General features: G+C 44.5%; 7 protein-coding genes across 12 annotated transcripts; 4 read left to right on the top strand and 3 right to left on the bottom strand.

Moving 5' to 3' along the window:
- Positions 1-399: 399 nt before the first annotated feature.
- On the top strand, positions 400-6,002 carry LOC125716652 (lysophosphatidic acid receptor 5-like). The gene is made up of 2 exons (XM_048989214.1): positions 400-470; positions 4,767-6,002. The coding sequence occupies exon 2, from the start codon at positions 4,779-4,781 to the stop codon at positions 5,634-5,636; it is 858 nt and encodes a 285-aa protein (XP_048845171.1). The 5' UTR covers positions 400-470; positions 4,767-4,778; the 3' UTR covers positions 5,637-6,002.
- Positions 6,003-23,583: 17,581 nt separating this feature from the next.
- On the bottom strand, positions 23,584-27,426 carry LOC125717157 (lysophosphatidic acid receptor 4-like). 2 transcript variants are annotated; one of them, XM_048990138.1, is made up of 3 exons: positions 27,361-27,426; positions 26,995-27,049; positions 23,584-25,288 (listed from the first exon to the last, which is right to left on the bottom strand). In XM_048990138.1, exon 3 carries the CDS (start codon positions 25,274-25,276, stop codon positions 24,407-24,409), a length of 870 nt encoding a protein of 289 aa, XP_048846095.1. In that variant the 5' UTR covers positions 25,277-25,288; positions 26,995-27,049; positions 27,361-27,426; the 3' UTR covers positions 23,584-24,406. The 2 variants fall into 2 exon arrangements, with proteins under 2 accessions (XP_048846095.1, XP_048846094.1); XM_048990137.1 differs by lacking the exons at positions 26,995-27,049; positions 27,361-27,426 and adding an exon at positions 26,155-26,252.
- A 9,542-nt stretch (positions 27,427-36,968) lies between these two features.
- LOC125717145 (lysophosphatidic acid receptor 5-like) lies at positions 36,969-44,995 on the top strand. Its single transcript, XM_048990117.1, has 4 exons — positions 36,969-37,217; positions 37,320-37,584; positions 39,050-39,184; positions 44,304-44,995. Exons 1-4 carry the CDS (start codon positions 36,969-36,971, stop codon positions 44,993-44,995), a joined length of 1,341 nt encoding a protein of 446 aa, XP_048846074.1.
- Positions 44,996-49,766: 4,771 nt separating this feature from the next.
- lpar5a (lysophosphatidic acid receptor 5a) lies at positions 49,767-51,064 on the top strand. The gene has a single exon (XM_048989577.1). It carries the CDS (start codon positions 49,783-49,785, stop codon positions 50,698-50,700), a length of 918 nt encoding a protein of 305 aa, XP_048845534.1. The 5' UTR covers positions 49,767-49,782; the 3' UTR covers positions 50,701-51,064.
- A 14,367-nt stretch (positions 51,065-65,431) lies between these two features.
- Positions 65,432-72,723, bottom strand: LOC125717026 (integral membrane protein 2C-like). Of its 2 annotated transcripts, none has more exons than XM_048989953.1 (6): positions 72,491-72,723; positions 69,338-69,475; positions 69,047-69,241; positions 68,166-68,276; positions 67,215-67,365; positions 65,432-66,714 (listed from the first exon to the last, which is right to left on the bottom strand). In XM_048989953.1, exons 1-6 carry the CDS (start codon positions 72,581-72,583, stop codon positions 66,623-66,625), a joined length of 780 nt encoding a protein of 259 aa, XP_048845910.1. In that variant the 5' UTR covers positions 72,584-72,723; the 3' UTR covers positions 65,432-66,622. The 2 variants fall into 2 exon arrangements, with proteins under 2 accessions (XP_048845910.1, XP_048845912.1); XM_048989955.1 differs by lacking the exon at positions 72,491-72,723 and adding an exon at positions 70,898-72,461.
- Positions 72,724-78,727: 6,004 nt separating this feature from the next.
- LOC125717069 (transcription cofactor HES-6-like) lies at positions 78,728-80,788 on the top strand. The gene is made up of 4 exons (XM_048990021.1): positions 78,728-79,078; positions 79,167-79,253; positions 79,364-79,445; positions 79,566-80,788. Exons 1-4 carry the CDS (start codon positions 78,998-79,000, stop codon positions 80,024-80,026), a joined length of 711 nt encoding a protein of 236 aa, XP_048845978.1. The 5' UTR covers positions 78,728-78,997; the 3' UTR covers positions 80,027-80,788.
- Positions 80,789-83,731: 2,943 nt separating this feature from the next.
- Positions 83,732-106,552, bottom strand: LOC125717156 (period circadian protein homolog 2-like). Of its 4 annotated transcripts, XM_048990136.1 has the most exons (24): positions 106,394-106,552; positions 97,990-98,529; positions 96,634-96,732; positions 96,246-96,403; positions 95,977-96,098; positions 95,650-95,851; positions 95,476-95,527; positions 94,833-94,975; positions 94,578-94,656; positions 94,281-94,387; positions 93,642-93,795; positions 93,390-93,498; positions 92,979-93,098; positions 92,363-92,468; positions 92,038-92,206; positions 91,678-91,805; positions 91,397-91,597; positions 90,912-91,163; positions 89,455-90,007; positions 88,959-89,400; positions 88,386-88,548; positions 88,074-88,281; positions 86,617-86,767; positions 83,732-85,277 (listed from the first exon to the last, which is right to left on the bottom strand). In XM_048990136.1, the coding sequence occupies exons 2-24, from the start codon at positions 98,442-98,444 to the stop codon at positions 85,134-85,136; spliced, it is 4,317 nt and encodes a 1,438-aa protein (XP_048846093.1). In that variant the 5' UTR covers positions 98,445-98,529; positions 106,394-106,552; the 3' UTR covers positions 83,732-85,133. The 4 variants fall into 4 exon arrangements, with proteins under 4 accessions (XP_048846093.1, XP_048846089.1, XP_048846091.1 ...); XM_048990132.1 differs by having other exon boundaries at positions 88,959-90,007; XM_048990134.1 differs by having other exon boundaries at positions 88,959-90,007; positions 91,397-91,582.
- Between the last annotated feature and the right edge of the window lie 15,344 nt (positions 106,553-121,896).

Below are 121,896 nucleotides of genomic sequence, written 5' to 3'. Positions count from 1 at the left end.
CATGAATTTTTCTTTATGTTGATTTGGTAAAGAATCTGCCATTAAACGATGACCTCCACGTGCGCTTAAGGAGGTGTGTTACTGTCCTCCCGTCATTTTGCAGGAGTCCTGGGCCTCGGTTCCATCTCTGCCATCGTGATTGCTGTGTTCCTTGGAACCTCGGCCCTGCTTACTTTGATTGTCATCACCCTAAGAAAATTCGCGACATATTAGAACTATGTAAAAAATATGTAAAATACAACTGTTACAAATGCACAAAAAAATCATGATTTCTGAAAGTATGTTACACTGTACTAATTCTCGATAAAATGGCAAATGTATTTTTGATATGTACAATGTGGTATTGGTTAGATATATCATCGCAGTGAGACTCAGTTAACCACTGTGAAACCAGCATATGTCAGACACATACCAGATGTCTTCCTCCATTGAGTTTCTAGAGACAGCGTCAGACAACTGCAGCGAACAGTGTAAGTAAACATATCTCACCATATCTCTTGCCTTAACGCGAAGCACTTACTCCGGCTGTATTTGTGGCAATGGTGGGTCAGATGCGCCCTTTTGAACATGCCTTTACTCACTTAAGCCTTTACTGGCCGGCTATCAAATTTCTAAATTACAGGATGGCAGGCTTAAATTTGCTGAGCGTCATTTGTTGCTCTTCCCGATCTTTTTTTACATACAAGTATTTTTTTTTTTAAATGATACATTCCTATGCTTGTTTTTGTATTACACGTGTGATCACAAGGAATAAAACATATGCCTACAAAGAAACACAACTTATTTTGGCCATTAACACACTCACTATAAGAAGGATACATTTTGCTCTTATCGATCGTGCAAAGCATTGTTGTTGTACTTCAGCTCCAGTAAAATAACACTAGCACATTTCAAGCAAAATGGCCAAATGTTATGAAAAGACAACATATTAAATCTGAAATTTTACTAATCTTCAATAATTTCAGATAGTTATTTATTGTAAAGGGGGAACGTGATATGACATGACAGTTTCTCCAACTCACGACGCTTTCACACCGGTTCGCGGGCATTGGTCCATGTAAATTTATTTTCAAACACATTTGATGAGTTCCATTCCATACGGAGGTCCATTCAGAAGACAACCACCGGCACGGATGGACGATACCACTTATTTTCTTATCGATCTAAACCAAGGCTGATATTCCTGGTTCCTTGACATATTGTTCATGGAAATAATCAATATTTAGGTATCACGCCGCGCTCCCTAACCACGAGCGACCACTATATAGTCAGGAAAAAATCATGTCACTATTTCGGTGCATAGTAATAACAAAATATGTGAATCCCGTGATAAGTTGTCCAACGTAATGAAAACAAAATTAGTTTATCACAAATAAAGTAGGTCAGTTTACGGACAAGGAAGCGTGGGCAACACTGAGAAATCAGATAAGCTGTTCTGCGCATGTAAACTCACGTATCACGAAAATGATTAGTGCGATAGGAGTATTATGATTAATTTAAAGAATTTTCTACGGTATGTTGTCATGGGCAGGTTGGCTAATAGACTAATAATTTAAGATAATTATCTGGTACATTTCCCGATGTATTTTGCATCCCCCTCTCCCCCACAACTAAGTACCGTATTGGCCTGAATATATATAAGACAACCACCCGCCCACACTTTTGGCATACAAAATCTTACCTTTATAATGAACAAAATTATTTGACAAGAACATATAAATTAACCAGCAACCATCGCTTTAAAAGCAACGCAGGCAATCGGATTACAATAATTGTATTAAATAGCAAACATTCCAGAAAGTAAATGTATTATGGGGTGGTAGATAATGAATATTACAGACTCCAGAACCCTTGAGGGCGCAGAATGTTAGAATGTTTTCGATGCGGAAGACCCAAGAGGGTAACAAAACGTATTGCGGAAAAAGCTTGAGCCATATTAATAACTGACATGACAGCTCTTACTCTCTTTAACAGACACGATCAGTTTAATACTAGCAGCGGCACAGCCAGGAAATCCAACAATTTACACGACACTCAGGGATACACGCAAAACACGCATTATCAGGGATGCCAACACTCAAGCTTTCATACTCACGCGCTCACGCAAGAAATCTTACGGCAAACTTGCATTACGGGAAGTCAAAACACTTGTTACAAAACATAGTATTTGGCGCCATCTGTTTTTTTTTTTTTAATCTAGACGCTTAATGCAAGACGACACCACATCTTCATACGTATATTTTGAGGGAAAAAACGTTTATATTCGGGTCAAAACAGTATTTATTTTAATTATGTCAACATTCCTATGCTTGTTTTCTAACATGCCATCACAACAAATAAAACAGCCGTACGAGAAACACAATTCATCAGGCCTCTTAAAATAACGGCAGTAAAATTAAAGCATTTTTTTTCTATGGATGTATTTGCAAGGACTTTTTGATGTCATTTTCAGGAAACCAGCCTATGCCAGGTTCTAAAATTCCAGAGAGACCACAGAATGTTGTTACCAATTTATTAAACCCGAAATGAGTGGAAAGAAAACACATTTAAAGAATCACGCAAACACACAGCAACTTAACGAGCAAATACAAAACAAATACAAACCGCACTACAGCCCGTTAAAAAAAAAAATCAGAAATGCAGAAAAGAAAAGCAATTTACATGAGCCCATGGTAAAAACAAAGGAATGTATCCCGAAATCTGGGGTGGCTTTCCAGAATAGATTAACCGTATCACAATTAAATCCTTCTTATGGTCATTGCAATTCAACATCTTACAGAGTGTGGTCAATTCAAAATGTAGATCCTAAATCATACTTGCTACGCATTCAGTCACATCTTTTGACCTGGGAAGGTGAATGACCAGCAGCTGAAGATGGCATTTGAGATGGAACCATCCAGGAAGCCAAGTTGTTTTTGCAGGTGATCATGAACCTGCTAGACCATCTCAATAATGATGAATTCATAGAGAAATTCAGGCAAGTCTGGGCTGAGATAATGAGCTTCCTTGATCTGGTGCAGGATAAATTGAGAAGAAGCCAACTGAATTTTGGCCTCAGTGCACTATGCAGCTTCTAGCAGCTCTCTGCTTCTACGCCCCCTGGTGGATTCCTGCAGACCTACAGATGCACGTGGCCTGAGCAAAGCTGCTCTGTCATGCATCTGTGCATTGATCGCATTTCCATTGCACTGTGCACACAACTACATACAATGTCCAACAGGAGGGGATTCCTCGCATGGCACCAAGTTGGTTTTTATGCCATTGCAGGCATATTGGGCATAGTAGGTGCAGTGGATGGAACCTTCAACCTATTCATATTGGCAGCCCTTTGAATCCCACCTGCACCTTATTGGCACTAGACTTAACCAGGTGATATGCAGCCATCAAGGACATTTTATAGACATTGTTGCCAAGTGGCCTGGGAGGACATATGGTGCTTACATCTGGACCAGCTTTGAAGTGTGTCAGATGGCAAAAGATGGTGCGTTTGCTGGTGGCTGGTTACTGGGAGATAACAGGTATCCTCTTTGTGAATACCTGCTGATTCCAGTGTTGAATTACCAAACTGCAGCTGAGGAAAAGTACGATGCAGAATGGCAAAGGCAGGAAAAAGGTGACGATCCACTTCTGGCTCATGAATAGGGGTTTATTAAGGGAACAGAATACTAATGAAAACCAAAACAGACAAGAGGACAGAACTTCCAAACACACAGTAGCATGAACAATGACTGACTAGAGATCAAATCAGGCTCAGGCACTTAAACACAGGCAAGCAGGTCAAACAAGAGGCAGGCGTAACTCAGCCAATCAGAGCAGACAACAGGTAGAACAATTTACAAGTACTGGGACAGGAAACCTGGCCACAGGTGGAACTAATAAAGACAATCACTGAGCCAAGAAGCTTAAGACAAACTAGGACGTAATCTGACACTAGGAAACTAAAGTGGATTAGAATAATTACAAAATCACAAATGCACTAAGCACAAACCAAAACACAAGGAGAGCAAACTACAGGAAGGAACTGAGAATTTGGAACAAAGGACTAATACTATAAACCAATTATAATACTATAAACTCCAGTTAGCCTCAGAATCCAGGTCTCAGACATGTAAGGCAACAGTGCCACTGAATCACCATGCCACCCAGGAGCTGAATTTGAACTAAAATAAATAAATAAATACCACACCAGGAAGCCTGATTTTCTATGTAAAATAATGTAAAATATAGTGCTACGTTTTCCTGTTAGTCTTCATTCATACAGAAGCACAGTGATAAGGCAGGCAATGGCCTGGGGCCCCGAGCTGGAAGGGGGTCCCCGAGGGCAGCCGATAGTGCATCAGTGACAAATCTCTTTTATTTGTGTATTCTGTTTTTCACAAAAAGTGAAAATAATCATCTTCTGCTTATTAAATTATCTTCGTTGATATTCTTCATTTGCACTTCACAATAAAATAAAGGTAATAAATGCTACCATGCTGGGGAGGGGGAGTTGGAGGGTCCTAAGGAGTTTTCTGCATAGGGTCCGCAGAGTTCGTAGAATCACCTCTGCATACATACAGCCACTAAGGAAACAGGAAGCTGATTTTCTCTGTTGAGTGAAATAGAACATAGTATAAAAATAGTGTTAACTATCTGAGAAATGTCATTTAAGCACGGTTAACATAGCAGCTGCAGAATGGTGTGTCTCTAATTGTGAAAGATGAGAGCATGGGGAACAGTGGAAACTGAGAAGAAGGAAAATATCACTTGTTCTTTCTTTTTTACAGAGACCAGCAAGGATGAATGGGACCTACAACGCGACTTGCCGGAATAGTACACCACTGGCTGTCGCTTATTCCTTTGTGGTTTTGCTGGGACTGCCACTGAACGCACTGTCACTGTGGATCATTGTCTGCAGACACAGGCTCCGGGCGGCCAACACCGTCATCATGGCCAACCTGGCCGCCTCGGACCTTCTCCTGATCCTCTCTCTGCCCCTACGCATCGTCTTGCACATCAAGCCCAACAAGCTTTTGCTGGTACCCTGTAAAGTGATGGTCTTTCTCATGAGAACCAACATCCTGTCCAGCTCCTTCTTCATCACCCTCATCAGCGTGGACCGCATACTGGCTCTGGTCTACCCACTGCGCTCTCGGGTGGTACGCTCTCCCAGGACATCAGGGATCGCTTGCAGTGCCGTGTGGTTGCTGGCGATGGCGTGCTACCTGCCTGATCTGAAAGACAGCAGACGATCCTCTACATGCTTTATCATACTTTCCGAGTGTAACTCCAGTGATTTTAACACTGACACCAAGGATGAGTTGCCCTTCTTTGCGTTAACCCTATCGGTTTGCCTGTATCTGATGTTCATAGTCAACCTGTTTGCCACAGCCAGAGTTGTGTGGAACCTAAATAATCGTCAGATGGACCTGGCTGGGTACAGTGTGAAAAGGGTGATGTTGATTTTCCTTGTCAATGTGCTGATATTTGCCCTCTTTTTCTTGCCACTGGCCATCGTGCTGCCGCAGCCCGAACCCAAGCCAGAGCATATAGAGGTAACACTGTGTCTCTCAACCTTCAACTGCTGCCTGGACCCCCTCGTTTACTATTTCGCTTTAGATGGTTTCTTGGAAAAAAAAAAAAACACGGATGTATAATTTGATATTTTGCAGTCCCTGATTGGTTAGCACTGCAGTCCCACATGTGTCTGTGTTTGCAGTGTGATGGAATGGCATTCCATCCAAGCTATAGCCCTGTCTTGTGCCCTCTGACTCCTGGGTAGGCCTCAGGTCTCCCAGATACACATGTTACTGCTCATATCCCTTCCCTACGAGAGTTTTTTTCAGTAACAAGTTCTAATCCCGCGATATTTACCTTATCCTAATAATGCATGCAATGTAGTGTTCGGTCTGCAGGGGGTACTTTTTTTATCTAATAATGAAGAAAAAAACAACTTAAAGCATTGTACTGTAGGGCTCAGCTAAAGCCCCGTCTATATTTGTCTCCTCTCCTTGATTGTCTGCAGGTCCTTTGACACTGACTTTTAAAATGTCTTATTGAAGTGGCAGAAATAAAGTTGTTTTATTTCATTGATGAGGAATAACTTTGAAAGAGCATCTTTTCAGTTACGCATATGCATACTTTTAATGGTTGTCGGCTTCTGTTTTTAGAGCCATTTGCCGAATAGGCAAATATCATAAGCTGCTCTAATTCCCAAAGGAGTTCTATCGGGTTTAGGTTAAGGCTCTGTGCAGGCCAGTCAAGTTCCTCCACACCAGACTCACTCATCCATGTCCTTATGGACCTTGCTTTGTGCACTGGTGTGCAGTCATGTTGGAACAGGAAGGAGCCATCCCCAAACTGATCCCACAAAGTTGGGAACATTAAATTGTCCAAAATGGATTTCAATGCTGCAGCATTAAGGGGCCCAACCCCTGAAAAACAACCCCACACCATAACCCCCCCTCCACCAAACTTTATACTTGGCACAATGCAGTCAGCCAAGTACCGTTCTCCTAGCAACCGTCAGATTCAGACTTGTCCATTGCCAGACAGAGAAACGTGATTTGTCACTCCAGAAAACTCATCACCACTAGCGTACAGTGGCGGTGTGCTTTACACCACTGCATCTAATGCTTTGCAGTGCATTTGGTGATTTAAGGCTTGGATGCAGCTGCTCGGCCATGGAAACCCATTCCATTAAGTTCTCTATGCAATGTCCATCCATCCATCCATCCATTTTCCTCCACTTATCCGGGGTCGGGTCGCGGGGGCAGCAGTCTCAGCAGGGAAGCCCAGACTTCCCTCTCCCCGGCCACTTCTTCTAGCTCCTCTGGGGGGACCCCGAGGCGTTCCCAGGCCAGCCGAGAGACATAGTCTCTCCAGCGTGTCCTGGGTCTTCCCCGGGGCCTCCTCCCAGTGGGACATGCCCGGAACACCTCCCCAGGGAGGCGCCCCAGAGGCATCCGGATCAGATGCCCGAGCCACCTCATCTGGCTCCTCTCGATGCGGAGGAGCAGCGGCTCTACTCTGAGTCCCTCCCGAATGACTGAACTCCTCACCCTATCTCTAAGGGAGAGCCCAGCCACCCTGCGGAGGAAACTCATTTCGGCCGCTTGCACCCGCGATCTCGTTCTTTCGGTCACTACCCATAGTTCATGACCATAGGTGAGGGTAGGAACGTAGATCGACTGGTAAATCGAGAGCTTCGCCTTTTGGCTCAGCTCTCTCTTCACCATGACAGACCGATGCAGCGCCCGCATGACTGCTGACGCCGCACCGATCCGCCTGTTGACCTCCCGCTCCATCGTTCCCCCACTCGTGAACAAGATCCCGAGATACTTAAACTCCTCCACTTGGGGGAGGACCCCATCTCCAACCCGGAGAGAGCATTCTACCCTTTTCCGGCTGAGAACCATGGTCTCGGATTTAGAGGTGCTGATTCTCATCCCAACCGCTTCACACTTGGCTGCGAACTGCCCCAGTGAGAGCTGAAGGTCATGGTCCGATGAGGCCAACAGAACCACATCATCCGCAAAAAGCAGAGACCTAATCCTGAGGTCACCGAACCGGACACCCTCAACGCCCTGGCTGCGCCTAGAAATTCTGTCCATTAAAGCTATGAACAGAATCGGTGACAAAGGGCAGCCCTGACGGAGTCCAACCCTCACCGGAAACAAGTCCGACTTATTGCCGCCCATGCGGACCAGGCTCTGGCACCGGTCATACAGGGACCGAACCGCCCTTAAAAGGGAGCCCGGAACCCCATACTCCCGGAGCACTCCCCACAGGACTCCCCGAGGGGCACGGTCGAATGCCCTCTCCAAGTCCACAAAACACATGTAGACTGGTTGGGCAAACTCCCATGAACCCTCCAAAACCCTGCTGAGAGTATAGAGCTGGTCCACTGTTCCACGGCCAGGGCGAAAACCACACTGCTCCTCCTGAATCCGAGGTTCAACAATCTGGCGGACCCTCCTCTCCAGGACCCCCGAATAGACCTTACCAGGGAGGCTGAGGAGTGTGATCCCCCTATAGTTGGAGCACACCCTCCGGTCCCCCTTCTTAAAGAGGGGGACCACCACCCCGGTCTGTCAGTCCTGAGGCACTGCCCCCGATGTCCACGCGATGCCACAGATGCGTGTCAGCCAGGACAGCCCCACAGCATCCAGAGCCTTAAGGAACTCCAGGCGAATCTCATCCACCCCCGGGGCTCGGCCACCGAGGAGCTGTTTGACCACCTCAGTGACCTCCGCCCCAGAAATAGGCGAGTCCACCCCCAAGTCCCCACACTCTGCTTCCATATCGGAAGGCGTGTCGATGGGATTGAGGAGGTCTTCGAAGTATTCCCTACACCGACCCAAGACGTCCCGAGTTGAGGTCAGCAGCGCACCATCCCCACCATAAATAGTGTTGATGCTGCACCGCTTTCCCGCCCGGAGCCGCCGGATGGTGGACCAGAATCTCCTTGAAGCCTTCCGGAAGTCGTTCTCCATGGCCTCGCCAAACTCCTCCCACGCCCGAGTTTTTGCCTCAGCAACCGCCAAAGCCGTACCCCGCTTGGCCTGCCGGTAGCTGTCAGCTGCCTCTGGAGTCTCACAGGCCAAAAAGGCCCGATAGGACTTCTTCTTCAGCTTGACGGCATCCCTTACCACCGCTGTCCACCAGCGGGTTCGGGGATTGCCGCCGCGACAGGCACCGACCACCTTACGGCCGCAGCTCCGGTCAGCCGCCTCCACAATGGAGGCACGGAACATGGCCCATTCGGACTCAATGTCCCCCGCCTCCCCCGGGATATGGGAGAAGTTCTGCCGGAATTAGGAATTGAAACTCTCCCTGACAGGGGGTTCTGCCAGACGTTCCCAGCAAACCCTCACTATACGCTTGGGCCTGCCAGGCTTGGCCGGCTTCCTCCCCCACCAGCGGAGCCAACCCACCACCAGGTAGTGATCAGTTGACAGTTCCGCCCCTCTCTTCACCCGAGTGTCCAAGACATGCGGCCGCAAGTCCGATGACACGACTACAAAGTCGATCATCGAACTGCGGCCTATGTTCTATGCAATGTTCTTGAGTTAATCTGAAGGCCACACAAAGTTTGGAGGTCTGTAGCTATTGACTCTGCAGACATTTGGCAACTTCTGAACACTGTGCGCCTCAGCATGCGTTGTCCCCGCTCTGTGATTTTATGTGGCCTATCACTTTGTGGCTGAGGTGCTGTTGCTCCCAATTGCTTCCACTTTGTTATAATACCACTAACAGTTGAACGTGGAATATTTAATAGCGAGGAAATTTCACGAATGGACTTATTGCACTGGTGGCATCCTATCACGGTACCACGGTGAATTCACTGAGCTCCTTAGAGCTACTTATTTTTTCACAAATGTTTGTAGAAGCAGTCTGCATTCCTTGGTGCTTTATTTTATACACCTATGGCTATGGAAGTGATTGGAACACCTGAATTCAATGATTTGGAGGGATATCCCAATACTTTTGGCAATATATTGTATCTAAAGCAGCCTAAAAATTTAAAAGGGCCAACAAGAGCTGATCAGAAAAGAAGGAGGCTTCATACCAAATATAGGGATTTAGAAATAAAGACCTAGTACCATCTGCAACTGAGGTAAACATCCATCCATCCATTCACACACAAACAAAGAGATAAGTATTTCATTTTGTATTATGCCTTTTAACATTAATTAGTTAGCCCTTTCCTCCGCTTTGCCAACATGCTAGTTTACATTGTGCACTCCTTTAGTCTTCTCACACAGATTCAGTTCCCCATGAACGGTTCTTCCTCAATTGCTTCTTTTGTCTCTGGAATATAAATAACTCTGGATGTGAGAACCTGAAAGCACCTGCTTTACATATTGTAACACAGTACTAATAGTTGCCTGAGACATTATTCCTTTTGCCCCAAATGAAACAAACGTTTTAAGTAAGGGTCAACCAGTTATCAGCATGGATGATTATTCGGGGCCGATATTAAGCATTTTGCAGATTATCGGTGTCTGCGTTTTATTCTAACGATTACCGATACTAAGTAACTACAAGGCACACCACTCTGATTGGCTAATGTCACACGAGTAAGAACCAATCAACGTTGAAATCTTGCTGTCACTCACGCCACACTCACACTCGAGCGCATCGTGAAGCTCAAAGAAAGAGAACAGAGAGGAGTTTTAACGGAGCGTGGACTATAGCTGTGGGTGCAAGGTAAAGCAGTGTTTCTCCAAATTAAAACATTACAGTCCTATACACTGAAGTTGTACATTTTCGAATAATGAACCTTGTTGTGGTGATTACGTGAGCCTTTGGAAATGTAATGCATTCACGAAAGAAAAAAAAAAACATCCAAACGAATTTTTAATGAAAAGTGTATCTCGTTAATTCAGCACAATAGAGCTGTAATGTAATAATGTTAACAATTAATAATTAGGAGGAATGGTCTACCCAATCAGAATCCGAGCAGTGATCAGTTATTGGACTTCTTTGCTAACCACAGTCTGTCCATAATATTTTGGACACTTGGGTGGAGAAAGGAGCTGAGCTGTCGACTGATCACCACCTGGTGATGAGCTGGATCCAATGGTGGAGGAAGATGGATAAACATGGCAGACCTAAACGTGTAGTGGGTGTGTGCTGGGAGTGTCTGGAGGAGGCCCCTGTCTGAAATATACAACTTACAACTTGCAGAACTTCTCTTCATTCCTGAGGGAGTCAGGGGACGTTGAGCCTGGATGGGCCATGTCCAGGGACTCAAGGGAGCATTGCAGAGTTATGTCCGTAAGGTTGTTGGTGCTCGTTGCAGCAGCATTCCCCAAACCGTGGTGGACATCATTGGTAAAGGGAGCTGTCAGGCTGAAGAAGGAGGCCATCTGGGTTTGGTTAGCTTGTGCGACTCCTGAAGCAGCTGACAGGTACTGGCAGGCTAAGCAGAAAGTGGCTTTGGCGGCTGCTGGAGCAAAAACTGGTGTGGGAGGAGTTTGGTTTGGCTATGGAGAAGGACTTTTGGTCGGCGTCAAAAAGGTTCTGGCAAACCGTCAGGCAACTCGGGGGGAGTATGGCTTTACCCGTTCTGTTTACAGCAAGAATAATGAACTATTGACCTCAGCTGGGGATACAGTTGTGTGGTGGAAAAATACTTCAAAGATCTTCTGAATCCCACTGATATGCTTTCCTTGAAGGAAGTAGAGACTCTACTTCTAGGGCTGAGGTCACTAAAATAGAAAAGTGGTAGGGCTTCAGTGGTAGGGCTCTGGGGGTGGATGAGGGGGTGGATGAGTTCTTCATGGCTCTTGATGTTGTTGGGCTGTCTTGGCTGACATGCCTCTTCAAAATTTTGTGGACATCGGGGACAGTGCCTTTCGATTGGCAGACTGGGGTGATGGTCCCAATCATTAAGAAAGGGGACCTGAAGACGTGTTCCAACTTCAGGGTGATCACACTCCTCAGCCTCCCTGCAAAGGTCTATGCCAGGGCACTGGAGAGGAGGGGGATGAGTTTACAGTCCCAAGCGGAGGAGTTTAAGTACCTCTGGGTCACGAGTAAGAGAAGAAGGAAGAGGGAGATCGGCAAACAGATCAGTGCAGCATCAGCTTCATTCGTGGTGAAGAGGGAGCTGAGCTGGAAGCTCTTGATTTACCAGTCAATCTATGTTCCTACCCTCGCCTATGGTCATGCACTCTGGGTAGTGACCGAAAGAATGAGATCACGGATGCAAGAGACCAAAATGAGTTTCCTCCGCGGGGTGGCTAGGCTCAGCCTTAGAGATAGGGTGAGGAGCTCAGATATCGGAAGAATCTTGAAGTAAAGCTGGTGCTCCTCTGCAATGAAAGGAGCCAGTTGAGGTGGTTCGGGCATCTATGTATGTATCTATGTGCCTCCTTGGTGGCTCCCTGGGGAGGTGTCTTGGGCATGTCCAACTGGAAGGAGGCCCCGGTGCAGACCTAGGATATATTGCAGAGATTATATCTCTCCGCTGGCCTGGGAACACCTTGATATTCCCCTGGAGGAGCTGGATGAGGAAGCTGGTGAGAGGGAGGTCTGAGCATCCCTGCTTAGACTGCTGCCCCTGTGACCCAACCCCAGATAAGCAGTGGAATACGAATGGATGGAATTATGAATTAATCATTGTGCATGTGAATAATTATTTTAAATCTTAAAAATAATTTAAATCAGCACTGTAACTATGGTTTTAATATTATGACTGATTGGTGTACATTGCCTTCATATGCTAACCCCTCCGGTCCAATACTCTGTCCCGAATATCGAATATCGTATTTATTCAGACTTGACGATGGCAACCCTACTACTACTAATGATAATTGTTCTGAAACCAGTGTATTTCGTGACTGGTGTATGAGTGTGCCCTGAGATGGGCTGGCCCCCCATCCTGGGTTGTTCCCTGCCTCGTGCCCATTGCTTCCGGGATAGGCTCCGGACCCCCCGCGACCCAATAGGATAAGCGGTTTGGAAAATGGATGGATGGATGGATAAATGTGGTGTTCGTGCAAGTTTATTCCTTTGCTTTTTTTGGCGCCACCTCCTGGCGTTTAGTAATTCGAGACATCACGTCTGTCGGTGTTTAATGATGTCATCGGTAGGAGCCCGCTGTCGTTGTAGTCAACAGGGCCTGGTCCTCTTGTTTTACCACTTCTCAGACTTTATGTTAGTCTTCCAAGTCATTGCTGGTATGTAATTTAAATTGAAAAATTATTGTTTTTTTTTTTTTTAATTAAACGCATATTCGCCATATGCGCGATATTAAAGTTTATTTAGTATAAATGTTTTTGTAAAGAAAGCCAAACAGCATCGTGACTAATTTTTTAATTAATGAATTAGAACCCTCTTATCAGCGTGGTGATTGGTGAGGAGTTTAATATGACTGTCGACTCCAGCAAGACTCTGGAGGTAAGAGGGCTAGATGATAATAATAATAATAATAATAATAATAATAATAATAATAATAATAATGGGGCGGCATGGTGGTGCAGTGGTTAGCACTGTTGCCTCACACCTCGAGTCTCCACCTGGGTTACATGTGTGTGGAGTTTGCATGTTCTCCCTATGTCGTCCGGGTTCTCCGGTTTCCCCCCACCGGAGAGTTAAACGGTATGTATGTTATTGCGAGTTAAACGGAAATGATCTCAGTGAAGTTAAGTTTGGTAATTGACAGCTGACCCGTCTAGTCACGGTTAGACGTCATAATTAACTATATGCAGTGGTGTAAAATTCTGCTTTCTTACTTTTGACGTGATTTAAGTTACATAAATTAATTTAATCTACATATCCGTGTTTCCTGGCGAGAGAGAAAATGATACAGAACTTAACTGAAGCAGATGTTCACTGAAATCACACGTCGAAGAACCTACCTTTATCTTTCGAGTGGCTTGTCACCCCAAAACAGCAGCGGCAGTTGTTGCCATCCCACCAGGAGGGGGCAGGGCTGCTCTTTATCATATCAGTTTATGCCAGTGGTTCTTAAACTCGGTCCTCGGGAGCCACTGCCCTGCTTGTTTTCCTGCTATCCCTGCCCCACATACAAGTCCCAACTGTCTTTCAGCTTCCGATTGAGTGTGTAGGGCAGGGATAGCTGGAAAACAAGCAGGGCGGTGGGGCCCGAGGATCGAGTTTGAGAACCATTTGTCTATGCACTGTGAGGCTTCCTATGTAATCTGCATGCTCCCTCTCTCTACCCCTTAGCTTTGTTCAGCCAGCTTTTTGTTTCTTTGTGTAACTTTATGTTTCTGTGCCTGTGTGTTTTGTGTTTGCTGCTTCAACTCTCTTCAGTATCTAAACTGGTCAAAAAAACATGGCGCTGCCGGTTTATCTTTTTATGTTTATCTACTGTGCCATTGTTTTCTATGTTCATTTGTCTTTTTGTAGCACCTGGAGGAGTGACGAAAAGAATTTCATTGTTTCCTGCATATCTGACAATTAATTGCTTGAATCTTAGATCTTGTAAAAGGTGAGGTGATTTTATTCTGCTGTTCATATTGACCTTTCTGTGTTGGTGGAAAGGAGCAGGCCATCTCCAGATCATGCATCATGCTGGTGTCCCAGTTTGCTGTCCTGGCCACTGAATATTCGCTGTCATGCGTAAGATTTTGCTGTTTGGCTGTAACTGATTACAGAAGTATCAGGAGCTTTGATGTGAAATGATCTGCATCTAAATTGTTTTCCAGCAGGCTCACAATAAGAAGAATAATATTTTTTTTAATAATTCCATTATTTTTATATTTATTTTGAGGAATAAAATAGTTGCGATGGGCTGGCCCCCCATCCTGGGTTGTTCCCTGCCTCGTACCCATTGCTTCCGGGATAGGCTCCGGACCCCCCGTGACCCAGTAGGATAAGCGGTTTGGAAAATGGATGGATGGATGGAATAAAATAGTTGGTCCATAACAATTGATGCCCCCTGCTGGGGAATTTCAGAAATTCTGTATTTTATAGGCTGCTGACAGAAATGGTCCATATTGGAAAAAAATATGCACTTAAAATGACCTTTGTTATTTTTTTTCAGCTCAGTTGAAATTCCTTTTTAGGTTGCACCTTCCACAACAGAGGAGGCCCCAAGGTGCTTCGCATGGGTGTGTTGTGATACATTACAGTATCATTAAGACAGAGTAACACAAAAACAAGGAAATGGAAAGAAAGAAAGAACAGAACAGAACAGAGGAGAGGAGAGGAACCAAAAACTCCCAAGCATGGAGAAAAGGAACCTCTGGGTATCCAAGGTCAGATGTCTGCCCACCCCCCCCCCCCCCCCCCTGGGCATGTTAACATTATAGGAAAGAGAAAGAGTGGGCAAGATGTAAATCATGATCATATTCAAAGCCAAAGTCCATCAATGAGTCGGTTCTCCACGCCGGCCTGTGTAGGGTGGCAGACTGAAAGCTGCACCCACGATCACATCCACGATGTCACCCTTCCATAGGACTGAACCAGGACTGCAGCTCAGATGGTGGAGATGGTGGTCAGAAAATGGCGCGTACAACAGCACCAGCAACCATAGTTACAATGTGTTACGTGATAAGTTGTGGGTCTTCAGTCAGCATTTAAAGACTGAGACAGATTCGGCATTCCACAATATAGGGGCCCTGCAGCAGAATGCTTTGCCGCCAACTGTCACTTTATTCATATGCGGAATGACAAGGAAACCATCGTTCTATGATCTGAGTGGAGAATGTGGCTCGTAAACGTGAAGTAATTCTGTTTCGATTGGGAGGTGCTTGACCTTTTAGTGCCTTATATGTAAGAAGGAGAACTTTGTCTTGGACCTAAGAGAAACCCAATGCAGTGAACTAAGAGCAGGGGTTATGTGTTTGAATTTCCTGATCCTGGTGACAATTTATTTTCAATGCACTGCAAGGTGTGTAATGTGCAGTGTGTGCTGTCAGATAACGGAGCATTACAGTAGTCAAACCAACTTTGAGGGAAACACTTAATTCTAAAACCACTAAGAGCATGGATGCGTTATTGTGAACCTTTGGGTTCCATCACAAGGGTCTGCCCCTGAGTGAGTGGAGTCTTTGGCTCTGTAGCCCTTCTTGATAATGTCTGTATCTGGAATTCCCTTACAGGCTTCTCTTCTTCCTTGCTTTATGGGACTTCAGTCCTACTTCTAGGAGTATGATACGAACTGTCATAGCAGTGCACTTCACACCTGCACTTAATGTTTCCTATTCCTATTGAAGGTCACTTGATGTCATCCTCCAATTCATGAGAAACTGTCAGATAAGTTAAGGGTGATCTCTGGCATTAGAAAGTTGCTTCCACCCTCTACCTGGCTGGTTTCTGGTCGTTCCCAGTGTCTCCTGCTTCATCTTATTCTTGTGTACTGCTGTCTTAGAAATTTTGAAGCTGGAAGTAACCTGCTACTTAGCGAAGCATTCTGCCAGCAGAACCATGATTAAAGCAGGATTTAAAAATGCAGATTTGTTTAAAAAATATGGAGTGGTTTCTTAATTTTTTTCCACGGCTGTACCTCCTACTACCAGAACAGTGACTACCTTGCTAGCGAGGTGTTAAAGCAGCCTGTGATTATTAAGGTGTGCGTCATGAATCAGATGGACACCAATCATCTCCAGCTTCAGGAGAGCTGCTGGGAAACATCTACCCCTGACCCTCTGAACCAGCCTCAATGGAGCCACTTGCTTGATGGGTAAATGGCAAACTGGCAGCTGGGGGAATCTGGTTATTGCTCTTAGTGGTATCCCTGCCTAAAAGTGGATGTGCATACAGGTGCCCCTCCCAGTACCTGGCCACCTTGTTTCCAGTGAATGGCTCCTCTGGGCTTGTGGCTGTAGAGCTATGTCTATGCTTAACCTTTATCTGTAGAGATATTCTCATATTACTGCTTGGTGTCTCGTCTTTCAGATGCTGTAGAGATGTATGAATGCAGTATATACAGACCCCTTTGCTTGCTTACAAACTCAGACTCAATAGAATAATGACTCATTTAACTGGCTATCCACTATCCATATTCACTAACATGCTGGCAAGTGGTGTCCCTGAGAGAAACAGGCCCTTTATCTATGGTCTCTTTATATGGATTTCTGGAGCCAGGGGGTCAGTCGGACTTGGTGAGAGTGAGCTGCATAAGAGGCAAAGAACATGATGTGAGGAAGCAAGAACAGAAAGAAATATAAAAAGTAAGAAATATAAAAGCTGTAAATGAGTGAACTGAACAGAAATAATGAAATAACTACAAATTAACTAGGGAAATGCCTCAACCATAAGATACTTAAAAACTCAGAGTTAGAGGTGTCGATCCTCATCCCAGCTGCTTCACACTCAGCCACAAACCTCCCAGTGCATGCTGGAGGTCGCAGCCTGACGACGCCAACAGGACCACACCATCTGCAAAAGGCGATCCTTCAGACCCTCTCCGCTCCTTGGCTGTGCCTAGAAATTCTGTCCATAAAAGTTGTGAACAGAATCAGTGACAAAGGGCAGCCCTGGCGGAGTCCAACGCCCACTGGGAACGAGTCTGACTTACTGCTGGCAATATGAAGCAAACTCTCCTCTGTTTATACAGGGATCTGAAGGGCCGCAACAACAGAGCCCATACCATATACCACTGAAGTACTCTCACAGGACCCCCCAGTGGAAACACAAAGGCAGAATAAGGCATTAAGCAGTAATAGTCCAGCTATATTAAGGAATGGGGGGGGGCGGGGGGGTTAATTTACCAAATAACAGATTGCTCATCAAACAAATTTATAAAAAAATATTATAGTTATTTAAAATGCTATTGTCTCTATGTGTCAAAGGGAGCCAGTTTATGCAAAAGCAAGGTAATCGTCATGTCAGAAATGAATGTCAGGCGATTTGTCCCAAAAAAAGTCAAAAGAAATGTTCCTTAAAAATAGTCAACTTTTATTTATGAGATATACGAACACATGATTAATGTGAACCTTGAAATACTGAATACTGAGCGACGAGGGGGCCTTTTTTTGGAAGAAAATCCATATTCTAAAATAAGATAAAAAATGCAGAGTGTTAGTATTCGTATGTAAAGAGTACAGAGAAATGTGTTATTTTACTGTACAACCCACGGTACCATTATGTACACAAGCTACCTACCTCACCTGTGGAAGCTGTTCACTGAGGTGTGATGACCTACCTGTCTTCTCCACCAACACCGTGGCTGCTGTCCTGAGTGTGGTGCTCCCATCCATGTCCCTCCTCTGAACGGAGCCTCTGTCCACCATAATTTTAAAGTAAAAACCAGACATAGACTGCAACTGGGCATGGTGAATTGATTTCAGTTTAATCATGACATCTACACACTACTAACAAGTACCAGTGTGTCTTGCGGTATAAACATGTTTTAAAAATATGCATTAATATTTAAAGAAAGGAAGAAGTACCTCACCAGCATTTGTGACAGTTACATGGCTGAAGATCCGTAAAGGCAGTTAATATTGTCCTTCGTCACCATATTTTACCTCTGATTGCTATGTAACCATTATCCCTCTTGCAGATGAAACTAACAAGGGTAAGATATTCCTAATAAATGTGTTTTCCCCAGCAAGCAAGTCTCCTTTGTCTCTCTCTGCTCCCGCGATGCCTCGGTTTGTCCGGTGCCACAATATCATTACCTTTCTGCTATGGTTGACACTGTAGACCTGGTGTGGTGGATTCTGCCGTGGGGAGGACTTTCCTGGCATTTGGGTTCCATTCCGTTCCTCAAGTCTGGACATCTGCAGCACCACGTTTTTGAATATATGTTACAGCTCCAGGCATCCCAGAATGTATGATTGAGGTTCTCAAAATGACGGAGGTGGACATTTCAGGTCCAGAAAGTCCAAATCCAGGCCAAGATTTTGTTCCAACCAACCACTTGAGTATAAAGAGTCAGTCACAGCCCTAATGACTCATCAAACCCATGTACCAAATAGAAGTTATGAGTGAGTTATTCACTTATGATGTTCAGTCCAGCAGGCTTCGTAAATCATTTATGCTTTTTTGTAGCTTTCTTTGCCCATAATATTATGTTTTATAGATTTGAAACTCACATTTGCTGTTGTAAACTGTGTTATATGACTGATAATAACTTGACCTTGGCAATCTTTCCGCCACCGTAGTCTGCAAAGCGGCTCAGGGAAACGTTCAGCACGTTGGAAGCGCGATGAATCGATCTGAGACTGGCGCCTTATTTTCACACCTACAAAAAAATATAACATACTGACTCAATGTATCCAAGTAACTTTGAATTAAACCGAAGAGTACGAAGAATCCCTTTGAAGAACTGTGAACTTATGGAAAAATATGTGCACTGCCAATAAATAAGCAGAAATGTCCTCAAGCACTTGTTCCACATTTGGTGGAGCACCATTTTGAGCGTAAACCGTGTTTTCAGTAATGGTTTTATATTTCTTTGTAGATTAACTGAGGAAAAATGTGCATTTCAAAAGAGGACACGTCTCATTAGTAGACAAACAGCATTAAAGACCTCTTACTTGGTACACTGTAGGCATTTTTGTCATTTATTTGTTCAGGCTTAACAAACTGCCCAAAAGCTTTGGTGACTTACAGGAAAACGCTTAACGTGAGATAAAGTCCATATCCTAGCATTTTGACTTTGATTTTTTTTACCAGGTGAAAGTCTGTATGACCAGATATGTCGGAGTGCAATTTGGTGATTATTGGTTTCTGTTTTGGTACGTTAAAACACATTAAGCTTTTTCAGTGTTCCTTGGAAAAAGTTACGAACTCAGAAAATAATAACAAAAAAGTAAAAAAGATATTGTGATCTGCTTGGAAGAACAGATACAACAAGATCAGGAGTGGCTTTCCCAAAAGCTTCATGGCGCTAAACAGTTCATTATCCAACCCTTAAGATTGAGCTTTAATTGGTGAGTGTTTCTGAAACCCTTTGTAACTTTGTAAGTAGTTCATTATCTTGCTTGTAGATCTACGAGGGCTCCGACTCACTCATTATTTTCTATGTTGTTTATCATTTGAAATTTTGCCTGCTGTCCTGTCACAGACGCACAGAGACCGGCCACATCGACTGTCTTTTTTGGACAATGTAATAATGCTCATGATATAGGAAGAGCCTAGTATTGAAATATAAAATGATAATGTAGGTTATAAAAGTTGTAAGAGCATGCAAATTGAGTACAAAACAGGGTTGTGCACCATTAAGATTTGACTTGAGGATGACCTTCCTCCCATCCTTCATGTAACCGCTTAATCTCAACTGAGGTTGCAGGGGGGACTAGAACCTATCCTGGAAACAACAGGTGCAGGCAGGAATCAACCCTGGGCAGCTGCCAACACACCGCAGGGCGTTTAATGCACACTCACACATCTACAGGGCCAATTTAGACTCACCAATCAACCTACCCTGCATGCTTTTGGACTGTGGGAGGAAACCGGAGCCCCCAGCGAAAACCCACATGAACAGCATGCAAGCGTCACACAGAAAGGACCCAGGACCTTCTTGCTTTGAGGCAGCAGCACTAACCACTGCACCATCGCACTGCCCCAAAAAGTTAACTCCCTAGCCCTGTAAAGCCTGAATTAAGTTATAGCCAGAAAATTCTAATTTTCAAATACTGAACTGTTTATTGGATGCTTTTAACAATACAAAAATGTTTTTTTTTTTCAAACATGACCTGGATATATCGTGTTTTTTTTTTTGTATCATATTTGATACATCATGAATTTCTGGTCATGTACTGATCATATTTTGTCAACCAACAAGATATATTTTATGTGCCTTTAGAAAACACTTGGGACACTTAACCATGTTTTACATGTTTACTTTTCATGTAAGGTCAAAAAGTAATTTCTGTCTTTGTTTAGACGAAGGTTGACTTTGCATTTTGCACAGTAGACATGTGAGAAGTGACTTCCAGGGCAGTGCCTGCATCTCTGCCTTGTTTCCCATGATGGCAAATGCTCAACAACATCCTTTCTCACATCAAGAGGCACAGCAGACTCTCTTGAATCATTCAATCAGTAATAAACTGATTAAAATACATGCAAGGAGTCCATTCTGACCTTTCTATAGACGTCCTCAACATATCCATAAAACTCGACATTTGGAGGTTCAAATGGTACTTTTATCCACCTGAACTCTTTCTTTTTAACTTTGACTGCTCTGTCATGCTTTGTTTTGACTGAACTGGTGTCTGATTCTGCTACACTTTCATCTCTCATATCTTCATCACTACCAGTGGCGGACTGGGACAATAATTCAGACCGGGAATTTGACTCCACTCCCAGGCCACCTCTGCTGCTGCAGGCACATTTACCAATAACTTTCACTACATCAATCACACGTTCCAAGACCTGCCTTCTCTTTCTAACCTGGTCTCAATGGACGGTCATTTGCTTATCAGTCAGAAGGGTATGGATATCTGCTTTGTTGACTCTAAGAAAAAAGGTTTCAGCACTTTCTCTATGGATACTGCTTCTCTCATGTTCCTGTACTCTCTGATGGGCATTTTTCCAGGCCTGCATACCTCCTTTGACAAATGCACTGTCACTGCCTAAAGGTTTTGCAAATGCAAGACATACTGAGCAAAATAGGGAGTGGTTACTTTCATTGTATGTCAGCCATTTTCTGTTTGTGCCATCTTTTGAATGGAATACATCAGGAATGGCTCTTTCAGATGTTTGAATTGGGTGATACTTAAAAAAAAATCTAAATCCTTAGACTGTGGATGGGCAAAATAATCAAAAGAGATATGAAGGCTTTCACTGTCTCCTTCACCTTTCCCTGAATCATTCTCTCTCTCACTCTGCACATCTAGTTGCTCTGCAATATGAAATAAGCGTGTTCAATAATCTGTATTTATAATTGTGCAGCCATCAGTTGTATGTCCCCAAAATCACAGTCCTACTACTGATCTTATAAATCATAAAAAGCACATGTTGTTTAAAAAGTATAGCCTGCTGCCTGCATGTTTAGTTTTGCTTATCTTAAACTTTACCTGAAGGTTCCTGCTCTGACTCAAACGCTGAACTGTCCACCACCTCTAGCTCAACAGCAGGAGCATTTGCAGCACTAGTGCTACTGACGCTTCCTTCGTCACCTTTTCAAAATAAATAAATAAACAAACAAACATTGTAGGCTACATATTGTAGACTAGAAATGAAAAATCAAAATAACTAATACTGTTTTCCATACCATCTACTTGATTTATTTATTATTTAAAACAATTTGACCCACTAACACTATTCTGTCTACTTTTTATTCATTTTTATTTATTATATAAAAAATATGCTACATGTAGACGAAACGAAACTTGACACAGCACAGCAGCACTTACATATTGTTGCTCGTTTGTTGGTTTAATTTTATCTATTGTGATTATCTAAGTGATTTGGATGAAAGTGTTCGTCTGCCAAATTATTATAAATATAATGTAAATGTAATCTTGACCGACCTGTTCCCTTACTGGCGAACATGGCTGGGATTTTGCAGCAGCTTGCTGCGTCTGCGGCCAGGGTTTTTTTCCTTTTTATACGCTCCCTCTCTGCTCCTCCTCTGCGTTTACGCTCCTTTTTTTGAACGATTTAGTCAGATTTACCCTGTCTCCGGATATAGCCAGATTTTAGGCAGTGCGTCGCTGACGTTGGGTCATGTGGGAGTGTAATTTTCCCTCCGCCATTGCCTGATTCGTAGATTGAAAGATCCGTCAATTAATTCGTAGTTGCACACCAGCCTATCACATGCCAGGCTGATCGTCTGCACAGCGGCAGCCGGCAGGCCAGAACGACCGTCAGGCCACCGGGAAATGTCCCGGTGCTCCCGATGGCCAGTCCGCCCCTGATTTCACTACTATCTGATCCCTCTTCATTAGCCACTCCCTTGGGACTCCTTTCTTCACTACTGTCATCATCTTCCTCCCCTAACTGCTCCAGGTCACTTGAATTTCCATCAATTAGTATATTCAAGACATCTTCTACACTGTACGTTTTTGCCATCTAAATGTGTAAATCAAAATAATACACACAATACATTGTTACATTTACAACCTATATATTGACTATTTGGGCAGCATGGTTGTGCAGTGGTTAGCACTGTTGTCTAGGTTCTCTGGGACCCAGGTTCGAGTCTCCGCCTCACACAACTTATACCTTGTAATTACTTTGCTAACCTATTTGGTCTCTGTATGTCCTCAGATGTAACGTTGTAACGTGACTTAGCGTTTCTGTATTAGGCTAGTTCAAATACAGTAGTACCTATTTGCTTTTGAAAGTTAAGTTGAAAGTTCATTAAAAATATTTGCATATTTTTATGCAGTCGTGCATCACTTCAATTTATTATGTGCATTGATTGAAGTAAATACTGGGATTACAGGCAACTGAATCAGTACTAAAATTCAATAGCTATAGTCATACATGTATGCAGACCTGGATTTCCAATACTGTTGCACGTTTCTTACGGTCAATACTCTTATTTTTATTTTGTTACTTCTTTGCTTTAAAACATGACTTATTCCTTGCGGTTATTTGCTAACGCTGGTCGCTGTGTAATCTGAGTAGATCTCCACGGAGTTGCAATGTATTTAAAAGTAAGTTTGCATGGACCTTTTTTTGCGGGTTTTGTATAAGCAGCTACATCGTCAGATATAATGTGACGTACTGTGGCCTGTCTGCTAGCCTGTCTGCTATTAGGCTAGTTCAGAGTAACTATTTGCTTTTGAAAGTTAGAAGTTAAAAATATTTGTATATTTTCATGCCATCGTGTATCACTTATGTGCATTGAATGAAGTGAATACTGGGATTACAGGCTACTGAATCAATACTAAAATTCAGTAGTTACAGTCATACATGTATGTAGACCTGGATTTCCAATACTGATCAAATCGAAGACTTGCATGTGAGAGTGCATGGTGTGTGAGTGTGCCCTGCGATGGGCTGGCCCCCATCCTGGGTTGTTCCCTGCCTCGTGTCCATTGCTTCCGGGATAGGCTCCGGACCCCCCGCGACCCAGTAGGATAAGCGGTTTGGAAAATGGATGGATGGATGGATACTCCTTCAAAAGACTAATCATTTTTTTTTTATTATAAAATACACCCACTATTTCTACGCCTGAAATTTCCTTGCAAAATTGTTTTTAATCTGTTTCAGTCATCCACATAGCTTTTAAGCTTTCTAAAAAAGAATACACATTCCACATTTATACAAAAGTATTCTTTGGGTAGTTTTAGGTTTTTGAGCGATGATGAAAGGCCAGCAGCGACGAGGTGGCGGTTCGGCATTCGGAGGCCGTGAATAGCTGTACATCCTCTTCTGTTTATTTACCACATCTGTGACAAGGAAGTTACCCAGTATAAATGAAACATGTCTTCTTTCGTGGTACGTGTCAGCAAAGAGATGAACAAGAGAGTCATTCTTTAGTTGTAAATTAGCTTTATATGAATGTATATTTCACACTTATTTGGCAAAAAAATGTCTCCGTACAGGCAGGCAGTGCAGAAATAAGTGGGATAAAACCAAAAATCATTAACAGAAAAACAAATAACCTGTATCATCAGTAAATATACTAAGTAAATGAAAGGCAAAGCACAGGGTTTCTGGTAGCATTGTGCAGCAGGTAATACTGTTGCTCCACAGATTTGTGGGTTTGAATCCCACTCTTCTCTCTCTCTGTAGAGTATGTATCCTGGGCTGGGCTGGTTTCCCGTAGGTACTCTGTTTACCTCCCACAGTCTAAAGACATGCAGTTAGATAACCTGGCATCTATAAATTGTCAATTTTGTTTGTGTGTGTCCATGCTGACATTCCATCAAGGGCATTCCACTGCCTGCCCCATGTCCTGTCAATGGATAAGAGGTGGCAGGATATTCAAATAAGCCTAGACACTGCCTATGAATTATCTAAAAAGCATCAGGATAGTAAGCCACTGATTCTAATCCAAGTGTCTCTCTCAAGTTTGCCGAAGTCTTGCAGGAATATCACATTACACATCAAGGTTTTTCATTTTTTCCCAGAAACCATCTAAAGCGAAATAGTAAACGAGGGGGTCCAGGCAACAGTTGAAGGTTGAGAGACACAACGTTACCTCTAAAAGTTCCACGTTAGGCTGGCTGAGATTCCATAGCAACATGACGATGAACGGCAAAAAGAGGGCAAATATCAGCACATTGACAAGGAAAATCAACATCACCCTTTTCACATTGTACCCAGCCAGGTCCATCTGACGATTGTTTAGGCTCCACACAACTCTGGCTGTGGAAATCACATTGACAATGAACAACAGAGGCAGGCAAACCGATAGGATTAACGCAAAAAAGGGTGGTGAGAACTCATCCCTTTTGGTCCTGTTAAAATCACCCATGTTACACCTGTTTATCATAGGAATGCAGGTATAGAATGATTCCCACTTGAATACATGAGAAATGCTGTACGTCATCGCCAGCAACCACACGGCACCGCAAGCGATCCCTGATGTCCTGGGAGAGCGAACCACCCGAGAGCGCAGTGGGTAGACCAGAGCCAGCATGCGGTCCACGCTGATGAAGGTGATGAAGAAGGAGCTGGACAGGATGTTGGCTCGGAATAAATAGGTCATCAGCTGGCAGGGGGTCTTCATCAAGATCTTACTGGGCTTGATGTGCAAGACGATGCGTAGGGGCAGAGAGAGGATCAGGAGAAGGTCCGAGACGGCCAGGTTGGCCATGATGACGGTGTTGGCCGCCCGGAGCCTGTGTCTGCAGACAATGATCCACAGCGACAGTGCGTTCAGTGGCAGTCCCAGCAAAACCACAAAGGAATAAGCGACAGCCAGTGGTGTGCTATTCCGGCAAGTCGCGTTGTAGGTCCCATTCATCCTTGCTGGTCTCTGTGAAATAGAAAGAAGAAGTGATATTTTTCTCCTTTTCAGTTTCCACCGTTACCCACACTTTCACAGTTAAGGAGACGCCCTATTCAGTAGGCTCTCTCTTAACCATAAAGTCAGCTTCCTGTTTCCTTTGTGGCTGTGGAAATTTTATATAGCAGCATCTTAGCTGAGGGTGAAGACTAACAAGAAAAAGTGCTCAGTTTATGCAAACTACTGCATCACTCTGTCAAAGCACCACCGGCAACCACCACAAAAAAGTAGCCAAGAACTACAAATGTTAGGCCTTTCTTGTAAGCGCCAGGTAGAACATTTTTAAACTAACTGGTTAATTGATTGGCAGCCAGCTGAATATATTATTCAGCTTTGTAGCTAGTTAGTTCTATCTCATCGCATCAAAATTCCAGTGGTTAGTAAACCAAAGTGGGTTTCATTTTCGTGTATAAATTGGATTACATTGTTGCAGCTGAATATATTTCAGCACTCTGTCATGTGTGTGTGCAAGTGAAAAAATTAATCTAATGAGAACAATTTAGGGATCAAATAACATACAGCAGTAGAATTACCCATAAAAGTCTCTATATTAACTGTGTTAACTAACAGTCTGTTTCCTGTTTTTCTTCCACAAATTAGCACTCCAGATATATTGATTTCTATTAAGAAAATTGGTCAAGTATTTGATAATAATAATGCTATCAGTGTGTCAGTTGTGCTAGGCAGCAGTGAAAAGCGTTGTGGTCGTGGAACTGGAGAGATGTACCTGGAATGGACAGATGTAGATTAGTAAATGTGTGAAAAGGAAACGAATCTGACAATCCAGTTGTAGTAAGAATTCAATTGCAGATATCCAGAATGAACATTAGCTTTACCTTAATATTTGCCGTGCTTATTAGTTGACTGCCTGATGGTGTGAACTGAAGTATTCCCCGTGTGAATATATTTGTGCCTGCTTAATGGCCAAACTGGTGTTTTGTGTAGTATAGTGCTCCCCTAGTGCGGACCCCTCCTGGTAAGCCTGACTCTGGTTAATTATTTTAGGTGTGGTGCTCCACCCCCTTAAGAGTGGGAAGCAGTTGTGGGTTTGTGTTGGCCATTGAAAATGATGTAAAGGAGCTATTACTATGGCTTCTTGGTCCGCTGTCTTTCTGTTATCCCTGTTGGTGCAGTGTGAAAATAATACATTTATTTTATAGAATCCTGTCTGTTTCATTGTGGCAATGAACCTGTGAGCCCCACCTGTGCATAAGCAGAATATGGGTGTAGATGGTGCACTTATTGGAGTTAATTCCTTGCTGGTAGCCATCCCCTAGGTGGCTTAGTCGACAAATTGTAATCTTTACCCTTGTGCCACTACACATGCAATGAATTTCATGTTGACTTCTCACAAGCCACACTCTGAAACCCCCTACTCAGAGGGTCCGAGATATGAGGCCATTCAAATCAGAGATTTCAATGTGTCAGATGACTCCAGTAGCCATAAAAAGCCTGTGCAACAAGTGATGCACATAGAAACTTTGCAAATGCAGAGATGGGAATCAAAGGCATAAGCGTGAGGCTGCAGTGCTAACCGATAAGCTAGCCAATCAGGGACTGCGAAATATCAAATTATACATCCATGATTTTTTTTTATTTAAGAAATGATCTAAATAGTAAACAAATGGGTTTGTTGGGTCCAGGCAACAGTTGAAGGTTGAGGGACCCAATGGTACCTGTATGCTTCAGGTCAGGCTTGGTTTACGTGAGATTCTGCAACAGCACGATGAACTGCCAAAAAAGAGAGCAGATATCAGCACATAAGGAAAACCAACATCACTCTTCTTACTCTGTTGCCAGCCAGGTCTGTCTGATGATTAACACTGGCAGCAGAAATCAAGTTGGTTATGAATAACAGGCAAGTAAATGAATAAAATGAACACAAACGTTGGCGACAACTCATCCACAGTGGTGGTGTTAAAATCATTTTTAATTGCACCTTGAAATCACAAGAATGCAGGGGCGTAAGTATGCAGTAAATGCTGATGAATGTGTGAAGAAAGAGAAGGATAGAAGCTTGGTTCTGAGAAACTGGTGATCACCCAGCAGGTTGTCTTTGTCAAGAGTTCATTGGCCTTGATGTGCAACATGATCCACAGGGGAGTCTGTCTGTGGAGTCTGGTCATTCTGTCATGGCAGGGAATGGAAGCATGATACGTGTTGATGACTTTGCTGGTGACCCAGACCCTGTGTCTGCAGGCGATGGTCCTCGGTGACAGTGCACTCAGTTGCAGCCCCTCTGAAACCATAAAGGAGTAGACAACAGCCAGTACGGTGTTCACCTGTGAAAATCCCTGCTCACATGCATCACTCCTTAAGGGGAGATTGAAAGCATCAGTATTTTCTGTAGGTATCTGATCTGTTGGTGTTAATATTGAGCAGATCATTCACTGAGGATGCTGACAAGTGTTTTCCAGCTTGTTTTAATCTAACCCATTCTGTTCTACAGACAAGCAAAGTTTGTACTTCTGAATTATATCATTGAGGACAACATTTCCAAAACCAATGTTGATCCCGAGCCTCTTCAAAAGTTCAACATCTTGTGCAAAATTACGGATTGGTCATGCATGTTTTGCTTCATGGAACACAAGAAGGAACATATTTCCAAGCGCTTTGAATTGTTCTTCACTTAATTTGCCTTACCATTGATCAAGGGGTGCCGTTGACCTCCCTTCTTGGCAAGTCTTTTCTCATTCCATCGCCACTTTTGGTGTCTTGAAGATGCAGGTATGCATGACAAAATTTGCACCATAATTTGGAAGCTTCAGCATTAGCTTCCAACCAGGGAACATCCATTAGCCACCTTTCCGAAAATGAGCGTTTCATCGTCTCTGTAAAGGCTTTTCTGGCGGGTCGAAACACCAAAAAAATCACTTAGTGGTCTCTGTTTAGACAAGGTAAATGTGGGCGGCTTTCCGCAGCCTTTAAAAAAGGTTGAGCAATTTAATTTGGCTACTTATTTGAGTAATTTATGCACTCAGGCGAAACATAATTTTTCACTCATCATTTTTCTTATTAAGGGTTTCCTTTCCCGAGTTGTGGTAACTAGAGATCCAGTAGAAAGGTACGCTTCTGCGCCATGAAGTCTGAAAACTGTCACACATTTTACTTTTTATCCCACGCATGCATACTTGCATGCCACTTATGCCAAGCCCTGGTTATACTACACCTGTAATACATTTTCAAGACATTTTTGTTTTCTTTTTCCAGTTATATGCTATAATGGCAGTACTAATGTTATCATGCAACAATATCTACACAGTTTGCACATTTCTCACAGTCAACACTCAGTTATTTTTATATTGCTATTTTCATGCACTGAAACACAACTTATACCTTGTAATTACTTTGCTAACCTATTTGGTCTCTGTATGTCCTCAGATGTAACGTGACTTAGCGTTTCTGTATTAGGCTAGTTCAAATACAGTAGTACCTATTTGCTTTTGAAAGTTAAGTTGAAAGTTCATTAAAAATATTTGCATATTTTTATGCAGTTGTGCATCACTTCAATTTATTATGTGCATTGATTGAAGTAAATACTGGGATTACAGGCAACTGAATCAGTACTAAAATTCAATAGCTATAGTCATACATGTATGCAGACCTGGATTTCCAATACTGTTGCACGTTTCTTACGGTCAATACTCTTATTTTTATTTTGTTACTTCTTTGCTTTAAAACATGACTTATTCCTTGCGGTTATTTGCTAACGCTGGTCGCTGTGTAATCTGAGTAGATCTCCATGGAGTTGCAATGTATTTAAAAGTAAGTTTGCATGGACCTTTTTTTGCGGGTTTTGTATAAGCGGCTACATCGTCAGATATAATGTGACGTACTGTGGCCTGTCTGCATTAGGCTAGTTCAGAGTAACTATTTGCTTTTGAAAGTTAGAAGTTAAAAATATTTGTATATTTTCATGCCATCGTGTATCACTTATGTGCATTGAATGAAGTGAATACTGGGATTACAGGCTACTGAATCAATACTAAAATTCAGTAGTTACAGTCATACATGTATGTAGACCTGGATTTCCAATACTGATCAAATCAAAGACTGTTAATGAAATGGCAGATTGTAACTGTACTGAGAGGACTGTGGAAATGAAATAGAAATTAACAGCAGTAGAAGACAGATGTATCCATTTGTAGAAATAGGCTATTATTACTAGGCTGCTTCAGAAAATCAAATATGATGTAATTCTATGCAATCAAAGATTGTTTATTTATTCTGCTTATGGTTTTCTGACCAACTTCTCTGTGGTCACTATGGTCACTGTACAGTAGAACCACTGAACCAACTGTTGCAGTGAATTCGTTTTACTGGTAACAGACTGGATGCACAATATGTATTTCTTCCAAAGAAGAGCTGAAATGTTGATTCATCCAACTACAATGCTACTACACAGTTTCCACTGTGTGATGGTCCATCCCACATGCCTCAGAGTTCAAAGGAGATGATGGTGCTTCTTAATACTTTTTACATACGGTTTGCTGTTTGCACAGGAAGTCTTTATACTTTCGTGAACAAAATGCAACAAGGCATTACTTGATTTCATTATTAAATAATGCTTTTTGTGGCACAGAATGTATTTTGTGCTTGTTGCAAATCCTACAGCGCAATATGCCACATGAAACTCTGTTGCTGTATTTTTTATTTTATTTTACTTATTTTTGCACTGACTTGTCTCTTTGTAGAAAACAAATGTGTAAATAAATGTAAAAGATAAATATATGTAAAAGCAGACTTGCAACAAAAACAAGTTTTCAATACTGCGTAACATCCTTAGGACAGATGTGGTAAATAAACAGAACAGGATGTGGTGTTATAAGCTATAAGCCACCTACAAATGACGAATCTTCTGACCTTTCAGCATCGCTAAAAAAAATTTTTTTAAAGTAAACATTTGTATAAACGTGTAGCGTGTTTTGCGCTGGTAAAGAGGGCTACGGATTATAGTGTTGAAGAACCACAATATAGTTTAAAGTTACATGGGTGGCTGAAACTCTTTTTGTGAAGAAATTTCTGCAAATTAATACTTCATGAAGCTGTCAGGAACAGTGAATATCTACCAAGAAAACTGCAGGAAATAACCCGTTACTACTAACGTGAAGATAGTAGGCTAAACTAAAACGCAAACACAGAGATAAGGACCGTCACGATCTGTCTCCATCAGCAGCGTCCCGTTCCTCTTTTGGCCAGCAGATGTCTCTAATGCCCATCCTGTGCGCATTCGTTAGTGTCTATCCCAGCTGTTTCTCACATCATGTTATGAGTTCATTGTTATGGCCCACACCTGCCCCTTATATAATAGTGTTTGTATGTGCCCCACTGTCCCATCTTTCCCAATTCTAGCATGGCTACTTGTCATAAGTCTGAGCTTCCCGTGGGTCGACATAAGGACCTACTCCCCTCTGTAGTTTCTTTGATAAAGTCCCCTTTCGGGGGTTCCCCTGTGCAAAGACTCCCCTGTGAGGGTTTTAGTCCTCCTCACCACTCCAGACATGACAAGGACTTACGATAAGCATCTGTGTTTGCTGATACATCATTTGCATCATAAATAGCAGGATGTAAAAGTGGGTGGAAGACTTTGTTTTACCATGAATGTCAAGTAACTTAACGTGACTCAATTGCTCAAATTCCCAGGGTTGCAGGTTCAACTCTGCTTCAGCTGAACTGTAAAGTGCGCTTAATGTATAAAGGCACTACAATTTTTTCAATAAATCACTGAACAGTCTACATAGACTAACATGCCACTTTTCATGTTGTAATTATTATTATTAAAAATATTATTGTCACGCCCAGCTCGTACGATCCTCGTGTGTGCCACGCCCCCCTGATTATCCACGTGTGCTTCCCTGATTGTACCCAGCTGTACCTTGTTGTCTGGTTTATTTCAGTCAGCGTCTTGGCCTGGCTTTTGGTCTGTCATTGCTGTTAGTCTGCGTCAGATGGTCCCAATCACAGAATAAACCCTCGTTTGTCCTCGTAGCCTGCCTGCCTGCCTGCCCGCCCGCCCGCCCGCCCGCCCGGCCGAGTGATCGCCAGTAATTTCGGCGCTCATGACAGAATGACAGACCCTAAAGGAAGAGCAGCTTCCGTCACTGAGGAGGACTACAGCAATTACGTTGACCAGCTGCTATTTTGGATAGCCCAGCCCGGCATCCGGGAGGATCCCCTGGCATGGGGTTTCATTAACCGGAGCTGGGATATCCTGGACCGGCTCTCCCTGAAAGAGGATGCGCACTTCGCGGAGGAAGTGTGCGCGAACTTCCAGCGAGTGGCTGAGCTCCGGACAGAGCGTCCACCTTTATGGACTTGGCGCCGCCACCGCCGTGTGCCGGAGGAGGAAAAGACCGACGATCGCCCTGGGGGCGTGCACCCTCGTCCCCGCTTCTCTTCCTGGAAGCGATCGGGAGTGCATCCCGATTACCACGGAAGTCCCCAGCGCTGCTAAGCTGTGTCCTCGGGCAGCTTCCCCCGTCCGGAGAACACGCTGGGCGGCTGCGCAGCCTGGGTAGCCGCCTCCGCTGCTCGCTGCAACCGCCTGGCCCGAGGCGCTCCCTCCGCTTCAAGTGACTGTGCCCCCTGTGGCTCCCGTTCCTGGCCCCACTCCAGTCCCTTTTACCCCTGTGACTCCCCTGCCCTCGCCCCCGGCGAGCCCGACCCCGTCCAAGGGTCGTAATGTCTATGTCCCGTAAGGGGAGAGGACACAGACGCAGGGCTGGGGTCCCACGCACCCACCCTGCCCCCTGGCTCGCCCTCCCTCGCCTGCACTGGGGCTCGGTCGGCGCCTGCGGGTCCCCCTCCACGGCAGAGGAGTCACAGGGATAGAAGGGACTGGAGTCTGCCTTTCCATTTGGGGGGGGTTCGGTCACGCCCAGCTCGTACGATCCTCGTGTGTGTCACGCCCCCCTGATTATCGACGTGTGCTTCCCTGATTGTACCCTTGTTGTCTGGTGCATTTCAGTCCGCGTCTTGCCCTGGCTCCTGGTCTGTCATTGATGTTAGTCTCCGTCAGATGTTCTCTGGTCCCAATCCCAGAATAAACCCTCGTTTGTCCTCGTATTCTGCCTGCTCGATTGCCAGCAATTTCGGCGCTCATGACAATTATTGATTCAAAAAAATATTTTTTTTGAATCCATGTCTCCTTTGTCTCAAGTCACAATTCTGAGACTATCGACCATCCTTAATTTAAAGTCTAAAAATAAGCATTATCTACCATCATGTAAGATTATGGATGCTCTACACTGGAATGTTTTGGTTGGTTCAATGGTTCCACCCTACAGTGACCACAGAGAAGTTGGTCGGGAAACCATAAGCAGAATAAATAAACAATCTTTGATTGCATAGAATTACATCATATTTGATTTTCTGAAGCAGCCTAGTAATAATAGCCTATTTCTACAAATGGATACATCTGTCTTCTACTGCTGTTAATTACTATTTCATTTCCACAGTCCTCTCAGTACAGTTACAATCTGCCATTTCATTAACAGTCTTTGATTTGATCAGTATTGGAAATCCAGGTCTACATACATGTATGACTGTAACTACTGAATTTTAGTATTGATTCAGTAGCCTGTAATCCCAGTATTCACTTCATTCAATGCACATAAGTGATACACGATGGCATGAAAATATACAAATATTTTTAACTTCTAACTTTCAAAAGCAAATAGTTACTCTGAACTAGCCTAATGCAGACAGGCCACAGTACGTCACATATCTGACGATGTAGCCGTTTATACAAAACCCGCAAAAAAAAAAGGTCCATGTAAACTTACTTTTAAACACATTGCAACTCCGTGGAGATCTACTAGGATTACACAGCGACCAGCGTTAGCAAATAACCGCAAGGAGTAAGTCATGTTTTAAAGCACGGAAGTAACAAAATAATAATAGTATTGACCGTAAGAAACGTGCAACATATTGTAGCGGTACTCTTGGAAGAGAGAGCCGCTAATGATACACTAGCACACAAATTACGCTCTTTGAACCAGTAATGGATTTAACCAGCCTTTAAAAAGGCCCACTGTTACCAGTGCGTCCGCTAGAAGCTAGGATGCGCACAAGCACAAACCCGTGAGGGAGGCATGAGGATGGAGGCCAAACCCACCGAGTTATATTTGCCATACCTGTTACATCCATGGTGAGTCTGGACATCCATCACCAGCTCGCTCATACAATCACAACACAAAGAACATGTGCAGCTTGCTCTTTTACCTGCAACCACCAGAAGATGTACACATAATGAGCAAAACTCCCGCATAATCCCTGTTCCCATGATGCACCTCCCACAACATTCATTACAATATGTAAGTACATCTTGTTGCATGATAACATTATTACCGCCGTCATAGTGTATAACGGGGGAAAGAAAACAAAAATGTCTTGAAAATGCATTACAGGTGTAGCCTAAAATACTAAATATAAGACTTATATAGGTGAAGTTTAATATATTCAGCTAGCCAAGTATCGAAATTTTCATTTTGATGTTGAATCCGATAGATGTGAAAAATTATAGAGATTCATCTCTAAAGTAAGCTACGTATAATTTTTTGGGAAATTATTTCAATAATCATATACTACTATGTTAACAAACAAAATAATGAGATAAGTTGCTTTCCACATGTACACTGACGGATTGCAAAATTGACTTGCATGATAAATGTAGACCCAGTTTAAAGAACTTTCACACAAATAATTAACCCTTCCTGCAGGAATAAAGCAGTGACCTTTAAGCATTAATAGGATCTGAATGTGTCGCGTGTCACGCTTCGCCTCGATCGCTGGAGAGCGGGTGATCACACGGGCGAGCAGGCGGGCAGAAAGGCAAGCAGGCAGTCAGGATCGGGACAAAACGAGGGTTTAATTGGGGAAACCGAGGTGCAGGGAACATTAGACGCTGACTGACATCAATGACGGACAACGGGAACAGGTAAGACCAGGACTTAAATAAGACAGGACCAATCAAAGTAAATGGACAAAGCTGGAGACGATCGGGAACGAACACGTGGATAAGCAGGGGGGCGTGGCACACACGAGGAGCGGACGGGCCGGGCATCACATCGCGATTATAAACAAAGTGATAAAGTATTTGCCCCTTTCCGAATTGCCTCTATTTTCACTTATCTGTAACCCTTGTGTATGATTTCCAAACAAAGTTAGGATAATACGAAGGACAACCAGAGTAAAGCCAACACAGTTTTTAAACGACCATTTGATTTATTGAAGGAAAAAAACAATCACCAAGTCCCATGTCCATCCATCCATTTTCCAAACCACTTATCCTACTGGATTTCGGGGGGGTCCAGAGCTGATCCCGGAAGCAATGGGCACGAGGCAGGGAACAACCCAGGATGGGGGGCCAGCCCATCGCAGGGCACACTCACACACCATGCACACCTACAGACAATTTAGTAACCCCAATTAGCCTCAGCATGTTTTTGGACTGTGGGGGGAAACCGGAGGAAACCCCACAACGACATGGGGAGAACATGCAAACTCCACACACATGTGACCCCCCCAGTCAGAGACTTGAACCCAGGTCCCAGAGGTGTGAGGCAACAGTGCTAACCACTGTACCACCATGCCACACAACTGCAATCAAAGACTTGGAAATCAGTCTTTGTAATCATTGCAGATCTATTTTGACCCACTCTTCTCTACAGTCTTATTTTAATTTGGCCACATTGCAGGGTTTAAAACTATTAAATCTCCACTCAAGGTCCCACCACAATATCTCAGCAGGGTTTGAGTTTGGACATTGACTATGCCACTTGAGAAAATTATGTTTGTTTTGTGGACCTGCTCTTGTGCTTTGGATCGATGTCCTGCTGCATGATCCAGTTGTGCTTGACCCTCAAATCAGACTTATGACCGGACATTTTCCTTCAGCGCTTTCTGGTAGATGGCTGAATTCATGCGTCCCTCTGTTATGGCAAATCACCCAGGCCCTGAAGCAGCAAAGCATCCCTGCACCATCACACTATGTCCACCGTCTTTATGCCAGATGTAGCAGGACCCTTGTCTTCCAAAAAGTTCCACTTTTGACTCACCATCCACAGCACATTCTCCTGAAAGTGTTGGGGTTAATCAAGGTGCTTTTTTTGATGAGTGTTAGACGAGCCTCTTCTTCTCGTTAAACAGGGGGTTTTACAGTGCATCTCTCTCATGGACATAGTTTCTTTCTAATGGTGGAACCATAAACACAGACTTTAACTGACCTGAGAAAGGCCTACAGTTCCTTAGATGCTCCTCTGAGGTCCGCTGTGAAGTCCCTGGTGAGTTTTCTATGCGTTCTTGGAGTTATTCTGCTAGGCTGGCCACTACTGGGCAGATCTGCCACTGTTCTAAGTTTTCTCCATTTGGAGAAGATGGTTCTTCCGGTGGTTCACTGGAATCCAAGCGTTTTAGAAAGTGCTTTGTAACCTTTACTCAACTGACATACATTTCAAGAACTTGCATCCTCAGTTACGGTTGTAGTACTGAAGACCTCTTTTTTGGTCTCATCTCGAAATAGACTTTATTTTGACTCGGTCTTATCTCAATTTCAGAGATAGAGTTTTTAGACCAGTCAAAACCTCAATACTTATCACAATGGCTTAATATCTGCTTGTTAATCCTCACACAAATACAAAATGTGTGATTTTCACCCCCATTAATCTCAGGCTCGTAACTTTGAATAGGTAAAACGTACTGACATGAATCATACTGTATATATTACTTGAATTTACTCGATCTGGTCGTTCAAGTTGCAATGCTGTGCACTAAAATATTCTAGAGTAATCATGTGCACATATTTTAAACATTATTCATGAAGAAGTACCCGTAATAATCCTTAAATCATAGACACTATTCACATTAGATGGAAAACAACGTGCATATTTGCTTCCACAATGATCCACGCACTACCCTTCTGGGAAAACAAACATTTATTTTATAATTTATTTATTATAAACCTATAAATAAATGGATCAAAAAAGACTCAAAAATGGGCTGGAGTTCTACTAGAAACAACAACAAAACACAGCATTGTATTTATTAGGAAGGCAATTACTTGATATTTTCGCAGTATTTATTCAGAGAAGTTTGTATATGTATGTTTAATGTCAAGCTCCATCACATCATTTAAAATAGAATGTGCCCATCGTATAATTGGAACACTGTCACACCTGCAGGGGCGGGGCAATGCAGCGGCAGGCGATTACCACCTAATCGCTCCGTTACTTAAAAAAGAGGCAATCTGCGTAATGTTGTGAAGTACTGTTGCCATGTTCATGCGCACTACTGAGCGCTTTCTTGTCTATTGTCTTTCCCGCTTGCCCTGCCCTGCCTTCCTCGCCTGCCCTGCCTTCCTCGCCTGCCCTGCCTTCCTCTCCGTTCCTGCCTGCCCTGCTTGCCTTCCCTGTCCTGCCTCTCCGATCTACCCTCCTCATCTCTCCCATTCCATCGTCACCTCGTCTCGTCCCTGAACGTAGGACTGACCTTCCTGGATAACAACTCATGGAACCCGACCCGACTTCCCTTTTGGATTTCCCCACTGGCTTTTGGTGCATCCGCCTTGTACAATAAACCTGTGTTGCTCTGCATTACAGGGTCTGTCTCTTCCCTAGTTTCTGGGCACTACAGAATACTTCTCCAGAACACCATGGAGCCCGCGGAGCACCAGAGGCTGCAGCAGCAGGTAGACCAACTAACCACACTCGGCGCCCGGCTCCTGGAGGGACGAGCGGCCCAGGCCGACTTACCAGCTTCACCTCCCAGAGCTTCCGTCTCTATACCCGTCGCGATGCCAGATAAGTACGACGGCAACACAGATCACTGCCAAGCTTTCTTAATGCAATGCAGGCTTTACATTGAGGAACACCCCGAGCACTTCACAGAGGAGACTGCCCGGGTGCGTTTTGTGATCTCACTCCTCACTGGTCGGGCACGTGACTGGGCGACAGCACTCTGGACAGGTGACAGTCCACTCCTAGTTTCGGTGCGTGATCTCCAGCAAGCATTTAAGGGGATATTCGATCACCCCGCTGTTGGACGCAGCCTGGGGGAGAGACTGTTCGACATAAAGCAGGGACCTCAAACTGTCGCAGAGTTCACTCTAGAATTCCGGACCATCGCAGCGGGGCTCCGCTGGCCGGAGGATTGCCGCCACATTATATACCATCGTGCCCTGAACCTGGAAGTGCAGGACGAGCTGACGTCCTGTGGGTCCACACCGCCTTTTGAGGAGTTCATTGGACTTTCTGTCATGCTGGACAACAGTATCCGGGAGCACCGTCGCAGAGCCCCAGTCTGATAACTGCACCCGTCTAACCATTTGTCTGGGAGGAACACGCTGAACCCATGCAGCTGGGATGCGCCCCGCTCACCTCCGCAGAATGCCAGCGGTGCACAATCAACGGGTTGTGCCTTTATTTTGGAGAGGCAGGACTCATCCTGTGCACCTGCCCTGTCCAACCACCGCAGCACGAAGCGCACCTAAAGGTAGGCCTTTCAACACTAGTGGGGATTTCACTAGCCCAAGTGACCGTTCCAGTGGTGATAACCTGGGGGGAGTAGGACGGCAGACGCGCGCTCTGGTTGACTCTGGGACAGCGGGGAATTTCATGAATCTAACCCTAGCCCATGAGCTGTAGATTCCACTGCAGGTTCTTTCCAACCCCATTGCGGTGCTAGGTGTTAGTGGAAAGCCGCTGCCAGATAGACAGGTGAGCCATCATACCGGTCCAGTCACACTGCAGGTGGGAATGTTCCACGTGGAGACCCTAGACTTCTTGGTTCTTCCCCAAATAAAGGACCCCCATATCCGAGGTCACCTGTGGTTGAGGGATCACAACCCCAGAATTGACTGGATGATGGGTGAGATCACCGCCTGGTCACCTTGCTGTTTTAGTCAATGTGTAGTTCTGCCTTGCTGTGCCTCCTCGATCGAGAGCCCCGAACCAGAAGACCTCACCCAGATTCCGGCACACTACTCAGACTACCAAGACATCTTCAGTAAGGTGCTCTCCTTCTGACTGCCCCCACATTGTGAGTGTGACTGCGCTATTGACCTCCTCGAGGGGTCACCATTTCCCAAGGTTTGTCTCTACCCGCTGTCAGTGAAAGAGGAAGAGGCCATTGAGACGTATGTACGAGAGAGACTCAAACAAGGTATCATCCGCCCATCCACCTCCCCAGTCACTGCAGGATTTTTTTTTGTAAAGAAGAAGGATGGGGGTCTCTGACTACAGAGCCCTCAACGCGATCACTGTGAGATGACAGGAACCCCTGCTGTTAATCCCCTTGGCACTTGAACAGCTCCGGGAAGCTACCATATTCACCAAATTGGATCTCCGCAATGCCTATAACTTGGTGAGTTTCGTAAGGGGGACGAATGGAAGACGTCTTTCATCACCAACACGGGCCAAAATGAACCGTTTGTGGTTGTGTACATTGATGACATCTTGATCTACTCCCCGTCCTTCTCTCACCATGTCAACCGACAAGTTCTCCAGAGACTCCAAGAGTACCACCTCTTTGCAAAAGGGGAGAAATGTTCCATCAGACCCAAGTGCAGTTCCTGGGTTACATCATTCGACCTGGAGAGGTTGCCATGAGAACCTCTTCGAGGTCGAGGTAGACACCTCGGAGGCCGGGGTCAGAGCCATCCTTCTCCAGCGGAACCAGGTAACTGACACCCAACACCCGTGCGCGTTCTTTTAAAAAAAAAACTGTCCCCAATAGAACACAACTACAACGTGGGAGACAGAGAGCTGCTGACTATCAAACTGGCGCTAGAAGACTGGAGGCACTGGCTCAAGGGGGCACACCACCCCTTTCATGTGTTTACCGATCATCGGAATCTCGACTACCTACAAGGTGCGAAAAGGCTGAACCCGCGCCAAGCCCACTGAGCTGTGTTCTTCACCAGGCTTGACTTTGAGGTTACTTACCTTCCAGGGAAAAAGAATGTTAACCCTCTGCGCTCGAGTGTGTCGTCGGCGACGCGGCATACTTTTCGTGTCTATTTCAGTTTATATCTCGCTGAAATCTTAATGTAGAATCATGAAAAAAATGCTGCTAAATCCATAATCTGTCTTCTTTTCAAAACGGCAAAAAAGTAAACCATGTCACCTTTCTTTGTTTTACCGGCATCGGGGGCGTCTAGTGCCGCCCTCACCTGAAGATCGCTATTCGCATTCTAAATAGTCGCATTTCCGCGTATTCAAATCACATTCGCATGGGAATTTGATGAACAACGCAGCAGTGAAACGTGGTCCAGATACATCCCCAACAGCGCCATAAAGGGGGGGGGGGGGGGGGGGGTGTGGCCAGGTGTGAATGGCTCATGCATACACATGAGAGTTAGACAAAAGTGTCTGCTAAAAATATACGCTATTTAAATGACACGTTGTGATACAAATTCGCAACTTTTACCTTTGACCTAATCACATTCCTTTCCTTTTCACACATTTACTAATCTACATCTGTCCATTCCAGGTACATCTCTCCAGTTCCACGACCACAACACTTTTCACTGCTGCCTAGTGTCATGCCCGGCTCGTCCGCTCCTCCTGTGTGCCACGCCCCCTGATTACCCACGTGTTTTCTCCCGATTGTACCCAGCTGTATCCAGTTCATTTGCTCAGTCCTGTCTATTTCAGTCCGTGTCTTACCTGAGTCCTTTGTCCGTCATTGATGTTGTCAATGTCTGTTTCCCGTCCTGCTCCGGCTTCCCCTAATAAAACCCCGTTTTCCCCGTATCCCGCTTGCCTGCCTGCTCCTTACCCGCACGATCGCCCGTCTGCTACACCCCGATCGTGACAGAATGACGGACCCCAAAAAGAAGCGGAGGAGACGGAGAGTCCCGCAGGGGACGATCCGTCTCGGCGCCTGCTCGCTCTCCAGGCTTTGGCTCCCGATTGAGGACGAGAGGGAAGTACCCGCCCTACCTCCAGCCCGGAGGCTGACCACACGCGACCCCGATCCCGTGTGGAAGTACTGGTTCTCCAGTGAGGACGAGGACGAGGAGCCCTTCCTCTACCCTTACCCGGAGCCGGAGGCCTTTCTTCCGCCGTCCGTTTTCACGGACATCGCGCCGCCTCCTGCCACCGCCAGGCGCCAGCGGGGGAGAAGGAGGAGACCGGCGATCGCCAGTACGGAGGACCTCCCTCCGTTGCTGCCGGCGGACCCCGCTCCCGTGCGGCCGCCTTTGCCGGCGGACCCCGCTCCCGTGCGGCCGCCATTGCCGGCGGACCCCGATCCCGTGCGGCCGCCATTGCCGGCGGACCCCGCTCCCGTGCAGCCGCCATTGCCGGCGGACCCCGCTCCCGTGCAGCCGCCGCCGCCTGCGCAGCCGCCTTCGCTGCCCCCTTCGCCTGCTGCAGCTCCCGGGCCGGCGCCCCCTCTGCAGCCACCTGCAGCTCCCGGGCCGACGCCCCCTCTGCAGCCACCTGCAGCTCCCGGGCCGGCGCCCCCACTGCAGCCACCTGCAGCTCCCGGGCCGGCGCCCCCACTGCAGCAACCTGCAGCTCCCGGGCCGGCGCCCCCACTGCAGCAACCTGCAGCTCCCGGGCCGGCGCCCCCTCTGCAGCCACCTGCAGCTCTCGGGCCGGCGCCCCCTCTGCAGCCACCTGCAGCTCCCGGGCCGGCGCCCCCTCTGCAGCCACCTGCAGCTCCCGGGCCGGCGCCCCCTCTGCAGCCACCTGCAGCTCCCGGGCCGGCGCCCCCTCTGCAGCCACCTGCAGCTCCCGGGCAGGCGCCCCCACTGCAGCCCGCTCCTGTTCCTGACCGCGCTCCTGTTCCTGACCGCGCTCCTGTTCCTGACCGCGCTCCTGTTCCTGTCCCGGCGCCCCCTCCGCCTGCAGCAGCTCCCGAGGCGCCCCCTCCGCCTGCAGCAGCTCCCGAGGCGCCCCCTCCGCCTGCAGCAGCTCCCGAGGTGCCCCGAATGACTTTACTTCCTGGCCCCGTTCCTACTCCCGCTCTAAGTCCCTTGACCCCGGTTCCCGAGGAGGTCCCCGAAGACTCCACCGCAGCTCCTCCCTCTCTGGAGGTGGAGGAGCTGGAATGGGACCCCTCGGGGACAGAACTTGTAACCCCTTGTCCCTCGTCCCGGCCACGTCGACCCCGACCTAGGGTCGGCCTGTCTGTGTCCCGCAAGGGGAGGGGACACAGACGCAGGGCTGGGGTCCCGCCCGCCCTGCCCCCTGGCTCGCCCTGCCTCGCCTGCGCTGGGGCTCGGTTGGCGCCTGCGGTTCCTGGCCCTCCGGGTCGGCTGTCGCCTGCGGGTCCCTCTCCGGTGCCTCATCGCCCTGCCTCGCTCCCCTCTCCAGAGCCTGGTCGGCCGCCTGCGTGCTCCCCGACGGCGGCTCCTCGGTTGCCTGCGGGGCCCCTACCTCCGGCCCTCCACCGGACGTCGCCGCCTGCTGCGGCTCCCCCCTCCTCCGGGCCTTCGCCGTGGGCCCCTCCTGCTCCCTCGTCCCCTTCCCCGGTGCTCCCTCCTGCTCCCTCCCTGGCCCCTCCGCGGGTCCCTCGCCCTGTCTCCTCGGCCCCTTCTCGGTCCCCTCCGGCTCCGGCCTCCCGGCCGTCTGCGGCCCCTCCGGCTGCCGCCCGTCGCCCGCTGGGGCTCCCACGGGCTCCCCTTTGTTCCCCCGCCTTCTCTCCCTTCTCTCCTGCCCTGGTCCCTCCTTCGTTTGCTTCCCCTTTCTTTGTCCCGCCTGTCTCTGCTCCCCCTCGCTTTGTTCCTCCCGTCTCTGCTTCTCGTCCTCCTCTGTTCCCTTCGTTCACTCCTGGTCCTTTTGTTCCTCCTGTTCCCGCTGTGTCTCCCTTCCTGATCTGTCTCTCTGCCTTCCCGGCCCTTTGTCAGCTCCTGTCTCATGTCCTGTCGCTTGCCCTGTTCTGTGCCTCGGTCCTGTTTCCCGTCTCTCGTTGATGGTTCTGTTTTTTTGCTCCAGGTCCCGGTTCCCGTGTCCCGTCCGTCGCCCCCTTCTTTGGCGCGCTCGGAGAAGCGCGCCTTTGGGGGGGGGGGGTTCTGTCATGCCCGGCTCGTCCGCTCCTCCTGTGTGCCACGCCCCCTGATTACCCACGTGTTTTCTCCCGATTGTACCCAGCTGTATCCAGTTCATTTGCTCAGTCCTGTCTATTTCAGTCCGTGTCTTACCTGAGTCCTTTGTCCGTCATTGATGTTGTCAATGTCTGTTTCCCGTCCTGCTCCGGCTTCCCCTAATAAAACCCCGTTTTCCCCGTATCCCGCTTGCCTGCCTGCTCCTTACCCGCACGATCGCCCGTCTGCTACACCCCGATCGTGACACCTAGCACAACTGACACACTGATAGCATTATTATTATCAAATACTTGACCAATTTTCTTAATAGAAATCAATATATCTGGAGTGCTAATTTGTGGAAGAAAAACAGGAAACAGACTGTTAGTTAACACAGTTAATATACAGACTTTTTATGGGTAATTCTACTGCTGTATGTTATTTGATCCATAAATTGTTCTTATTAGAGTAATTTTTTCACTTGCACGCACACATGACAGAGTGCTGAAATATATTTAGCTGCAACAATATGATCCAATTTATACACGAAAATGAAACCCACTTTGGTTTACTAACCACTGGAACTTTGACGTGATGAGAGAACTAATTAGCTACAAAGCTAAACACAGTTGCAAAAGCTCAGAATAGAATGCTTTGCAAAGCTTCTCAAAGATGTGCAGCTGTCTGTTACCTCTTGAAAGCCTCATGTCTGCCTGTCTGCTCTGAGAAATTGTGCATTGCAGCCTTGCCACTTGCTGATTTGCAGGCATGCCCTGCTTGAGCAGAAAATGGGGAGATTTTCTGCTGTATATGAGAACCAAGTCTCCAGCTGAAATTTCTACAAAAGAATCAAAATATTGTAATTTAGTCATGAAATTCTAAGTAGTTTGATAAGAAAACACAAGTTATGCCTTCACCGCATATGTTTAAGAACAGGAAAAGAGAGGAGAGTGATAATATCACATGACCTGGCCACCCGACCTTCTATTTTGGAGAAGTATGACAAGAGAGTGAAGGAAAAGCCGCAAGTGAGTGGTCAGCAAATATGTGGGACAACTGGAAAAGCATCCCTGGAGGCCACCTCATGGAACTGGCATAGAGGAGACAGTAGGGTCAGCCAGGCCCTAAAGCAATTAGGGTTAATTGAGTTTCTCAAGGGCTCATTGCAGGTCACTTTGCCAACCCAAGGATTTGAACTGGCAACCTTGTCCCAACCCACAAATATAACACTTTTCTGGACAGTGCATAATTCCATATATGTTATTTTATAGTATTGATGTCTGTATAGTTTTTCTAAAATGTATAAAACAGTACAAATTAATCTATGGGTAGCTGTGTCCAAGCTTTTGATTGGCAAGGTATACCTCAGCTAATGCAATTTAACCAAGCTAAACAGAACTGAACAAAAACAAAAAAGATTTAGGATTGGAAATGGCAAAAAATATTGAATTATCATTGCAATATCAGCTGCAGTAACATTGGTTTCATAAACTGCATTACCATTTTCAAAAGAAAACGAAAATATTGAAAAGGTATTATCCTTGTAGTCTAATATATTACATACTATATAATACACAAATAAAATATAAATGTAGTTAAATATATTCAACTGGCCGGCAATCAGTTAACCAGTTACTTTAAACATTGTGTGCTTGCTGCTTGCAAAGGCCTAACATTTCTAGTTCTTGGCTCCTTTTTTGTGGTGGTTGCCGGTGGTGCTTTGACAGAGTGATGCATTAGTTTGCATAAACTGAGCACTTTTTCCTGTTAGTCTTCACCCTCAGCTAAGATGCTGCTATATAAAATTGCCACAGCAACAAAGGAAACAGGAAGCTGACTTTATGGTTAACAGAGTATCTGCCGAATGGGCAACCGTGGAAACTGAAAATGAGAAAAATATCACTTGTTATTTCTTTTTCAAAGAGACCAGCGACCTACAACATGACTCTTTCGTAGTTTTGCTGGGACTGCCACTGAATGCACTGTCACTGTGGATCATTGTCTGCAGACACAGGCTCCGGGCGGCCAACACCGTCATCATGGCCAACCTGGCCGTCTCGGACCTTCTCCTGATCCTCTCTCTGCCCCTACGCATCGTCTTGCACATCAAGCCCAGTAAGATCTTGATGAAGACCCCCTGCCAGCTGATGACCTATTTATTCCGAGCCAACATCCTGTCCAGCTCCTTCTTCATCACCTTCATCAGCGTGGACCGCATGCTGGCTCTGGTCTACCCACTGCGCTCTCGGGTGGTTCGCTCTCCCAGGACATCAGGGATCGCTTGCGGTGCCGTGTGGTTGCTGGCAATGACGTACAGCATTTCTCATGTATTCAAGTGGGAATCATTCTATACCTGCATTCCTATGATTAACAGGTGTAACATGGGTGATTTTAACAAGACCAAAAGGGATGAGTTCTCAACACCCTTTTTTGCGTTAATCCTATCGGTTTGCCTGCCTCTCATGTTCATTGTCAACGTGATTTCCACAGCCAGAGTTGTGTGGAGCCTAAACAATCGTCAGATGGACCTGGCTGGGTACAGTGTGAAAAGGGTGATGTTGATTTCCCTTGTCAATGTGCTGATATTTGCCCTCTTTTTGCCGTTCATCGTCATGTTGCTATGGAATCTTGGAATGGAATGCCCTTGATGGAATGTCAGCATGGACACACACAAACAAAATTGACAATTTATAGATGCCAGGTTATCTAACTGCATGTCTTTGGCCTGTGGGAGGTAAGCAGAGTACCTACGGGAAACCAGCCCAGCACAGGATACATATCCCATAGAGTGGGATTCAAACCCACAAACCTGTGGAGCAACAGTATTACCTGCTGCACAATGCTACCCGAAACCCTGGGCTTTGCCTTTCATTTACTCAGTATATTTACTGATGATACAGGTTATTTGTTTTTCTTTTAATGATTTTTTTCCCACTTATTTCTGCACTGCCTGCCTGTCTGGAGACATTTTTTTGTCAAATAAGTGTGAAATATATATTTATATAAAGCTTATTTGCAACTAAAGAATGACTCTCTTGTTCATCTCTTTGCTGACACGTACCACGAAAGAAGACATGTTTCATTTATACTGGGTAACTTCCTTGTCACAGATGTGGTAAATAAACAGAAGAGGATGTACAGCTATTCACGGCCTCCGAATGCCAAACCGCCACCTCGTCGCTGCTGGCCTTTCATCATCGCTCAAAAGCCTAAAAATACCCAAAGAATACTTTTGTATAAATGTGCAATGTGTATTGTGCTGGATATAAAAGCTCCAGATTGTAGTATTGTTTTTTTTAGAAGGTTATTAAAGCTACGTGGACGACTGAAACAGATTTAAAACATTTTTTCAGAGGAAATTTCAGGCTAACCTTACAATCAGTGAGGAGCATGTGCTGATTACAGCGCGTTGCCACACCAATCACACAACAGACCACCTCAAGGATGAGAACCTTGCAATAGGTGATACCTCAGCACCACACTGGTCAGAAGTGCCAATCCTGTCATCTGAAATCTGGAGGACCTGCTTGCAAAGCTGGATGAAGGTTACTGTCATACCGAGGAGAAAGGAATTGCCGGTTAAGGGCCTTGTTCAGGGCCAAATGGAGTAAAATCACTCTAGGCATTCACAGGAATCAAACCAGCAACCTTTCAATTGCTGGCACAGGTGCCTAGGCTCAGAGGCATCACTCCACCTTAGAGACTAAATGGGGGTATTATTTATCTAAAAAATTGACTCTGACCTTTTGAAGGAGTAGACAATATCTAGCGATATAAACTCAGAAAAAAAATGTAGTGATTCAGAAACTTACTCTTACTTTTTTTTCATTGCAGACAGTATGAACCTAAGATATTTCATGTTTTGTCTGGTCAGCTTCATTTTGTTTGTTAATATACATCCATTCCTGCATTTCAGGCCTGCAACACATTCCAAGAAAAAATTGGGACAGTGAAGAATTCGCCACTTTATAATGTTGCCATTCCTTCTCACAACACTTAAAAGACGTTTCGGTACTGAGGATACCAACCGATGCAGTAGTTCGGGTGTTATTTTGTCCTATTCCTACTGCAAATGTGTCTTAAGGTGTGTAACAGTATGGGGTCAAAGTTGTCGCATTTTCAGATTCAATGTTTTCCACATATTCTCTCTTGAGGGCAGGTCAGTACTGCATGCAGGCCCAACCCAGCACCCATATCCTCTTCTTCTGCAGCCTTGACTTTGCAATGTTGGTTTGGAATTGTCTTGTGGAAAAATGCATGGAAGTCCCTTGAAAACATGTCTTGACAACAGTGTATGTTGCTCTAAAATCTGAATGTACTTTTTTGCATTAAAACTGCCGTCATAGACGTGTAAATTACCTTTGCCAAGAGCACCGGTGTCAATTCCTTCCAAAAATGATTCGGAATACGGATTCGTCTGACCACAATACACATTTCCACTATGCAGCGGTCCATCCCAGATGCCTCCGAGCCCAGAGAAGTCAATGTCGCTTCTGAACATGGTTAACATAAGGCTTTTTTTTTGAGCTGTAAGGTTTTAAGTGGCATTGAATGTGACTCCATATTAGACTGCTTGACAAAGGGTTGCCATAGTAATCCCTTGCCCGTGTGGTTATATCAGTTATTAATGAATGGCGGTTCTTGATGCAGTGCCACCTGAGGGATCAGAGATCATAGGTGTTCAGCTTAGACTTACACCCTTGCCATTTATGCACTGAAATTCCTCCAGATTCGTTGAATCGTTTAATATTATGCATTGTAGAGGAAGAAATATTCAAATTGCTTCCATTTTTTTTCATCAACATTGTTTTTAAACATTTCAATAATTTTCTCACACATTTGTTGACAAACTGGAGATCCTCAGCCCATCTTTGCTCCTCAAAGACTTAACCTTTCATAGATACTGTTTTTCTACCACATCATGATTACGTCATTACTATAGCCCTCAATTGCCCCTGTTCCAAGTTTTTTTTGGAATGTGTCGCAGGCCTGAAATACAGGAATGTGTTTATAATAACAAATGAAAGATGACCAGACAAAACATGAAATATCTTGGGTTCCTTCTGTCTGCAATAAAATAAAAGTCAAAGTAAGTTTCTGAATCACTGCATTTTTTTATTTACATTATCCTTACTGTCCCAAATTTTCTGATTTGCGGTTGTAAGATAGTAACTTAAAACCTATAAATTAAAACTGGAAGACATATAAGGACTAGAGTTTTCTATTACACTACTTTTCTGTGAGAGGTTTGTATCATAAATGGCAGACTGTGAAAGATTTTGTTTTACCATGAAAGTTAAATAATTGAACATGACTCATTGCTCACATTCCTGGGGTTGCAGGTTCAAACTAGGTTCAGGTGAACTGTAAATTGCCCTTAATTTCTGTAAAGATATTATCATTTTCTATGGATTTTTAGACAATGTAAACAGACACACATGCCATCTCTCATGTTGCAATATTGGGGAATACAAATGGTTTTCGATGTCTGTTTCCACCACTGACACGTTCTCATAATCACAATAACTCAAAAAGTATTAGACAAATATTTTTGGAGCTTCCAGACATATTGTATTGGTGAAGGTCTGAACCTAATCAAATTTTGAGACTAATTGCACAAAAATTTAAGCAACACCAGATAGTGGTAGCAAAGTGAAGGGTGACCTCGGAAGATGTTTGATCTTGTGAACATGATAACTAAAAAAGTATTCAATGGTCTTATAGTTCTAGATTTGACCTTATTACCACTTCACAAAAAATATTATGTGGATGAAGATCTACATCTAAAACTGAAGCAACAGCACTAGATAGCAGCAAAGGACGGAAAGGGCAGCTGCAGAATACACTTTATCTTGTGAACATAGTAATCTCATCTTGTCTTTGGGGAAAATGCATGACAACACATGGAGAACATGCAGACTTCATACACATAGAGTTGGAGTGCACCCTGGTCCCAGAGGTGTGAGACAACATTGATAACCACTGCACCACTGTGCCACCCACAGAATTATTACTAAATTTATTGAATAAAACTCAACTTCACATTCCTTGAGATGCTTCCTCCATGATGACTCCTGACCCAAGGAAGCAGTTTAATCATATTATGCTAAAATGTAATATGAAGCTCTGTTCAGATGGGGTTAGTTCTACCTATAGGGGTGTTTAGTATGTAGCTTGTTGAGTGATTTGACTAGCTAATTCTGATGGGATACGAAACTCATTTTTTAATCATACATCGACTGTGTGACTGCCCATGCTGCCCCCTGGAGCTTTGCCTAATATAATATTCTAAGCATGTTTTAAAGCCCTGCGACCTGGGACATGGTTTCCCAGCCCTGGCACTAGTCACTGCTGAATTTCAGGCACAGAGAGTAGGGGATGCCTGAGCGTAATTACGGTTACAGTTTTGTTATACTCTTGTCATTTTTGGGCAGATTTCATTGTGCCCCTCCCCCAACCAAAATTTACAAAATATCAGAATATGTAGAAAATGCCAACAAAATACTGTATAGGGTGGCATTCATGTAATCTATGGACAGTTTGACAGTATAAAAAATTAAATAATGTCCAAGTTAAGTGTAGGGAATGCTAGAGATAGAAGTTGGGAGTGTGGAGGAACGGGGATTAGACTGGGAGTGACTGGGTGGTCTGGGGACTACATTCAGGAGTGAAGTTTTGGAAGGGGGGGGGGGGGGGGGCGAACTACCCAGGGCCCGGCCCTCTTGAGGGCCCCTATTTCAACTTTTTTTTATTTTAGTAACAAAACTCATAACAAATGTCCACTCCAAGCCATTTTTATAAGAATTTAAGTTCAAATATTATAATGTTTAATAATATATCTTAAATTTGGCTGATCAGTCCCCCTGCATGATACCCCGCTCCCCCGATCAGCGAATTTTATCGACAGTGACCCCACCTCCACCCTGATCAGTAAGTGTTACTGCTGGCACCCAGGCCTTTCATTAACACATTATTGATGTTTTTAATTTCCTCACATTTATCTTTCAGCTCCAAAAAATTGGACCCCTGGGGGGCCCCCTACCCATGTCAACCTAGGGCCCCCATACAAGTTCGGGCACCCCTGAATACATTGTTGTCATTGCAACAGTATCTAGATTTTTTTGGTTTTGTTTTCACTTGATATCACTATAGATATTCTCGATTCACTGCAAAATAACTATCAACCATCCATAATGTTCTTTTTTTAGAATAAAGACATCTAGCAATATGTAGGATATTGGGTCCATTATATTCAATTGGTCCTGACTGTAGAGAAGTTGGTCAACAAACCAAAAAGTGAAGGAGGACCTTAACAGAGATCTGGAAGATCTAGCCTTGAACTTCCTGTTTCCTCATTATCACACTTACGTGGTGGCCCATGCAGACAGAATCGTGCCTCCCTCCAAGCCTCACAGACTTCAGAAGCCAGCGAGCGATGCCCAATGAAAACGAAACTCAGAATTGCAGCAAAGACTTCAGATATCCCCTGTTCTCCGTGATCTACAGCATGGTCTTTGCCGTGGGCCTTCCTCTCAATGCCGCTGGGCTCTGGATCTTCATCCGCAGACTCGGTCTGCACACGGTCCCTGTGATCTACATGGCCAACCTGGCGATGTCAGACCTCCTGTTCACGTTGTCATTGCCTCTGAGGATCATCTATTTCATCACGGCAACGTGGCATTTCGGAAACACAGCCTGTAGGATCGAAGGGATGCTCTTCTCCGTCAGCTTGTATTCCAGCTCCCTCTTCATCATGCTCATCAGTGTGGATCGCCTGCTCGCTTTGGTCTATCCTCTACGCTCTCGGGCACTGCGCACTCCCACCATCGCTTGGCTGGCCTGTGGTCTGGTTTGGGGCATGATCCTAGCCCTGTCTGTGCCCGTTGTCATCAACCACAGGTACACTTGGGACAGCAATTGCAATGTGTTCCGCTGTTTTGAGCATTATAGTAAGGAGGAGTGGATAATTGGCTTCTATATTCTCCTGGTGGTCACAGTGATGGGGATTGCCATCCCCTTCACCATCATCCTGGGCTGCACACTGACGGTGATTCGGAAGCTGAGGACCATCTCCTCCACGATGATGGATAAGAACCAAGTTATCTGTATATTCATGGCCAATCTTTTCATCTACTCTATATGCTTCATACCGTTCCATGTGGCTTTCATCCTATTTGGACTGCAGAAGGTCAAGTGGGTCTCTTGGACCACAGACTTCTTCTTCGCCCAAACCATCACCATGTGTCTAGCCAGCACCAACAGCTGTCTGGATCCTCTCATCTACTACATCACGACCAAACAAATCAAGAGAAGCAACAAAACAGAAGCGAGCATGATGACAACAATGACCTAGTAAGAGACACTCATTAAACACTTAATATTTACAATGGAGATCGCCATAAAAGATGTTTTTGCATTTTCATTATTTGTCATGCAGGTTTTCTCAGTAGAAAGTGCCCCAAAAGGGTATAAAGCAGAAATATAGTTTTTGTTCATGTAACTTTTTTGTAATGTGTGTAAGCCAATTTCCTTTCAAAGCTATTATCTTGTATATCTGTATTTTTGCGCAGTTCCATAAATTTCACAAAATTATTTGTTAGATATCTAAGAAAAGTTTGCAAGAAGCAATCAATAATCAGTTATCTTCTAGTGCCATGCCTGCATTCATTACCATTGCTTTGTTTCCCAATCCTGGTGTTGTTATTGTCTGATTCCATGACTGTCTATGATTGATACCAGTACAATAAACTTTGATTGCATATAATAAACTTTGATGCTTTGTGCTGCAAAAGCATGAAAATTATTTAACAAAATGAAAAGTTAAGCAGAAAAGACTATGATGACTATCGTGTGTGTCTGTTATTCTGCAGTGTGTCAGGTATCTTAAAAACATTTGGATGATTTCTTTTCTCTGGGCTGGTTCAGGGAGCTCCACTGTTGACTCCAGGGTTGGAGGTTTGAGTCGTGCCTCTGCTCTGGGTGTGTGTAGTTTGCAAGCTCTCACCCAGCTGCACAAAGCCCAGTAGCCCAAAGACACGCACTTTGATAAAGGGTTGTCTCTAAAATGCCCATAGCATGTGTATGTGTATTATGTGTATTACCATATTTGGCTTTGCAGTAAAGGGTACGCTGGAGCAGGATGCAAAGAGAGGCATCAAAGCAATGCAAATATACACACAGAAAGGATGCCAGCATGAACCAAAGTGAAATCCCAGACATTTCAGCCATTTTTGGGTCCCAAAAAGAGGAGGAGTCAATGAAAAGCAGGACACAGGATCACCCTAATATGCATCACATCGCATACTTCTGCCTCGTTGTGACTGAGGTTGGCTCCCCCCAAGCTAACCCTGACCGAGGTTGTTTTTATTTTATTATTTGTCCCTTTTGCAATCAAAGATGTTTAGTAACAGGTTTAAGGTAGCAACGTAATTTTCATAGTGTCTCAAACCTTCCGTGGGATTGCGCTGAGCACCTCCCCACCTCTGAGAGTAAAGTGTTTCATCTGCCTCATCCATGTCGCTTGTGCTTTATTTTTTTTTCATGATTCCCAACCTTAGGCAGAGCTGCCACCGACTGCTATGCAGACTGTTTTTAGAGAAGTAGCACAGAGGTGGCTTCACTACTATATATAAAACACCATATGTTCTTTGCATGAATATGCATGAAGTCAATTGGAAAGAGTCTAAATATTGCCAGAGAATGTCTATAATGTGTCATTTATCTTTTGACTTTTGCTGGCGCGCAGAAAATATAGTGCTTAAAAAGAAAATGCATGACTTGCAAAAGTGCGAAAAGGAAGTGATGATGAGGAGATTGTGGGACATCAATAAGATTTCTCAAATGTACCATTCCAGAGCCTCCTGTTCCAAATTGAGCACATTATATAGTAAAATTGGAACTTGAATACCTTATATTAATATGCTATTTTGTAAGTAGTTTATTGCTGAAAGTGGATAGAAATATTTAGTAAAAAGGTTTGAAAAAATTAAAAGACTGCTCTATATTTTTTACCAATCTGAATTTTTAAATCTTGGTTTAATCCTGGTTCTGCTACACTGCATGGCACAAAGGAAAGAGCTAAAGAGGAAACACAGTGGGGAACAACAGATGCTGAACAAGACATCGGGGCACAAGACTAGGCACAATTGGGTGGCATTGAAAGCAGTTTGGCGAGTCCTCCAGACCCTGGAGAGCCGTAGAATAGATGTGGAAAGTGGGCCCTTGTCAACCTGCTTTTCTGTGGAGAGGACTCTCCCCCAGGATGTAGAATGCGAGGGTCTCGGGGAGCCGGTAGGACCGAAGGATGCTGAGGACCCGATGGGGCCAGAGGGAGCCATGCGGTTCAGAGTGATGGCTGAGCGGCCTTCTCCAGGCTGGGAGCCTGGGGTGCGGGTGGATCAGCTTTCTCCAGATGGGGCTCTCAGATGTGATTGATTGGGTATTACAACCTGAGAAGGGGAGGAGGGCTCACCTGCGCCAGACATGACAGGCCTCTCCTTGGCCAGGCATGGTGGCACCCTGTCCTGGACTGTGCACGGGCTGAGTATTGGTCTCTCTTGTGCCGGGCATGCTGACACCCGGTCCTGGACTGTCACGGGCTGAGTATTGGTCTCTCCTGGGCCGGGCATGCTGACACCCGGTCCTGGACTGTCACGGGCTGAGTATTGGTCTCTCCTGGGCCGGGCATGCTGACACCCGGTCCTGCACTGTCATGGGCTGAGTATTGGTCTCTCCTGTGCCGGGCATGCTGACACCCGGTCCTGGACTGTCACGGGTTGAGTATTGGTCTCATGAATCTTAGGGTGACATCAAGTGACCGTCAAAACGAACAGGAAGAATAAGAAGAAACCCTTCATGAATGAGAAGAAAGGAAGGGCCAGGCAGCAGTTTGCAAAAAAATGTGTTTTACACAGGCACAGACCCATAAAGTGCAAAATGAGTGAAACTGAAAATGTTGCAAATTTTTTCCAGAGCAGTATTTACAATCTATTTGTTACTGTAAACTCTGCTTCAGTCCCACAGTTCAGTCCAAAAGTGATTGGTTTAGGACTGCACAGGAAGCAAGGTTGGCAAAAAAGAATTGAATTCTATATTCAATATATACATTGAGGGAAATAAGTATTTTTACCCCCTGCTGAATTCTTAAGTTGACCCATTAATAAAGAACTGAGAAGTCTGTCATTTCACTGGCATGTTTATTTAAACAGCAAAAGATAAATTATTTACAAAACAAGCAAGTAAAAATCATTATGTAACAGTTGCAAACCAATTTGTCATTTATCTAGGGAAATAAGTATTTGATCCCCTACAAGCCAGCAAGAAATTAGGTCAAGTACATTTGCACTAACACAACACAAGTAGTTCTTAATTAAGTATTAACAGATAACAAGCCATCATTGTCATTTAATGGCACTAATTTGTTAAATAGTATTCTTGGGTCACTAGCCTGTCTACGTCTTCAGCCTCATCACCATGGGAAATACCAAAGAGACGTCTAAGGACATCGGAGAAAAGATTCTTGACTTTCACAAAGGTGGAATCGGCTGCATTACCATCAGCAAGCAGCCTGGTGAGGAAGTGACAACTGTTGGTGTAATTATTCGCAAATGGAAAAAAGACAAAGTAACTATCAATCTCCCTCGGTCTGTGGCCCCAAGGAAGATTTTATCTCATGCAGCATCACTGATCTTAAGAATGGTGAGGGCTGACGCCTGATATACATGGGAGGAGCTCGCTAATGATACCAAAGCAGCAGGGACCACAGTTACCAAGAAAACCATCGGTAACACATCCTGCCGCTACGGTTTGAAATCCTGCAGTGCTCGCAAAGTAGCCCTGCACAAGAGGGCCCATGTTCAGGCCCGTCTGAAGTATGCCAGTGAACACCTGGATAATTCCAATGAGGCTTGAAAGAATGTTATGTGGTCAGATGAGACGAAAATCAAGCTGTTTGGCATCAACTCTACTCGCTGTGTTTGGAGGAAAAAGAATGCTGACTAGGAACACCATGCCTACTGTCAAACATGGAGGTGGAAGCATTATGCTTTGGGGGTGTTCTGCCAAGGGTACAGGACGGCTGCACCGCATCGAAGGAAAGATGGACGGGGCCATGTACCGTAAAATCTTGGATGAGAACCTCCTCCCTTCAGCCACCCCTTCAGAGGGTGGATCTTCCAGTAAGACAACCACCCTAGGCATATGGATAAGGCAGCAAAGAAGTGAACCAAGAAGAAGCACATTATGGTCATGGGGGCCATAGCCAGTCTCCGGACTTTAATCCCATAGAAAATCTATGGAGGGAATCCAAGCTTCATCTATGCAAGTGATAGCCTAAAAACCTTAAAGATTTGAAGGAGATCTGCAAAGAGGAGTGGATGAAAATTCCTGATGATCTGCACACAATCCTGCTGACCAACTACAAGAAATGTTTGACAGCTGTGCTTGCAAACAATGATTATTCCACCAAATACTAAAGTATGTGTTCTAAGGGATCAAATACTTATTTCCCTAGATAAATGACAAATTGGTATGCAACTGTTACATAATGATTTTTTCTTGCTTGTTTTGTTACTAATCTACCTTTTGCTGTTTAAATAAACATACCAGTGAAATGACAGACATCTCAGTTCTTTATTAATGGGTCAACTTAAGAATTCAGCAGGGTGTCAAATACTTATTTCCCTCACTGTGTGTGTGTGTGTGTGTGTGTGTGTGTGTATATATATATATATATATATATATATATATATATTAATGTAAATTCTTTTTATTTTGTAATTAACAGTGTTTCTAACTTACTAAACAAAGTGCTGCTCACTGATCGCTATGGACCACAGGGCTCTGCAGAAATTCAACCAACCGCCTTCTGACCAGGCTGAGGTCTGATAAGTGAATCTCCTGTCTCTGTAAGAACTGAGAGGCTGAGAAGGAGCTTCTAGCCTCCGCCCATGTTTAATACCTGACTGACACTTTAACTCATATCCTCTCCTTTATGCACCTCACACTGTGTTCCAGGGCTGGCATTTTCAGATCCAGAAAGTAAAAAATCCAAACCATGATTTACTTTCAACCAACCAGTCACAGAGTACTCATCTGGTTTGTTGAAAGTAAATCATGATCTGGATTTTTACTTTCTGGACCTGAAATTGCCACCTCTGCTGTGTTCACACTGTATTAGCACTGTGTTGCACATCTAAGCCCTGTTTATTTCACAATCTAACACTTTTTTCCATATAACTTTCACTATTTATGTGTATTTATCATCATATTGTTACTTGTAGTGTCTTTTTGATATCACTGTTGACCACCTACGTTTCACACTTATGGTCTGACTGTGTATCTTGCATGTGACAAATAAATCCTTTGAATCCCTCGAACCCTCTTAAATACAACCTGGTGCATCCTTTGTATCCCAACATATCCCAAGATCCGCTGTGCAGAGGTAAAGCGGGTGTGTCCCAGTTAGACAATAGGAGGAGTGCTTCGTGACTCAAGGTTAGGGGCGGGAACAGCTTGTCACAGCCAGACCATTCCATTTGTCAAAAGCTTTCAGTTTGACCTTTGAATAATGCAGCCTACAAAGGCAATGCCTTCCTAGACCGGGTCCTTCTAAGGATGCAGCCCCTGGAAATGGACCTAGATTCACATCTAGCTTTTACTTAGGCAATACTGATTTGACAAATATACTTGCAGTCTGATATTGGAAGCCAGATTCCTCTGCATGATGACTGGGAGACGTCTCAACAAGACAGGATAAACTACCAATGACATTAATGCTCATGACTGACAGGTTTCTCGTACAGTCAGGGGTGCTGACTCATAGTTTTCATTCATTCTGTCACATGCAGGGGTACAGGAGCGTTTTGTTGCAACCCAGAGTGACAGTTTATTGTTTCACATGTCATCTTCAACCACTGGCATTTGTGAATATTGTAAAGTCGTTATCACTGAATTTTGAATTTGATCGCTTGTTAAATTTTCAGTGAAAGTTTAGAAATTTTCAGTAGACTAGTTTGTTTTTTTTTTAATAATGTATGAATTTTAAATGGTCAAATCACTTGACAAGAAGCCATATACTGGTATGACAGGATAGATTATTTCTTACAAAATGAAAGCAGAGCAGAATTTACATATGCAAGTAGCTGATCAGCTAAAATATAGAAATATAGAAAGAAAAAAATATTCTGCCGGCTGTCGACACTGTGCTTCCCCATCTTAACATCCACCTGCCCATGGTATATTCACATGTTAATCGTGATTACTGTTGTTGGTTGTTTACCCAGTTTTACTAAGAATACCCAGAGGAAATGGGGGTTGTGGTGTGGCTAGTATTTCATAGTGTTACCTTAGATATGCATTCTCTGTTTTCCCCTATTACAAAATAATGTGTATTTTCACAAAAACAGATAAACATTTATTTATCCTTTTCAAGCATAGTGGTCATTACACTATTTAAACATCATTTTCTTCTTCATGCAAAAGGTTTCAAAGGTGTGTGGCAGCCTTTTAAGTAGACACTGCTTCAAAAAACCAGCGGTCTGGATCTAGCAGCAACCATCCGCAATCACAAGCAATCACAGAGCCAGTCAAGACCAGGAAGGCAAGGCTGAAGGAGACGTATGCTCAGTCGAGAGCTGCTTCCCCTAAGTGCCCCCCTGCCTGCCAGCAGTGCTCCTCCAGTCCCAAAGCCACGTCAGCATCTCGGTGAAATTCCTCCTCACTATAAGCATCCGTCTCAGGGTAGCAACCCAAGGATACCAGATTTTGAATTAGCAGACACATTGCTTTAGTCTCCATCTTTAGGAAAGTGAAATCAATACTTACTTTCAATGATAATAATAGTAATGATAATAATAATACCTTCTATTTATATAGGGCTTTATGAAGAAGAAGATTTTGGAACCACGATTTCCCTTGCCTGGACGCGGGTCACTGGGGCCCGCCCCTGGAGCCAGGCCTGGGGGTGGGGCTCGATGGCGAGCGCCTGGTGGCCAGGCCTACACCCATGGGGCCTGGTCGGGCACAGCCCGAACAGGGCACGTGGGTCCCCCTTCCAATGGGTTCACCACCCATGGGAGGGGCCATAGGGGTCGGGTGCAATGTGATCTGGGCGGCGGCCGAAGGCAAGGACCTTAGCGGTCCGATCCTCGGCTACAGAAGCTAGCTCTAGGGACAAGGAATATCACCTCTCTGATGGGGAAGAAGCCTGAGCTGGTGCGCGAGGTTGTGAAGTTCCAGCTAGATATAGTCGGACTAACCTCGACGCACGGCTTGGGCTCTGGAACTCTGGGTCTCCTTGAGGGGGGTTGGACCCTTTTCCACTCTGGAGTTGCCCGCGGGGAGAGGCGCCGAGCGGGCGTGGGCATACTGATTGCCCCCAGGCTGGGTGCCTTTACATTGGGGTTTACCGCAGTTGACGAGAGGGTAGCCTCCCTTCGCCTTCGGGTGGGGGGATGGGTTCTGACTGTTGTTTGCGCTTATGCGCCAAACGGCAGTTCAGAATACCCACCCTCTTTGGAGTCCTTGGAAGGGGTGTTGGAGAGCACTGAAGTCCTGGGGGACTTCAATGCTCACATGGGCAGCGACAGTGAGACCTGGAGGGGCGTGATTGGGAGGAACGGCCCCCCCGATCTGAACCCGAGCGGTGTTTTGTTGTTGGACTTCTGTGCTCGTCACGGATTGTCCATAATGAACACCATGTTCAGGCATAAGGGTGTCCATATGTGCACTTGGCACCAGGACACCCTAGGCCGCAGTTCGATGATCGACTTTGTAGTCGTGTCGTCGGACTTGCGGCCGCATGTCTTGGACACTCGGGTGAAGAGAGGGGCGGAGCTGTCAACTGATCACTACCTGGTGGTGGGTTGGCTCCGCTGGTGGGGGAGGAAGCCGGCCAGAACTGGTAGGCCCAAGCGTATAGTGAGGGTCTGCTGGGAACGTCTGGCAGAACCCCCTGTCAGGGAGAGTTTCAACTCCTACCTCCGGCAGAACTTCTCCCATATCCCGGGGGAGGCGGGGGACATCGAGTCCGAATGGGCCATGTTCCGTGCCTCCATTGTGGAGGCGGCTGACTGGAGCTGCGGCCGTAAAGTGGTCGGTGCCTGTCGCGGCGGCAATCCCCGAACCCGCTGGTGGACAGCGGTGGTAAGGGATGCCGTCAAGCTGAAGAAGGAGTCCTATCGGGCCTTTTTGGCCTGTGGGACTCCAGATGCAGCTGACAGCGGGATGCGGCCTTGGCGGTTGCTGAGGCAAAAACTCGGGTGTGGGAGGAGTTTGGCGAGGCCATGGAGAACGACTTCCAGACGGCTTCGAGGAGATTCTGGTCCACCATCCGGCGGCTCCGGGCGGGAAAGCGGTGCAGCATCAACACTATTTATGGTGCGGATGGTGTGCTGCTGACCTCAGCTCGGGACGTCTTGGGTCGGTGGAAGGAATACTTCGAAGACCTCCTCAATCCCACTGACACGCCTTCCGATATGGAAGCAGAGTGTGGGGACTTGGTGGTGGACTCGCCTATTTCTGGGGCGGAGGTCACTGAGGTGGTCAAAAAGCTCCTCGGTGGCCAGGCCCCGGGGGTGGATGAGATTCGCCCGGAGTTCCTCAAGGCTCTGGATGCTGTGGGGCTGTCCTGGCTGACACGCATCTGCGGCATCGCGTGGACATCGGGGGCAGTGCCTCTGGACTGGCAGACCGGGGTGGTGGTCCCCCTCTTTAAGAAAGGGGACCGGAGGGTGTGCTCCAACTATAGGGGGATCACACTCCTCAGTCTCCCTGGTAAGGTCTATTCGGGGGTCCTGGAGAGGAGGGTCCGCCGGATTGTCGAACCTCGGATTCAGGAGGAGCATTTTGGTTTTCGCCCTGGCCGTGGAACAGTGGACAAGCTCTATACTCTCAGCAGGGTTTTGGAGGGTTCATGGGAGTTTGCCCAACTAGTCTACATGTGTTTTGTGGACTTGGAGAGGGCATTCGACCGTATCCCTCGGGGAGTCCTGTGGGGAGTGCTCCGGGAGTATGGGGTTCCAGGCCCCCTTTTAAGGGCGGTTCGGTCCCTGTATGACCGGTGCCAGAGCCTGGTCCGCATGGGCGGCAATAAGTCGGGGCTGCCCTTTGTCACCGATTCTGTTCATAGCTTTAATGGACAGAATTTCTAGGCGCAGCCAGGGCGTTGAGGGTGTCCGGTTCGGTGACCTCAGGATTAGGTCTCTGCTTTTTGCGGATGATGTGGTTCTGTTGGCCTCATCGGACCGTGACCTTCAGCTCTCACTGGGGCAGTTCGCAGCCGAGTGTGAAGCAGCTGGGATGAGAATCAGCACCTCCAAATCCGAGACCATGGTTCTCAGCCAGAAAAGGGTAGAATGCTCTCTCCGGATTGGGGATGGGGTCCTCCCCCAAGTGGAGGAGTTTAAGTATCTCGGGATCTTGTTCACGAGTGGGGGAACGATGGAACGGGAGGTCGACAGGCGGATCGGGGCGGCGTCAGCAGTCATGCGGGCGCTGCATCAGTCTGTCATGGTGAAGAGAGAGCTGAGCCAAAAGGCGAAGCTCTCGATTTACCAGTTGATCTACGTTCCTACCCTCACCTATGGTCATGAGCTATGGGTAGTGACCGAAAGGACCGAAAGGACGAGATCGCGGGTGCAAGCGGCCGAAATGAGTTTCCTCCGCAGGGTGGCTGGGCTCTCCCTTAGAGATAGGGTGAGGAGTTCAGTCATTCGGGAGGGACTCAGAGTAGAGCCGCTGCTCCTCCGCATCGAGAGGAGCCAGATGAGGTGGCTCGGGCATCTGATTCAGATGCCTCCGGGACGCCTCCCTGGGGAGGTGTTCCGGGCATGTCCCACTGGGAGGAGACCCCGGGGAGGACCCAGGACACGCTGGAGAGACTATGTCTCCCGGCTGGCCTGGGAACACCTCAGGATCCCCCCAGAGGAGCTGGATGAAGTGGCCGGGGAGAGGGAAGTCTGGGCTTCCCTGCTGAGACTGCTGCCCCCGCGACCCGACCCCGGATAAGCGGAGGATAATGGATGGATGGATGGATATATAGGGCTTTCTAAGCTCTCAGAGACGCTTACATAAACAGAAAAAATGAAAAAACATATTATAGATGAAGGTTATACGTTTGAGCAAAAAAAATGGTTTAGTAAAGGCTTTGAATGGTTTAAAGTGGATGTCACAGCAGGGAGACAGTACAGGCTCTGAAGTATGGGTGTGATGTGTTGGTAGGAGCCAGTGTGTCAGAGGTGGGTGGCAGAGTTCTGGGCTATTTGGAATTTATTAAAAGATTTACCAGTAATGCCGTCAAGATTCCTGTTTTTGAAATGATCGCTATCACAATGCAGTGGCAAAAGTAGGTCTGGTCTTTGCTCCTGTAACGCAAGCTTATAGGTAAAGCACAGGAGGTATGGGGTCTCCTGCCTTTACACACACGTGAACTTTAATCCCATTCTTAATACATAGGCTTTAATATGGAGCTGGCCCACCCTTTGCAGCCTTGACAGCTTCAACTCTTCTGGGAAGGCTGTCCACATGGTTTAGGAGTGTGTTTATGGGAATTTTTGACCATTCTTCTGCAGGAGAGCATTTGTGAAGTCAGGCACTGGTGTTGGACGAGAAGACCTGGCTAATTCATCCCAAAGGTGTTCTGTCAGGTTGAGGTCAGGACTCTGTGCAGACCAATCAAGTTCCTCCACAACAGACTCACTCATTCATGTCCTTATGAACCTGGACTGGTGCGCAGTCATGTTGGAACAGGAAGGAGCCATCCCCAAACTGATCCCACAAAGTTGGGAGCATGAAATTGTCCAAAATGGATTTCAATGCTGCAGCATTAAGAGTACCATTTACTGGAACTAAGGGGCCAAGCCCAACTCCTGAAAAACAACCCACACCATAACCCCCCTGCACTAAACTTTACACTTGGCACAATGCAGTCAGGCAAGTACCGTTCTTCTAGCAACTGCCAAACCCAGACTTGTCCATTGGATTGCCAGACAGAGAAGTGTGATTCGTCACTCCAGAGAACACGTTTCCACTGCTCTAGAGTCCAGTGGCAGTGTGCTTTACACCACTGCATCCAATATTTTGCATTGCACTTGGTGATGTGATGTAAGGCTTGGATGCAGCTGCTCAGCCATGGAAACCCATTCCATAAAGTTCTCTATGCAATGTTCTTGAGATAATCTGAAGGCCACACTGCAGACAGTTGGTGACTTCTGTGCGTCTCAGCATGCATTGCCCCCCCTCTGTGATTTTACGTGACCTACCCCTTTGTGGTTGAGTTGCTGTTGTTCCCAATTGCTACCACTTTGTTATTATACAACTAACAGTTGATGGTGGAATATTTAGTTCATAAAAGACCACAAATGGACTTATTGCACAGGTGGCATCCTATCACGGTACCATGCTTTAATTCACTGAGCTCCTGAGAGCGACCCATTCTTTCACAAATGTTTGTAGAAGCAGTCTGCATGCTTAGGTGATTCATTTTATACACCTGTGGCTATGGAAGTGATCGGAACACCTGAATTCACTGATCTGAAGGGGTGTCCCAATACTTTTGGCAATATAGTGTATATACTTTAACTGGTAGACTTGGAATTAGTAAGCCTACGTTTCCAGTGAAAAATCAGAAATATCACTCGTAACATAGCAGGCAGCTATCATCAACCTTGGGGGGGGGGGGTACTATGGTTCTGTGATTAACCCTGTGGCCACACACCTGTACAAACACAGGTTCGAGTCTCTGCCCAGGCTCTGTGTGTCTTGGATTTTGTTTTCCCCGTGTCGTCATGAGGTTCCTCCATGTTCTCTGGTCTTTCCCACAGCCCATAAACATGCTAAGGTGAATTACAGTTGCCAGATTATCCATAGGTGTATGAATGCCCTGTTATGGGTTGGGACCAGATCCTGAATTATTACCTATCTTATGCGCATAGCTGCTGGGACAGACTCTGTGACCCTGTATAGGATCAGCAGCTATGGATGGGTTACCCTAACCCTAACCCTGTATAGGATCAGCAGCTATGGATGGGCTACCCTAACCCTAACCCTGTATAGGATCAGCAGCTATGGATGGGCTACCCTAACCCTAACCCTGTATAGGATCAGCAGCTATGGATGGGCTACCCTAACCCTAACCCTGTATAGGATCAGCAGCTATGGATGGGCTACCCTAACCCTAACCCTGTATAGGATCAGCAGCTATGGATGGGCTACCCTAACCCTAACCCTGTATAGGATCAGCAGCTATGGATGGTTTACTCTAACCCTCCTAATTTGAGTGCAGCCAACATGGCAGGTTGGTCATTTCCTTTTATACAATGCATTTTCTGTCCCAGTGATTTGCTTACTCATATTTTCTCTAAAATGAGTCACATATTTATAACAAATGACTTAAATTATATATTTAGGTCTTCTTTGTCACTTAAAGAGAGATAATAGATATTTAAAATACTATTGTATGTTTTACATGCCTTTTTATTTATATATGCATTGAATTTTATTATATCTTCCATGCAAAGTAATCAACTTCCACAAGAACCTTCACCTAGCAAATGATAAAAATCACAAAATATTCTTTAATTATCTTATGTACTAAATTGCCTCTTATCATACATACAAATTGGGTCAAACTATAGTCATTTCTTACCATTTTTTACTATTTTCTTTATTTACTGTGTGTCCCTGAAGTCATCTTTCACTCTGTTAGTATGTACTTTCTCACCTTTCAGTTTCTTCGAGACCATTTTCAGGAAATGACTTCATTTTTTTAAATAAGAATTCAGTTGTACAAACTGAGATAATCTTCATCTATCACTACTACCATTTTTAGTTTTTGAAATGTTATCCTGCTTGTGGTCTTAAACGTCCACCAGCTATGTCATAGAGGAAGTTTGTTCAGTCAAAAAACATTTTAAAACATATCTGATATAGTTATACATCTTCTATTTATTTGTAGAAGGTTAGCTAGCTAAATGTTGATCATTCATAGAGCTACAGTTAATTTACCTCAAAATGTTCCACCCTGAATGTGAACTTGGTGGAAATTGTAACAGAATTAATTGCATTTTATGTATATTGCAAATGACATTAATTAGGCAAAGGCACTACCATTTGGTACAGCTGAAATGCAGTAACGTGTATTTTGTATTATACCTACATGTTAATCCTTGTTTGGTGTTCGAGTTTTTGTTACTGCCTGATGCATTGGGTCTGTTAGACCCAAAAGTTTATTGGGTTTTATTACCAATAGTACTTCAGCAGGTCCTGTCTTTATCACTTTACAAACAACATTCAAGGTTCATGTCTATCACAACCTTTGCCATACACTCCTGCTGTTCCCGAAATCACATACTGCATACAGCGTACTGCATACTGTAAACAGTATATACTGCATGCTGCATACTTAGTGTAGTATTCATTATGCCAACTTTTTTGTAAGAGTTTTGTAGTATGCTACATTTTTACGTAACCTCCCTGCGAGCCTTTTAAATCCATAAGGACCATTTTCCGCAGACAAATTAAATTAAAATTTGATAGCAACATTAAACGTTTGGCACATTTTGTGTTATTTTGGGAAGTGAGAAGCATTAACAGCATATTTGTGTTTTTATGCAAAATTTTGGTAATATTTACCATTCTGTCAGCAAAAATGGATGCAAAAAAGTACAAGTCCTTAATAATACAGGTATATTCTAATCATTGATAATTGTTTTGTTATTGCATTATGAATAATAAAAGCAGTACGATGACATATTCTATCCAAGAACTTATTGTTGTTTAAAAGTTTGCAATCACAGCCAGTCTCTGAACAATGTTCCCATAATAATTATATTTGGAGTCCTTGAGTTTCACCAATATGTATCCCTAATAGATAAGCATATTATGACTGAATGCTAAAGACACAAAAAACATTTTTTCACAAAGATATTGAAGCCAAAAGTTTACTGCATACCAGGGAAGACTGAGGTGCCCATGCGGGCTGCCTATGGCGCCACCTTCAGACAGGATGCCGCCTTAGCAAGTTGGCCTCTCTTTGCCTCAGATGAGAAGTGCTTGCAGCAAAGCTGGCCTAGAGCATCACATAGCCTTCGACCGATACTCTACAACAGTGTTTCTCAACCCGGTCCTCGGGGACCCCCAGACAGTCCACGTATTTGTTCTCTCCCGGATAACCGATAAAGCAGGATTCCTGGTTCAGGTGTGTTGGGAGCTGGGAGGGATCAAAATCGTAGACTGTCTGGGGGTCCCTGAGGACCGGGTTGAGAAACACTGCTCTACAAGATCCATCATGGGGTGTGGTAGAAATTTTCAAGAAGTCGATTTGTTTAAGAGTTTGACAAAACTTTATTACTTCAAAGCTTTTGGGGGAGCAGACACTCATCAGTATTTCATGTGTCTTGTGATCTGCTCCCCGAACAACAATTACAGGTATCTTTTATAGCACAAAATGCACCAGTGTACAGGCAGTTCAAGGAGGAGTCAGATATACCAGCGTCTTCTGCTTATAGAGCTCCAAGGCAGGGTCAACCTGTAGAAGTGGTTCTCATGAGAGTGTTCTCATGGTTTCACTACCTCATCTCGACAAACTGTTTTCAGCTACTTTCTTCATGTTATATCTCCTATATTCCCTTATTCCTCTTTCCACTTATCCTGACATCATATAACATCAGCACAGAAATTTCTAATGTTGGTTTCTGTAACAGTTCTAATTTCTTGAATCATGTCTGCACCTTTATCCGGTAATTTTGCAGATTAAGCTGTCATATGTTATACTGCTTCGAATTTTCAAAGTGAAAAACCCATTACTTAAGCAAGCTTGCATTATTGCATTACATGTATAGTATAATAACCATTGCAAAGCAGCAATTAATCATTATAATCATCATAATTAAATAAACAGTCATTATGAATTTCTTTGGTAATTACTGATTGAAATTACAATTGTATTTGCATTGTCATTGATTTTTCTACCTCAGGAGCAGCGCAAATTAGCCTTTTTTACGTAGATGGTGCTATGTTGTGATCAAGTTATTCCGCCCTACAGGTGAATACGGCAACAAAAAGGCACCAGTTTACAGACACGACACTTTAGATTCACATGTTTATTAATTCATAAAGAAGCTTTGGAAACAGAGTAAATGAAAGGGTGTGATTAGTGGATGTACATTAGAATCAGCTATATTCAGAGTGGTCAAATCGACCAATAACTTTTTCTGAATGTAGCAGATTCTAAGTCAAGTCTTTTTCAAATCGTTTTACAAAATGCTATTTTTTTAGAGATTGAAATTCTGGCTAACAGACATGCAGGATGAGAAAACAACAAAAAGGACCATTTTATGTGAATTACTGTTCCCATCTCTACTGCGATCCAGACGTTACAGAAGAGATCAGATACTAGAAATAGCGCTTAATCCACACTGGGGGAAGCTCAGGCTAATGAGGTTTTCTGGGACACCCAAAACGAAATTTCTAAAATTAATTACACAATCCAGATCGCAAATTATAGCCTACTCCATCAACACCTAATCCAGGAGACAAAGTTCCTGGGGGACAGTCTAACTGCACAAAATGTGAACGTTTTTTTTTAAAAGAAGAAGAAGATGAAGGCATTTTAAAAACCAAATAATGAAAATTTTATAAATCAATCACAGACAAAAGTATAAGTTGAACAAAACTCCATAAATCAAATCTGACGTATGCTTTAAAAATAAAGACGCCCATTTACATGACATGCAAAACGCTTATTTAACATAGATGTAGTGCGGATGCATGGAAGTATTTTTCATACAAATCATTTATATAATAAATACAGCATTATCATGTACAATCTGTATTTACTATTTTAACATACAGAATAGACAGAACATGTTCTCACAGAAAGCAGCATAATTCTTATCCAACACTGCATATATCTTGTTACTGGATTAAGAAATATTTTACGCTACAGTTCCCAGGAGTGAGGACTGGAATGGAAATTACCAGGACATGTTTGGTATAAATAACAGAATCGCCCATTCATTTTGTCGACCGACAGCAAAAAGCAAAGTTATAAATAACAAGACGACAAAAAAAGAACATTTACTCTTAGAGGAATAACTGAAAAATCCTACAAAACACACATTATTTCAACAAACATAAGACGACAGAGAATTAATAAATAAGGATGAGGGACATTTAAATGGTCTCAGACAGCATCCAGTACAACGGGCTGTAAAGTGCAACTGCAACACGCACGGAACCCAGTTCTTAGTGGATGAACTGAACCGAGTTTCTGGATTTTAGGCCGAATCGCAGATGACCGTCTCGACCACAAAGGTGCTGTCGAAGTGACGGATTCTATGGCAGTTGAGTGCATCGCGCTTCTCGATACCTGTGTGGGGAAACAACAGAAGCATGGGTGACGGTTGTTTGAGGGGAAGTCCAGTGTCTCACGCGGCACATTTTACAACCAGCCCAGCCTTTGGCTCCAAACCCCCTACTGACTTTGTGTTTATCATGTTAAAATAATCATGACTTAGTTTAAAAATGTTTTGGAACAAATAAATACAATATCGTGTAAAAGTCAATGGGAATAGTTAGAACTTCAATATAATTTTCTTCGGCGGCCTAAAGCTTGTACATTGCTATACATCATTCCCCCACCAGGCCTGGCAGATGTGCATCTATTTTAAATTCAGTCTTCTGCTAATTTTCTGACCCCCCATTGCCAATACGATGTTTTCATCAGTTAACAGGAAGCCCTCTTTAGATAACGTTTTTATTGCCAGGTTACGAAGATGTTGATGAGGCAGACCTTGTGGTATAAGAGCTAACTATAATTGCCACTGTTGCTTGCAGCCAACATCTGCAGTTCGAGTTCAGGTGACTTACGTCTCCGTGAATGGCGTCGTCGTAGTCGGAAGGTCTCCTTGCCGCTGCACAGCCGATGGATGAACATTCCCAGAGATCGGAGGTTCCTCACTCGGCCTGCCACTACCATCTCCTCCCTGACTAGGTAGGTTTGGGGCAGGTAGCTTCCCCTCTGCAAATGTCCAAAGGCAAAAGATGTAACCCTAAATCCACCACAGACCAGTGTAGATCAGATTAGATTAAAGTATTAAAATGAGGGAAGTGAGACAGGGGGTAACGGCAGACATAATCCGCAACGGAGTCAGCTTTCAAGCAGCTGGTTCAGCGTTTTGTCCTATTTCAAACCCCAACGATGAGCCACTTCTCCAGTTTCCCCAAACTGCTATCGTGTCAGAACCACTCAGACCTGGAGCATCTGGCACATAACAGGAAATGGCCGTAAATCGCCCTCGATAAGAGGCTCTGTGTATGTGTGTGTGTGTGTGTGTGTGTAGGGCACACGATGTGCCCAGCCCTATTGCCATTACATCCTGGTATAACCTCCAGGCTGGCTCTGACTCAGAAGTGAGACAGTGGATCAGCAAGATAGATGGACAGAGAAATTGTTTCTTAATCTGATGGGTAAAAAAGGTCATTCGGGCCAATAACTAATTTAGACTCTGAGCTTAGTTTTGCCTTCACAAAGAGCAAAAGATGCACATCTCCTCCCAAAGTCTGTCGAGTAAACCTGCCACCTCTAACTTGGCAATTTCGGGTGACTGAGTGTGTGTGAGCCCTGCAATGTCCCCAGCCTGGTGCCCTGAGTTTCCTGGAAAAGGCTCCAGGCCACTGCGACTGTGTACTGGATCAGCGGTCGTGGAAAACAGCATGACATGGAAAAAAAGACTGAGCATGTGCAGTAGATGGAACTTTAAAAAAAAAAAAGTACAGTGACAAAATGACGAGGCTAAGCGACAACAGAGAAATACCAACCCTGATGTTCATCAGGAGGTCCCACAGGTTCCGTGGGGGGAGGACCACCGTGGTGTTAAGCTCGATGATGTAGCACTTGTCCAGAGCAAGGTCATGGTAGGCAGTTAGACCCTGCAAGTGGATTAGACCAAAAATGAGCATTATAAGAAACAAATAGGATGAAAAATGGACATCAAAATTAGCAATTAACAATACTATTAAAAAATAATAACAACTAAGGACAAAGTCTGGACAGACTTATAGATCTCCTTCCAACCTCCATGCACACACAGCAGAAGCAGGGAGCTCAGTAATTAGCTGCTTGGGGATTTTAAGTGATTCATGACTTGTCCTAGATTTGTGCTAAATAAAAAAAAACTACAATTTTATGAACCTAAAATATGTAGAAACTGACGTATCAGGGAATATATATACAAGAATAGATTTGTTATTAATTTGCAGTGTATTAATACTGGTGTTCAGGCCATAGCTTGAACAAAAACACAAAGCATATTTTTTGATACTATTAAACGTACTAGTGGTTTAGATTGTACAGTAGATTGTGTGTTATGTACATATTGCATTTTGGGGACCAAATGTTCCCACAATATGATACAAACCGGTTATTTTAACGTTTTGGAGCTACCTTTTCAGTTCAAAACTCAATCTTATAAAAATCTGTGACTGCAATCGAAAAACTTAAAATGCCAAAAGTCTTGTATTTTGTTTGGTCACTTATGCTTTGAGCGGGGTAGGTGTGAAAGCTGTCATTGATGGGTTTTTTCCCTTAGAAATGAGTGTACAGTCCTCACAAACATATGAATGCTAATGTGTGTGTGTGTGTGTGTGTGTGTGTGTGTGTGTGTGTGTGTGTGTGTTTGCGTGCTCCTACAGATTCATACCCTTTGGAAGTCATGGATGATGTCAGCAGGGTCACTCCCAGCGAACTGTGGCACAGGCACGCTGATTTGCTCATAGTTATCCTCAAGGTAAACGCCCACATTCTCCTCCAGCTCCTGGCGCCCACGCAGGGGGGCGTAGATGGAGTCCTCATAGAGCACTCGACAGTGGAAAAGGTTCTCCTCGGGTGGCTGCTCCTTGTACAGCAAACGACAGCATCCACAGCAAGAGTCAGCTGTGCCCAGATTGTGTCCATATTAGAAATGCATGACCAAAATGGGAGGGGCCCTCACCTGCACTACAAAGTAGTACTTGTACAAGTATATAGATGCCAGCACTACAGCACACAGGAAGACCACCAGGCCGAAAATCAGACAGCAAAGGCTGTTCACGAAGGATCTCTTGGAGCGAAGTGGGAGTGTAAGTTCATCCTAAAAAAAGAGGTTAATTCACAAATTCAGAACTTAAGGATCCATATTTTCCAGATACGCAATTAACATCAAGCTGTAGAATAAAAATTACACAAAAATACAATTATTCAAAATACAATGCGTAAAGTTCAGATAACGGAAAAGAGTTGTCATATATTTCTGACAAATACTGTATTTCCTAGCGTCTTACACCAATCAGTACTTTAAAAAAAGAAAAAGCGGGGGACACTTCCGTCACAGGATTGCCTATTTATCTGGGAAACTGCTATCTCCACACGTAAGCGCCGGCATGAGCAATGTGGGGCCGCCCCCGGTCTCTCGGTACATCTTGTTGGAGTTCGACTCCGCTGAGTCCGTTGATGAGTAAAGAGATGCACACTGGAGGTGAAGGATGGTTGTAAGTCAGCTCTCTTTATTCCTTGCACAGATCGCGATCCGGGAGCCACACTCAGATGCACAAACAGTACATACCTGAGGAAGCTCAAACTGTTGTCTGTGTCTGGCTTATATAGCCCGTCTGGGGCGCCTGCTGGTCTTGTTATTTTCCACTCCCATGACATACAACTCTATTTAGACATTTGCTTTTTGTTAGGCCCAGTAGATCAAGAGTAACCATAATGTCACAACAAGCCTGCAACACACACCTTCTGCTTTTTCTGCTACACCACAATCTAGGGTGAGGCCTCCTCCCCTGCCTGCCTGCCTGCCTGCAAGTTGGTTCCCATTTTTTAGTGTGGCAAAGTTTAGCACGAAGGTTGGCCCCCCTTCAATTTTTTAGAGGGGGATACCGCAAATTTTCCACGAATCAGTATAACTAGGAGTGATCTCTTAGCAGAGATCAAAAGGGGGAATTGAAGGGGGGCCAAGCTTTGTGCTAAACTTAGATAGAGTTGTATGTCACGGGAGTGGAAAATAACCAGCAGACGCCCCAGACGGGCTATATAAGCCAGACACAGACAACAGAGTTTGAGCTTCCTCGGGTATGTACTGTTTGTGCATCTGAGTGTGGCTTCCGGATCGCGATCTGTGCAAGGAATAAAGAGAGCTGACTTACAACCATCCTTCACCTCCAGTGTGCATCTCTTTACTCATCAACGGACTCGACGGAGTCTAACTCCAACAATCTGCCACACGTTCCTCCTACACGGATTAAGCGCATGGGAACGGAAACGCTCTACAAAAAGACAATTCAGCGTATGACTCTTAATTCAATAGGACACGATTTTACATCACACAGACAGATCGTCATTTTCACTGCCTGCCAAGTTAGAAAGTAGGGAGGGAGATGGACAAGAACATTTTTGAGGATCCGAGTGTCAGGGTTATTAATAGCCGTTATTAATAGCTATGACAGTACCGCGAAATTCACTGACGCTTCGAACCGCCCGCGTATAGTGGGCGGGCAGCACTCGCAAGACTCACTTTACAAATCGCTGTAAAAGTACCATCGATCATGGTGGGAGAAGAAACGTCAAGGGACGTCAAGTTGCGTATCACGTTGTCTACGATGAATTTACGCTTCGTAATTATGACGCAATTGAGTGCACAGAAACTGGAATGGTTTTAGTAACACAACCGTGCATTAGATAAAATTTCTTAGAATGCCTTGTTAATAGATACTGTAGTTAATTAATGTCTACTCCGCTGCTAAGTTGGACACATTTTGTAGCAAGCAAATGTACAGTTTTTCATTCTGAAAAGATGGGATTCGGACGTGCGTGTGAATGGGGTGCATTTTCATCGTATGGACATTTTATGAATTGTTCATTCGTTGATATTATGGTGAATGGGAGGATAATAAGCATGAGGAGAACGAGACACATAGAAAGCGTGCAGCCAGCGGTTTCCCGGCAACCGCCCTTTGTCACGTAATACTTATATCATGGTTTATTAAATGCACGGAGAACAGGATATTCACAATATTCGTGATATCTAAGATCCATTCAAGGAAAATGCTTTGCACAACATCAGGGCACGATACAATAGTTCTTGAATTGGGTTCTCCCAGCAAATGCTACATAAATTCAGGTACGCCGTACTGATGCAGACTACAAAGACACCGTGTGGAGTACAGCAGATATAGTTATATTTGTACGAAAACAATGAATAAATTCATCCAACGCCGAAAATGTCCTTCCACGACCAGGGTTTATTTAATATGGCAATGAGGAAAAAAGCAGCACAGCCATTGCGTCATTCCGTAAAAGGTTCATGGCACGGACCAGGCTGTCCGCAGACATTAGGCATATGCAAATTCATGGTGCATTTGTATCTTAACTTAAAATTTCACATCGGTCAATATGGCTAACCAGATCTTGTTTTACTACTTATCGAGGTTCCGATATACCATTTTTATTAATGAAATATAAGTGATAACAGGAAAATTAAATGTTAATAAAGTATACGATACGCTAGTGCTGTCGATTTGGTGAAAATAATGCAGCTCTAAACTCGTACTATAGCTATTCCCAATTTTGATGTTACACGAGCGTGTCCCACGGTGAAAGAGTACATGTTCATTCACAGTGGAGCATCTGAATGAATGATCGAATAATGCCCTGCGTAAGTGTTATGGCAAATCGATAGTCGATGCTGACATTCTCCAGAAAAACTACAGTTGGAATCACTTGGACAAATCATACCTATTTACCTGGCCGGCTTGTTACATGTAAAGTAATCGCCACTGTTAATTATCTGCTTCACTATGTCAGAAACACAGCTATATCTACATACCTATGTTAAAACACACACGTAAATGTGAAATGCACTTTTGTGGTCGTTCGATTCGGGAACACAAATCGATGTAGCATATTTCTAACCGTACCTGCACTAGTCGAAACAAATGGCATAGCTAATATTTCTTTTTAGGTCAGTATCTAGTTATATAGTCGTACATAAGTGTTATATTCTAAGGCAAGATGCCATTTACACATACACTACATGCATAAGGCACAGTTCTGAGCATCATCAGATGGGACACCTTCGGATTCTGAGCCGGTGCGAATCGGAACTTACGTGGGGGAATGGAACCAGAATCTCCGCTTTGTCTCCCTCGTTCTCCTTGTCGGGCTTTTGCCCTGCGACGTTGTGGAAGGTGATCTTCACCATGTCTGTACTATGAAGAAAAGGCTGCTCCTGGACTTCTCACCGCAGAGCCGGCAATCTGGAGCTTTCCTGCTGGTGCCACTGCCTCCGTCGATTGCTGACAGCTATGGGAATCGCCTTTTTAGTTGGACCGACCGGAAGCCCTGTGATTTAATAAATATTTATTTTTAATCCTTCTTAAAGCGACAGTGCATCTAAACCACAGTTGGCGTCTATAACGATCGATTGAGAGCGCCGTGCGAGTCTATTGATTAGTTTTAATACTAATTTAATACTTTTAATCCTAAAGTATGTTGTATTAAGTCTTGAAAAGTCAGGATACAGACTAAGGGTATTGGGCCTTGCTTTATTTTGCAATAGTAAGTGTTATGAATTTTATACATTAGGTACTTTACCTGTTTTTGTATTGAATTAGTGGTATAGTATACCTCTATGAAAGGCTGGAAAAAATGACCTGTATTTCATTTATAAGTAGTAAACAAAAAAAAGCTAATCTTTGTTATGTATTGCTTTAAAAATGTATTTATGGCTGCATATGTTCAAAAGGGAGGTTATGTTATGCCCACCTGAATGCCTATCGATCCATTTAACATGAGCGTTTATCCAGCAGAGTTTTCCAGTGAGCCTGGATATTGCCACAAGTAAGAAGCTATAGTGCACGAGGCAGGGGACGCCCGGGACGGCAGGTCAGGCATTAGTTAGGCGACAAACAGATTTGTGCCTTCAACTATTAAAGCTTGTTTCATAACAGAAAGAACACATACGAATTAGTGTTCACAGGAAGCAGTGGACACCAAAGTTTGCTAGTTTGTCACAACTTTTAAGTTTAGTTTAACTATTAATTATTTTTGAGAGTGGTAGCCAACTTTGTGACGATTTCCTCCGGGATTAATAAAGTCTTCTGATTCTGATTAAAAAGTGTTTCAGTCAGGAGAAAATTATGAACAGTAGACGCTGAAATATCGGTGAACTAAATTTACAGTGCAATGGATTATATGTGAAGGAATTTGTTTTCCTGTAGCTTTTATAGCTGTATACGGGAACCGCCTCTAAATGTCCGACAATGGCAGTGACATTGATGTCGCGACATCCCCACCCCGTCTTGAAATCCCTCACTTTTTTAACTAGACAGCATATTTCTGTACAACTTCCGTTCGGTCACCATTCTCACTTTTTCCGCTTGGTGGCGCTCTATAGCTTTTTGTCTTGATAGGCATTGTACAATCACACCTGCATTTTAAACCATTAGATCCTACATTTAAACTGAAAGGTTGAAAATGTATGGAATCATTATTGTACAATTATCACTATAAGTCGGTATTTAGTTAAATTTTTCCATCTTAAAACCAATTAATTTTGAGGTACACTGAAAAATTCTATAAAAATGTTACAAGGTAAATTAACTTTTGCCATCCTTTGCCATCTACTTAATTTCACAGGCAGTTTAGTTATAATGTTCTCTAAATAGACATGTTTTCATATTCTCACATAGCTTTTGTCTGATATATGAATACTAAAGGACAGACAGTTTCTCATTTCCCAGTTTTATCACAACAGTTTTCAGGCCAGAATCTTTTTTCTCTGGTAATTTCGTGTCTACTTTCAACATAAAAATTTTATGCCCAATGGCATCTTTAAATGATTCTAACCAAAGGCAGTCTATGGAGCTCACAAACAGAACAAAAGCAATATTGAATTACAACGTCTTCACATGTCTGAAAAAGCTGTTTAACTTGTAGAAGCGTAAGATGATTAGTCTAGTTTCCTTTCATCGACCTGATAGGACATTTAAGGTCAATTGTACCTGCAGGACTACACAAATGAAAAAGGTTTTTTAGGAAGGTTGGAATAGAATATATTTACCTACTTTTCATATAACTATAACTGTGATAGTTAGAACAAAGAGCAACCAGATTAAATTTTCATACATAATTCTAAAATAATATAAAAATACATTGCATTACCTCATTTGACAGACACTTTTATTCAAAGCTGCATACAAGTGAGGATCAGAGAGCATGGTCAGACAGTCCCAGGAGCAACTGGACTTAAGGTTCTTGCTCAAAGGCCTTACTGTAATATAATTTCACTGAGATATAACCCCTATTATGCTATAGAAATCAGGTGTACACTTAGTGTAACATTTGAAAATATTTATAAATGCCTTAAGTCCCTAATTGAAAAGGAAGATTTTACAGATATTCTCAGTAGTATGATTTTTTTTTTTTTTATCAAAAAGGCTAAAAAAAATCCACATAAAAACTTTGCACAGGATAACGTCCAAGTCCCACTAAATAGATTCTACATCCAAAATGGAAATATCGTACTTGCTATGCGGTTCCTCACAGAGAAACACCATACAGGGGAACTGACGGAAGTAGATGTGACGCACATGTCAGAATATCGAGAACAGAGACGGGGAGATCGCCATGGTGACTCATCTGACATCGTGCTGACATCATCCGCCAGCCTGGGAGAAGGCTGGCACGCGCTCAGGGTGTGGGATGGTGGTAGCCCACTCGCGCTTCTTCACATTGGCATGTTAATATGACGCGTTACTCATACTATCGGTTTCGTATGCCCACCACGCATCCAGGCATGTGGCTGAGCACGCCACATCTAGGCACAATCTCCTGCCACTTGCAAAAGACTTCCGCAGCCTGATTTACCCACAACCACTGACGCACAGAGATGGGATTTGATACAATGACCCATTCTCTTTGTCCATAGGGGTAGCAGTGCCAAACCTTCATAAAATGTATGATGAGCATATCATACAGTGGGATGACAATTGTGCAGGAGAGCTGTAAATGGTCTTACACCGCAGTATGTGAGTGACCTCATTTGCAACTACATTCTGAATCGTACACTTATATCACAAGATGCAGGTCTTCTATCCATACTCAGAATGAAGAACGTTACATTTGGGGGAAGAGCATTTGCTCATAAAGCACCACAGTTATGGAATAAACTTCCTATTAGTGTTCGGAACTCAGACACAATTTCTGCTTTTAAGTCAAGGCTTAAGACGTACCTCTTTAGTCAATCATTTGGATAGTAAAATCCCCTTTTCTAAGGTGAATGGGAAATCTGGAGGTTCATTGTCATTTGAGATTAAAGGTGAAAGGAGGGATTGGTGCTGTCGTCCTGCCACTCTTGCCAATCACTTAAGCTGTTGACGGTAAGTTGGCTCGACGCCAAAATCCCTGGAAACCCTCATGTCTGTGCTTCCTTCCGGGTCTCTCTTTTAACCAGGCTGCCATAGTTACTTTAGTCCTGCCGGAGGTTAGGTTAGGTGTAGGGCAATAACTCTACTCCATCTTCTCTTTTCCGAGCTGATCCCGAGCCGACTCTACACCGTGTGAACCGTCAGCTAGACTCCTGGAGATAACTACATGAAACTGGGAGTTTAAAACTATATGAACTCAAATTAATGTCAATATAAATGCAATTTCATGCTCCCTGGTCGCCCAGAGGAGTATGGGGTACCCTTCTGAGTCTAGGTTCCTCTCAAGGTTCCTTCTTGCTAGAAGGAGTTTTTCCTTGCCACTGTCGCCTCAGGCTTGCTTGGTGGGGTTCTGGCCGTTTAAATGTAAAGTGCTTTGTGACGATGACTGTACTTAAAAGCACTATATAAATAAAATTGAATTGAATTGAATTGAACTGAGAGGCAGGGAGTGGGATGTGGAGTTGTGGCTTCATATCTAGCAGATGGCACAGTCTGGGTCCTCAAGTGCTTTTCGAAGTGCCTGGCCTTTCTGTCAGATGTTCTACTGTCTATTGACTCTCCCCTTGTGTGGTCCAGTGCCTTAATTGTCCAGTGAGTCATGATGGAGCCTTATAGAACTTGCTCTTCAAAAGCCAGGATGTCCTCTTCAACAATGCATCTTGTTCATTTCATGCAATTGATTTGTAATGTAACCATTCAGAACTGAATGTCTTAATGTTCACTGTATGGGCAGCAAGTACAACAATATGCAGATTCCTTCTTGCTCGTCTATAGGACTCTCTCACATACACACACACACACACACACACACACACAACACAGGTTTGTAATTATATCTTTGTGAGGACTCTCCATTCATTTCTATGGGGAAAACTCTTCTGAGAGACTTCTGGCATTTTTCCTTTTTTGCTTGCATTCACAGATCTTTTTCAGGTCCCCACAATGTCAATAAAAACTTTTTTTATTACATTGTGGGGATCATTTGGTCTCAACAATGCGATATAAACCTAATCCACACACACACACACACACACATAGATATATAGATAAAGATATAGATGTAGGCGAAGGTTATGGTTAGAAATGAAACCGCCTAGTGGGGGAGCTGTGCATTGCAATGATATCATTAGCGTAATAATGAAATAAAGCAAACTGGATCGCTACTGCCACAATATGCGCTCTAATCGCTTCGTTGATGATGTTTATACGGGTCTTGGGGAGATCCCAATATAAATACACCTTTGTTGATATTATCTTTGTCTTACCATAACCATTTACCAGCAGAAGTTCGAAGCTATCCTAGTAAGCATGAGAAACAAGGGAGGGGGTTGCCAGGCAGATCGCAGATCGAACATTCATGCAGAAATTCACGCAGAAACCTGTTTTTTAACTACATTTTATCAATATAATAAACTTTTAATAAACTTTTTGTATTATTTTACTTTACTTTCCTGTCCCTTTCTGATCATTTCTACACCAGTAAGCTAAATACTTTAAAAGCTTTATATTCTTAATTTCATTTTAGAAATATTTTTATAAGATATTGACTCATTAGGGATAGGCCTGGTATAGCACTTCATTGATTTAACACACGGCTTCTGGTTTATTGCCAGGAAATTTACCACCATCAAGCTAGAGGACGACAGAGTGCCAAAAGGCTCAACTTCAAAGCTTTGGTTGTGAGACGGTATTTTATTGTGCTTCAATTAACCTATTTTTCTCTTACCTTAGGGCAATCGACGTTTACCTGTGAATATCACCGTAATACAAATTGTTTTTTTAACATATTCTTTCCATCCTGGATCAAGGACCAACTAGAGTTCTGCATTTCTGATGTCAAGGGGGAAACCATTTAATAATTTGTTTTATTATTTGTGGAACTTGATGCTGCATGACTCAGATTACTGGGTCATTATACAGTTCCATCATACCCTTCACACTGCTCATGTTATTAATTGGCAAGAACGGCATAATCTGTTTAGAAACATTTAGCCTACTGTAATGACGATGAAATTGCCTAAATCTACAATCAACGGCTATATTGTTCAACCATTTTGATGTTATATATACAACCCCTCTATAGGATGAAACCAGTTTCCTTCGTATTTCCCCTAAGTCAGTCATTTTGTTTGTAATAAGCAAAAAGTCCGAATATTCCCATATTTCTTGAATTCTCATATATTCTAATATATTGGACATGCTTGTAGCCGTGGGCCGGAGTGCATGGAGTGACTGGCTGAATCCGCAGCCACTCACAGACCACGGCAAACAAGGGCGAAACAAATGAAGCGCGATGCAACACCTGTCGTTTTCTTTGGGGACAAGCTCTCAATGCTCGCTTTTAATTCATCTGCTCCGAGTGTCTGCGGGCTGCAGCTGCCAACTGCCGGCATCGTATTACATGCACCGGGCCTCCCACTAACGATCTGCAGGGTCGCGTCACCCAAAAGCAAAATAAAGGAGAAGGCAAGGTGAATAAAATAAAACATAGTTGTTAATGTTTTATAGATTGTGAATATTTTGGGAAAATATAGCAATGGATCGCAATCGTCACTAAATATACCAAGAAACCAATATTATATCGACAGTGACATGTTACAAATATCAAGGGATCACATGCAGCACACGAAAAAATAAGCATTGTATAAATAACGTACAAAACGGTAGTGCATTATGATCATAATACGACTACTGCAAGATGAAAGCTAAAAGTGTTGTTTTTATTTGGATCCATGTTTTGCTGTTTTTAGCCATTACCAATTAACATTTAAATTGCATACTGAACGGCATATTTCTGAAGCGATATAGGAAACTAGAAACAATCGAGAACAGTAAACAAAAAATATATTGCGCTCTTGAAGGGCCTTTACGGTACAGTCCGAATTGCGGCGAGATAGACAAAGAGCTGGTCGCTGATTGGCTGATATGCGATACGCTCTAGGGTCCCCAGGCTCGGTCAGCCAAGGATCTTATTCATATGTTAATTAATGTCTATAAATACCTACTACAACTTCGCCGTGCCAAAAGCACATCTCCTAAGGGTTACATAATAAACACAAGGGCTTGTTTGCCTGTATTGTGGGGATTTTTTTTGTACCGGGGTCCGCCTGCCATCTGCCACTTTGAAGGATCATAACGTAACTGTGGAATACAAACGCAGCTTTCTGCACTGTGTGGGTGAAACCAACATGGCCCCCTCATCTAGACCCAACAAAAACGGATCTAACCGGGGCGAGGACGAATATTATGGAATAAAGGGAGACAGAAAGGTAACGAATGCAATTTTACTGATTTTATGGCAATGTGATTTCTCAAAGAGTTGTAAGTATCAACGTGTTTTCAATGTTTCCGCTGTAGGCAAGAAAGCCTTTGGTGGAAAAAAAGAGGCGAGCCCGCATCAATGAAAGTTTGCAAGAACTCCGTACACTTCTTGCAGACACAGAGGTATGTTTATTTATCGTTACATATGTGGTTGCAGCATAGTTATTATCTTGACTAGTTTCAACAATGGCTGTGTTTTTAATTTCACCACGATAATCTTCTGTTCTTTACAGTTCCAGTCAAAGATGGAGAATGCCGAAGTGCTGGAAATGACTGTGAAGCGAGTTGAAAACATCTTACAGAAAAGAGCCCAGGGTATGTTTTACGCTTTATATTTAGAAATGCGATGGGGTTTGGATGCATGACATATATTTCGGAGGATTGCACGTTATGATTGATTTAAGAATTTGACGTATTTTTTCGGCACCCCTACAGAGGTCGACACGGTGAACCGAGAAGCGAGCGAGAGGTTTGCAGCTGGCTATATCCAATGTATGCATGAGGTGCACACATTCGTGTCCAACTGCCCGGGGATTGACGCCACGGTGGCTGCGGAGCTTCTCAACCACCTTCTGGAAAGCATGCCTTTGAACGATCAGGACCACTTCCAGGACATGCTTGTGGATTTAATGTCGGACTCCAGTCACGGTAGCGCATGGCCGGCCACTGAGGGGATTTATGCGGCGCTGGTGTCTCCTGGGGCTCGGAGTATGCCCAGCAGCAGTCCGCTTGCCCTCTCCCCGGCCCCCTCTACCACATCCAGCGAGGACCTCGGTTCTGATCTGGAAGAAACCGAAAGTGAACAGAACCACATGTCTCCAGAGGTCGTGGAGAACAGAGAGGTCCAAAACATGCCCACAACGACCTATACTAAATATATGTGGAGACCGTGGTAGAAGTCAAAGCGTTGTTTTTCCACGCTGACATAGTTACTAACTGTGCTTGAGTCTACCCAATGTACTTAGTCGGTTTTAGATCTAATTTCTGCAGTGCGGGTGTTTTTTCTTCCTTCTGGTGATGTTTTAAAGTACCCTGCACTGTTTCTTTCTGGATCTTTGATCATTGATCCCGGAAAGACACCCGCCATGTAAATATGTATGTTTAGAGGGATCATCACGGAAAAAAGCTCTTTAATAGGAAAAAGGCAAAACCTTAATATTGGTTATGTCTGTACACATGTAATCAACGTGAACTCTAAAGATTCTAAGTAAACGTTTTGCTTCTTAAATGTTTTTTTATGCTAGGGATAATGTGTCTTTGCATCACCACGATCAATCTTCCATAGCGGTGTTTCTCACTCAAGTAGGCACGAATGTCTTCCTTCAATGAAGGAAGGGCAGTTTACTCAGATGTAAATACGAAATTGTGGTAGGGACTTTGTATTAGAACAGATTTGTGCCTATTCATAGCACGTGAAAACACTGACTTGCAGTGATTGTATATGTAGGTTTTTATTAGTTTTAATCGGTAAATTAAGTTGTTCGATATAGGATTATTATAAAGAAGATGGATATTTGAATGAGCTTATTATTGTTATGTACGTCTTGTCTGTAAGTTCATAGTCTCACTGTATCTATGTATCACGTTCTACACACAACCTGGTTCTTTAATGAATCTAATCTCTTGTGTTAAGTCTATTAAACGGAATTACACCCTGACCCACTATTGTCTGTTTATTCCAAGTGTAGGTCTGGGAACTTTATTTTCCAATATAAATCAACTGCCGACGGAAAAAATACACTGGTGGGACACTTAAAACCGATATTAGTTACTTTCGTGGTCATTTTGACTCTGTCTGATTTTCAGAAGCACCACATAAGATTAATGGATTTATTAAATAAATTACTGAAAAACCACTGTAGTTTAATAGTAAAGAAAAAATTAGAATAAATTCAGCGATATAATTCCGATAGTTACCGTTCCTGTAGGCCTATTAGATAAGCGACTGCAAGAAGGATCAATGCACTACGTAAAAATGATTACAGTGTCTTGGTTTCAAACTTATTTCGCATTCTGGAGTCACGCCGTGTTTTTATGAGGTGTTGGATATCCGACTTAGAACTTCCTTCTATACAGTAAAGTGTGAAAAGCAACGCCTCGATAGACAGCGCTCATTCCCCGCGGTGCCTGCATCTCAGGGCTATTCACTTCCAAGTAGCAAATCAATGCTGATCGGCTCATGTGCTTACAAGTTACAGTGTAAGCACATCAGTTCCGTCAATGCCGTTTTCCCAGTCAACCGTACCTTAAAGAAAAAGGCACAAACGTTTTCTGTGAAAACTTCGAGTATGAGAGTTAAGAATTTAAATATAGGTATGCCTACGGTCACACATAGGGCCCAAGCGGTTATAGTTAGGTGAGTCACCAGTAAAGCAGGTTTTCTATATGGAAGTATTTTTATGGAATGGAAAGAGCACACATTTAAGAATTATATTTTCAGAATTTTATTTTAAGAATTATATTTTGAACTGACCAGATGTTGTTTGAATATTCTCCATGAATTATTAAGATTACATTTCAACTGTAAACTTTTAACAGGGGCTGTATTTTTTATTTTTATTTTTTAGAAAGGTTGCAGTGTTAGAAGGTTATATTATTTTTATTTCCGACATTAGTGTCGTGTAAATCTGCACTCCCAAGTCTAGCGGATTGCGGTGGCGACAGGAGCGGACAGACGCCCCCCACCCCGCCCCCAACAAACGCGTTTCTCACGGCGGACATGAAAGGGCTAGCCTGTGGCGACAGCCGCTGTGCAAATCCATGTAAAGTCGCACCTTCCCTGGTACCGAGACAGCAAAGTGGCGCTGGAGACACTATCGGGAGCCTATACGGATTCATTTGCTTTGGTCGGCAATTGAATGTTAGATCCTGTTCTGAACAACAGGCAAGCATTTAAAGAACCCGCAGCCTTATTGTGCTTCTGATTGCTATAGCCGACTTCACAGATGCATCCTGAAATTATTTTGCTTCCGTCCATTATATATAACACACAAAAACACAAGGCAATACTTTTTTCGTTAATTTGGTATAATATATATAATAACGGACAGTGCAAAACAAACTGTGCTTGTCAGTAGACAGAAAAGGATCTGAGATCCGATGTACAGCGAGTCTATTTTTCTATTTCAATGAATTTGCTTTGCTGACGTTTTCCCTGTCTTTATACGGAAGCTTCTGGGGTATAAAAAAGCTAAATTTCACGATATCTTGATAAAGGGGACTACAGCAGGAGCTAGGCCTTTACTGCAACTGACCCGTTAGGCTGTTTAACAACCACCCCTCCTGCTTCCCTGAATAAATATAACATCAAATTTTATATTAATTCCTTTCGAAATCCACATATTACATTCGCACACTATTTTCAGCTGTTGATGGCGTTGCTGTTAACTAGACTGGATTAGCAGACAGCCGAGGGAGGGGCGAGCCCAGTGGAGAAGGTGGTGGGGAGTTCGCGCCTCCTTTTCAAATTGGCCGAGGTGCGAATGTCCACACAAGAGGACGGACAAGGAAGCTTTGATCAAAGTCAGTGTGTGAATCTCTGAGATACTCTGATCTTTTTTTAAATGACGGGAATAGCCTTGGGACACAGGACGAAATGATACAGGGTCTTCTTGTTTCATGTGTAATAAAAAGAGAGAGAGAGAGATTCAGCCTTCCATTTTACTTTTATCTTATAATTTAGGCGTCCATACGTGTTGCCATCAGGACGGTTAAACAAATCTAACGAATTTCAATTTTTTTACAATGTAACGGCTCCAGCGTGAGCATATGGCCATTAAATAGCACCCTTGGGATTTAATCCACCCCCCAACTGCCATGTATTGTGAATTGACAACGACCAGACAATTCACCATTTCGAAAAAAAGTTCATTCAAAAGTTAATCCTTTTATCAAAATTATGCTAACGAAGCATGTCATTTGCACATTACTTTTTAGTTTGGACTGAAGAAGTCGCAAGAACATAAGGGACAAAATCATTAAATGGATTTAGAACAATCATTTTTCAGCTCCCACAACAGTGAACAGAACAGCCTATGGGACTGATGGTTACGAGTGGATGACTCAACTTCAGAATATTACAATGCAATAGCACAAGTAGGCTCCAGATGAGGGATGAATGATACCACTGCTTGTCTTTTCAATTACAAATCAAGAAGCACCAAGGTTAATATTACTAACCCACATCCAGATATTGTGTGCCAGCCCGATCTGGGACTGGGGAAGCCCACAGTGACTGGGCCCCTGAACGTCTTCCCATTTCTCCCCCCTTATGGGTGAGAAGTTTATGTCCTGCTCCCTGTAATTCTAAAAATTTCAATTACAAAGTAAAAAAATTAAATAATTATCCAGAAATTCTTGCCAGTTTATTAGTGTTAGTAACTGCTGCTGTCAGCTGTTTGAGGTGGACTTAGCGCCTTGAGGCATTCCTGTGGGACAGTGTGGCCTTCAAAGATGAGGGAATGAGTAGCGGTCTGAAGGAGACCAGCATGACGGTGCTCTCACGAGATATCTGCACACAGATTTCTCCCAGCTCATACATATTTTCTCTGCATTAATATAATGCAACCCCATGACAGACTGAAATAAGAAAGCACTTACTGTACATATTTAAAATAAGTTTAATTACAGTTCTTGCTTATGAAGAATATTTACATCTCATGACAATCTGTCTTTAAAATAACAAGAAACATCCCCATTCTCTATCAAACAATAAAAAACAAATACAAGTAAATAATCACCAAAATGTCTGTTTTAAAATGTGCAGTTAGACAGAAATCCATTTAAGGTGATGTTTCACTGTTGTGTGTCTTTGTATTGACAACATAGAACAATAAATGTACACAAAGCTTCTTTTAAATACACTCCACACCATTACAGAGCGAGTCATGGGGGACGGGACGGGTAAACTACCTTAGAAAATGCTGGGAATGAAACAAGCAAAATTAAGTACAATGGCACAAAAGGCTTTCCAGTAGAAGTATCCAATCATGGATTAAGAGTCATGGGAAGACAGCCTCTTAACTGGATGCCACTTTTCAATGGATATTCACCTTATCCCTAAGTAGGGACTAGCTGTTAAAGGAGAGGATCAGGATAAGATACTATGATACCACTTTGGCCATTTTTTTCCGGACTGTAATGGTTGATTCTGGGTTCTCTGAAACTCCTTAAAATAAGGCTGGTCCCCATAAACCTCCAATATTACACTTTATGCGAAGACATTTAAGACGACACAACACAGACAACGGTGCTGAAAGGTCTTGTATTTTTTTCCAGGGTGTAATTTTATTTAGTTCTTTATAAAAATATATATTGTTTATATCTGCTTGAACCGCCTGAAGACAAAGTCCTCCTCCTTTTACTGACGTGTGCTTTGCAGTTCCTGAATGTTCTATTTGGATAAATAAAAGCTCAAGAAAGAGTAGAAAGTCTCACATATCAGGACATAGAGGTGCTGTGTTTCTGGAAAAATATTTGCACCCGACGTAGAAAATGTGACTAAAAATAACCAGATCACTCACGCCAGGTCACATGTGTTGATTCGGACAGTTCAAACTCAACAAACGTTTCCGTTTTTTCCTTCTAACGAAAAACTCAAAGGCCAGAGAGTGAGGAATTTGACAGGCTGAATCTGGGTAAATTAATATTCTGTTATAGATCACCATATTCTAGACAACTGACACTATCCTGCTAGCTGGTGCTCCCCCCCACTCCCGCAAACAGTTCAAACGGGGGTGGGGGGGTGGTCAGTCATCGTCCGCATGTGCCGGTAGCATATTGAGAGCCAGCCCGCTGTCACGCTTCTCCCCATTGCCTAACAGCATAATCTGTGTTTTGCTGAAGTGCCTGTTCTATCACACGGCCACGTTTTACGTTCACCTCACTTAGGCTTGAGGTATAGTGTCGTGCAGGTATGGGAGGGCCTGTTATGTCCTCATGGCTGGATTCCTGCAGCAGTGAAGAGTGAGGTGGTGAGCAGTTCTGTGGTGGTGGGGGGGCGCCTCAAGTGGCCAATGGGCTGGCACTGGCCAGTGGGGTGCCCTCATTGCCCTTCTGGGTGGGCCCGTCACTTGTGTCTCCCAAATCCAGGTCCGGGGGCTCCTCCTCGATCAGGGCTGAACCGATTTCTTCACAGCACATGCAGGCCTGTGGCCAAAACAAGATAAGCCATGATTACATCCAAATGACATTCAAGGAAGGGCACTCGCGTGAAAATTCATATTCAATTTGCTATTGTTGGTTTTTTTCTATTCATCTGAGCTACAATGATATTGACATTCAGATCTTCAGAAGCATAAACTTACATCAGCAGACATTTTTGCCAAAAGCAAGCCTTAGTGAGAGCAGGGTTAGCCCATCTCTGCTTAAGAGCCTTGCTCAAGGACACAACAGTGAGGAACCATGAAATGTGATCGTCCAGATATCTGCCTACATCTGTAATCCACTTAGAGACCTGATCAGACATGAGGTGCTTTCACATCACTGGAACTTTTTTCAGGAACCAGAACTTTTGTCACGTCCACACCGCAGGAACTCGGCCTCATTGTAATTCCTCAGAGGCAGTTCCGGAACCCTTTTTTAGTCCCTTCTCCAGACTAGGTACTTTTCATTTATCATTAAGTTTTTTTTAGTTTCATCAAACTACTGGGGAGGCGCTTACAGTGAAAACTTGCCGACTGGTTGACCAGAAGCACCAGAAGTTACACAGAAATGCAGGAAAAGAAGGTAGAAGTAGTGGACCAAAAACTGAGCATATGGAATTATGTTTGTGCCTCAGTGCATTTTTGCTTGCATTTCCATGTTTCTGCATCAGAAAATTCAATCAATAAGCAAAATATTTTTGTCTAATATTGCTGGTACCAGCAGTGAAACTTGCTAGTGCTTGTTAGCAGGAATAACATTATTGTTTTTTTTAATTCTGTGGAAAATGAAATGGATGGATCTGCAGGCTACATTTAATAAGAATCACAAACAAATCATGGATTGTATAAATAAAATATAAATAAAAGGCTGTGTCCCATTTTGATTGAGATCGATCCCCCCAATAACTAACCAATAACTAAAAAAACAACTTGTTCGTCCTGCAATGTTTTGGTTTGGTGGTGTATTTTCATATGAATTTCAAATGAAGTTTAACCTATGAACTTTATGCGCCTGCCATACTTATTTAGCATAACGGTTCCAGTTCCTGTTGCATGGTGGGAAGGTGACATACAAATCTGGCCAGGAGTTATGAAAGTCAAGACAGCCCAAGGACCAGGTTCCGGAAACTTCAGTGTGAAAGCACTTATGGGCACCAGTTGCAGGCATTACAGTTTCTCTTCAGGACTTTTTCAGAAAGCCACCAGCTCCCAGCTATATTTTGCATTGGCTTGATTTGTAAAGCGGTGTTCGATACTATAGGATCAGTCTTGATGGTCACATGGTCCGCTCTGCCCAGACTCTGCCCAGGTTAATTCCAGAGTGATGGCCTGCAGAGGCTCACCTGCACATCGATGGCTTTGGGTAGTCGTCCTTTCTTCATCCATGGATGTACCTCCATCAGCTCTTTCTTCTGGTCCTCAGTGAAGCGCAGCTGGCTCTTTTGCATGCGCTGCAGTTTCTCTCGGTCCTGCCTCAGCACCTTCTCTGTGTCCCTGTGGGCCCCCATGACACAAAGACGGTCAAATTACACGGAGCCTACAGGCATTTCTTGCAACAAACACAAATACAAGAACTGTAGTGAAATGGATAAACTTTTATGGACAGTCACAAAATCAGTCGGAATTCACCACCCCCCAGCAAATTTCAGAATCTGAATCAGAATTAGAAAATTTTTATTCTCCCAAAGTAAACAGTTTTTCACCAATATTTCAGTGTTGCTTTTGAAAATCCCGCAGTATAACTGCTGGACACAGTATAAAAAAATTACATATTTGGATTCCTCCGCACCCCCTACAGAATAATTCTTATTTCTTCTACTCTTTCATGGTTGACATCTGTTCTGTGAAAGTCAGTGCTGCCACCTATTGAAAACTCCAGATCAATTTCTTTCCACATGAGCAGTCAGCACCCACCAGCATATATGAAGTCCGCCTGTAAGCGTATGTGGGAAAGCGAAGTACGAACTGGCTTTAAGTGTGTGGCTTTAGGATTCCCAGTCCTGGTCCTGACTGCCCCCAGTGTGGGCAGACTTTCTCAAGCACTCAAGTTGAACTAAGTTGACAAGGTGTCACCTGTCCACATGGGGGCAGCAGATCCTATTTTTAGCCCCATTGTTTTTGACTGATCATTGAATGAAATATAATAAAATAGTGATACTTCATTACTCTTTGTGGGGAAATTCTCTTCTCATTTTACCCCATCTTACACACTGACAGGTGAGAACAAGTAACTAAACTGGCAACGCTGGGCTCGAACCGGTGACCCTCTGATCAGAGACTTAGTCCGCTGAACTACACACTGCCACCAGACCAGTGAGATGTACCACCAATTTCACAGCTACTTAATCTACCGACGAATAGGATCTAACTATGCATAACTATGCATCACATGAAGTTACACAGATGCTTTTCCACTCCCGGAGCCTCCACTGCATACCATCTCCCCTCTGCTGTTGGTTTTTACTGGTTTCCTCACTTGCATCCTCCCTGCAGCCGCTCGGCACTGTACTTACTATCCTCACCTGGGTCAGGCTCACTTTCATGAGCTTTTCATGCCGTTTTTAAGGTCGCACGCTACTGAACTTACTGAACTGAGCATAACTCTTGACCCAGTTAAGTTTTTAGCCTCATCTAACCTTGTATAACCTGAAGTTGCTAGCTTGCTAAAGATAGCTGAACAACCAGCCAAGACCAGGGTTAGGAAGCACTGCCTAAGAGTGTTTACCATGTCTCTCATACACAGAGGTACTCCTCTCGCCCTGGGAACACGTGGGGGGGTCAGCACTCGTTGGCCACTCACCGTGAGGGCAGCTGGTAGGTCATCATCATAGCCTGACCCACGTTGGCCATGAGAAGCCAGTGGGGGTCCTGTAGTACACATTTGAAGCGCGCTCCACCCGCAGGGTCTTCGACCTCATTGTTGTGCACCGTCGCCCCCTGCTGGCTGGTCTGTGACGAGTCGACACTGCCAAAGTATTTACTGCTGTTGTTGCTGGTGTGGCTGCTCCCTGAGTATATCAAAGATAACTGGTGGTTAGACCTCAAAACAAACAAAGAGACAAACAAAATAAGTCATGTGACATGCCGGGCTGAGCTGGAATCATGGACGGACCTCTGCCACTGGCGGACGTGCCGCACCCATTGGACCCGGAGACCAGCGAGCCTGAGGTGGCCGAGCCAGTCCCAGAACAGGAGTCCTCCTGCAGCAGGATGTCCAACAGGTCGCTGGAGGAGGAGTGCCCATCGCTGAGGTGACCCTCACATGTGGGGCTCATCTGGGGGCGCCAAGGTCACAGAGAGGTCAAGCAACCATCACCGGCACATTATAACACAACAGACAGAGGGCAGCTGAGCACAATCCCCTGCAACTCTGAGTGTTATGCAATATATGTCTCTGCCCATAACAGAAGTGCCTTATGAGAACTACGGAATGTGTCACAGCTAGTGAAAGGCTGCTGCATCTTTTAGTAGCTCAGAGATGACACGGCTAAAGCAGAGTAGGACACAAACTTCCACCGGAGCACATGTCTATTATAGCTTGTAGGTCAACACTTTTCCCAGCATAATTACTAGCATTTTGTCAAATATAGTACAAGAAATGAGATAAAATCTCATTCTCAAGAGAGTTGTTGCTGTGCATTAATGTGTACGATGGGACTGATAAATGAGTGACAGGGGCTCCTACCGGCTGGAGCTCCTTGTCGGCCTTGGGAGAACTGCTTCCCCTCTCAGCCACGTTGTTCCCCTGCGTTCCACCAGAGGGTGCAGCTCCCTCCTGGTGCTCCAGTGAACGCTGGCTTTCCTCCAGCTGCAGCAGGTTGAGTTGCAGTGGCGAGCTGCAGCGGGACTGGAAGAGGGGCGGCGAGGCCTGGTCTCGCGTCGACTGGGGCGTGGAGGAGCGGGACGCAGCATCGCGGGGCCCTGCCACTGGGGCCTTGGGCGACTCAGCTGGGGCCCCATATTGGAATGCTGGGGCCGGGAATGTCCCCTGGGGAGGAAACTGTGGCTGCGGAGGGAAGGTGGGCGGGGCTGGGAACGCCGCCTGGGGAGGGAACTGCGGCTGTGGAGGGAAGGTGGGCGGGGCTGGGAACGCCGCCTGGGGATGGAACTGCGGCTGCGGAGGGAAGGTGGGTGGGGCTGGGAACGCCGCCTGGGGAGGAAACTGCGGCTGTGGAGGGAAGGTGGGCGGGGCTGGGAACGCCGCCTGGGGAGGGAACTGCGGCTGCGGAGGGAATGTGGCCTGGAGTGGAAAGGAGGCTGCCTCGGAGTAGAAGGGCTGGCGCAGAGCGCCCCCTATCTGAGGGAATACGTAATTGGGCAGCACTAAGGCCACCACTGGTGTGACCATTGGGGCAGTGTAGGGTGAGGGGGGGACAGGGCAGCGAGGGTCCTGACTGCACTGGCTCTCCCCCAAGCCGGACACAGCCGGGTCCGCCCTGGGCCCCGAGAACAGCTGCAGGGGGTAGGCGGGCATGACGGCAGGGTAGGCCATGGGGAAGGTCGACTGCGACGTGTCGGACGTGGACCAGGACGTCTGTTGCAGGCTGGCCAGGGGGGCGCGGGGGGGCTGCTGTCCGTGGGACGCCGTACTGTCCGACGACTCCTGCTTCTTAGCCCTCTTCCATTTGGTCTTCTTGTTGCGGCCGCCCTTCCTGGGCACGGCCGCCCCCCCTGCCCTGGGCGTGGCCTCTGTGTCAGCCACACCCTGCTTCTTCACTACAGGGGCGGGGCCTCCTGCAGAAGAAGGCATGGGACAGCGTGAACAAACAGTTTGGCTTCGTTTCACTTAAATATCAGTCCAACACAGGAGTTTTAAGGAATTTACATCTGTAACAAAAAATGCAAAAGCTAAAATCCTGAAAACTTAATGCTAAACAAACTGAATGATGATCTGTAACTGATGCCGTGACTTTTACTTAAACACGACTGGTCTAAAATAGAACATTATAGTATTTTAGCATATATAGTATACTTTATAGTATATGTTAACTATGTTAAACTAATATAAAATATTAAATAATATAATCACCTATGAGAATAAAGTGCTAAGACATAAAAATGGCCCCTTGATTCTGGCTTCTTCTACAAAAAAAGAACAATTGAATTGTTCTTTAGTTGTTTGCATGCCTTCTTCAAATACCTTGTTTAAAGCATTTGTTTTATGATGCGGCATAGCTTTCACTGAGGAAATATGATTAAAATATCTTCTATTCAAATTAGAATAGCTTGGAATTCAGATTAGCTGTGACTTTGCATATTACAAAAAAGTCTCTTGGTCTAAAATTCTCATTGCCGCTGCTTTGTCCTCACAGCGTAATGAGGAAAGGTATTTAGAGTAGCTACATATTTCTGGAATATAACGTGAAGTTGGAGGCAGGGCTACAGGGGGTCACTGCCCACCCAACAGGGATCGACCAAATTTAACCAATCATTAGTCGTACCAGGAGTATTCCCCCCACCTCAGTCGACGACCTTTCAAGACTTTAATTTGAACACTACTACATACCCAACATACCCAAATGCCCAGCCCATGGTATCCTGGAAACACTATTAGCTGTATGTTTATGGCCATTATGTTTACAGAGTCCACACAGTGATGATTAATGTAACACATTTCACATGCTTAAATGTGTCATACCGTTTGCGCAGCGTTGCCGGTCCAGGTAGCGGGAGCAGTCCGCCTGGAAGGACCTGACGCCACGTAGCTCGCGGATGCGGCACAGGAAGGTCTGCTCTTCTTTTTGAGTGTGCGCTGCAAGGACCTGTTTAGTCAAGCCCAGCTTTTTGTACGGCTCCCTCTCCTGGCTTGGGGATGATACTGCATTGGGGGGTGGTACAGAGGCGAGGCCCTCTGTGGCCTCCCCCGAGCCAGTCACATCCTCGATGATCTCTGTGACAAGAAAATGCGGTTTCACACGCAGCCCCATGACCTCACACAGATTACATATGAAAGCTCCAGCTAGAAGTAAATACATTTCAGACACCCCTATTAAAATAAAATACTAGAGAGGTAGAACCCTTCCATCCATCCATCCATCAATGTTCTTTACCCACTTTTGCAGAGTCGTATGGGAAACATTATGTAAAAACGTTTAGAGAAAGGGAATCCCATAAAACAAATACCTGAGTCAGGCTGGGGCTTCTTATCACCCACATGGACGATGGTGCTGCTGTAGCTGCACTGGCTGGTGATGGACACCACACTCTCCGGCTTACTGGGCAGCGCCAGTGGCGCCAGTGAGGATCCCACTACCGCCCCGCTGTCTGCCTTCTTCGGCTCCTTGATGGTGGATAGCTGGCCATCTGCCTCTATAAGTGCAACATCTACCATTGGTCAGAGTTTAATTACTTTCGGGCAATGGCAGGGGGGGTATGCCAGAATAAGGAAGTGGGCCGAGTCATACCTTTGGACCCAGGTAGGGGATTGCTGGGCAGTTTTTGCCTGTCCTCATCAGAGTTGGACGAGGTGGTATTGGAGGACGACTGGCATTTCCGTTTCACTGTGACAGGGATGTTGCAACTATCCAGGTACCTGAAGCGGGGCAGCACCACACATGCGTACATGAGATCCTGATCACCACAAGTTCCTCAAAAAGCCATCGATCCAACTCAGAGTCCCCAAAACTGGGAAGTTCATCATTTTCTCTGAGTAGATTATCAGTGACTGTTTCTCCAGCCTGAAGTTCACAGATGTTTATACTGTCTGTCGCTGACACTAATTGCCCCTGAACACTATCATCCAAACTAATGCAAGTAGACCTAACCTGATAACGCTGTCCAGGCAGCTGAGCTGCTGGTAGGAATAGATGGTCTGGTCCTTATAGGACAGCTCGTCTAGCCTTGGGGGACGGTCCTCCAGCCCGACCAAGTCCTCCTTCCAGCTCAGAGTCCCTGCTTTAGACCTCACCGCTGGGCTCTTCTGCTGGGTTCCTGCTATAGAAGAAACATCACTGGAGCGTCTCACTGAGCCGTCACACCTGGCCTTGCACCACCTGCTCATAGACGTGTATTTCATTGATGGATAGACTCATACTTGCACACAAATACAAAGTAAAACACACATAGATACAGAGGGCACTGCCCACTTACCACCAGGGCTTCTCTTTGCTTCGACCTTGGCCGAGATGGACGTGACAATCTGCTGCTGCGGGTTCTTCTGCGAGTGGATGTCCTTGCAGATCTCCTGAAACGTGCGCTGCACAGCAGGACACAGTGTCAGCCTTTCCAAAATCCTATCAAGAGTGAAGACTTTCCAGGACATTCCGGAATGTCTCAATGAGCTCGGCCTGTGTTTGTGTCAACTAATGACGGCTAAAAGTAGCGGCGATAAAGAGATGCTACAAGCTAATTTTTAGAAAGTATCCTGTTTTATAATTAAGAAAATCTATTTTAAAAGGTTCTTTCTGACATACTTATTAACTTCTGAAGATAACTCATGATTAGCTTCTAATTCTGTGTGCCCCCCTTTTTATTCACAGAGAAGATTATTATTATTATGCTTTTATTATATGCAATTATTATGCTTCTTTATTAATGCATGGAAAACTAGGACTAAATGTCAAGATTCAAGGTTCTTGTGTATAGTGCTACATCTCTTAGGCACCCGAGATAATTTGGTGCAGAGAGACTCCAGAGAGATTGACCTGGCTAACCGAGTAACAGTGGACACATTGATGATGATGATGATGATGAAGATGGCACTCACTGGCTTGGCCTGCTCAGCCTCGACCTCCTCCGGCCTGCCCCTGCTGCTGCTCTCCCCAGAAACTCTCTCCACGTTCAGCAGGTGTTCACCGTAGGATCCTGAGCTGCAGCTATGGATGGGCTAAGGAGATGCAGCACAGAAGGGGTCAAACAGGCGACGAGGTTCCCCAGCGACCACATGACCAAAAAAAGGCCATTTTCACACAAAAAATAAATCAACCACATCATTCAGAAACAGGCGGTTTTTGCGGCCCAGTCAGCCTCGGTTCATCACTTTTCTCAGTCATCGTGTCTGTGATAGTTTTTGATCTGAGAAATATTTCATAAATTCGAAATATTTCATAAATTCGTGTAGTGTTTTCATGCGGCGTTGGGTGTGAGATGGCCCAAGGCTCCGCCCCCAGTGACCCACCTGCAGCAGGAGCCTGTGAATGTGCTCGGTGATCTCCAGGATGTCCGGGTCCATGGTCTTCCCCTCGGCAAAGGGTGGCGGTGTGAACACGTCCTCGTTCACAGGACCCCTGCACGAGTATGACAGAGACGCCGACCATTACTCATACTACCCAGAATTCCCTGGAACGGCAGAGTCTGCAGCCTGGGCAGCCTGGGTTTATCACAGCGATGGCATATGAGAGACAGTTGGAGGGGGGTCAATCTTCCTTACATGCGGACTTTGTGTCGCCCGATGATGAAGGACACCTTGCGACTCCAGGGGTTGACGAAGCTGGACCAGCTGGTGTCCAGGGTGACATATTCTCCATTGCGGGCGCAGAACCGGATGGAGGAGTGGTCAAAGGGCTGGCCGCCTAACTGGAGGACTGCCACAGGTGGAGGATGACATGATTAGACTTTCCTATCGCTGCTAACGAGCATTAGTTTCCAAATAATTTGTATAAAGTATTCACACAAACTGTTAAAACTCATCAACGTATGAAGGACACATTAGTGTGTTTATCTGGGCAATATATTATTACTGTTATAACTAGTCTTCTTCTTGGAAATACCAGTCTAAAGATTGCTACTTTACAAAGGAAGGCTATGTTGCTATCTAATACAAGAGTGCCCCCTGCTGGTTAAATAAATGTCCTGGCACGGTCACCAGGGACAGCTTACCTAATTAGTGCCCCACTCTGACTCACCACAATCATTAGTCAAGAAAAAACACAATCTAGACACAACTCCATCTATATGCCCTCCATCTCAAATGATTTTGAATGGCATTTTTATTCATAACAGAGCCGATGGTTATGGTTAATTGAGTGCGTTTCTCTGCCTTCTGGCTCAGGCTGAGTGTAAGACTCACTCTTCCTGTGGACACCCAGCATGATGGGCCTGTCACTGGGGTGCAGGTGCAGGAGAACTGGTGTCCCAATGAGGTCCTGTGGCAGGTACCCCAGCAGAGGGACAGCCCTGAGAGAGAGAGACACACACACACACTTTAGAATGTGGTTGTCAAAGTTACAGAGTGTTCCTTGTCAGATCCATCCTGACACACTAGGGTGCCAAACCTGCGTAAGAGTTTCCCCTAAGTGGTTAAAAGAAGGACCGTAACATGTTGGCTGGAGTTTTATCGTTACTGTACTGGATGCCTCCCACTCACCTTTCATCCACGTCCTGGAAGACACAGTTCGTCGAGTGCGTAGTGGTGAAAATCCGCTTGTCTGTGGGAATTCTCGGAGCTGTGCAGCCAAAAAAAGAAAAGAGAGCAAGGTTATATAACATCCTTAATTCACTGGGATCCTACACTTAGATCTGAGAGGCACCTCTACTCCACTAGAGAACCGAATACACTATGCAGGGTGAGTGAAAGACAGACACCCGTTCAGGTGACGCGCTTTCGGGAAGCGAGGCGTACCTTCGTATCCAGAGTGCACCCTCTCGGCCAGCAGCAGACAACAGAACTGGTCCTCAGCACGCTCCATGTCCTGCACCTTCATCAGGTATGGTGTCATGCGAAAGGGGAAGTACTGCAGGTCCCCCTCGTGCTCCCGACCTCCGCTGGATGGATGAGCACATAGCTGAGCGACACCTCACAAACACATGGGTAAACAGTCACATCGCCAGGTTAGCAACAGGATGCTAAGCTTTGCGGGTAAACAGGCTGTGCTTGATGAAGCTATGCCGCAAATCGGCACCCAGCCGAGGCTTCAAATTCCACAGTGGGCCAGATTATCCCACTGCCTTATTTAACCCAGAAGCAACCAGCGCTGAGTGGGTTGAATCAGTCAGCAGCTTCCCGACAGAGTGTGGTAATCTAGCTGCACTTATGTTTCACTTTTCCCACCACCCATAGTCGTTCTACTATTCTCTTCCAAAATCGGGTCAGAAAATGCCTCCTTTTCCCATTAGGGGGCAGCGCTGAACTCAAAAAACAAAAGCAAGTTTTTCCAAGTATGGCGCGAGGCGACTAAAATAACTTCCCCCCTCAATCGTGTAAAAGGGAGAAGAGATGCATAAAAACACAGGAACAGATGGCAAGGCCTGGCATCCATGCATACCTGATCCGGCAGAAGAAGGACTTCTCCTGCAGGCAATCAGAGGGGGAAGACTCTGGAATAGGAGCAAAAAGCAAAATAAGTTACATGATTTTAACAGGAGATGGGTGAATATGGACAAAGCATTGAGGGCTCAGGCCAGATGCGGATGTGAATGAGCCTCGGTCTGGGGGATACCTGCTCCAGTACACACGCTCCAGGAGGGAAGGCGGTAGGGCGTGGTGAAGCTATAGAAGACGCTGACATCCTGGGGACTCAGGAACTCCACGAACTTGCTATTCTTGAACACGTCCCGCTTGCAGTTGAGGATGGAGGCCGCCTGGTCTGAGATGTAAACGATCTTTCCCGTTATGAGGGACACGGTGACGGCAAAGATGTCCTGTCATGCATGAACATGCGAGAACATGAGGACCATCAGAGGACTGAAGGCTGCAAGACATATTCATTGCCGTGTGTGACTTTGATGGCTGGGAGCCGTAAGCAATCTTGATGGGGTCCACATACCGTGTTTTTGAGGGTGTACTCGGAGGTGATGCTGTCGATCTCCTCAATGGTGTAAGAGGAAACATCCAAACCCAATGGGTGGCTGTCATTGATCATCAGCATCTGGTAGTACTCCTCATTGGCTGCATCATACATAAATAAGAGTTACCAAGGAGTGCCATACACTTCTGTTTACTATTCAGTCAACAAACCAATTCAGAAAACCATCAAGTCATCACAAACTTTCACGGTATGACGCCATCTCCTTCTACACTGCAGACTGCCCTCACCTTTGACCTGCTTGACGCAGTGCAGGGCATACTTGAGCGTGTTGAGGGTACTGGATGTGCTGCGCTTGTTCCTCTTCTCCGAGGGCAGGTGGAGCTTCAGCTCCTTCAACGTTTTGATCAGCTCCTTTTGTGTCTTGGCCTTAGCGGACTCTTCGCTACTGTAGACGGCATGAGACAGACATGCACTCATCACATACTTACCCCAAGCCTAAGACACAGTAGTGTCCACAGATTGGTACATCTTGGGGAAACACAAGAATAGACACATCACACAATGGTTTGAGGAAGTTCCCCTTAAGGGCCGGTGGGTCACAACAATTTCCAAGGCAATGACCACCTGCTTTTGTGCCAGGCCATTTGCATGCATGTGTGTGTGAACAAAACTGACCTGCAACCACTGGTGGATGGGTTGTCCTGCTCAGAGCTGGCACTCAAAAGGCTGAAGGCATTGGAGCTGCTTGGGGGTGAAGGACTGTGGGAGTTGGAGCTGCAGGGCAAAGGAAGACCTTAGATGACACAAGCCTTGGCATTTTACTCAGTGTAAGCTGAATCTCAGCAGCATTCCTGCGGACAGTGATCATTTTCCCATTAGATGGCTTTTTCGAGGGTCCACTGAGATGGCCACATGTGGGTCATAACAAGGGATACGCTGTTAACAGCCGATCTTCTAGAAGGTTCAGCTGTTCTGCTTGAACCTCAAGACCGGGTCAGATTAAAATACTTACCCTGGATATTTTGTCGGTCTGTTTATGTCACCTGAAACCACTTTCTGTCACTCTGCTCTGGCACTCCAGAAAAAGTAGAGCATATGTCTCGCGTAGTACACACCATAGATAAACTACTTATGAGGTGCAGATGCAGGACAGCGTGTCTAAGTAAATGCAAACTGGCTGGTGAGACACCAGCAGGTTAACTGAGTCTTAAATGAGCCAGAAAAGGAGCTTATTATAGTACCTTGACAGATATCCTTAGAAACAGAAATAGAGAAATTGAACTTGAATTATGTAAACAAGTCCCTGTAGTCTGCACACAACACATTCATGTTTCTGCCAGAGTACCAGTAAATTATAATTACATATATTAGACAAGTTATAACAGCTTTTTATTTCTCCCTCCAGGTGTCATACGAGACAAAAGCCCTCCCTAAAACAGGAACAAGAAAGGCAGATCAAATAAAAGAACGCGGACTACTTCCAAGGCTTGGAGAGGACACTTTATTCCAGACTAAAACCGCAAGGGGAATTGTTTTTTTTTTATTTACCACTAGCTATGGTAACGGCAGTTACGAAAATGGAAAAGAACATGCTGACTATGTAAACGCCCTGGTTCAGGCAGTACAGTCTGGAAGGAATCCAAAATCCATTCTACAGACAAAAAAAAAAAAAGATTGCCACGGAAACCTCCTCAGCCCTCCCATCACCGTGATTGACAGGCAACAGTCGAATAAGCAGTTGCCCTGACAGGACAGTGGGTGTGGCTTCGTAGAGAGAGCCAAGCATAATCTCAGAGGAAGACGAGCCTACGTGCTGCATGCTCCATCCGCGTGTTCCTGTTCTTGCGTCACAATACACACGCGAAACACCACGTTGCCAAAGCAAATTCCCACCAAGTAGGAGAGGCTTATTCTGCCGCAAACGATTCATTTAGCATCACATTCCAGAGCCATAAGCACAAAAAGATATGACATTAAACTAGATTTCGCATAGGTGCGACTCCCTCTCAATGAGGAAAGTGAGTCACTGACCTTTTATTGCTCCCAGATGACTCTAGCAGGGCAGAGTCTTTGCTGTTGCCGTTTGAGCTGCCCAGAGACTCGTTTCCATGAGACTCGTTGCCATGGGACTCGTTGCCGTGGGACTCGTTGCCGTGGGATTCGTTGCCGTGGGACTCGGTGCCGCTTCCGCTGGAGCCACTGCTCTTCATCTCCACGTCCTCATGCAGCGAGCGTGTTCGCTTCCTGTCGCCATGGGGCGAGGCGCTGCGGTCTTGGCTGCTGCTGTCGCTGCCCTCAGATGCGAGGCCCAGCTCTGACCCGGCCCGCCCACGGCCCCGTCCCTCAGCAAAGCCGCTCATCAGGTGCAGTTGTCCCATGGAGCCACGGCCCGCCGTGCTCCCCTCCCCAAACGGGTGGTGGCTTCCCCCATCCTGCCCTTCGAGGGCTGAGTACAAGTACCCCTTTGGCTCGGAATCTTCAGACATGAGGAAACAGGCACACTGGCAGGACTAGAAGCGGCCCAACCAATCGTCTTCCAGAGTCATGTTGCAGTGATACAGCAGAGAGTCCCTGGGAACATCAAAGAAAGTGTTGGTTAATTTGCACTGGTTAACTGGTAACTGTCAGCAAAGTCCACATTTATTTTAGACCACCTTTTATGGTTCTCTGCCAGGCAACAAGGTCTGCAAATAGAAGCTAAAGTCTTTATTTGAGGACTGCTGCAGACCAGTTCCCCCAGTGTGCTGGACAATTATAACTCTAAGATGTGGTGATGTAATGGGGGGGTTCATGGGGTCCCTTGGTGGGCCACAGAAACAGCAGAAAGGAGAGGCAAAGCAAAGAAGGCCATGCAAAGTTCACCCATGGAGTAGCAAAGTCAATAAGGCAGTCATTTCAGCCAGAATCCCCAGCTGCAAACATGCAGCAGACCGAAGATCCTCTGAGCTGTTTCCCCAGGACTACAGGACAGGAGGAGGTGTATCTTGGAAATTTGCAGGAACCCGAATAACCAGCACAATCACAATGTCAACATGGGGCACCTTCAATTTCCCAAAACAAATTATGAGATCTACTCAATTTCATCTCCACTTAAAAGACCTGATGTTTCTCAGGTACAATAATATGATTGAGTATGCCAGAGCTGCATACCATTCTACTGACGTCTCTAAAAACAGATGTAACCCTAAGATTTTAATAGATTCTGTTAACAAAACTGGGTTTGGTATAGCACCACCTACACCAGCCATCTCTGACTGTGTCAAGCTTTTGTCCTTTTCTACCAACAAGATTGCTGACATTAGGCCTGTGACTCCACTGCTCTCCTGATAACAGGCCTTAAAGGCCGGTCGGTCACCCATTTCCCTCCATAATCTTCCTCCCCACCTGATATCATTCATATACCTCATTTGAAACACTTACTTGAATGCCATTGGCACTATTAATTGTTCCCTTACCTCTGTTTGTGTTCCATCTAATTTCAAATGAGGTATAGTTCAACATTCCCTAAAAACTCTAACCCTGATCCCTCCTTTCCAGAAAGTCATATATCTATCTGAAATTGCATTGCAAAATTACAGAAAAAGGTGTGATGGGGAAACTGTTAGAGATCGTTTAGGCTCGAGGTATTTTTGAGCAGTTCCAGTCTGGTTTCTGTAAGAGGCATAGTACAGCATCTCTAAAGGGTGCTTAATAACATTCTTTTAAGTGTGCATTCTGGTCAGTGCACAGTGCATCATCTTGGCCCAGAAAGCGTAACCTCTAGGGCAGTGCGTCTCAGCCAGCTCCTCTGGAACACCAAGACAGTCCACGTTCCTGGGATGAAAAACACTGCTCAAAGGTACGGTTGAGTTCTCTGCCACATTTCTAGTTTTAAGTCATCCTCTAAAAATCTGGGTGTTCTCTTTTGACAGGCACTTAAATATAATATAAGTCGCTTTTCTGTTCACGTTATTTACAACTTCGCTAAATCGAGTCACCTTGTCCTCACTCTTTTCGAGTCCACGATTCATGTTTCCATTTCACCTCATTCAAGTTACTGTAATTCTCTATTCACCTGCCTCACAAAGTCAGCTCTCAAGAAACCTCAGCTGGCCCAAGATTCTGCCGCTAGGTTTTTAAGCAGAACCAGCTGTAGAGCCTCTCTCTCCTGCTTTGGTTTCCCTACAGGCTCCCAGTAAAATATGAGAGATTTTAAGATTCTTTTACTTGCCTATGAGACTCTAAGCTATCAGGTGCCCACTTATACCCGTCACCTTTTGACCCCCAGACTCAGCCATCAGCACGCTCATGTTTTCCAACTGAGACCTTCTTACTATCTCCAGGTCCAACTTTAACTTACACTAGTGATCTGTACCGTGCTCAAGCACGTTTGACCCTCAAAGTCCAGTTTGTTTAATTAATGTAATGGCTCTGTACCACGCAGCATGAAAAAAAAAAAAAATAATCGCCGTGTTGCATACTAGGTAAATCGATGTGTGTCACTGCATCCTACACTGACTCCAAATCAGCCCCAAAATAAGGACGTCAATCATGAATCGCATTCTGCTGTGCGACAGGTTCTTTAAGATAAAGTCGCACAGTGAATCCCGCAGTGTGGGCTCCTTTAAACAGCATCTCAAAAGTTATTTGTACAGACAGGATATCTGTTGATTTTTGATTGTCTTTATTACATGTGAAGCACTTTATGCCATTTCTTCTTAAAAGGCGCTATATAAGTACCTACTTACTTACTACCCATAAATGAAGATGGGCGAAGTGCCATGGAGAACTTCATTCCAGGAACCTTTCACAACGCTATGTACTTTCATAAGTACTTTTAGTGTCTGGCTTGGGTGACATATGTACTTACTGCATACAGCTGACAACTATATTTAGCGTGGTCAGTTAACTCTGTGTTCTCTGTGTCCTATATATATTACAGGATAGTGAGTGGATAGTTTTAAAAATATATATTTTTATCAGAACTATCATTCAATTAGCTTCAGAGTCCTCATCTTTTTGTAAAGTTATTTGTTATCTAGTATCACACAGGCCAGGTGTGAATCAGTAACAGTTCACTGCGATGTCCAGCACAGCGCTGGGCGAGGTTTATCATTACACACCAAATATTCCCCACAATGTAATAAAAACCTGTTATTTTGATGCTGTGGGGACCATTTTCAGCTTCTCATAATGATATGAGAATGCAATCAAAAAACGTATAAATGCCAAAAGTCTTGTGTTTTGTTACTGAGGTTAATGCTGGGTAGGGGTTAAGGTCTTCATTGTTGGTATTAGAGTTTTCCCCATAGAAATAAATGGAGAGTCCTCACAAAGATATAATCACAATGTGTGTGTGTGTGTGTGTGTGTGTGTGTGTGTGTGTCCACAAGGTAAAAAGTTACAGGTTACCGCACTGTGGGGAAATCTGGTCCCCACAATGTAATAATTACGCGCACACACACACATACCTCACAAAGCACATGAGTGCACACATGAGGGTTACAAGGTCTGATGGAGATAAGGCGCAGAACAGAACACTGATAAGAGAGACACGTTCGCCTTGCTGCCTAACTGGGTGACCGACACAGATGGCACAGTGTTGAACTTTGGACTCAGCCGCCACCTGTCAGAGAAGCTTGACTGAACACGGATTGAAGGTTCACCAACGCCAGCTGCCTCACGGTGGAAATGATTCGGGAAAGCCCTTGGTGACCGAAGATGGGTGATCTAGCTCGCAAACAGTACCATGCATTCGGCACCCCCCCCGCCCCCCCAGCTGAACAGGGGCTGCAGGATCCAGCCAGCCGCAGAAGCTCCTGACCTCAAGGCACCAAGTGCCTGGCATGACTTACGGGGGCCGGTCACGGAGAGAAACGTCAAGAGCAACGCCAGGAGCACATGCTATCTGTGAACGCAGGAACCGGTGGGGATAAGAGCGGCTGCTACGCTAAACTCATTAGGGAAGGGAGCCAAATTCAGAACAGGCCAGATAACAGAATCAAAGACAGGTCGATATGCTGACTTAGCCTGGAGGCTGCAGTGCCAACGATGACGTAGTTATTTCGGTTCGGTTTTATTTTCCACTCCTGAGAGAACATTGTCGGGTTGATTTAATTTTCTCTCATAGCCATAGTCATAAAAAAAATAAAACATAATTATATCAATGGAAATACAATTACACTCAGATCAACCTCCAGCTGTACTGCTCCTGAACATTCTCAATGGTAAAAACGGGTGAGATTGAGCATAATTCGAGCTCAACATCCACAGGTCACAGCAGCACAGCGGATTCTCCCCGAAATAGGACTGCGGATGAGGCTGACATACGTGAAGAGTGACGATTAGCCTGATGGGTGCCTGCTTTTGTCCTCTCTGACGCTCCACAGCACAAACCTTGGCTCTGTGCCCAGCTGGCTGATCAAAGGACAAACCGGTGACGACCGGTATGCGAAAGGCTAACCTGTACTTGCAGAAGAACCAGTATGTATGCAAAAATGCTACATATACTGAAGCCAGACTTATAAGCTGGGCTACTTTACGCCAACAGTTTGGGAATAAATGAGATTCCCCATTTGCTGACAGGTCACCATCTGAAGGAAGGTTCCAGGTCTCCCCAGTAGCCCCCATACTCACAATGGCTCACTTCTCATTGGCTACTTTACCACATTCCCCTGGATAAAAATATCCAGCGACTGAGACATTCATAGTGATCCCACCTCCCCATGGGTTCAAGAAGTCACACATTCAGACGTCAGTGCCGACAGGAGGCGTGAGGCGACATTGCTGCTGCCCTGGGCTGAATTATAACTAATAAATTAATGAGAGAAAAAATAGAGCACCCATGAAAAAGGACATTTTTTTTAATGAGTGGCCTAACAAATGGATAAACCAAAAATCACATATCATGGGCTGCTATTTAAAATGGCAACTAGAACCAGGTTTCCGTATTAAAAACCAGTCCTAATAAAAGATTTTTCACTTTAGTTTTTACTTAAAAAAACCAACTTACACAAAGAAGATATGCTTACCACATTAAATTAACCCAAATCAGCCTGATAAACATCCCTTAACAAGTTTTAGAACTTACTGCGTCACAGCAGTGATTTATATAATTGAACAAAGCACAAGCAGCCGCATTCACATAAGGAGTTACATAATTTTTGTCTCTTTCTCCATAAAAGGTTCGGGAATTCAGAGGCGTATTTGGAACTCATGAACACAGCCAGAGAGACAGATCCGCCTCCAGGAAAGTATGGCTTTTGGGCCCAGTCCAGCTAGGATGAGAAGGTCTCTCACTGAAAAGGTGAAAGAACAGCGGACTATGGACTGTTGCCCAATATCGGGTACCCAGTGCAGCTGGTGCGGGTGGCTGTTGGGAGAATGAATAACTGTTAGAGACAACTGGGTCGGCATGTGCCAGTATTGCAAGAGATGGAACGCGGGACATTTTTAATCCCTGCCCTGGCAGTTGAGTAACCTGGGTTTATTACACGCTTTGGTGACTTTGTCCAGAGAAGGCCAGTTAATGCATTATCAGTGAGTATCGGTGACATGCATCAATGTCTCCTTGGAGCCAGTCCCAGGCAGCGTAGGGCACAAGGCCAGGGTGCACCCTGGACGGGACGCCAGTCCACACACATACAAACAGAGATTACAACAAACAACAACAAATTTATTTTTATGTAGCGCATTATCACAACATTACATTGTCTCAAAGCGCTTTACAGCATCCTCACCCAGAGCCCCCAGTGAGTAAGCCATAGGCGACAGTGGCAAGGAACAACTCCCTAGAAGGAAGAAACCTTGGGAGGGACCAGACTCAAAGTGGGAGCCCATCCTCCAGGGGCCGGCAGGGAGAGTCAAATAGGCGAGATGGTTAAGTGCCAGAGAGTTAGATTAGACTAACTGTATGTCTCCAGACTGTGGAAGAAAATCGGAGCACCCAGGGGAAATTCCTGCGGCGTGTGGAGAGCAGGCAAACCCTGCACGCACCAAGCAAAGGCAAGATTCGAACCTCCGTCCCTGCAGCTCTAAGTTCAAAGCTTCACCCACTGATTCCTCCACCCAAAGATACCATTTGAGAAGAAAGTGTTGGGAGGAAATGCTTCTGGAAGCTTCCTTTTCCTTTAGTTTGACCCTTTGTTCTGGTCAGAGCAGACACATCCCAGCCAGCTGGCTGGGCAGTAACCGCTTCCTGACTTGCCCCCCCGTTAGGCTCTCCGGCATTCCTCTCAGGCACCAGGGCATGTCTGTGGAGGCAGCACAGCCCGGGCTGACAAGCTGGCCTCATTTAGGCATGCTACTTCATTCTTTCCTCCCCTGCGGCGATTCTCTACGTGCGTCACCAGCCACCACTCACCGGTCACACGCATGAGGCGCTCTGAATGGAGATATGCAGGCTCACACCCACACGGTTACGGCAGCCAGCAGGGCCAGCAGTAGGGAAGGGCTTTCCGCGCCGCTCCGCTCCACCCCACAATAACGTCAGCGCCTCACCCGTGGCGCCTGGGAAAGCATTCAGCTGCGTTTAAACTCCAGGCAGCTCCGAGACATTTTTAAAGGGGGGAAATGACTTCATTCCTCTGTCGGGCTGCCTGTTCCAAATAGTACATGGAGTACATTATCCATGCTGCGAAGGGGATCTTCCAATAGTTGCAGCAGTTAGCCTGTCTGGAGGTACATTATTGAGTCTGGAGATGGTTTTCATCTTCACCCGGTGGGCAATCACCAGCCTATCTGTACACCACCAAGTTTGAAGCCAGAGATCTTAATCTGCATGTGCTGCAACCTGCCTGTACAGTGAAAAACGTACCGTGCAGTCACTGTCAGGCCCCTGCTCATCAGGACTGGACCTGAGAAATGCTCACCAATAAGCTAAGACGATACATCACTGATACATCCATCCATCCATTTTCCAAACCGCTTATCCTACTGGGTCGCGGGGGGTCCGGAGCCTATCCCGGAAGCAATGGGCATGAGGCAGGGGACAACCCAGGATGGGGGGCCAGCCCATCGCAGTCACTGATACATCTTTAGGATTATCATTGTTGGGTTATTAATTACAATGCTTCCAGAGACTTACACTGAATGATTAGGGGGTGACAAGTTTATCATTGAGGTTGAAGCTGTACAGTGTGACTGACAGCATTCACACCAAGGCAAGCTTAGCGTATCTGGAGCACCTTTGTGTGAGACTAGGTCAGCTGTAACAACCTGTTTTTCTGCCAGTCCAAATCAGTCCACATAGTAGCCTCCACTGAGCGGATAAACTGCGCAGCCTCCAAGACTGACTCGATTTCACAAACCCCCATCTCACTCTTACTGTCATTCAGGTTAAATTAGACCAAACTCACGCGCTGCAGGGATGTGCGTGAAAAATTCTTTCAAACATCACCCACCTTAGCCAAAGATAAATGTGCTCATAAAGTCATTTCACACTCAAAGAAAACAATGACAACACGATAAAGTCAATTCAATTGTTTATATTGCTCGTTTGTCCCACAATAACCCGCTTCACATTATTTATTCATTAAAGCATACTATTATATAGTAGCATATTTGCACATAAACATGATGCGTGGCATTAAATTACACCAATAATTATTGCAATCATATTGTCATTATACTGTAATCCAGCTGGACGCGTAACAATAGCAAAATGCTCAGTTTGGGTGATCCATGTGTTTCTATTACAAGTGAATGAGACCGACCTTGATTAGGGCGATCGATATAGCTGAAATAGCCTTGGGCAGGTGGGTTTGGAGAGTATGTCATATGGCTCTGGTTTCACCCAACGGCGATCGACCTACTTCAGAGGCAGTTACGTGTGCAGCCTGCGTTGCCGGTGTGTGTGTGGGAGGCGAGCCCTGCAACACCATGCGCCGCTTTAACTACTCAGAAATATTATGAAACGATAAGCCAGAGACATCCAGCAATATGCATGTCGGGTTTTCTATTGCTGGGACTGAGACTCAGTATCCCAGTTATTACTGTAAGGTACAATTCAATTTGTATTTGACTCCTCTAGTCGATATAAGTATTCGTATAGGAAATCGTGTACTAGATTCGTATTGTGACAAATTTTAGGGAAAAGAACTTAAATGAAAATGTCATATACTGTCATAAAAGGACCCCTTGTAAATTTCTATATGAGTGTGGATATGGCTATACAATAGCCCACTGACCGGATTTGACCGCACAGTAACGCAGTTATGCAATACATTTTTTACATAGTTTATTAAACTACGCATCAATTTGAGTACATTTACACTGGTGAAGACTAACGTTTGAAAGAAATAAGCGTCAACCTGCCTTTAGTCCATCACCAAAATAATAGCAACTTTACAGAAGAAATTCAATAACCGGCACATTCTTTCTACGCAGGTTCAATTCCTGTCATAGTTAGCCTTCCAAACATAACAAATAGTTAAATAACTCAGAATGAAGTGCAAACCTTTTTGTCCAAATGTATCCTTGCGTTTCTAGAGAAATCCGAAGAGATTTGTCAAAAGTGAGTTGAATTGTTAGGTCTTGCCCGGTTCCTCGCACAGCGCTTCTCGATATGTGAATTGACACACTGCACTCTACACTATTCGGCGTTTTCTCGTTCTTGCTGCCCTGAATCCCTCAGCGCTGGCGATGACCTCAATACGGGCTCCTCCCCCGTCCCTCCCCCAGCCCCTATCTATTGGCCACAAGCACATTATTTCTATGCAAGCTGGGCGTCACCGCCGTCAAAAGGCGCCGATTGGCTCTTAGCCCCGTCACTCTCTTTATGTAAGGCTGTTATTTGTCTCACGTGGATAACCATGTAGGTAGGCGCTTTGTGCGCTACGCGGACAAATCAGTTGTTCGGAGAAGCGTGGATGAATGAAACCAAGGCAGAGGAGTACGGCGGTTGGTTCTGGGAGTTTGATCGCTCTCTGGTGTTATCTAAACAGTTATACAATGGTGTGTTTGGTCAATGTGGAGAAATGTATAACCATTGCATTAGATTTGGGGGGCTGGGGCGTTTGTCAAGGTTACATGTACGCATTATATCTCCGGCGCATTGCAGTTGCCAGTAGCAAACTGATCATCGACTGAGCTTGTCGTGCTTGGAATGCCTACGACGATTATTTATGAATGATATGGTCAGTGTATTCCACTTTTCTGTGTTATCACTGCTGAACTTGGGAATTTAGGAGATTCCCCGATATATAAGTTCCTCCTAGGTACCAGGCGCAGAATAAGCTGCTTCTACTACTACTACTACTACTGCTGCTACTACAACTACTACACCTACTACTGCTAATTTTATTATTAGTTACGCTTTATTATTATTACACTTGTATTTCTAATGAACAGAGGTACATCGGCTAGCTTTCTGACTAATGCCGACTATTCCTCACGGGAAAGAGTGTGGAAACTTGCTATAAAAGTCTTTATTCGCACATAAAACATACGATTGATACAAAAATAACAAAACACTTAAAACATTAACATGCTCGGAGAATGGGGAAATAAACGAGAATTCCATGATCTTCCATGGATTATTAGGTGTGTATTTTGCATCCCGTGTCTTAATAGTTCTCGGGTCAGTCATTCTTGAAGCGGTGTCATGTAAAGCTGCTAGATAGTCATTCTGCATCTGCTTTCCCGTTGCTTTCATTTCGCCAACTGGGCAGAGTAAAGCGCTGCGCTGCGGGCACCTACCGCTTATTATGAAAGCACGTCTGCGGTGGCAGTCATCCGCAACCCCGTGCTAGGCACGTAGATGCAAAGTCCCTGTTGCATAAGGCTAAGAATTTGTGCGAGACGATGTATATTTTCCTGAGTTTGCATACAATTTCTGATGCTGCACTTTGGAACAAAATTGGCATTTAGGACCAAGGGCATAGATTTGGCTTTAGATAGTAGGGACATGTCCAGACCAGTGTCACTGAGTACCATATGATCTAGGGGTTAGGGGCTGATTTGGTGCTTGCTAATGGTGAAACCAAACCTATGTGCTTGGTTGGGGGCCCAATACGATATGCTTTCATGGGGTCAGAAACCTTTCATCGCACCCCAGCCTACAGGTACCTGTTGCTACTATAGTTTGGAGTCTGGATGTCAATGATGCTGTCAACTTTTCTGGGAAATAAAAGGAATAGGAATGGCTGTGGCTAGGTGGTAATTTGCCATATAAGTAAACAAACATCATTGCCATGGTGGCCTTAAAATCCCTAAATCCGATCATGAAATTTGTTTAAACTCTCCTTAATGATTGAATAAAATGTTTGTAGTATATGTATCCGAATGTATAAAGGAGGAATTTTATTGACTCTTCCTATTGTGCTTGAAATATACATCAGCCATATTTACTAGCCATGTGGGCCTTTTCAATAGTATGGCAAGTACCTGTATCTGCAATGACATTAATGAAGCTTTCCTTAAATTTCAGTGTAGCATGTTTGTAACCTTAATTAATGTTATTACTTACACCCTTGCTTGTTATACTATTTCATGTCATTGCGGCTGCCATTAAAGAGGCCCATTAGTGATATGAAACCATGTGACGCTACATTTGCGTCAAGATATATCAGCAACACCTTACAAACCAAAGGCCAGATTGTTTGGAGATTTTCATGACATAGCGTTAGTAAAAAAATTTTGGAATATAAGTTTTTTGTTATTGAATTTTTAGTATTTTAATCAGTTATTACATAGTAATTCTTCATATGATGATGGCATATTATTTATGCAGTCTATAGAGCGGGACAATAGCTTTAAAACAATATTAGGACCATTTCTGTGCGTCTTATATTAAGGTAAATATAGCCCCCCCTCCCCCCCCAAAAAAAAAGTTAAAACTTTGTTCGCTTAAATGTCCCTCGATATTGATCCAATATACGCCCAATTTCAGTTTCATGTGTTACTCATATGACCAAATCAGCTGCCAAGTTTCGATAAAATCCGTAACGATGAGGTCCGAAAGTGTGATGATTTGGCATGAAATGACCCAAATCTGACTTTACCTCGGCATGGTTGAAAAAGAAGAGTCAGTGACATGCAAATGAATCTCAAACACTGTTGTTCCCTCTTTTAAATATAATTCCTCAATAGGTAAAAGAAAGAGGTGAACTGCTGAAATTCCTAGATTGTTACATAACAGTCTTAACCACGCCCCCAAACTTAAATACCAGGCCACTTTCAAGCTCAATGGACATCTGCATTCACACTTCGATAGGTCCTCAGGTATTGTGTAGAATGAAACGGAGGAGAGCAGCAAACTCTGCCATTTGAGTGTGTGATGGTGATGTCGGTGCTTTTCACACTCTTCCCAAGAAAGCAAACTGGCCACAGACATGATTGATGTTAATCTTTAACAGGTGAGTCAAAGGCATGTTTCCCAAAAGCTTACATAGTTGGGACCATTCAGTTGCAGGGGTCTAACTATGCAAGTTGCTTGTTATTTTGCTAGCAACTATTTTTTTGGGGAAAACATACCCCAGTTTAGCTTGGAAGTAGTAAACAACATTAAAAAGTCTGTGATACTGACTTTGACAAGAGGCTTTTGTACTTCCCATAGCCTACTTTTGATCAGCTAAACAAATATCTTATTGATATCGCAGGAAAAAAGCAGAATTTCAAATTCATGACAAACACATAGAAGCAGCTCAGCTTGGTGCAGGGAGCCCTTGATCAAACATATGATGAAGCCAGCATCATAAATCCATTTGCTGTGTGAGATGAAAACTAACTTCGATGTTGTTGTCATTGGTGCTGAAACGAATCAATCAGTCTGTTTCATTTTAGGGCCAAATAGGCTTGAAAAACCACTTCTGGACATTTCTTGCCAAACCAACAAAAACCAAAATGCATTCCATGTGACGTTGATGCCTATATTTAATAGCAGCTAAATTCTTCTTATGCTTAAGTGCTGTTAATGTCAGATATATTAAGTCTTTTAGTCAAGTGGTATTTAAATGGTTGATTTTATTACTTTTACCCAAGTTATTTTCTAGTAAGGTATCTTGACTTTTACTCACGTATGATTTTAAGGTCTTTCCACCAGACGATGCTGGTTATTTCGGTGGTATGTGTTAAGCAGTTAATAGTAGGAGCATTTTACAGTTGCGTCGGCAGTTGCTGACAGTCTACAATCGAGTGTTTGGCTCTAATTTCAAGCAAAACAGTGCAATTCATTGAATATACAATCTATTTTAAACTGGACTGATTTTAAAAGAAAAACTCTGAAAGTCTTATCCTGCAGTTCCATGTATTAAGTTGTTAAATTTGACGAAAAAAGAATATTAGCTATAATGACCATTCTCATTTTTGAGTAGCAGACCAATTTAGTTTGATTAGTAGTAGAAAGAGAAGGGAGAAATGATGAGAAATAGAATCCGCAATTGTATTTTCAGATCCAAATCCGGCAGCTGCCAGTACAGCTTGTGTGTGGAGGCGCCGTATCTGTTTATCACTGGTTTAACTACTGAACAAAAGGAAAGCCTTTACTCAGGATTGTGCCATCAAACATGCTGGAGTTCAACACATCTCTATTAGAAACCAGGCTTTCAGTATTGAGGAAGCACCATTTATCTTCCTTCAGCTAAATCCACCCATCCGTCCATCATCCTATCCCAGTAAGGGGTGGAGCCAATCCCAGGCAGCACAGGAAGCGAGGACAGGGTGCACCCTAGAAGGGATGCCAGCTTTGTATGTGGAGTAAAGTTATTATTTCCAATAATGCTTAATGTATCACTAAATGATAAGTACAATAATCTGACTTCCCTGACGTCAGACTAAACATCAAAACATTTTGGGAGAGGAACAGGTGGAAGGACCGTTTAGGAATGAGAGGGAGGAGCTATTTAAAGCTACTGCTCACTGGCCGTTGCCAGGAAAGCGGCTGGAGATGGAGAGGAAGCTGGAGTCCAAGCTGCTGGCTCTGGAGCCTTTCCACTGCCATTATGTCATCGCACAGCCCAGACCAGGGAAGGAAGGGAGGGAGGATAGTATTTAACCGGACAAAAAAAAAATCACTCTTCTGTGGTGTGCTTGGTGTGGGGGGGGCTGTGGTTTGCGTCAGAATGAGGAGTGCGCCAGAAAGACGACCAGCTTGTTTCGCTCCCTGATGCATGAAAGCAGTTAAATGCACTTAGGCCTCACAAAACGAGGATCTTCGTAATGAATTCACGCTGAGCAGAATGACGTACCATCTACAGGCACAACATGACAGCTGCACAAAATACAGTGCAACAGAATAAAATATCTTTATTGTCACTATTTGTTGTACAATGAAAAACAATGAAGTGTGTCTGTATATATATATATATATATATATATATAAAAGACAATTACAAGTATAAGAGCCTACTTGAGCAGTACAGTGCAAAAAGGCATGAGCATGAGGTATTATATTGATAAATTGACAGTAGCAACAGGTGAGAGTGTCACAGTGATGATAAAGAAAGTGACACAAGAAAGACACAGTAGTATGATATGTGGCAGTAGAGTGAACAAGACTGATTACTGCTGGGTTAGCAGGGCAGCAGCTCTCAGGTATAGGAACTGTTCCTCATTCTTGAGGGCTGGATGCTTCTGTATCATCTGCCTGAGGGCAAGAGGGTAAACAGTTGGTTATAGGGGTGTGTGTCGCCTGTGACGTTACTGGCCATGGCAATGGGTGAAAAAAGATGCAGTCCAGGGGGTGGAGCTCAGATCCAATGATTTTCTTTGCAGTGCTGATGACTCACTTTAGAGATTTCTTGTCACTAACTGGTAAAGCACACTGGGATGGAGAGAGCGATGATGCGCTCAGTGGTGCTACAAGAGGAGTTCAGCAGTAGCTGTCTGTTCACACTGGCCTTCCTGAGGGATCAGGGAAAGCATATTGAGGTCATCAGAAACCTAGATTCCCAGAAGTTAGAAATTGGGAACTTTCTCCACCTGATCTCCGTTTATTTACAGGGGTGCATGTTTATTATTGCCTCGTCTATTTGAACACGACCCCACCAGGTTCTGCACTCCCTGCCTCCCTGTAGGCTGCCTTGTCATTATCAGAGATCAGTACTATTATAGTGGTATTGTCCCCACATTTTGCTGTTGAGTTTGAATAGTGGACAGGTGCACAGCCATATATGAAAGAGGAGCAGATGCTTAGCATGCAGCCTTGAGGTACTCCAGTACTGACTGTCAGTGTGGAAGAAAGACGTGCTCATAAGCCGACTGCTTGGGGATGACTGGTTAAGGAGTCCATTACCCATTTGCAGATATACTGACTAAGGCCCAGGTCCAAGAGTTTGGACATCACTTGAAAATACTGTGTTAAAAGCATTCTGAGCTACGACGTTTGATGTTCCAAATGAGTGAGTTTAATATGTAGGACAGTGGAGATACCATCTTCGGCTGATTAGCTGACTTTGTAGGCTTGCTGATGTTGGTTCAGATCAGCTGGAGTGTTTGTTTGATGTGTACTTGGGCTCTCTTCTCCATGCACTTCACGACGGTCTGAGTGAGTGCTGTCAGATGGAAATCACTGAAGCAGTGGGTTTTTAATTTTTAGGCACTCGAACGATGGTGGTTGTTTTGAGGCATGGGGGGGGGGACAGCCTAAATCAGAGAGAAGAGACAGGTTGAAGATGTTTGCAAACACTCCAGCTAAACTGATTGGCATGGTCTTGGATGTGTCCTGATCAGGGACGGATTACGGACCGGGCCAGCGGGGCCGCTGCCCTCGCGAACGTTTTGCCCAGGGGCCCACACAACCCATAATCCGTCCCTGGTCCTGATATGCCGGTAGATCCTTCATATTTCTTTGCATTCACTTTATGAAGCTCACATCTGACACTTTATTAGGAACGCAATGCTATGGCTTTGGGGTTGGTCCTTGCTTCGCTCTCAAAACTGCATGAAGTCATCAAGGCATGAATTCAACAGGAAACATTCTTTTGAGATTCTGCTCCATGCTGACATAATTACATCATGCAATTTCTGCTGACCTGTCAGCTGCACATTCATGCTGCAAATTTCCCATTCTACCACACCCCAAAGGTGTACTTTCTTGATTCAGATCCGGTAACTGGGAAGGTCACTGAAGGACATTGATCTCTTTGTTATGTTCATGAAACCAGTTTGAGATGACTTTTGCTTTGTGAAATGGTCCATCATCATGCTGGGAGCAGCTATTAGAAGATGGGTGTGTTGTGGCGCATAGACAGCAAGAATATTCAAATAGGCTGTAGCATTCAATCGATATTCGATTAGTGTTAACGGTTAAGTGTGTCAAAAAATATTGGGCACACCACCACCTCCAGCCTGGACTGTTATCAGAAGGCAGGCTGGGCCCATGGATTCATGCAATTGACGCCAAATTCTGACCCTACCACCCTTATGCCTCAGAAGAGTGGAGAGTTATTAGACCTGCCTATGTTTTCCAGTCTTCTACTGTCCAGTTTTGCTGAATCTGTGCCTAATGTAGCCTTTGTTTTTGGTTGACAGAAGAAGAACCCAACATGGTCTTATGCTGTTATAGCCCACATGTTTGACAGGTTGTGCATTCTGAGATGCTCTTCTTCTTAGCAGAGTTGTACACAGTGGTTATCTAAGTTACAGGAGCTTTCTCTCAGCTCCAACCAGTCTGGCCATTCTCCTCTGACCTCTCTCATCGAAAAGACATTTCCATCCACAGAACTACCACTCACTGGATGTGTTTTGTTTTTCACACCATTCTGTGTAAGGTCTAAAGACCATTGTACATCAAAATCCCAGGAGATCAGCAGTTACTGAAATACACAAACTAACAAATCTGCCACGTTCACAGTAACCAGGGTCACATTTTTTCCCCCATTCTGGTGTTTGATGTAAACAGTTAGTGAAGCTCCTGACCTGTATCTGTATAATATTATGCATCGCACTCCTCCAACATGATTCGATGATTAAGCATACAGGTGTTCCTAATAAAGTGCTCAGTGAGTGTACGTTGTGTGCCTGTAGTGTGAATGTTAGTGTGCTGCTGTCCAGTGCTTTCACTGGAGTTCCGACCTTGTTACTATCAAACCGAGCAGAGAAGCTCTTCAGTTCCTCAGCTAATGAGGTGTTATTACTGGGTTGGTGTTGATTCTTGCTCCAGTAGTTGATAATGGACTGGATGCCCCACCACCCACGATGAGTATCACCATTGTGTAAGTGGTTTTCAGTATGTTTTCTCTGAGTAGTCTTGGTGAGTGTGAGTCCCCTTTTCAGATTGGATCGGGCCACCCTGTATACTTCAATATCCCCAGTCCTGAAGGCAGTGTTTCTATAAAGAAGGTGACCATTCAGCAGACTAATCTGACCCCTCTGGACTACAATGAGGAGGCTTGAAGGATATCTCATATCCAAGAGACCCTCAAACTTCACCCTCATCATCCCCTTCCTTGTTAACTCATGCGGTTGCCTTGGAAACCCCAAGAGCTCCAGTGCTTCTCTCACCCATCATTGAATAATGTATGCAAAGGCCGCATAACACGTCAAAATTGAAAATAACAGTATATAGAAACAAATATGAATGAGCTTCTCTGTAAATGACTGCATTTGCAGCTATTTACAAAGAGCAGATAGGGCTGGAAATAGAGATGGGAGCAAAGATGAACTGCATTTATCTCCATACCTGAGACAGACCTCCCCAGATTCCACAAAGTCAGCAAAAGGGGGCACAGAGGATGTGTTATGATTTATCCAAAAGAAAGTCAAACTATCTGCTCATCCAGAGCAGTGTTCCTCAAACCGGTCTTCACAGACCTCCAGATAGTCCATGTTTTTGGTACTGCTAGGAGGGAGCAAAAACATGGAGGACTGGGTTGAGAAACACTGATCCAGTGCATTGATCCAAAAACTTGTGCAAATGGGCTCATTTCCATATTTTCAAGTTCTCTTCGGTAAGACTGGTGAATAGAGCGGCTTTAACACAATGAATCTGGAATAAATGGTAAATATTACAGGGTCCCATCTTTATATTAAAGTGCAAAGTGAATAGGTGCGATGAATTGTAGATGAGATGGAAAGATGACTCACTTTCTCAAGTCCAATCACAGCCCCTCCTTCACTGTATGGGCCTTCATAGTGTTTCCCTTCCTGTGCTCATGGATTTTTGTCCAGCCCCCTCCCCTCCCTCCACTTGTCCACAGATTCTCCTGGAATAATCAGCCGTAGACATCAAAGCATGATTCATTCGTGTGTGTTCTAGGGCTCCTAGGCAAACACACACAGCAGGAGGAGTTTTATGTGCAGAAAGATTCTCACAAGTCACTGTTAGATTGAACGTTATCAATTCCCAGAGAATAGTAAGAAATGTATGATGTAAGTGGAGAGAGTCATAGCTTTGTTGCCCAAAGATGGCTGTTCAGGGAGCTTCTGCAGCTCTTGTCACCCTCGAGAGTTCCAGTAAATGTCCCAGTAAATGTCCCAGTAAATGTTCCAGTAAATGTTCCAGCTGTGTAAAGTGCTTAGATAAGTGTGTCTGCTGAATGATTGTTAAATGACTTTGGGGTTGGGGGTTCGAATCGTGTTTGCATGGTAGGAACTGTCGTCCTTATATGGCCCCATCTAAGCTCTGCGGGATGATAGACCTCCATGAGCAGCTCTGAGTTCGAGCACAGGGGCTACATAGTCATTCACAAAACCCACTGCATTGAACTGCAATAAATACGGGCAAACAAGAAAAGCAGAAGAGTTTCACTCATGGGGTATTTTATTCAAATGTCTGAGGTTCTCCCCCAAAACTTCATACTTCTGCTTCTTCGAGTCACGTTGCAGGCGTATTCCTCTGTTTGTCATAGGGCCCATAGTCCCATGTGTGGGTTATATCACCACATGACAAATTAACATGAACGGAAAAAGAGGAGTGTCCCTAAATTTAAAAGCTAGACACAGACCAGCTAATACTACAGCTAACCACATTCCCAGTCGGAGTGTTCCGAGATGGAAGGCTGATGGCCAACTGCATGCCGAAGGAGATCTGTCTTCCCACAGGTATCCACTAGGGTTCATGTTATTCACTTTTGCTTTTATGATGTAAAATGACTTACTAGTGGTTTGAATTAAGTACAGGAGTTACATAATGAAAATGCACCAGTTTAGATAAAGGCTGTGTAAAAGGACAACAGCTGTGTAAAAGGTAAGTTTGCGGAATTTGATTAACTCATTTTGAAAAAAAGACTAATTACATGTGAAATGCTGTTACCAAGGACTTTGTAAAGAATCAAGTATGTATGTGTGTGTGTGTGTGTGTGTGTGTGTGTGTGTGGGGGGGGGGGGGGCTTCATATAATTACTGTCATATCATGTCATTAAGTTTGCCGTACCATTAACAGTATAGTATTCCTTAGATTTTTGCTGTTACAGCTTCTCCATCGCAGGATCCCGGAGTCTGTGAGGCGATGCGAGTCTGTCACTTGGCTCACATTCACACACAGTCACTGGCGAAGAGTCATTTTTAGAGACGCTAATTTAGCTAAAATGCCTCCTTTGGCAGCAGGAGGAAATCTTACTATCCAGAAGCGTGAGATCACAACCCAGATAGCGTCATTTTATTGTTTACACGTTGAATTATAGTTAAATGTGTTGAATTATGGACAGTGTTAAATTATCAACGTTGAAAATGATTTTTGGTCAGATTTTCAATATTGAAAAATTGATGGTGGCAAAACCTTGCTTCAGTGTTGATATAAAGTGAAAGTTTGAAGATCAAGGTTGCTTCAACCTTTTTGTCTTATATGGAATCAATGGTAAATGGTAAATGGACTGCATTTATATAGCGCTTTTCTACTCCTACGAGTACTCAAAGCGCTTTACATTTCATGCCTCACATTCACCCATCCACACGCACATTCATACACCGGTGGCGGAGGCTGCCATGCAAGGTGCCAACCTGCTCACCGGGAGCAATTTGGGGTTCAGTGTCTTGCTCAAGGACACTTTGATGGGGTCAGGAGGAACCAGGGCCAATGTCATTTCAACATATGTGTTCTACCTGGGAAGGCTTCCAATTAAACCAGCTCGTCACCTAGTCCAACGTTAAAGTATAACTGCATGTGTGTCTCCATCTACAGGACACACAGGGCACTTCAAGAGAGACAGAGAAGCATGGTATAATTATATTATATTTACGTTTATTTTATGTAGCAGATTTTTGTCCTAAAATGACATACAAGTGAGACAAATAGCACATTACAAAGTTGCCAAGAAGTCGACTAAGTGCAGTTATTCTGTGCTTCCAATGAATACGCAAAAAAATGTAAGTGGTATTGAAGGTTAATTAAACTCCAAGATAAAAACAGAATGTACATGAACTGAAGATCAGCAAAATTATGGACCCCTGGCAGACTGATAGACGACGTACATAAACGGAAACAGCAGCCAGCTCAAGACCACGATTACGGGCAGCTAACGCGAAAACAACGGCTCAGCCGCTGGGCTGCTGCACCTTAATACGCCCTGGCGGGAAATGTCAGCTTTAGCATTTCACAGGTTCACAGAAATTTAGAAATTCGCAGATTATTTAATACAGTTTCATTTGATTTATGAAGCGTTGTCTGGTAATTAGAAAGATTAACTTTGAAAAATTTAAATTGAATAGTATAGATCTTGCTAATGGCAACCTAATATAATTGTATATCTGTACATTTTTTATTATGGTATAAATAGGCTGTGTGTGACAAAAAATGGTGATGACTCCTGTTCCCATGGCAACCAGAAAAGCAGACCAACCCTTCTGTCAACAGCCTTAATCCTAAACATTGAAAAGTTGTTTTTATTTCCCAGCCTGACTCACCAGTCGGCTGATTCAGTCACCTCTGCCTATTGTTCCCGGGGCCAGCGCTTTGCCCAACCTACTTCTGCCGTCCCTTTGACTTCCCACAGACGTCCCTCTGTGAAACCCACAGTGGTGGCCAGTAGTCACAAACAAGGCCCTGGGGTCAGTCCTGCTTTCACAAACCTGTGACACCCAGCCCCATCATCGTGAATTAAAAAAAAAAATGAAGTCAGCCGAGTCATACTGCCATAGAACGCCAGAAAGCCATGACTGGAAAGTGGTTCTTGTGAATGAACATGTTGACCCCATTTGGTGATAAAAATGTGACGAAGGTCTGTCAGCTGTTCCTCTTATCATCCAGACATACATTCAGAAACCATGAAAGAGCACAAATGCAGGGTGCAGTTCGGCCGAGCTCAGTTCCATGGTATATCATGCTATAGTCAATTCAATTTCCACAACATTACATTGTCTCAAAGCCTAAGAATCAGGGGGACTATTGCACATTCCTACCACCCTCACAATCCAGGCTCAACAAACTGCTCTAATTTAGCTCTGTAGCTGGTTGACTTATCTATTATTTACTGGTGGCACTTGGCTGATCCTCACATAAAGCGCCCCGCACTCCACCTCCGCAGAACCACCTCCATGAATGTTCTGCAGGCCGCACGTTCGCCCCCCCCCCCCCCCACCGGCTCGCCTGCACAAGGTCCCATAGCACCTGACGACCCACGCGTCACCATCTTCTGAGGAGCCGGGAATAGACAGCGGGCCGCTCTCGTTAGCAACTGAATCAGATGAAAGGCGCCGAGCGTCAAAGCCGGATGGGGAATGTGCTGCCGTCACCAGGCCCACAGTCATCATCATCCGCTCGGAAGTGTTTGACACATATCACTGTGAGAGTTTCCTAATTAAAACTGGCCGGAGTGCTTAACTGAAGACACTTCCGGTGAGACGCTGAAGCCGCAGAAATACATAAAAAGGTGGCCTTGAGCAGAATGAATGCAAGGTCTTTATTCGACGATGAATGTTTCATTTATTCTGAAGACCTTTAACAAACAGGTTTAAACAGAAATGAAAGTAGCAAAATAAAAAGAATGACGGATATTGTACGGCACTCTGTACCGCGCTTTTGTGATCAAAATACAGAAAAGCAAGGATGCAGAGACTTAAAGTAACATAATGATGCCAGAAGAATATTACTTATAAGATCCAGGTAATGGAGTGCAAGTGAGGTGTTTCAGGCTACAGGAGTGTATACTTTTAATAATGTGTTAAGTAACCTTATGTATGAATTTATTTGCCAACTTAATGAATCTGAATATGAAATCACCCTGTGCTTACCCACCATAAGTTCCAGAGCCACACGATGCCAATCCTTACTGTGGGGACATTGGAATAACTGTCCCCTTGTTTCGTACCCTGTTAAAATTATGATTTTTTTAGTATGTGCTTTGTATATTTGCCATATATCTATTTTACATGTAATTTTTTCTTTGTAGTGTTTTGTATTTTATCTGGACCTTGAATCTGTAGTAAAGGTTCGATTGATTTATTGATTGATTGATTATACAATATATTTACTTCATTAAGCAGCTGGGAGTGTGTGAACATCAGCAAATGACCCGTCTGTAGCAGTAGAATCGATCTAATGGGCTGGAACCTGGATTTCACTTGGTGTTGGGAGGGCGTGGGGGCACTGGATTTAAGCACATTCTCCACTGAATGATAAGGGCACTTCGGAGACAGATTAGCGTTCGTGAGCATTTAGTAATTCCCTAAATATTTAAGGATCTGATGATCAACACCCACTTCTCAGCAGTCTTTTGTTAAGCGTGAAGCTCAGCTTTTAAAAACGACGTTCATTCATTTATTTTCAGCAATTGCATTAGTCTACAGAGGTCATTGCCGTTCATTGCAAGGCGTCTGTTCCTTCAAGGCAACGTGGTGCCCCATTTAACGACCAACTCATAAAAAAAAAACAATTTATTAAAAGATAAATAATTATAAAATATGTACAAACTTTTAATCTTCCGTGTGTGGTTGTCGCGTAGTCTTCTCCGCACATAAACAAAGCAATAATCTCGTAGTTTTGAGCCTCCTAAACGCTGCTAGATCAACACGTTTTATTTTTGAGTTGGCTTAGGGTGGATAACAGTACCATGACGTGAGTGGTGTAGCACTTCACCCCCCAGTGGGAAAGCACTTTGAGCTCTGCAATCACGACGCTCCCAGCGTGACGCATGTCGCTCCAGATTTTTGGCAGCGCCTACATTTCCAGCCACCTGCACACTACAACACACCCATCTCTGTAAACCTCACATCCGCATCGAGAGATATTATTGAAGCGACTGGTTAGATCCAGCCACGGCAATGTGAGTATCCCCCGCAGCGGTACGCAGAGGGCTGGCACAATGACAAAGTCAAGGTTCAAATGATTTATTAAAACTCGGTGACGCTTTCTTCTTCAAACTCTCGCCTCCTGGTGGAGATCGTTCCCTGCTGTGGAAGTTGATTTCTATTAATAATTTTTGCATGCGTGTGCAGTTACCCTGCCACCTCGTGGCTAAGCCCTACTATTATGATCTCATACGTTTCTGTACTTTTTTGGTCTTCCGGAAAATTTCAGTTACATCTCATCCAAGGTATTCCCTGCCTCGTGTCCTGTGCTTACTGTGCTTGCTGGAGTAGATTCTAGACTCATAGCGAATATGTACTGTTATGGAAAATCGATGGACTGATGGATGTATGTACACTATATTGCCAAAAGTATTGTGATACCGGCCTTTACTGAACTTTAATCCCATTCTTAATATATGTACTTTAATATGGAGTTGTCCCACCTTTTGCAGTTATAACTGCTTCAGCTCTTCTGGGAAGACTGTCCACGAGGTTTAGGAGTGTGTTTATGGGACTTTTTGACCATTCTTCCAGGAGAGCATTTGTGAGGTCAGGCACTGATGTTGGACAAGAAGGCCTCGCAGTCTCTGCTCTAATTCATCCCAAAGGTGTTCTGTCGGGTTCATGGTCAGGGCTCTGTGCAGGCCAGTCAAGTTCCTCCACCCCTGGAAAACTTTACACTTGGCACAATGCAGTCAGGTAAGTACCGTTCTCCTGGCAGCCAAAAACCCAGACTCATCCATCAGATTGCCAAACAGAGAAGCGTGATTCGTCACTCCAGAGAACACGTCTCCACTGTTCTAGAGTCCAGTGGCAGTGTGCTGTACACCACTGCATCTGATGCTTTGCATTGCACTTGATGCTATAAGGCTTGGATGCAGCTGCTCGGTCATGGAAACCCATTCCATAAAGTTCTCTCTGCACTGTTATTGAGCTAATTTAAAGGCCGCATGAAGTTTGGAGGTCTGTAGATATTGACACTGCAGACAGTTGGTGACTGTGCATTGCATGCGTTGTCCCCGCTCTGTGATTTCATGTGGCCTGCCACTTCGTGGCTGAGTTGCTGTTGCTCCCAATTGCTTCTACTTTGTTATAATACCACTAAGAGTTCACTGTGGAATATTTAGTAGCGAGGAAATTTCACGAATGGACTTATTGCACAGGTGGCATCCTATCACGGTACCATGCTTGAATTCACTGAGCTCCTGAGGGTGACCCATTCTTATGCAAATGTTTATAGAAGCAGTCTGCGTGCCTAGGTGCTTGATTTTATACATTTTTTTTCATTATACAATGATATGATTTTAAATATCTTTAATATTTTTAATAAAGTGTCTCAATACTTTTGGCAATATAGTGTATGTCGCAGTATCGTTCCGGTCATTATTAGGTTTGTAAGAATTTAAATTTATATTAATCCGCTCTTGGGGCAGTACAGTGATGCAGTGGTTAGCGCTGTTGCGTCACACTTCTGGGAGTCTCTGGCATGTGTGTGGAGTTGGCATGTTCTCGAGGGGTTTCCACCCATACAGCGAATGAGTGAATGGTGTGTGAGTGGATGGTGTGTGAATGTGTGTGTGTGTGTGTGTGTGTGTGTGTGTGTGTGAATGGTGAGTGACTGGTGTGTGTGTGTGTGTGTGTGTGTGTGTGTGTGTGTGTGTGTGTGAATGGTGAGTGACTGGTGAGTGTGTGTGTGTGTGTGTGTGTGTGTGTGAATGGTGGGTGACTGGTGAGTGAGTGTGTGTGTGTGTGAATGGTGAGTGACTGGTGTGTGAGTGTGTGTGTGTGTGTGTGTGA

Source organism: Brienomyrus brachyistius, chromosome 21 (assembly GCF_023856365.1).
Source record: "Brienomyrus brachyistius isolate T26 chromosome 21, BBRACH_0.4, whole genome shotgun sequence".
Classification (NCBI taxonomy): Eukaryota; Metazoa; Chordata; class Actinopteri; order Osteoglossiformes; family Mormyridae; genus Brienomyrus; species Brienomyrus brachyistius.
Note: the sequence above shows the minus strand (reverse complement) of the source record. Positions and strands in the feature narration are given on the sequence as shown.

What these genes read in the sequence shown, in the direction of transcription:
- LOC125717026 (XM_048989953.1), bottom strand. Translation starts at nt 72,583, where the DNA reads ATGGTGAAGATCACCTTCCACAACGTCGCAGGGCAAAAGCCCGACAAG. An exon ending in AGTACTACTTTGTAGTGCAG is followed by an intron (nt 69,242 to 69,337) that starts GTGAGGGCCCCT and finishes TTGCTGTACAAG; the next exon opens with GAGCAGCCACCCGAGGAGAA. An exon ending in ACGACGCCATTCACGGAGAC is followed by an intron (nt 66,715 to 67,214) that starts GTAAGTCACCTG and finishes TTCCCCACACAG; the next exon opens with GTATCGAGAAGCGCGATGCA.
- LOC125717069 (XM_048990021.1), top strand. Translation starts at nt 78,998, where the DNA reads ATGGCCCCCTCATCTAGACCCAACAAAAACGGATCTAACCGGGGCGAG. An exon ending in GAATAAAGGGAGACAGAAAG is followed by an intron (nt 79,079 to 79,166) that starts GTAACGAATGCA and finishes TTTCCGCTGTAG; the next exon opens with GCAAGAAAGCCTTTGGTGGA. An exon ending in CACTTCTTGCAGACACAGAG is followed by an intron (nt 79,254 to 79,363) that starts GTATGTTTATTT and finishes TGTTCTTTACAG; the next exon opens with TTCCAGTCAAAGATGGAGAA.
- LOC125717156 (XM_048990132.1), bottom strand. Translation starts at nt 98,444, where the DNA reads ATGTCTGAAGATTCCGAGCCAAAGGGGTACTTGTACTCAGCCCTCGAA. An exon ending in TCATCTGGGAGCAATAAAAG is followed by an intron (nt 96,733 to 97,989) that starts GTCAGTGACTCA and finishes TTTGCCCTGCAG; the next exon opens with CTCCAACTCCCACAGTCCTT. An exon ending in TTCCAGGACGTGGATGAAAG is followed by an intron (nt 94,388 to 94,577) that starts GTGAGTGGGAGG and finishes TCTCTCTCTCAG; the next exon opens with GGCTGTCCCTCTGCTGGGGT.
- lpar5a (XM_048989577.1), top strand. Translation starts at nt 49,783, where the DNA reads ATGCCCAATGAAAACGAAACTCAGAATTGCAGCAAAGACTTCAGATAT.
- LOC125717157 (XM_048990138.1), bottom strand. Translation starts at nt 25,276, where the DNA reads ATGAATGGGACCTACAACGCGACTTGCCGGAATAGCACACCACTGGCT.
- LOC125716652 (XM_048989214.1), top strand. Translation starts at nt 4,779, where the DNA reads ATGAATGGGACCTACAACGCGACTTGCCGGAATAGTACACCACTGGCT.
- LOC125717145 (XM_048990117.1), top strand. Translation starts at nt 36,969, where the DNA reads ATGGAGCCCGCGGAGCACCAGAGGCTGCAGCAGCAGGTAGACCAACTA. An exon ending in TTCTGTCATGCTGGACAACA is followed by an intron (nt 37,585 to 39,049) that starts GTATCCGGGAGC and finishes TGTCCCCAATAG; the next exon opens with AACACAACTACAACGTGGGA. An exon ending in GAATCTCGACTACCTACAAG is followed by an intron (nt 39,185 to 44,303) that starts GTGCGAAAAGGC and finishes ACTCTTTCGTAG; the next exon opens with TTTTGCTGGGACTGCCACTG.